General features: G+C 39.6%; 2 protein-coding genes and 4 non-coding genes across 7 annotated transcripts; 1 reads left to right on the forward strand and 5 right to left on the reverse strand.

The window, feature by feature from the left end:
- Nucleotides 1–12,128: 12,128 nt before the first annotated feature.
- On the reverse strand, nucleotides 12,129–12,202 carry Trnas-cga (transfer RNA serine (anticodon CGA)). Its single transcript has one exon. It is a non-coding gene; the product is annotated as a tRNA-Ser (tRNA).
- Nucleotides 12,203–12,430: 228 nt separating this feature from the next.
- On the reverse strand, nucleotides 12,431–12,504 carry Trnas-cga (transfer RNA serine (anticodon CGA)). The gene has a single exon. It is a non-coding gene; the product is annotated as a tRNA-Ser (tRNA).
- A 228-nt stretch (nucleotides 12,505–12,732) lies between these two features.
- Trnas-cga (transfer RNA serine (anticodon CGA)) lies at nucleotides 12,733–12,806 on the reverse strand. The gene has a single exon. It is a non-coding gene; the product is annotated as a tRNA-Ser (tRNA).
- Nucleotides 12,807–13,034: 228 nt separating this feature from the next.
- Trnas-cga (transfer RNA serine (anticodon CGA)) lies at nucleotides 13,035–13,108 on the reverse strand. The gene has a single exon. It is a non-coding gene; the product is annotated as a tRNA-Ser (tRNA).
- Nucleotides 13,109–21,224: 8,116 nt separating this feature from the next.
- LOC126248738 (PI-PLC X domain-containing protein 1-like) lies at nucleotides 21,225–111,482 on the forward strand. Its single transcript, XM_049950060.1, has 6 exons — nucleotides 21,225–21,364; nucleotides 47,931–48,089; nucleotides 55,576–55,804; nucleotides 58,516–58,755; nucleotides 79,320–79,615; nucleotides 108,134–111,482. The coding sequence occupies exons 1-6, from the start codon at nucleotides 21,325–21,327 to the stop codon at nucleotides 108,499–108,501; spliced, it is 1,332 nt and encodes a 443-aa protein (XP_049806017.1). The 5' UTR covers nucleotides 21,225–21,324; the 3' UTR covers nucleotides 108,502–111,482.
- On the reverse strand, nucleotides 59,539–81,197 carry LOC126248739 (uncharacterized). Of its 2 annotated transcripts, XM_049950062.1 has the most exons (3): nucleotides 80,180–81,197; nucleotides 76,826–77,009; nucleotides 59,539–60,050 (listed from the first exon to the last, which is right to left on the reverse strand). In XM_049950062.1, the coding sequence occupies exons 1-3, from the start codon at nucleotides 80,201–80,203 to the stop codon at nucleotides 59,956–59,958; spliced, it is 303 nt and encodes a 100-aa protein (XP_049806019.1). In that variant the 5' UTR covers nucleotides 80,204–81,197; the 3' UTR covers nucleotides 59,539–59,955. The 2 variants fall into 2 exon arrangements, with proteins under 2 accessions (XP_049806019.1, XP_049806018.1); XM_049950061.1 differs by lacking the exon at nucleotides 80,180–81,197 and having other exon boundaries at nucleotides 76,826–77,070.
- Nucleotides 111,483–131,117: the final 19,635 nt, after the last annotated feature.

A 131,117-nucleotide genomic window follows, 5' to 3' on the forward strand; every position in this document is an offset into this window, starting at 1 on the left:
GAAATAGTTTTCAGAAAATTTCTTCAACAGTATTTCACATGACTGTCTGTCTGTACCTCCCACAATGAATCCATAGACATACCAGTCTATAGTGGTATATATAGTCTATCACGATCTGAGTATTTACGCGCTGCTGACCATCCCCTACTTATGGTCCCTTCTTAGGGGCCCTGTGACTGTAATGATAGACACCTTGTCTAATTTACCATATGTAGCTAAAGTGTTTTATGTGCTGGTGTAAGTTGTCGCCACTAGCTCAGTCTCGCATTCTCAGCCACTAGGTCAGTCAGTCTCTCAGTTGTTAGCTCAATCACTAGCTCAGCCGTTTAGTCACTGCACACTAACTTGCACTCCAAGCTGGCATCTGTCAGTACAATGTGACCAGATTAGAGTACATAGCAGGACCAGATTAGTTGTAACACAATATCGTCTGCAAGAGGACTATTACGGAAGAGCTTGTACCAGAACTCATGGATGCTCTTAAAGGTAAGTAGCTTCCTGTTCATGTAAATAAAGAACCCTAGATGATACCAGCCACCAAACAGCATCCTCTCCCTTCATTCCTATGGTACAAGACTCAACATTCTGCATGATGACACACGCTACAATTCAGAACTTAGCTGCCATTTACACTATCAAAGGTGCACCATGCTCTGTTGTCTTGGACTGGAATGAATGTGTGCCTTCAGGACATTTGTTTAGTAGTAGATGGTGATACAGCTGTGTCAAATGAACCTTTCTATACCAGTCAAGCTCTAGTGATGTTTCTTTGTAATTGCAATACTTATTTTTATTATGGAGGTTTTTGGGACTATTCTTGAAGATTCCCATATTGGAGACATTCCAATAAGAACACATGAATATCCAAAACAAAACACGTTTTATTCATAAGATTCAGCTCTGAATGCTTGTTGCTCAAATCGGTAAGAAAAAGTGTATCACTGCACCAAAAGCAAACAACGTCAAAATGGAATTGACAAAAGTTCCTCTTCTCGAAATTTGTAAAAAATACAAAATAGTCTCTTCCACTTATTGCAGTTAATTAATTCTTGGATTGCTACTTTGAATACAAATCACTGTCCAGTGGGCAGTCTATTAGTAAAGACATCCAATGAAAAAAAAATTAAGTACATTCAACAAAGAATTGCCTGCCTTGGTATGTAAGGAGAAGTTGGAATTACACTGGCAAAAACTAAAGCCCACCCTTAGTATCTTTGTAAACTTAAAGTTCACTTTGATAGCCTGAGAGATGTCCACTGATCAGTTCTACTAAAGTCAGACACTGGTGAGATACCACATTTCAATCCAAATGGTGCCCTGGCAGATGAGACTGACGAGGACTGAGTGGCACGGCGTCTGGTGGTGATCGGCTGTATAGTCAGTGGATATCAGGAAGCTGACTGTGATGAAGCTGCTTGATTTCCTATATAAAGTTTGTTGCAGTCTTACTTCAATATCATCTAACAAACTCTTTGTGCTGTTGAAATGCAACATCTGTGTTTACTTTGTAATGGTTGGTGGCAGTTGGAGGGAGCCTGTGTGAAGTGATGGAGGGGATCAGGTATTGGGGAGCCAAGTCAGGGACTTGGTTCTATGGTAGTGTGTGTAGTGACATTTATATTCAAGAATTGTTTAGTGTGTGTTCAAGGTGGAATATATGAAAATTGGATCTTACAAAGCATTTATTTCAAAATGTTACAGGTTTATCTATTTTCATTTTTATGTAACAGAACAGTCTCATTATTGACAGAACTAATGTCATGAATTCCTTATGACAAACCACCATTACCAGGAAATGAGACTTCAAGATGAGTATTATTTTGAGTTCTGTTTACTGCAGCAAACAACATGGGTGCTGCCGATCTACAACTCTCTTTCCCAAATGTAATACTGTACATTTCTACACCTCCTGATTCTGAGAGAAATGTCAAAAAACTAACTTTGTGCTCAGTTAATTATCTTATTGCATAATGGATTTGGGAGCTGGGTTTGCTAAAAGCCAGTGGTCATCAGTTCGTGTCAGGGGAATTTGAAACATTCTGTCATTGAATGGAATTCAGCATCTGACCACCATGTATCGCATCCCGCATCAAGCACAGTTGATGAGGACATTCAAATCACATGTAAGGAAAACAGTCTTGATGGCACCTAGAGCTGATGCCTTGTCCTCTCTCTCTTTTTTTACGTTGCTGTGCAATTCCAGTCTACGGGCATAGTCTGACTGAGGTGCTGCATGGCTGTCAGCCATGCGGTCTCTTTGATCTACTGCATGCAGCACCACATGAATCTGACCCGAGGTCCATGCGATGCTATCAGGAAGGTTCTGCTGTCTGGGTGGGCTTTTTCACACAGACACTAAATGGCTCTGAGCACTATGGGACTTAACATCTATGGTCATCAGTCCACACAGACACTAGGATGGATCCAATTCATCATGGTGGAATATAAGGAGCAACAACTTTACAGTTGCAGTAGGTCAAACTGAGCAACAGATGCTGCAAATCAAACATACAGGAGACATTTGCACAGACAGTATGGACTAACCAACCCTCTCTCAAAGCATTGAGCAATAACTTTAGAAGTTCCAACTCTCTAAGTCCTCGGCTTGCCTTATAATTTATGCCCTCACCTGCAGAAAACCTCCACCCAGGAGAATTTTTTGTTTGGGGCAGGGAGGGGGGGGGGGCAGATCTTATGGAGGTGGTGTACCTCCCTGCATCATTGTCACCACAACAAACAGAAGTGCCTGCCGCCCCTCCATCTTCATCAGTTTTCAACCATCAGTCTCTGATGTAGCGTCAGCCTGTCACCAACCCAAAGGTCACCCATGACTTGCAGGTGGGAGGTGCCCACCTGGAACTGCTGGTGATGAACCTAGTCACCCCTTGTCCCATGGCTCAGTGACTCTGGCAAATGCTTGGGCATTTTCAGCCCTATGTGCCTCTTAAAGGGGGAAGGGATTTGATATCCCCACCAGACGCACGTCAGATGAAGAGTTGTTTGAGATCCAGAGTGCTAGTGATACCTGACCCCATCGTAAGTAGCATGTGTGTCGCATACATTGGGCAGTGCCTCTTGAGTTGTAGCTTTCATGGTTCAACCACACAGTCTCTGAAGTCTGTCACATGCTAGGGTGAACCTGGATCTTGTTTAATCAGCATACACTCACTTTACTTAAGTGTTAAGTTCTTCATGCTGTCACACTCTGACATATTCCACATTTGTCTCTGACCATCTCTTTTGGCTCACTGCTCACTGGTTGGGCTGACACCCTGTTATTTGTGGGGTGCTATGCATCGCAGTACTTTGCACTCATCCTGAGCATTTTTTTGTGGATACTATCAATCCACTATGCAAAATATAACACTGACTTTTCTTGTGGATAGGGAAAGTAATGCCAAGAAGAATGAGGCTGCAAAAAAGTGTGGATGGAGCTACATTACATTCTCTTGGCACACTGAAATTTCTAACTTAAAGAAAAAGTTCATGCTTCATTGGAATAGTTCTGGTGCATATGATACATTATAAATATAATAGAGAATTGAAGTAATTGATTATGTGAATGCTAGAAAACTTAAACTAGAAAAACTGTGCAAGGTATCATAGTTTAGGAGAGCGTGTATTCAGGGGGCAGCAGTTCGGATTCCGCTCTGGCCATCCATAATTTTTTCTTCCATGATTTCTCTGAATTGTTTAAGGTCAGTGCCGTGGTTGTTCCTCTGAAAGTCCATTGACAACTTCCTTCCCCAAACAGTACTTGTCTTTTGTACCTAATGACCTTGTTGTTGAAGGGATGTAAAACTTAATCTTCATTCCTTTCTTTCTTCTTTTTAAACAAGAAAAAAGGAATAGTGGGTTTGCAAAAATGTTTAGGTTCAGTTACTTCCACCACAATAATGACTGAGAACATTTTGTGGTCTAGAAATCTGTAAGTTATTGTGTTTCACATATTGTTATTCATTGATATGTTCTGGGATCATATAGGCTGTTTCAGTTCTACCCCCAGAAGTTATGGGTGCCTGTGAGAGCCCACAGCTAGCCCACCAGTCAGGTAGATGATGAAGGCCACACCCATCTTCAAGCCTTTTTCTGTTGAATGCTTACAGCCTTTCTCACTGGTATTATGAGACATTTAAATTAATTAAATATGATGCTTTAAGGAAAGGAACTACCAGTTACTCATGTCTCTGGTAAAATTAATGCATTCAGAGACAAATGGGATCTGTTTGGAGGGTAACTTAGTACAAAAAAAGTTACTTTTTTGACCAGCTTTCAATTATACAGTTATCTTCAGACACATTACATGGTTTATCAACAAAACATTGTGCAACTTCATCAGATGTCTGAAACAAGTCAAAAGAAGTGTAGCCTATAAAAAGAACTGAAATTATTTTGAACTAGATTTTCAGTTACACCAGCTTTTGGAAAAGCAATCTGAAGTGATTTATTTACAACACTGAACTCTGCTCATGGGGAGGTATTACAGCAGTGTGAATTTTTGTATGATGGTACCATGACATACACATAGAGCAGTGTCCCAACTTGCACAGAAATGTACTGAAAACCATGTCTATTTAAGGGTGTGCCTTTTATTGTGAACAATTTTTTTCTGGGATGAAAAAAGAAAGAAAAACTGTAGAAAGGTGCCGCCTTCACGATCCAACACTGAAGTTCAGTCTTTATCATGTTGTAATATTTTGTCAGTTGTGAATAAAAATAAATGTCATGGTCCACAAATGTAATAAAATGTTAATATTTTGTACTTAGATTAAATTTTTGTTTTGAACACATCCTGTTACAATCATATTTGCTTTGTCACTTCACTAGTGGATATTGTTGTGTGCAAAATGTTGGCGGCTTTCGCAACAGCCCTTTGCCCAGCCCTTGGCTCACAGGTGCCCATTTGCTCACACCCAAACACTGAAGCTGCAATAGCCTGGAATAATCATTGGTTTCATATCTGCACCTGCCAATAATGCCATGGCAATGAGGATGTAGACCCAACTATGTTTGCAACAAGTGAACTGGTCACAGCGGCCACCAACAGAGCACACCCATGCTGTGTGTGTTGGAAAGAGCCTCTGGTGACTGAGGCAAGAAAGAAAGGCAGCTGCAGACTCAATTAACTTGTGATCTTACTAGTTCATAAGCCAGACTTGCTAATTCTGCCACACATAGACGGTTGCTTGTTTGGGGTCTCTCTCTCTCTCTCTCTCTCTCTCTCTCCCTCTCTCTCTCTCTCTCTCTCTCTCAAGAGTAGTAAAAATTGGTGTTACTCTTTATTAAAATGCATTGTACAAAAGAAATTAATTATTACTGTATGGTGTTCACACACAGACATTTTTCTGAATTTGTTCAGGAAAGGGAATATTAACTGCAGTGTCATGGCATATTTATCTACAAGTGAAACATGCTGATAATACTAATTTTTAATTTGGGAGTGACAGAGATATTTACAGCTGCAATAGCTAAAGAAAATTGTCTGTGGTGCTTTCAAGTGCTTCAAACTTTGACACAGAAAGAAAGGAAATATGCAGATGGAGGAGATCCGAGAGCTGATCAGTTCCAGTCATTCTACCAGGAATGAGGTACACGGCTCGTGTTGTCTGTAGTTCAACCATGCCTAGACAGTCAATACCGTGGTTCAATCACGTCCGCATTGTTACTTTGTGCCAGGAAGGGCCCTAAACAAGGGAAGTGTCCAGGCATCTCAGAGTGAACTAAAGTGATGTTGTTTGGACATGGAGGAGATACAGACAGACAGCGACTGTCGATGACATGCCTCACTCAGACTGCCCAAGGGCTACTACTGCAGTGGATGACTGCTACCTACGGATTAAGACAGCAATGCCACCATATTGAATAATGCTTTTTGTGCAGCCACAGGACGTCTTGTTATGACTCAAACTGTGCGCAACAGGCTGCACGATGCGCAACTTCACTCCCGATGTCCATGGTGACGTCCATCTTTGCAACCATGACATCATGCAGTGAGGTACAGATGGACCCAACAACATGCCAAATGGACTGCTCAGGATTGGCATTACGTTCTCTTCACTGATGAGTGTCGCATATGCCTTCAACCAGATAATCTTCGGAGATGTCTTTGGAGGCAACCCAGTACGGCTGAATGCCTTAGACACACTGACCAGTGAGTGCAGAAAAGAGGAGGTTCCCTGCTGTTTTGGGGTGGCATTATGTGGGGCCAACGTATGCCGCTGGTGGTCATGGAAGGCACCGTAATGGCTGTACAATACGTGAGTGACATCCTCTGATCGATAGTGCAACCATATCAGCAGCATATTGTCGAGGCATTTGTCTTCATGAACGACAATTTATGTCCCCCATCGTGCACGTCTTGTGAATGACTTCCTACAGGATAATGACATCGCTCGACTAGAGTGGCCAACATGTTCTCCAGACATGAACCCTATCAAACATGCCTGGGATAGAATTGAAGAGCTGTTTATAGATGACGTGACCCACCAACCACTCTGAGGGATCCATGCCAAATCGCCATTGGGGAGTGGGACAATCTGGACCAACAGTGCCTTGATGACCTTGTGGATAGTATTCCATGATGAATACAGGCATGCATCAATGCAAGAGGCCATGCTACTGGGTATTGTAGGTATCGGTGTGTACAGCAATCTGGACCACAACCTCCTAAGGTTTTTCTGTGTGGTAGTACAACAAGGAATGTGTGGTTTTCATGAGCAGTAGAAAGGGCAGGAATGATTTTTATGTTGATCTCTATTCCAATTTTCTGTATAGGTTCCGGAACTCTCAAAAACAAGGTGATGCAAAACTTTTTTTATGTGTGTACATAATCAATTATAAAAATGTGTGTGACCATGCTCTGTGCAGTTCTGTCCCTTTCTGTGCAGTTCTGTCCCTTGTCTTCATTCCTGAATGGCTCAATGCGGCCTGTGTACGCTGTTCAGTCCATCATGCCTTGAAGGGTGATTCCTGTCTCAGACTATGTTCACATTGTCACATTGGGTTGTGAGCATAGGAAGCTGCCCACCAAATTAGTGTGTGTCCCAGTGATGTCACTGGAAAGTTCAACCATTATTGTGAGGTACACAACAAGGAAAATGTTTCTCATAGGGCCATATGAAGGTTGAAGCCTCTACCCTCCCGAGTGCAAGGCCAGTGTGTTTAAAACAGTGCTACCTCATTTGGTTTATCCCTAGCGTACAGTACTGTTTTGCAGAGAAGTTATTTAATAATCTATAAAGCTAGCACTACACTGTTCATTCATTTCTCACTCCCAGTTACTGCATACACATACACTATTTTGTAATGTAACACTAGACACACTATCAGTTGACATCAAGGCCATAGTGACAATGTTTGGTTTCCATTCTGTCTACCTCAACTTTCCATTGGCCAGCCTGAAAAACTGAGTCAGCATCTCTCTCTATAGTGAGATACTGAGATGGGAAAGAGGATAACGTGCCAGTATTATACATTGCATAACTTTGGAAGTAAAGTTTTCCATAAAAAAAAGAAAAAGAGATGGTTCATTATTATTATTATTAGTATTAATGTTGCTGTTGTTAAATTTTTTAGCAAACTCCTCTGTGTTATTGAAGTAATCCTTGCTGTATAGAATGTATTGCTTAGCAGGTACTTTTTAAATGCCTTCTAAAGAAGTTCATTTTAGTACCCTCTTTAATATCCTTGGGAAATTTATTGTACAGTTTTATTCCTTGGTAGAAAATGCTGTTTTGTGTCATATTTACTTTGTGCTGGTGAATGTACATTCCATCTAGATCTTGAGGGTGTGTCCTTGGGTGATGACGGTGACGGTGATAGCGATGGTGGGCCCAGGTCCACTGGGTTGGTGAGTGGAGACAACGGGGGCAAGGGTGCATCATCCATTGCTCCTCCTGGAGTTCCCTAGTGGCACCAGCAGGTGGCTGCAAAGGCTGTGCAGTCCTGTGAGGCTGTGAATTTGGGGTAAAAAAAAAAACAGCAGAATCACAGGGCAAATGACATGCACTAATTTGGTTATGCTGGCGGTGCTGCAAACCATCAGGATCTGCAAGCAAATACATAGAAGAGCCAATGCATTCCTGGATTACACTTCTTTCCCAGTGCCCATGTTTGCCATAAACCATGAAAAGAACAAGATCGCTTTGTGCAAAGTGATACTTGTGGACCACTGGTGGTGCCAGACGATGCGGTGGGTGTAGTAAGTGTAGCAGCATCCAATAGCGGCAGCTGTGCAGAAGTTCCATTGGTGATGGTCCAGCTCATGGGTGGGAGTGATAGGAGGCGAGAAAGAGCTGCAGTGCCTGTTCCCATGTATGAGTGGTGCAAAGTTTGGTGATCTGTTGCTTAAAAGTGCGTATGAAGCATTCTGCTTTTCTGCTGGACTGTGAGTGAAATGGAGCACTTGTTAGACGACGAATTCTTTTGCATGCACAAAACTGTTCAAAGTCACATGAAGTGAACTGTGGTCTGTTGTTCGACACAAGTACTTCTGACAAACCTTCTATGCAAAATATGAAGGACAATGCTTGTATAGTTCTATGTGATGTGGTAGAGTTCATAGGCATTGTAAATGGAAACTTGCTAAAAGAGTCTACCACTATGATCCAACAAGCGTTCCAAAATGGTCCTCCAAAGTCAATGTGCACTCATTGCCATTGCAATCAAATATCAGGCCAAGCTGAGAATGTCTTTGGTAGAGCTTATTGGTTTTTCACGCATGCATGACTCTGTGACATCATCTGTTCAATATGGGCATCCATGCCCTGCCAAGTACAGTGCTGCCGTGCTAACTGTTTGGTGTGAACAGTTTCTCAATGTCCTTGGTGGAGCAATCGCAACACATCCTTTTGTAACACTTTGAGAATAAGCACAAGTGATTGCCCACTGTCATTTTGAACTAGAATCAAACCTTGTTGTACCGAAAGGTTAAGCTGATGAGCAAAGTATCGGCACACAATTGAGTTCTGGATACTGTTCAATGAACGAGGCCAAGGTGTGCGAATGTAATGCAACAAAATCTAGAGATCTGGGTCTGCATCTGTGGCCTGTGCTATTTTTCTGTAGTGCAATGGAAACAATTCCAGCAATTCAGAGTTCTGCACATCTATTTGACAACAAGATGTGGCAGATGTGTCAAAATCAGAGTCAGACCCAATTGGAAAGTGACATAGGACATCTGCATTGCCATCCTTTGCTGTAGGTCTGTACACAGTTTCATACTGATACTGCAAAAGCAACAAAGCTCAACATCACAATCTTTTGGCAGTGTGTGTAGGAACAGGCTTTGGCGTATGAAACAAGGACTGCAAAGGTTTGTGATCTGTCACTAAATAGAACTTGCAACCATGCAAATAAAGCTGGAATTTGGTCACATCACAGACAATAGCAAGAGCCTGTTTTTCTATTTGAGAATAATTGCACAGAGTCTGAGTGAGCAACTTTGACATGCAAAACTACTGGCTTGGCAGGGTCAAAATGCACTAATCATCTGTCACTACGCAAGGCATTTTTGAGTTTCTGAAATGCATGGTGACAGTCTTTAATCCCCACAAAAGGTACATTTTGTGACACAAGCGATGTAATGGAACCGCGATCTGAGCAGCACTCGGTATGAACCGAATGTAGTATGTAATATTGCCTAATACTGACTGCAATTCAAACACATTGCGAGGAACAGGCAGGTCATGGATTGCAAGCAAATGAGATTGGAGGGGGTGCACACCCTGACTGATTATCGCATGACCTAAGTACAGTAGTTCAGTTTGAAAAAAAGTCCAACTTTTCCAGACAACACTTGACTCCTGCTTCGGACATCATTTAAAAAAGAGAACACAAATTGGCAATGTGTTCCTCTGGTGTATGACCTGAGACGACAATACTGTCAAGGTAGTTTGAACAACATCACACTTTTGCAGTAAGCTGTTCCAAGTAACGTTGACAAATGGCAGGTGTGGAAGCACTGCCGAAGGACAAACACAAATACTAAGTGTGTATTTACAACAAACACTTTCTGTGATTCTTCATCCAATGGAATTTGCAAGTAGGCAAATCTATTTTAGAAAAGTAACATCTTGCACTGGAAGCAATTACACCATTATCTTGCTATTCCTTCAATTCACTGGCTACTTTGTCTCTTAAAGCAATTGGATCAGGAAGGGCCCTGAAAAACCTAGGCTGTGCATTGTCTTTCAATGTGACATGTGCTATGAAGTTATTAGCTTTTCTATTCCTTCTGAAAATAGTTCAGAAAATTCTATACACAAGCTAGCGACACTGGCTTTTGGTGCGAATGTAGAGACTGGCAGTATATTGTTGTGAATGCTAAGGCCAAACAAATCAAAGGCATCTAAACCAAAAATGTTCTCACTGTCTCTTGATTTCAACTCGTAAAATTCTCTGTCCTGCTGTGAGATTCGTAAGTGGCAGGCAAACTACACTGTCCAAGACTGGAATTGCCTGTACATTGTAAGCAGTGAGATGCTTTCTAGATTTAGAAAGGCGTGGTGAGCCTAACTGTTCATACATGGCACAATTAAGCCAAGTTACTGAGGCACCTGTGTATTACTCGAAGTTCACACGATGGCCAGCAATTCTTAATGAGACATATAGTGTGTTAGAATGTCGTTGCACAGCACTAGGGCAAGAAGGAGGCACAACCTTACTCTTACTTTATTCAGAACCTGCTGTGGGTTTGGAAAACACGATATTCACTGTGTGTGTATGAGCCTGTTTTTTCTGGGAAGTGGGCAAAAATTGCCATTGCAAACAAACTGCTTGGACATGGCCTTTTTTTCCAAATGTGTAACACGTTGTGTTATGTGATGGGCAATTCTGTCTTTAATGGCAAGCAAAACATTTAGGGCAAGACTTCACTAAATTCACAGGTCTGTTTACATGTTTACATGTCTACATGGCTGACCATGCAGCTTTTTACACGCTCGTTGTAGTGGCTGCTTGGGCAGTCGCAAACAAGGGGCAACTTGACCCAACAAATCAGGGCATGGTCAAACTTACCAGTCACTATGGCTCCCGAATGATATTGCTCTAATATTTGCAAATACTTGTGGAAGCGATGGATCAGAGTACTTTAAGATCTGTTACTGTATTCTACTATCTGGGACATTGAATATTATTGCATCCGTAATCGTTAAACCACTGTAAAAGTTGCCCACAACTACACTTAAATTTACACTTTGTAGTCGTGCTCATTAATTCTGTGTCCCATAGTTGGTACGTCTGTCTGTTCTGGATTTTTCTGCAAGTGGAAAACCAGATATCTGGCTGCAGCTATTTGAACTTCCTGGTCATAGTACTGAGTTAATGCAGTGATTACTTTGTCATAGCTGAGTTCATTAGGAAATGCCATTGGAAATAGTTTTTGTATTAACCTAAACAGTGGGGATCCCGCAATTGAAAGAAAGTATTCTAGCTTCAAAGTACCTTGAATATGATGAACTTGACAATTTGCTTGGAACTGCATCAGGTATTCGAGCTTTTCCTCTCCTGTGTCGTTAAACTGCCGGCACATTGTTATGCTCATCAGCAGCACTTGCTGGGTTCATTTGTTCATCTGTTGTGCGATCGACACAGCTTGTGCAGCCAGTTGTTGTTGTACCATCATCAGTAAGGGAGCAATTTTTTGGGCTTGAAATTGAAAAGCTTGTGTTAGATCCACCACATTGGCCACCTGTGGCTGAGGTGTGGGAGCAGTGGTGGAGGGGGCTGGGTAGCCATGGTTTACACAAATACATTATACAGAATGAGATTTTCACTCTGCAGCGGAGTGTGCGCTGATATGAAACTTCCTGGCAGATTAAAACTGTGTGCGCCGACCGAGACTCGAACTTGGGACCTTTGCCTTTCGCGGGCAAGTGCTCTACCAACTGAGCTACTGAAGCACGACTCACGCCCGGCCCTCACAGCTTTACTTCTGCCAGTACCTCATCTCCTACCTTCCAAACTTTACAGAAGCTCTCCTGCGAACCATGCAGAACTAGCACTCCTGAAAGAAAGGATATTGCGGAGACATGGCTTAGCCACAGCCTGGGGGATGTTTCCAGAATGAGATTTTCACTCTGCAGTGGAGTGTGCGCTGATATGAAACTTCCTGGCAGATTAAAACTGTGTGCGCCGACCGAGACTCGAACTCGGGACCTTTGCCTTTCGCGGGCAAGTGCTCTACCAACTGAGCTACCGAAGCACGACTCACGCCCGGCCCTCACAGCTTTACTTCTGCCAGTATTTCGTCTCCTACCTTCCAAACTTTACAGAAGCTCTCCTGCGAACCATGCAGAACTAGCACTCCTGAAAGAAAGGATATTGCGGAGACATGGCTTAGCCACAGCCTGGGGGATGTTTCCAGAATGAGATGTTCACTCTGCAGCGGAGTGTGCGCTGATATGAAACTTCCTGGCAGATTAAAACTGTGTGCACCGACCGAGACTCGAACTCGGGACCTTTGCCTTTCGCGGGCAAGTGCTCTACCAACTGAGCTACCGAAGCACGACTCACGCCCGGCCCTCACAGCTTTACTTCTGCCAGTACCTCGTCTCCTACCTTCCAAACTTTACAGAAGCTCTCCTGCGAACCATGCAGAACTAGCACTCCTGAAAGAAAGGATATTGTGGAGACATGGCTTAGCCACAGCCTGGGGGATGTTTCCAGAATGAGATTTTCACTCTGCAGCGGAGTGTGCGCTGATATGAAACTTCCTGGCAGATTAAAACTGTGTGCGCCGACCGAGACTCGAACTCGGGACCTTTGCCTTTCGCGGGCAAGTGCTCTACCAACTGAGCTACCGAAGCACGACTCACGCCCGGCCCTCACAGCTTTACTTCTGCCAGTACCTCGTCTCCTACCTTCCAAACTTTACAGAAGCTCTCCTGCGAACCATGCAGAACTAGCACTCCTGAAAGAAAGGATATTGCGGAGACATGGCTTAGCCACAGCCTGGGGGATGTTTCCAGAATGAGATTTTCACTCTGCAGCGGAGTGTGCGCTGATATGAAACTTCCTGGCAGATTAAAACTGTGTGCGCCGACCGAGACTCGAACTCGGGACCTTTGCCTTTCGCGGGCAAGTGCTCTACCAACTGAGCTACCGAAGCACGACTCACGCCCGGCCCTCACAGCTTTACTTCTGCCAGTACCTCGTCTCCTACCTTCCAAACTTTACAGAAGCTCTCCTGCGAACCATGCAGAACTAGCACTCCTGAAAGAAAGGATATTGCGGAGACATGGCTTAGCCACAGCCTGGGGGATGTTTCCAGAATGAGATTTTCACTCTGCAGCGGAGTGTGCGCTGATATGGAAACATCCCCCAGGCTGTGGCTAAGCCATGTCTCCGCAATATCCTTTCTTTCAGGAGTGCTAGTTCTGCATGGTTCGCAGGAGAGCTTCTGTAAAGTTTGGAAGGTAGGAGACGAGGTACTGGTAGAAGTAAAGCTGTGAGGGCCGGGCGTGAGTCGTGCTTCGGTTGCTCAGTTGGTAGAGCACTTGCCCACGAAAAGCAAAGGTCCTGAGTTCGAGTCTCGGTCGGCGCACACAGTTTTAATCTGCCAGGAAGTTTCAAATACATTATAGCAAAAAAAGTAAGCAAATCCTTTGAAAAGAGATGTTTGATTAGTTCTGTGGCTCCCCTCCTGGAATACATGCAAGAACAAACAACAACAAATTAGCAAAATGACCACACCTGCAAGCTAAAACACAAAATAAGCAAGCAATATCTTCTTCTGCACTGAATTATCCTCATCGCCAAGTTTGTGTCGTCTCATTGCTGCTGTTGAGTCTTGTGCCATGGGAAGCAAGGAGAGGATGATGTTTGGTTGGTCGGTATCCTCTTTCTACAACACAATTGCACACATGTATTAACAGGGTTATTTATTTATCAGAACAGAAAGCTACTTACCTTTAAACTAGTCCATGTGTTGTGGTACAAGTTCTTCTGTAATAGTCCATGTTAGTGTCACTGCTGGTGAAGTACAAGTCCCGCTATAAACACTACACTCTCATAGCCAGTGATGTAAACTGACAGCTGCCAACTAGAATAGTGACCGACTCTGTGACTGCAACTGAGTGTGACTTGATGACTATTTCTCCCTCCTTGGCAGTGATCTAAATACTGGCGGTTGAGAGGGTGTTGGCGGCACCTTTCTTGTAAGTCTGTCTTCGTCCTCTCTCCTCATAGGCATGCTTGATTCGGCACCTATCATCGATCTTGTTGCAACCTCTTTGCCAACTGGTGTGCTGGCGACAGCTTCATCTACATCTACATCTACATTTATACTCCGCAAGCCACCCAACGGTGTGTGGCAGAGGGCACTTTACGTGCCACTGTCATTGCCTCCCTTTCCTGTTCCAGTCGCGTATGGTTTGCGGGAAGAAGAACTGCCGGAAAGCCTCCATGCATGCTCGAATCTCTCTAATTTTACATTCGTGATCTCCTCGGGAGGTATAAGTAGGAGGAAGCAATATATTCGATACCTCATCCAGAAACGCACCCTCTCGAAACCTGGCGAGCAAGCTACACCGTGATGCAGAGCGCCTCTCTTGCAGAGTCTGCCACTTGAGTTTGTTAAACATCTCCGTAACGCTATCACGGTTACCAAATAACCCTGTGACGAAACGCGCGGCTCTTCTTTGGATCTTCTCTATCTCCTCCGTCAACCCAATCTGGTACGGATCCCACACTGATAAGCAATACTCAAGTAAAGGTCGAACGAGTGTTTTGTAAGCCACCTCCTTTGTTGATGGACTACATTTTCTAAGGACTCTCCCAATGAATCTCAACCTGGTACCCGCCTCACCGACAATTAATTTTATATGATCATTCCACTTCAAATCGTTCCACACGCATACTCCCAGATATTTTACAGAAGTAACTGCTACCAGTGTTTGTTCCGCTATCATATAATCATACAATAAAGGATCCTTCTTTCTATGTATTCGCAATACATTACATTTGTCTATGTTAAGGGTCAGTTGCCACTCCCTGCACCAAGTGCCTATCCGCTGCAGATCTTCCTGCATTTCGCTACAATTTTCTAATGCTGCGACTTCTCTGTATACTACAGCATCATCCGCGAAAAGCCGCATGGAACTTCCGACACTATCTACTAGGTCATTTATATATATTGTGAAAAGCAATGGTCCCATAACACTCCCCTGTGGCATGCCAGAGGTTACTTTAACGTCTGTAGACGTCTCTCCATTGATAACAACATGCTGTGTTCTGTTTGCTAAAAACTCTTCAATCCAGCCACACAGCTGGTCTGATATTCCGTATGCTCTTACTTTGTTTATCAGGCGACAGTGCGGAACTGTATCGAACGCCTTCCGGAAGTCAAGAAAAATAGCATCTACCTGGGAGCCTGTATCTAATATTTTCTGGGTCTCATGAACAAATAAAGCGAGTTGGGTCTCACACGATCGCTGTTTCCGGAATCCATGTTGATTCCTACATAGTATATTCTGGGTTTCCAAAAACGACATGATACTCGAGCAAAAAACATGTTCTAAAATTCTACAACAGATCGACGTCAGAGATATAGGTCTATAGTTTTGCGCATCTGCTCGACGACCCTTCTTGAAGACTGGGACTACCTGTGCTCTTTTCCAATCATTTGCAACCTTCCGTTCCTCTAGAGACTTGCGGTACACGGCTGTTAGAAGGGGGGCAAGTTCTTTTGCGTACTCTGTGTAGAATCGAATTGGTATCCCGTCAGGTCCAGTGGACTTTCCTCTGTTGAGTGATTCCAGTTGCTTTTCTATTCCTTGTACACTTATTTCGATGTCAGCCATTTTTTCGTTTGTGCGAGGATTTAGAGAAGGAACTTCAGTGCGGTCTTCCTCTGTGAAACAGCTTTGGAAAAAGGTGTTTAGTATTTCAGCTTTACGCGTGTCATCCTCTGTTTCAATGCCATCATCATCCTGGAGTGTCTGGATATGCTGTTTCGAGCCACTTACTGATTTAACATAAGACCAGAACTTCCTTGGATTTTCTGTCAAGCCGGTAGATAGAATTTTACTTTCGAATTCACTGAACGCTTCACGCATAGCCCTCCTTACGCTAACTCTGACATCGTTTAGCTTCTGTTTGTCTGAGAGGTTTTGGCTGTGTTTAAATTTGCAGTGAAGCTCTCTTTGCTTTCGCAGTAGTTTCCTAACTTTGTTGTTGTACCACGGTGGGTTTTTCCCGTCCCTCACAGTTTTACTCGGCACGTACCTGTCTAAAACGCATTTTACGATTGCCTTGAACTTTTTCCATAAACACTCAACATTATCAGTGTCGGAACAGAAATTTTCGTTTTGATCTGTAAGGTAGTCTGAAATCTGCCTTCTATTACTCTTGCTAAACAGATAAACCTTCCTCCCTTTTTTATACGCCTATTAACTTCCATATTCAGGGATGCTGCAACGGCCTTATGATCACTGATTCCCTGTTCTGCACATACAGAGTCGAAAAGTTCGGGTCTGTTTGTTATCAGTAGGTCCAAGATGTTATCTCCACGAGTCGGTTCTCTGTTTAATTGCTCGAGGTAATTTTCGGATAGTGCACTCAGTATAATGTCAATTGATGCTTTGTCCCTACCACCCGTCCTAAACATCTGAGTGTCCCAGTCTATATCTGGTAAATTGAAATCTCCACCTAAGACTATAACATGCTGAGAAAATTTGTGTGAAATGTATTCCAGATTTTCTCTCAATTGTTCTGCCACTAATGCTGCTGAGTCGGGAGGTCAGTAAAAGGAGCCAATTATTAACCTAGCTGGGTTGTTGAGTGTAACCTCCACCCATAATAATTTACAGGAACTATCCACTTCTACTTCACTACAGGATAAACTACTACTAACGGCGACGAACACTCCACCACCGGTTGCATGCAATCTATCCTTTCTAAACACCGTCTGTACCTTTGTAAAAATTTCGGCAGAATTTATCTCTGGCTTCAGCCAGCTTTCTGTACCTATAACGATTTCAGCTTCGGTGCTTTCTATCAGCGCTTGAAGTTCCGGTACTTTACCAATGCAGCTTCGACAGTTTACAATTACAATACCGATTGCTGCTTGGTCCCTGCATGTCCTGACTTTGCCCCGCACCCGTTGAGGCTGTTGCCCTTTCTATACTTGCCCAAGGCCATCTTACCTAAAAAAACCCCCAGCCCATGCCACACAACCCCTGCTACCCGTGTAGCCACTTGTTGCGTGTAGTGGACTCCTGACCTATCCAGCGGAACTCGAAACCCCACCACCCTATGGCGCAAGTCGAAGAATCTGCAGCCCACACGGTCGCAGAACCGTCTCAGCCTCTGATTCAGACCCTCCACCCGGCTCTGTACCAAAGGTCCGCAGTCAGTCCTGTCGATGATGCTGCAGATGGTGAGCTCTGCTTTCATCCCGCTAGCGAGACTGGCATTCTTCACCAAATCAGATAGCCGCCGGAAGCCAGAGAGGATTTCCTCCGATCCATAGCGACACACATCATTGGTGCCGACATGAGCGACCACCTGCAGATGGGTGCACCCTGTACCCTTCATGGCATCCGGAAGGACCCTTTCCACATCTGGAATGACTCCCCCCAGTATGCACACGGAGTGCATATTGGTTTTCTTCCCCTCTATTGCTGCCATATCCCTAAGGGGCCCCATTACGCGCCTGATGTTGGAGCTCCCAACTACCAGTAAGCCCACCCTTTGCGACCCCCCGGATCTTGCAGACTGAGGGGCAACCTCTGGAACAGGACAAGCAGCCATGTCAGGCCGAAGATCAGTATCAGCCTGAGACAGAGCCTGAAACCGGTTCGTCAGACAAACTGGAGAGGCCTTCCGTTCAGCCCTCCGGAATGTCTTTCGCCCCCTGCCACACCTTGAGACGACCTCCCACTCTATCACAGGTGAGTGATCAGCCTCAATGCGGGTAGTATCCCGGGCAACCACAGTCGTAGTCCGATCGGGGGATGCATGGGACGAGCTGGCCGTCCCCGACAAACCCCCATCCGGACCCCCACAGTGATGCCCATTGGCAACAGCCTCAAGCTGTGTGACCGAAGCCAACACTGCCTGAAGCTGAGAGCGAAGGGATGCCAACTCAGCCTGCATCCGAACACAGCAGTTGCAGTCCCTATCCATGTTAAAAAACTGTTGTGCAAAGAACGTCTGAACTAATCTACAGAGAGCGCAAACAAATGGACACAAAATTTAAACGGTTATTAAAATACAAGATTGCCTAGTAAATGCAGTAATGCTGCTACTTGCGCACTGCTGACACACTGCTCAGCGGCGGAAGGAGACTACGCGATTTTACACTATTCAGGTACTAAAACGCGATGCTACAACTCTCAAATACTATAATACGCCCGAAATTTATGAATTAAACAATGCAAGTACCAAAAACACGCAAAGAAATTAAGAATTAAATTATGTAACAAATGAGTGAGCTAGGAGTATACGACTTGCTGCTGCAGCCGCTTGTCCAACGGCGGCAGGGAGTACACTGCAGTGCAGTGCAGTGCAGCTTACACCTGCACTGTAAATAGAGCTGTTTGTACAGTAATTATCAATGTTATTTTTTGTGTGTACAACTGACTGGTAAATCCACTTACATATTGCAGTTTAAATCCCTAATGTGCTGAACCGGTCTTTATACTGGCTTTACTACAATTTTTGGTTATTATTCTTATGGTCCTTCTCTGTAGTTTGAAAACTGTGTTCATATTTTAATGAATTTGCTCTCCAGAAAAGAATTCAATAGCTAAGAACTGAGTTTTTGTATGAACAGTATGTAAATAAAAGACACTAGTTGGTACACACCAATGGCAGGATACTATGGCCATAACATGCTGATGACATTTTGTTTGTGTTGTCGTACCACATCAGCTGAGAATAAATATTCATTCCTAGAAATTTTGTCTTTGTTATGCAGTCTATAGAGGTCACATCCACATGTAACTTAACAGTGTTGTTTTCCTTCCTCAAACTGAAATTTATGGCATTGCTTTTCTTTATGTTTAATGTCACTTTATTGCACATTGGCTATTTGTAAACTTCTTTGAGGATTTCATTTGATTTCTCTTCAACAGGTTCTCTTACTTCCTCAGTGACTACAATATTGCTGTAATTAACAGAGAGAATTTATGTCTATGACTGACAATATTCATAAAGTCACTGATGTATATGAAGAACAGTACTGCTCTTAATATGCTGCCCTGAGGGACTCCCACATTAATGTATTTTGTTTCTGATAAATGTTTCACTAAAAGTTTAGCCTTATTTGAGGTTTGTGTTGTCCATACACTTTCAACCCTGTCTGCTACGTATGATCAGAACAAGTCATTAGCTATCAATTAAAGAACAAAAATTTGGCAGGTTTAGATGAAATCCCAATGTGTGTGCTGAAAAAACGTATGAACGGTTTCAAAGCTCCACTAACAGAAATCATAAATGAATCCTTCAAAACTGGTTGCTTCCCTGACTATCTGAAGCATGCCAAAATTTTACCAGTTCACAAGAAAGGTGACGTAGAAAACATTGAGAACTACAGACCAATAGCCCTATTGTCATGCTTTTCCAAAGTGATAGGAACAATAATGAAAAACAGGCTTTTGAGCTATCTAAGTAAATTCAACCTCCTGTGCAATGACCAGCATGGTTTCAGGCCTGGTAAAGGTACAGAATCTGCAATAGCACAATTTACAAAAACAGTTTTAGAGGCACTAGATGAGAACAGCTATGTAACTGGCCTTTTCCTAGACCTGTCTAAGGCATTTGATACAGTTGACCACCAGAAGCTGTCGCATAAATTAGAGGCACTAGGAGTAAGGGGAGTGGTTCTGAAATGGTCTTGTTCATATCTAGAAAACAGAGTACAGTCAGTAGAGATCACACATGTCTCCAGTGGATCAAAGTACATTGAGAAACATATATCTGACCCACTATATATATATATATATATATATATATATATATATATATATATATATATTGGGGTACCTCAATGAAGTGTACTAGGCCCTGTATTATTTTTGGTTTATATAAATGATTTCCCATAACATATCAGCCATGGAGAGAAGATATTGTTTGCGGATGACAAGCAACATAGTAATCACCAGTAAGACACCAGCGAAAATGTTGGAAAATTCTACTGAAGTGCTGAGGGATGTTCACAAATGGTCTCAGGAAAACAAAGTAACTCTCAGCGTAAAGAAAACAAATACAATATGCTTTAGAATGACCAGAAAACAGAGTCCCTTAAATTTAAAACTAGATAACATCTCCATAGATGATGTACCCACAACAAAATTCTTAGGGTTGCACATTGACAGCCAAATGAAGTGGAATGAACATGCTATGAAACTCTCTAAAAAGATATCCACAACATATTATGCACTTAGAGTCCTTGTTTCTGCATGCAGTAGTGAATATTTTAGAACTGTATACTTTAGTTATATTCATTCAGTAATCAGTTATGGTATTATTTTCTGGGGAAACAGTGCTCAGAATTTACAAACAGTATTTAAAATGCAAAAGAGAGCAGTAAGAATTATAACAAAAAGCAGTAAGTGGGCCCACTGCAGAGAACTTTTCAAAATGTTAGAAATTCTAACTGTTCCTTGTGAATTTATATTCCAAACCATAGTGTACATCAAGAAAAACATAGAAAATTATTGCACAAATAGAATTTTTCATAGATAACGTGTACCGCTTTAGGAAAAATCTTAAACTGTTTTTGCAGGAACACTGCTTTTACACTATAAGTGAATTCCTTAGTACAGAATGATTGCTTTTGTTTCACAATATTTTGATAAGGAGCAAAAATGATTGTAAATAACTTACATGTCACAATGTTTAACTCCATGTAACAACAAACTGTATAAATATATGAATGTACGCAACTGACAACATCCATACATTTTAAAATGTCCACGGATGGCTAAATAAATAAATTAAAAAAAGTCTTAATATTTTTTGATAGGCTAGAGCCATTTCACTGTTTGTCGAGTGTGTAAAGGCACTGTCCTGAATAACATTTTTCTGGATGGTGGGTTAAATGTTTGCTAAGGAGAGCTACTGTAACTATCAGTGAGTAAACGTGTATGGCGTTTTTGTGGGTCATATCAATCTACATGTAGGTCAGAGAGAAGCTTATACGCTGCTGGGGCTACCACGAGTTGCGTACGGGGGAGTGAGGACGCCAGATTGCGGCATTAGGTCAATGATGACTGGCAGGGCGTGCAATTTGCGTGATTATTCAATTGACAGGGAGCCGGTGCCGCGAAACTAGCACACATCCCATGTCTTCACTCGTCGATCCGACCTCCCCGCGTCAACATGTTCGTCCTGCTGCTGTTCTGCGCCGATCTAGCACACAGTAAGTTTCAGCAGGCGTTTCCCGCGCCTGTTCTTCTTACACATTATTCTATGTCTGCTGTAATGTTTTTAAATATTGATAAACTCAGTTTCTTATTTTCTTCAATGAATGAGACCAAAAATAAGAAAAATGTATCTGTACAAAGAATTGTGTTTGAATGGGACCAACAGTGCGTGAAATTTTTTGGATTAAGTGGCTATTTTAACGATACGTAATATGGCCTTTTGTTCCCGTCCTCATTTATTCGTTTTGTGGATCATTTGATCACATTTATCCCATCTAGATTTAGGCTTCCCACAGTTTTCCGAAAACGATGAATTTGGATGCCGGAAACGTTCCATTGAAATGACCACAGCCATTTTCAGAGATTTGATTTTTATCTGGTTTGACAGTTTGTACAGACCTCTGTACCATGTCCAATACGAGTTTGTGCTTCGTCTCCAATGATTTCGTCGTCGACAGAACACAAACCGTAATCTTTCAATCTTTCTTGTGATTGCTGAGAGCAAAGTCTCGTGTTAAATTTGCCGAGGAAACAATAATTAAAATATTTCTACTTGCAGTCGTGGAACGTATATCGGAAAGACAGATTAGAGGCCATAGGAGTGGGAGTGTCCATTCCAGTTGACAAAAATATTATTGAGGTCGAAGTTGAGTAAGACAGTGAAATTATGTGGTCGCGTATAACAGGCGTAGGTGAAACTAAGTTAATTTTTGGATGTTTTTACCGGCCACCAGATTCCGCTGTGACAGTTCTAGAGCCATTCAAAGAAAGTCTACAGTCAATAGCGCGTAAATACCCAGATCATGCAATACTAGTTGGAGGCGACTTAAACCTGCCGAGTATAGACTAGGATATCTATGAATTTATTGCGGGGAGTACAGACAGACAGACATGCGAAATACATTTTCAGCATCCCATACGCAATGGACAAATCTTAGACCTAGTAACTACAAATAGGTCGGACCTTCTCGACAATGTCAATATAGGTATGGGGATTATCGATCATGATGTCATTATAGCAACTATGATTACGAAAGTTAATAAGTCAGTCAAGAAGGCTAGTGGAGAATTTTGCTAGATAGAGCAGATAAGCAGTTATTAGCATCTCACTCAGTGTGTGAATTGGCGTCACTGAGTTGATTATAACATTCAAATAGCATTTACGGCCAATATTCGACAAAGTAACTGTAATTTTTATGTATTTAAACCCTAAGAAAATCATTAAATATCAAGATCTGGTCACGTGTTCGAAAACGCTCTTTTATTGTCTGATGCTCTGGTGATGTCACAGACTAGGAGTAAGATGAAGCTATACATGTGTTATAGGAGTGCTAGCCGAATTTATGAGGTTTTTACGTACTTTTTCTGCAACTAGTTTAGTTATATAGTGATGGAAAACGCAGTGACAATTTTTATCTAACAGTAGAAAGCAATTTGGTGAACGCTGATAGTGGAAACATTGTGAAAGTTGATTCGATTGTGCTCCACCCATTTAGAGCGGTGATATGTGCAACTACGGACATTCTTTTCCCTGCTCCCTGCAACATCATTAAACTCGCTCAGAACTAAGGAATTGTAGAACTTTTGCAATGCGTCAGTATATTACAACTAGATTGTCGACTATCAATGATGGGCTACAAACCAAAGCACAATAAAAGTATTCTTGGCAAATCTTAGTGCTGTTTCCCTACATAGAAGACATTCAGCTGCGATGTTTCTTTAGTAGCAGTAGTAGTAGTAGTAGCAGCAGCAGTAGCAGTTCTTTGCTCAGCGGCGCAACGTATAGCGCAGCTGACTCCGAAGTTATGTAGTTAGGAAAACGCGTTTTGTATCTCCCGTTCAGCTTTCAGACAGGCGGTCTGGGAAGAAATCAGGACGTGGCCAGACCAAAACATATGCTACAATTCTCAGAAGTAGAATGAGTTTGTTAGGTCAGAACATGAGGAGATGGATGGAAAAAAATGTATAAGAGCCTTTTTTATCTTCAGCATATTTTTGAATCCATGAAAGTTTATTCATTTTCAAAGGTTTTGCACGAAATACGAAAGTTAGAGTTAGCAGAAACCAGTGGGTGGGATGTACTATATATAGCGTCACATTAATCTTAATCTGATGAATGGATAACAGAGGATAAATGCATTTACTTTGCGAACAAACATTCCACTCTTTTAGAAAGCATTGCTAGTAGTGAAGATACCACTATACGCCCACAGTACAACGAGGTGTATGACGATGGTGTTCTCTATGCGGAGTAGAAAAAATCATGTACAACATGAGGGTAATACAAACGTGAGGTTTGTGATGTACGTGAGTGTAAACTAACGCCAGTCTCTGAAGCAGACTTACGTCATCTTTATGTAAGATTCATCATCTTCAGAAGTTTAAACAAATAGCATCGTAGCTGGACAGTACAGAGATAAAATAACTTGTTTCTAATAAAGTAAAAAGGGTTTGGTCACATTAACTAGAAAATATGTTTCTGAACGTGACGTGTGTAAACAGTGATTGCAATGAATGTCAGCGCATGTAAACAGCAAGGAAAGCACAATAATATTCTTTTTCTGATTGGTGAGGTGACGTTTTGCAGTTTTGATGTGGTTTTCATATGAGAATACTATCGAGTTGTTTTACAAATAAGTTAAAATATTTTTCTGGTTGGATTCGAACAAGCGATCTGCGGGCATCATCTTACAAAATTCGACGTACCACGCTAATTACTGAGCTACCGAATAATGCAGACAAAGTTGAGTGAAACGACGATGTTCACTAGAAATTTAATTTCGTTGAATGACACCATCCTTCATTGTAATAGAGGGAAAGCATACCTCGGAGGCAAATTTATATTAACTTCACAGTGCAATATATTTGTAATTAACTTGTAATTAACCTGTGCGTCAACGTGGTGGCACTTCACCGGTTCAGTGCAACCACATTTTATGCATCTCCTCATCTTTGGAGCACTCAAACTATTCAGGAGTTATTATAGATGTATTTGTACAGTATGGTACTAGACACCATTTATAACCCATTTTCCGAAACGTGAATTCCAAAGCAATACACCACTGTGAATTAGCATTATGACGGTAGTAGTAATAGTAGTAGTAGTGAGCTAGCCAGTGACGTCACAGTCATGACTGGAATGGAGCGTTTTAGCAGGCTTTCTAATTATCTGAATTTCATTTCCGTTTTTTATAAAAGAATACTGAAATTCAACAGGAAAAACAGCATGTCAGGAGCAAAAATGGCATAATCAATCATTAAGACAGTTTCCAGAAAACTATCAAATACCCTATTATGGGCAAAGTTTAAGTAGATTGTAAGTCGTGGCATGGAGAGTTATGTGCTTAGTAAATGGATAAAGGATGGAAAAGACCCACCATGATTTAATAACGAAATTCGGCAGATGCTGAGAAAGCAGAGGCTGTTGCACTCTCGGTTCAAAGGAGAACTCACAAATGACGACAAGCGAAGGTTATTAGAGATTGGGGCGTCTGTGAAAAGATCTATGCGCGAAGCATATAACTATCACCGTCACATCTTTGCAAAAGATCTGACAGAGAAACCGAGAAAACTCTGGTCTTATGTAAAATCGCCATTCATTCCCTTGTTCACCAGTCTGGTGTGGCAGATGAAGATAGCAAAACGAAAGTCAAAGTTTTAAATTTCACTTTCAGGAAATAGTTCACTCTGGAGAATCGTACAAACATACCGTCATTTGACTATCGAACAGACTCTCGTATGGACGACAGAGAAATAAGCATCCCTAGCATAGAGAAACAACTGAAAAATTGGAAAACAAATAGATGACTAGGTCTGAATGGAATCCCAGTTCGATTTTACAAAGAATACTCTAAGGCACTTACCCCTTACCTAGCCTGCATTTATCGTGAATCTCTCGCCCAGCACAAAGTCCCAAGCTATTTGAAAAAAGCGCAGGTGACTCCAGTGTATAAGACGGGTAAAAGAACGGACTCGCCAAATTACGGACCAATATCCTTAAGTTCGGTTTGTTGCAGAATGCTTGAACAAATTCTCAGTTCGAATATAACATATTTTCTTGAGACTGAGAAGCTTATGTCCACGAATCAACATGGTTTTAGAAAGCTTCGCTCTTGCAAAAGTCAGCTTGCCCTTTTCTCACACGATATACTGCGAACAATGTATGAAGGACAACAGGCAGATGGCATATTTCTAGATTTCCGCAAAGCATTTGACACGGTGATCCACTGTAGGCTGTTAACGAAGGTACGACCGTATGGAATAAGTTCACAGATATGAGAGTGGCTCGAAGACTTCCTACATAATAAATCCCAGTATGTTGTCCTAGAAGGCGAGTGTTCATCAGAGACAAGGGAATAGTCGAGAGTGGCCCAGAAAAGTGTGATAGGACCGCTTTTGTTCTCTATATACATAAATGATTTTTCGGACAGGATGGGCAGCAACCTGCAGTTGTTTGTTGATGACGTCGTGGTGTACGGTAAAGTGTCGAAGTTGAGTGACTCTAGGAAGAGACAAGAAGACTTAGACAAAATTTCCAGTGTGATGAATGGCATCTAGCCCTACATGTGGAGAAATGTAATTTAATGTGGATGAGTAGGAAGCGCAAACCTGTAATGTTCGGATACGGTAGTACTAGTGTCCTGCTTGACACAGTCAGGGCGTTTAAATATCTGGGCGTAAAATTGCAAAGCAAAGCGAGATGAAGTGGAACGCCGAGCGGTTTTAGGCGCTTCAGTCTGGAACCGCGCGACCGCTACGCTTGCAGGTTCGAATCCTGCCTCGGGCATGGATGTGTGTGATGTCCTTAGGTTAGTTAGGTTTAAGTAGTTCTAAGTTCTAGGGGACTGACGACCTCAGATGTTCAGTCCCACAGTGCTCAGAGCCATTAGAACCATTTGAGCTCCTTCTTATCCTTTGAATAATTATATTTTTCGTTTATTTTTCGTGGATCTGAGAGTTAACGGTATTCACTCTCGCTACGACAACGTATGTTCACTAATCCTTGTACCCGTTTCGATGCTCGTTATTAGTTCAGGATTATTTGTTGCTAAGAGGTAAAGCTTGTTTCCACAATCATTTACTTTCTAGTGGGCTCATAAACTAATTGCTCAAAATAATTTTCAGAGAATGCATTAGCAGAACTTCGGATGATGCTTTATACATACTTCCGGATTTAAACGTATATTTTCGTCAACATATCGAGGGTAAACTGAAGTCACAACCATCTATAATTGTATGAGTAGGGTACTTGTTAGAAATTAGACTCAAGTTTTCTTTGAATCTGTCAGCAATGATGTGATCTAAATTGGGAGGTAAGTAAAAGGCTCCAGTTATTATTTTATTCCTGTTTCCAAGAATGGCCTCTACCCATATTAATTCACAGGAACTATCTATGTCAATTTCGCTACAAGGTAAACTATTTCCAATAGCAACAAACATGCCTCCGCTAACTATGTTTAGCCTATCCTTTCCGAACACCGTTACGTCCTTCGTAAAAATTTCGGCTGAACTTATCTCCAGCTTTAACAAGATTTCAGTGCTTATAAAGAATTGAGCATCAGTGCTTTCTATTAGCGCTCGGAGCTCTGGTACTTTCCCAACACAGCTACGACAATTTACAGCTGTTACACCAATGGGACCTCGATCTACGTTCTTCCTATGCTCAACTTGCACCCTTTGACAATGAAGCCCTCTTTGTGTTTCCCTGAGACCCTCCAACCTAAAAAAACATCCCAGTCGACACAGACCTTGCTACCCGTGTGTGGAATGGTCCTATGACGGAAGTCTAGGAATCTGCAGCCTACACATCGCAGAGCCTCTGAGCCTCTGATGCAGACCCTCCACTTGGCTCTGTTGCAGAGGTCTGCAATAGGTCCTGTCGACTATGCTGCAAATGTTGAGCACTACTGTCACCTTGCAAGCAAGACTGGCAGCTTTTACCACCTCTAACAGCTCCCCGAAACCAGAATGTCTTCCGATCCAAAGCCACACACAGCATTGGTACCGACGTGAACTACCACCTGCAGTTGGCTGCACCATGTGCTCCTTATGGCATATAGAAGGACCTCTTCCACATCTGGAATGACTCCACTCGGTATGCACACGAAGTGCACACTGACTTTCTTCTGCTCCTTGGCAGCCATGTCCCTAAGGAACCCAATAACGCTACTAACATTGGCGCTCCTAATTACCAATAATACCACCTCTGTGACTGGCCAGACCTTGCAGACTGAGAGGTTTCCTTTGAAACTGGACTAGCGACTGCATCTGGCTGAGAGACACTGATAGCCACAGACAGCACCTGGAACGTGATTGTCAGACTAACAAGGAAGACCTTACGTTCAGCTCCCCGTGTAGTCTTTCACAGCCTGCCACACCTCAAGGCAACCTCTCACTTGACCACGTGTGAGGGGTCAACCTCTATGTGAGCAGTAACTGCACTAGGCACTGTTGTGGACCAATTGGAAGACTCACTGGTCATGCTGGACATCTATTGGATCCCCATGGCCAGTCCACAACAGTGATGCACATCCACTGCAGCCTCAAGTTGTGTAACCGAAGCCATCACGGCCTGGAGCTGACAGCGAAGTGTCGCAAACTTAGCACACATTCACACACAGCAGTCACAATCCCTATCCATACTAAAGGCTATGGAAAACTATACTATGACTATCGACATGCACTATGGAACTCTACTGTAGTCACTGATGAAAACACAAGAGCTGTGTCTGGTAAATTGGATTAACTTGCAGAGAACCAAAAACTAAACTACCAAAGCACACAGGTGAGACTAAATAATTTGCTTCTGGTTAGGAACTTATAACGTGTCACAAAATCGGTTCCTTTCCGACACAAACGAAAACTCGAAAACACTATTATTTATGATGCAGTTATGTATGAGGAAATTCTGTCTCGTAAGATCTCGCAAATATATCAGTTAAGACTGGCACTAGCTCTTAATTTAGAGGAATGTAAAACTGCACCTTCCAAAAAACGTAAAAACATGTTAGCTTTGGAGTACAGGATTAATGAGGCACAACTCGCCAGTAATGTGATAAAAATAGTTATGAGTATTAATGTGTGTAGATATCGAGTGGAACGAAAACATGCCCCATCAGTCCGAGATTGGGTAAATAAAAAAAAATAGAGAAAAGTTCAGATGGTTGTTTTAATTCTTCAGGTGCTGTACATAGTCTCCCCCACTTGAGTACAAGGCACAGAACGTTCATAAAACCATTTGAAACTGTCAGAAAAGTACTTCTTTGGGATGATGTTCAACTCGCACATCACATTTGCACTTGCTGTGTCTTGACGGAAATGCAAAATGTGGACAATTCTTTTCTTGAAACAATCAAAAACAGGCGACGAGACTTGAAGTTACCAATATGAACGTACTACCAAAAAGACTCATTTCTCTGCAAACCACTGTGAAGTGCGTGGGACAGGGTAATTCTCGTTATACGGTAGTGCATATTAGTGTTTCTTCCCCTTTCATTCCCGTACGGTGCGTGAGAAGAATGACTGCTTAAATTAATAAGTTTACACTGTAATTAGTCTAAACCCGTCTTTGTGGTCCTACCGAGCGGGGTAGCACAGTGGTTAGCACACTGGACTCGCATTCTGGAGGATGACGGTTCAAACTCGCGTTCGGTCATTCTGATCTGTGTTTTCCATAATTTCCCTAAATTGCTTAAGGTAAATGCTGGATGGTTCCATCAAAATGGCACGGCGATTTCCTCCTCCATCCCTCCCTTATCCGAATTTGTGCTCGGTCTCTAATGACCTCGCTGTCGACAGGACGTTAAACAATAACCTCCTCCTCCTCCTGCTTCTCCTCCTCCTTCGCGGTCTCCATGAGCGCCATACGTAGGAGCTCTAATATATTCCCATATATCTCACTTAATACTGGTTTTTGAAACTTTGCAAGTAGCATTTTCGACCATTTTAAGCGACTACCAGTCTGGTCAATGGGACCCTCGGGTAAGGACCTGAAGTGCCCCCTCCCCCCCCCCCCCTCCCCGTGCTTGCCTGCTCCCCTTTTCCCAAATCAGATCTGATTGAAGTCTATATTTATTAATGGTGTCATTCCATTTAATGTGTGGAACTGTATGTACTGTGTTTTGTCAAAGTTTAATGAGAACCCATTTCCAGACAACCACTTAATGATTTTCTGAAAGACATCGTTTACAATTTCACCAGTTAATTCTTGTCTTTTGGGTGTGATAGCTACATTTGTATCATCGGCAAAAAATACCAGCTTTGCATCTTCGTGAATATAGAATGGCAAGTCATTAATATATATTAAGAACAGCACAGGACCCAAGACCGAACCTTGCGGCACCCCGTTCTTTATTGTTCCCCAGTTTGAGAAATCACCAGTTTTTTTGCATATTATGTGAACTGCTTATTTCAGCTTTCTGCACTGCAGTCAGGTATGGTTTAAACCATTTGAGCACTATTCCATTCATACCACAGCACTCGAGCTTATCTAGAAGTATTCCATGATTTACACAATCAAAAGCCTTTGAGAGATCACAAAAAATCCGAATGGGTGACTTCTGGTTACTCAGAGCATTTAATATTTCATTAGTGAAAGTATATATAGCATTTTACATTGAAAAACCTTTCTGGAAACCAAACTGACATTTTGTTAAAACTTTATATTTACAAAGGTGTGAAGCTAATCTACAATACATTACTTTTTCAAGAATTTTGGATAAGGCATTCAGAAGAGAGATTGGGTGGTAGTTGTTGACATCAGATGTATCCCCTTTTTTATGCAGTGGTTTAACAATGGCATACTTCAGTTTATCTGGGAAAATACCCTGCTACAGAGAGCTATTACACATGTGGCTAAGAATCCCACTTATCTCTTGGGAACAAGCTTTTATTATCCTGCTGGAAATGCCATCAATTCCATGTGAGCTTTTATTCTTGTGAGAATTTATTATCTTCCTAATTTCAGAAGGAGAGGTGGGTGGAATTTCAATTGTATAAAATTGTGTGGGTAAGGCCTCTTCCATTAACTGCCGTGCTTCTTCTAATGAACATTTAGATCCTGTTTTCTCCACAACATTTAAAAAAGTAATTATTCAAAATGTTTTCGACTTCCGGCTTGTTTGTCAAGTTTCCATTAGCTTTGATGGTAATTCTGTCATCCTGTACTCTTGGTTGCGCTGTCTCCCTTGTAATAATATTCCAAATTGTTTTGATTTTGTTATCAGAGGTATTCATCTCAAACATGGTGCACATGCTTCTGGACTTTTTAATAACCTTTCTTAATGTAGCACAGTAGTTTTTATAATATTTGGCTGTTTCTTGGTCATTACTCTTTCTTGTTGTTAGATACAGTTCCCTTTTGTGGTTACAAGATATTTTTATTCCTTTAGCAAGCCAAGGTTTTTTGCGTGGTTTCTTACAATTAGATTTAACTACTTTCTTGGGGAAACAGTTTTCAGATTCTCTTACAAGTGTATCATGAAATACATTATATTTTAAATATATTAATATTCCGCAATAGCGAGTCCAGCAATGCTTTGCAATTTCTAAATATGTATGGGAACTGGATATTCCTCTTAATCTCCTCCTCCCACCCATCTGTCCATCTCCCCGTTTCTGTGTCCATCACCGCATTCCCCTCTCTCTATGTCCATTTCCTGCCCCCCCCCCCCCTCCTCTTTCTCTGACATTGTGCTTTGTGTGTTGTTATTCCAAACAAAACCTTGACTGGGAATTGAAAAATTAATGGTAAATCGCTTGGATCCTCGGCATCTGGGAGACGTTGCAACAGGAAACCTGTACATTGTTGCTTAAAAAATAATTATATTCTATGTGCGTCTGAAAATTTATTAGCGTATCGTGTAATAATTTGAAGCAAAGCATTCAAAGACTTTTAGGGATTTTTGTTCTGAACGCTTTCCTATTACATATTATGTACATGTTTATGTATTAAAACATATAGACTATGTCCTTCCGAAAGTTTATTAAAGTAGCATGCAAAAATTTGAAGTAAGTCGGTCGAGAACTTTTAGAGATTTTTGGTAACTTTAAACGTCTTGTCTGTTCAAATGTGTGTGAAATCTTATGGGACTTAAGTGCTAAGGTCATCAGTCCCTAAGCTTATACACTACTTAACCTAAATTATCCTAAGAACAAACGCACACACCCATGCCTGAGGGAGGACTCGACCCTCCGCCGGGACCAGCCGCACAGTCCATGACTGCAGCGCCTTATATAATTCTCAGTTTTCTGTCTATATTGGTCGATGAATTTGTTCGTGGCGGACGTCCGATGACAGCCGTTCAGGTTCTTTGTTGATCCGTTCTCTCAGTTTTTTATTACAGATGGTAGCTAACCCTCTGACGGAGCACGCTGAGCTACCGTGCCGGCGACCGCTCGGCTAATTCCGCGCGGCGTCTTGTCTGTATACAGCAGTATAGATGAAGAGGAAAGGTCCCCACACGCTACCCTGGGGCACGCCTTAAGTCACTTCTACACTCTTAGGCGACTTTCCAACCAAAATAACACGCTGTGTCCTCCTTATTACGAAATTTCTAACCCAGTCACAAATTTTATTTGATACCCTATATGATTGTGCTTTCGTAAATAAGCATTGCGTGATACTGATTCAATTTTTTTTTCTTTTTTTCTTTTGTTTTAGAAGTTAACAAATACTCCATCCACCTGATTGCTTTGATCCATGGCTTTCAGGATGCTATGTGAAAAAAGCACGAAACTGGTTTCACATGACTGATGTTTTCGGAGTCCATGCTTCAGGCATGGATTTCATTTTATTCTAGGGACTACATAATGTTTTAGCTCAGAGTATGTTATAAAATTGTACAACAGATGGCTGTCAGTGATACTGCACAGCAGTTTTGAGATTCAGTCATGCTTCCCTTCTTGCAGACAGGTGTGACCTGTGCCTCTATCCAGCCACTGGGCACAATCCTTTTCTCAAGAGATGCACTGTATATTATGATTAAAATAGAAAAATTGTTGTCAAAGTGGATGCGTCACTGATGATAATCCAGACAACTGTAACAAAGTCAAGTGCTTTGGAAGTGCAATGTTACATAGTTGCTCACAACAGTTCTATTAATATAAAATGTGTTGTATGGGGGTGTGCAGGGCCCGCATCTCGTGGTCGTGCGGTAGCGTTCTCGCTTCCCACGCCCGGGTTCCCGGGTTCGATTCCCGGCGGGGTCAGGGATTTTCTCTGCCTCGTGATGGCTGGGTGTTGTGTGCTGTCCTTAGGTTAGTTAGGTTTAAGTAGTTCTAAGTTCTAGGGGACTTATGACCACAGCAGTTGAGTCCCATAGTGCTCAGAGCCATTTTTTTGGGGTGTGCAGGCAGTAAAAAAAATCCCATGAAGAGAGTGGCTCGTGTGCAGATTCAGGTGCAGCTTCTGTATAGAAATTGCCAGAAATTCCACCGGTCCCTGGGACAATCTCAGTTTTTTTCTCAAAGCCCTGACATTAATATACACCATGGGACCAAAAGTATCTGGACACCCCTACGTAATGAGGAACTGAGCACCAGATTTCACAATAGGTGAACCAGCCAGTATAAAAGAAGGCAGGGAGTACTGAGTTGTCAATAGAAATACAGTAACAGCAGAGTAGGTCGGTCTGAAGAGATCAGTGACTTCAAATGTGGATTAGTCACTGGATGTCACCTGAGTAACAGATCCACCAGGGACATTTAAACCCTTCTACAGGTGCCCAATTCGACTGTCAGTGGTTTGATTGTAAAGTGGAAATGCGAAGGAACAACCATGGCTAAACCGAGACCAGGTAGATATCATGTAGTGACGACCATAAACCAACAACCAAAGCAGAGGGTGACTGTAAAAAAAAAATAGTATGAAATCAGAGGAAGGGATCATTCGTGAGTTACAAAGTGCTGTCAGCAGTTGAGCTAGCACAATGACTGTGCGTCGGGAGCTGGGTTTGGTAAATGCCTGCAGAATGTAACCTGTCATCATGGTACAATGAAGCATGGATGAGGTGGTGTTATATTGGGGAGATTTTCTTGGTTATGGTGTTGTCACCTTACTGCACTTTGTAGTGCATACAGCAGAGGAACAGTTTGGGTATGATAATTTTTTGTGTGAGGATGGCAGTGCACCCTGTCAATAATCAGCATCTGTGAGACAATGGTTTGTGGACAACGACATTTCTAAAATGAACTGGCCTGGCCAGACTTCCGATCTGAATCGAGCAGAACACATTTGGGATGAGTTATAACGTCGTCCAGCCGCTTATGGCCGAGCGGTTCTAGGCGCTTCAGTCTGGAACCGCGCGACCGCTACAGTCGCAGGTTCGAATCCTGCCTCCGACATGGATGTGTGTGATGTCCTTAGGTTAGTTGGGTTTAAGTAGTTATAATTTCTAGGGGACTGATGACCTGAGATGTTAAGTCGCATAGTGCTCAGAGCCATTTGAACCATTATAACGTGGACTACGCTCCAGACCACAGCGCTCAACATCACATGTGCTACGGCATAAAGTCAAGCACCAGCACGCCAATCAGGAACGAGAGAGCAGAGAGGGACGTGGAGAAGTCAGCCCATTGCACGCTGACCGACTCCTCTCCAGTACAACGCGGCAGCAGCAGCCTCTATGCGAAGAGAACATAGCGCCGCGCCCGATTGGCTGCGGCCCAGTTCTACAGCAGCTAGAAGACTAGTAACTAGATAGAAGCGTCAAAGTTCATTACTTTGGTCGTACATTCTATATAGCTCAAACTTGGAATTGTTATACTCTAGAACATCGTTTATTTTGTCTGTCGTCCTTTGCTTGCGACACGTCTGTTTAACACAAAGTATTGTCAGTTACTTTTCGTAATAAAACTCATTAATACTGTTTGTTTGAATTGTTGACTAGCGATCCGAGAAAGCAGGTTTTCTAGACATCGAATATTCCACGACTAGGCAGGATTCACCAAAATATACTCCACACACCTCACTGAAAGTGTACACAGCAGAGTTCCAGCCGTCATAAATGCGAATAGTGGACACATTCCATATCAATATCCACTAATAAGTCGCTGGATACTTTTGATCAGGTAGTGTGGAGGTGTGGGAATTAAACTGGGGCAATAATCCTGGATCTTGGTTTTTAAAATAACGTCTGAGACTGGGTTCAACGTTTGCTTTTCCATCCCAAGTTTCTTTTCTGCTTCATCTGTGAGTTTGTGGACAGTAACTTTGGTGCCACTGGCAGCCTTTACATGTGAGCAGAATTTCTATATTAGAAGGCTTTCGAAAAGATCTTGTTAGCTGTTGAAAGAGTCACACATTGCAACATGTAAACGTGTTTCATTGTGCAGCCTTCTGTCCACAGCCATGTGCTCTGTTTTACATCAATCTTACAATACCGGTAGTCGTTATTTCCTTAGAAATCTCGTTATAGAAATTCTATGCCGTGGACACTCCATCCCTCCCCCTCTTCCACTGCCCCGTCAAGAACTGTTCTACCAGGCCCATATCTATCCAGTGCATGGTCAACTTTTCTTGTAAACATGAGCCATAACTTATCTACAAAGCCATAGTTAAAAAATGACAATACTGCATTTTACCTAGTTTACTGAACTTGTAAAAATTTCTACTTTTTTGTTGCCTGTTGCATTCGTTAAATAGGACAAGTCCATTTATTGGTATTATATCTAATATATTTCTTCATGACTGGGCTCCAGGAAAACCTGTTTTAAGCGGTTCACAGAGATAGCATTTACCATTGTTTTACATGATGTCTTGTCATACAGATCACTCATAGTAACTGTCTGAATGGATTTCTGGCTGAATAAAATCTTCTAGCAATATTATTAAGGAACATAACTATTAGTGAGCCGAGATTTTCTGGTTTTCTGGATTTTTTGGTTACATCTGGTGGTTGATAGAGGGACCGACCTGTGAGTTTTTGCTCATCCTCGATACTGAGACTCGTCCGAACAATCTTGCATACATCTTCAGCTCCTGTGAGTTTAACTTTCTTTTTTACTACCGCAACGATTGCACCACCTACATTCCTCATTAATAACGTGTCCTTTGTTATGTTGCAGTTAATAGTGGAGCTCAGACCTACCAGAAATTTCCAGTTTCAGTCGTCATGCAGAAAGCGAGGATAGTATAACTTTTGTTACTATTCTCTGTACAAGTAACCTGATTTAGAGGTTACTGTTCTGACTCAGTAATCTCCACGGATCACAGGACTGACGTTTGCTTCCGAAATAGCTGGCTATAGTCACTGGCCACAGGTTATCGGACACTTAAGAGCGGCAACAATAGTGTATTCTTACTCGAATGACTTTTCCAGCTACGGAACTTTACTGAGTGTGACGAGTTTTCAATGTACAAAAGGAAGTTTTCTAATGATTTGTTCACAAATACGGGAACGTTGACTGAATGCGAATGCTTTTGTCAGGTCACTAAGTTCATCGACGTGCTAACTTTCGTAGTTTCTTCCGAAATAATCTTAAATGAGTCTTATGAACAAAGCTTAACGTTTTACCTATCTTTACAATACCATTGGCAACGTAAAAGAAAGCTTTATGGTGCTAAACATTAGGGCGTTTTCGTCTGTGTGTTCATCAAAAATGGCTCTGAGCACTATGGGACTTAACATCTGTGGTCATCAGTCCCCTAGAACTTAGAGCTACTTAAACCTAACTAACCTAAGGACATCACACACATCCATGCCCGAGGCAGGATTCGAACCTGCGACCGTAGCAGTCACGCAGTTCCTGACTGAGCGCCTAGAACCGCTAGACCACTGCAGCTGGCTGTGTGTTCATCCATGATCTTCCAACAGATAAGTAATCAGAGCCAGGGCCTATCCATTGTGCTCAGAAAGGAAGGGTGTTAAATTATTCACACGCAGTCGAATGTGTCCATGACTGAGTTTTTTTTGCAAATTGAACTACATGGGCCTTTAGTACGTCGAGATCAAACTTGTATGATTGTTTTCAGATTAGTACACATCAGGCCGGCTCTTAATGCCATTAAAGATATATGTGAGTTGGGTCTCACCATTCTCCATCATACTTTGTGGAGGCCTCAATAAACCAAATTTCGTTCTGGATATTACATTAAAAATCTTGATACCCATGTAGATGCACTTCATAGTGCAAGTGATGTAGATGCACTTCATAGTGCAAGTGGTTTTAAAAAGTCTTCAAATAATTGTGGTAATGGGAAGTCTTTGGTGGAAAAAAAATTAGAAGGGGTAAAGGTAATTCCTTACTGTATAAGTGGAGGCACATAAACAACACACACACACACACACACACACACACACACACACACACACACACACACACACACACACAATACTGTAACAGCACTGCATCTCCTCTTGTGTGTGGGGGGTTGTATTGAGAGGAGTGGGTGAGAGAAAAGGGTGGTGGAAGCAGGTGGAAGTAAGACTGACGATAGTGTGTGGGGAAAAGTAGCAAATGTATAGGATATGGCTGGGGAACCAACAAGGTAGCACTGGAACATGTGGGGTGAGTTGTGTGTAGCATGTAGTGCTGTGAAGGAGTGGATATAGAACAGAAGAAGGAGGAACTGCAGGATGAGAGTGTGAGTGTAGAATGAATGGAGCTCTGGGTGGGGGGAGTGCAGGACAGGGGATTGCAGAGATGGAGGCTAGGAGGATTGTTTGATCAATGGATGTGCTGTAAGGGCAAATCCCGTCTACATAGGTAATTCGGAGAAGTTGATATTCAGGGGAGGATCCACATGGCATGGCTTGTGAAGTAAGGATTGAAGTGGAGCATGTTGTACTCAGCTGCTTGTTCTACCACTGGGTGGTCAACTCTTTTCTTGGTCACAACTTGACAGTGGGAATTTCTTTGGATAGATGGCTGATTGGTGGATCATGACCAAATGAAAGGCTGTGCAGAAGTTACAGCAGAGCTGGTGTATGATATGACTAATTTTGCAGATGACCTTGCTTCTCATAGTATAGTATATGCCTGTGATGGGACTAGAATAGGATATGCAGTGTGGATGCATCAGCCAAGTCTTGCAGCTGTATCTTCCGCAGGTGTATGACCCATGTGGCAAGAAGTGGAAGCAGGTGTCGTCTAAAGATGGACTAGGATGTTTTGTAGATTGTGTGGTTGGTGGAATGCCACTTTGGTAGGGATGGTAAGGACTGTGGGTAAGCTGTTCCTAATTTGTTGGTGTGATGATAAGTAGTTGAACCATGGTTCCAGTCCACACTGTTGTTAGGTCATGAAGATGGTTCTCTTTGCAGCTGGTTCATGGGGGTAATTGGAGGACTAGAGACATGTATTAGTATGGCACACATGGATCAGATTTGGTGGGTAATTCCTGTCTATGAAGGCCTTAGTCAAAGCTTCAGTATTCTGGAAAGGGATTGCTCATCACTGCAGATGTACAATCCAGGGGAGAGAATTTCTAGGGTAGTAGGTATGGCAGTTATCAAAATGGAAGTACTATTAGTGGTTAATGGACTTGATACGAACAAATGTTTATTGATCTATCTGATATGTGGAGATCAATGCACGGGAAGGTCGTTTACTGGGTTGAGGAGGACTATGTAAGGAGGGTGGGAGGATAAGTTTGAGGTTATAGAGGAATGAGGATAGGCTGCATTGCTCCTAGGCAGTGGTTTTGGGATCTTGGGTCGAAAATTGGGTATGAATGTTAGGGCATACCCCACAAGTGATATGCCTTCCCATCTCCCAGGAAACATGAGAAATGAACAAAGGCTACCCACCACTGGACAAGGCGGGATAAAGAAGTTATTCCATCTATGAATTGCTACTGTCAACATTTAACCATGTCCGAAAGAAGCTAGGAATTAGCTGAAACCTTGAAAAACAGGCACATACACATTACATATATCCAATAAACCAAATGGAAAGAACCAAAGGCCCGGGAGATTGGTGATGGATAGAAACTGTACTATGACAGCACAAGCAGCACTCATAATGGCATAGACATTGTGACTAGTGATAGGCATCAGGACAGTGTCACAAATGTATACTGAATATGTGACTGACTCATGAGTATAAAAATTGAGTCTGGCACGTCTAAACTTTGAACTGAGTCCTGTTACAGGCCCCAGGTTGTATGCCCTGATGAAGAAAAGGATGAATTTTGGACGGAATTAGATACCCATCTGTGCACTATTGATCTCGAAGAATATTTGGTAATAGGAGGCAATCTCAATGGTCTTGTAGGATCAGCAAGAAATGAGTATGACCAATGTCATGGTGGAAATGGGTATAGCACTGTCAATGTGGATGGGGTATGATTGCCCAAGCACATGAGCTTGTGGTGACTAACACATTCTTCAGGAAGGAGCATATACACCTGATAACATGTACAAATGGTGGGCACAAGACTCAAATTGACCATCTGCTTACAAGAAGACATAACCTGAAGCTGGTAACTGACATAAAAGTCATCCACTCAGAATCGGTTACTCCCCAGCATTGGCCTCATGACATGGACCTCAAGCTGAATATCCACAACTGAAATCATCCCCAAATCATTGAAGTGCAGAGAATCAAGTGGTGGTATATGTCATAATGCAAAGCCAGTAACAGGCATATGGGACAGCATTACCAGCCAAGCCCACTGTTAAGTGAATAACATTCTTGGTGGAACAAAACGGGGCAAATGAGCAGTCAATAAAGAAGTGTAATAGTGGAATGAAGATGTGCAAACAGCTGTGAGGGAGAAGAAGGCTTTCAAAGTATGGTTCCAGTCCCGCACCAATGAAGATCTGCAACGCTACAAGATGCAAAAATTGGCTGCCAAGTGAGCCGTTGCACCAGCCAGATCTTCTTACTATGTGTGTATTATGAACTAGACACACCTGAAGGAGTAAATAAAATTTATCTTCTTGCAAAAGCACACCATCGAGCCGCCAAGGACATTGGTCATGTCAAACACATAAAGGACAAAGACCATCAACCCCTTCGAGTCCCTCTCAGCATTCTCCACAGGTGGAGTGTTTACTTCTCCAAAATCAGCAATGGGGAATTTGACCATTCTCCAATACTGAGCACTGATCCAGTTTCTGGACCTGTACTACCAATTACCTCCCAGGAGATCAAGGAAGTGGTCAAAGAGATGAAGAATGAGAAGGCTGCTAGCACTGATGGCACCCCACCTGAGGTGTGGAAGATCCTTGGCCACAAAGATGTCACAATTCTTAATACCCTCTTTAACAGAATCATTGATGAGGATATAGTCCCAGCAATCTGGATGATTAGTTTCACACAGTCAATCTGGAAGAGAAAAGGTGACAGAATATTCGCTTTATTGACCAATTTGACAGCTGTGTCACACCATGAAGATCTCTGAGCAGGTTATAGACACGAGGCTCTGCACAATTGTTTCTATCACCCCAAATCAATGCAGATTTATCAAAGGAAGCAAAACCACAGATGTCATTCTTGCTGCTCAGTTACTTATTGAGAAACACTGTGAAATGAACAAGGGTATTCACGTGTCATTTGGAAAAGGCCTTCGACCATATCCCACATCAGCTTATTTGGTACATATTGCATCTCACAGTGTCTGTGAAGCCTACATCGAACTGCTGTTTTGGAATGTCTCCAGCAATGTCCGATGTGCAGTGGGAACATCACCCCTTTTTAGTATCAGTGTCAGAGTACATCAAGGTTCAGCACTGTCAGCGCTGCTGTTTATCCTCTGTATGGACACTGTGACATACAACCTACAGTCACCCCACCCTTGGTCACTCCTATATGCTGACGATGTTTTACTGGCAAACAAATACCATGAAGACCTCCAGGAACAGATGCAGCAATGGACTCAGTGAGTTGGTAACACTGGCCTCTGACCGAATACCAAAAAGACAGAATACATGGAGTGTGGTACTCAAACTGATGGGAGCATCAAAGTCAATGGAGAGGACCTGAAGAAAGTAGAGTAATTCAAATATCTTGGCTCACTCATATGCAATGATGGTGAAAATCTACTGGGAATCCGTGCCCGCGTTAACAAAGCCTGGATGAAATGGCACAAAGTGAATGGTGTACTGCATGATTTCAGTATGCCTTGACACATTAAGTCAAATGTTATAAGACTGTAGTATGCCTAGTCACACTTTATGGGTTAGAGTGTTGGCCAACAACAATGAAGCATGAGCAGACTCTCCACATGATGAAATGTGCATGCTCCGATGCTCCATTAGGCTTACCCAATTTGAACATGCAACAAACATCAACGTTCAACAGCAACTTGGAGTTGCACCCATCTCAGACATATTAAGCAAAAGCAGGTTAAGATGGTATGGACACGTCACATGCAGTAAAGCAGACTTGGTTACAAGAACAGGTATGCAACTGGACATAAATGGTTGACAACCTTGTAGCAGACCCAACACAAGATGGATGGACCATATCAAGAAGGAAATATAATTCATCAATGGTACCTATGAAGATGCTCTTGACAGACCAAAATGGAGGTAGATGTGTCAACAAGCATACCCTGTCAGTGCAGGATAAACACTAAGAAGAAGAAGAAGGCCCATAAAGAGGTTGTCATAGAACAGTGCTATGTGCATGCTCATGGCTGTGATGTGGATTTGTTTATATACATTCCACTCAAAGGAGAAACAGTTGTGGGTAAGGATATAATTTGTCAGCTGTATAAGGAATGATGTGATGAGCTTGGAGTTGGTAAGACACTGGGACAAGTAGTGTTTTAAAGTGGCAAGGCCATGAGCATGGAGGTTCAAAATGGTTCAAATGGCTCTGAGCACTATGGGACTTACAATCTATGGTCATCAGTCCCCTAGAACTTAGAACTACTTAAACCTAACTAACCTAAGGACAGCACACAACACCCAGTCATCACGAGTCAGAGAAAATCCCTGACCCCGCCGGGAATCGAACCCGGGAACCTGGGCGTGGGAAGCGAGAACGCTACTGCACGACCACGGGCTGCGGACTGGGCATGGAGGATTCTGGTGTATAGGAAGATGGCTTCAATAGTTATGGGTAGGGATGCAAGTGATAATGAGATAGAGGTGTTTGAGGGACAGAGAAGGAAGCGGTTTGTGTCTTTGATATAGATAAGCTGTAGGCAATGAGTTAGAGATGTTAGTTAATATGAGGTAAGATTCTTCCCTCAATAGCTCAATATATCTTCTCCAAATTCTTTTATGTGGCCATTACCACCAACAAGCTGTTGTTGTTGTTGTTGTGGTCTTCAGTCCTGAGACTGGTTTGATGCAGCTCTCCATGCTACTCTATCCTGTGCAAGTTTCTTCATCTCCCAGTACCTACTGCAACCTACATCCTTCTGAATCTGCTTAGTGTATTCATCTCTTGGTCTCCCCCTACGATTTTTACCCTCCACGCTGCCCTCCAATACTAAACTGGCGATCCCTTGATGCCTCAGAACATGTCCTACCAACCGATCCCTTCTTCTGGTCAAGTTGTGCCACAAACTCCTCTTCTCCCCAATCCTATTCATTACCTCCTCATTAGTTATGTGATCTACCCATCTAATCTTCAGCATTCTTCTGTAGCACCACATTTCGAAAGCTTCTATTCTCTTCTTGTCCAAACTATTTACCGTCCATGTTTCACTTCCATACATGGCTACACTCCATACAAATACTTTCAGAAATGACTTCCTGACACTTAAATCTATATTCGATGTTAACAAATTTCTCTTCTTCAGAAACGCTTTCCTTGCCATTGCCAGTCTACATTTTATATCCTCTCTACTTCGACCATCATCAGTTATTTTGCTCCCCAAATAGCAAAACTCCTTTACTACTTTAAGTGTCTCATTTCCTAATCTAATACCCTCAACATCACCCGACTTAATTCGACTACATTCCATTATCCTCGTTTTGCTTTTGTTGATGTTCATCTTATATCCTCCCTTCAAGACACCATCCATTCCGTTCAACTGCTCTTCCAAGTCCTTTGCTGTCTCTGACAGAATTACAATGTCATCGGCGAACCTCAAGGTTTTTATTTCTTCTCCATGGATTTTAATACCTATTCCGAATTTTTCTTTTGTTTCCTTTACTGCTTGCTCAATATACAGATTGAATAACATCGGGGAGAGGCTACGACCCTGTCTTACTCCCTTCCCAATCACTGCTTCCCTTTCATGTCCCTCGACTCTTATAACTGCCATCTGGTTTCTGTACAAATTGTAAATAGCCTTTCGCTCCCTGTATTTTACCCCAGCCACCTTTAGAATTTGAAAGAGAGTATTCCAGTCAACATTGTCAAAAGCTTTCTCTAAATCTACAAATGCTAGAAACGTAGGTTTGCCTTTCCTTAATCTTTCTTCTAAGATAAGTCGTAAGGTCAGTATTGCCTCACGTGTTCCAGTATTTCTACGGAATCCAAACTGATCTTCCCCGAGGTCGGCTTCTACTAGTTTTTCCATTCGTCTGTAAAGAATTCGTGTTAGTATTTTGCAGCTGTGGCTTATTAAACTGATTGTACGGCAATTCTCACATCTGTCAACACCTGCTTTCTTTGGGATTGGAATTATTATATTCTTCTTGAAGTCTGAGGGTATTTCGCCTGTTTCATACATCTTGCTCACCAGATGGTAGAGTTTTGTCATGACTGGCTCTCCCGAGGCCATCAGTAGTTCTAGTGGAATGTTGTCTACTCCCGGGGCCTTGTTTCGACTCAGGTCTTTCAGTGCTCTGTCAAACTCTTCACGCAGTATCTTATCTCCCATTTCATCTTCATCTACATCCTCTTCCATTTCCATAATATTGTCCTCAAGTACATCGCCCTTGTATAGACCCTCTGTATACTCCTTCCACCTTTCTGCCTTCCCTTCTTTGCTTAGAACTGGGTTTCCATCTGAGCTCTTGATGTTCATACAAGTGGTTCTCTTATCTCCAAAGGTCTCTTTAATTTTCCTGTAGGCAGTGTCTATCTTACCCCTAGTGAGATAAGCCTCTACATCCTTACATTTGTCCTCTAGCCATCCCTGCTTAGCCATTTTGCACTTCCTTTCGATCTCATTTTTGAGACGTTTGTATTCCTTTTTGCCTGCTTCATTTACTGCATTTTTATATTTTCTCCTTTCATCAATTAAATTCAATATTTCTTCTGTTACCCAAGGATTTCTACTAGCCCTCGTCTTTTTACCTACTTGATCCTCTGCTGCCTTCACTACTTCATCCCTCAAAGCTACCCATTCTTCTTCTACTGTATTTCTTTCCCCAATTCCTGTCAATTGTTCCCTTATGCTCTCCCTGAAACTCTGTACAACCTCTGATTCTTTCAGTTTATCCAGGTCCCATCTGCTTAAATTCCCACCTTTTTGCAGTTTCTTCAGTTTTAATCTACAGGTCATAACCAATAGATTGTGGTCAGAGTCCACATCTGCCCCTGGAAATGTCTTACAATTTAAAACCTGGTTCCTAAATCTCTGTCTTACCATTATATAATCTATCTGATACCTTTTAGTATCTCCAGGGTTCTTCCATGTATACAACCTTCTATCATGATTCTTAAACCAAGTGTTAGCTATGATTAAGTTGTGCTCTGTGCAAAATTCTACCAGGCGGCTTCCTCTTTCATTTCTTAGCCCCAATCCGTATTCACCTACTACATTTCCTTCTCTCCCTTTTCCTACACTCGAATTCCAGTCACCCATGACTATTAAATTTTCGTCTCCCTTCACTATCTGAATAATTTCTTTTATTTCATCATACATTTCTTCAATTTCTTCGTCATCTGCAGAGCTAGTTGGCATATAAACTTGTACTACTGCAGTAGGTGTGGGCTTTGTGTCTATCTTGGCCACAATAATGCGTTCACTAAGCTGTTTGTAGTAGCTTACCCGCCTTCCTATTTTCCTATTCATTATTAAACCTACTCCTGCATTACCCCTATTTGACTTTGTGTTTATAACCCTGTAGTCACCTGACCAGAAGTCTTGTTCCCCCTGCCACCGAACTTCACTAAGTCCCACTATATCTAACTTTAACCTATCCATTTCCCTTTTAAAATTTTCTAACCTACCTGCCCGATTAAGGGACCTGACATTCCACGCTCCGATCCGTAGAACGCCAGTTTTCTTTCTCCTGATAACAACATCCTCTTGAGTAGTCCCCGCCCGGAGATCTGAATGGGGGACTATTTTACCTCTGGAATATTTTACCCAAGAGGACGCCATCATCATTTAATCATACAGTAAAGCTGCATGCCCTCGGGAAAAATTACGGCCGTAGTTTCCCCTTGCTTTCAGCCGTTCGCAGTACCAGCACAGCAAGGCCGTTTTGGTTATTGTTACAAGGCCAGATCAGTCAATCATCCAGACTGTTGCCCTTGCAACTACTGAAAAGGCTGCTGCCCCTCTTCAGGAACCGCACGTTTGTCTGGCCTCTCAACAGATACCCCTCCGTTGTGGTTGTACCTACGGTACGGCTATCTGTATCGCTGAGGCACGCAAGCCTCCCCACCAACGGCAAGGTCCATGGTTCATGGAGGGGGACCAAGCTATCCACTCAAATTAGTGGCCAGTACAAAAAGAAAAAGAGTTGATCACCTAGTGGCAGAATTTGCTACTGAGCAAAATATGCTCCAACTCAGTGGCTGCTTTGCAACCCATTCCATCTGGATCCTTTCTGTCTAATACCAGCTTCTCTGAAGTATGTGAATGGAAGTTCTTTGATATTCCTTGATCAAGCAGTCCTATTGGCACCAGTCTCAAGAAGACACTCTCCCTCACCTACCTGCATTGCTGTCCCTATAGCCTTCACCAACTTCAATCGTTTTACACTCACACGTTCCGCTTCACAGTCTGCCTCTTACTCTGTTCTTGTTCGCACTCTCAGTCCAATCATGCGTATAATTGTGAATCATCTACAAATCCCAGTGCCTGTGCCAGAGTTAGCTCACTGGTGCCACGTTTGTATCCACCCATGCCTTAAAAAATGCAGCCAGGACTTCTGATTTTCTAACATCTCAGAGATAATCCTGGACACCTTAGCTATTTACAAGGACTTGTTTTTCTTCTGGCCACACCCCAGCTATTAGTACACATATCTATAGTAGCCAAGCATCTTGTCAGACTTGTATCTCACATTTCAGATGTTGTTACATGCCATAGTCAATGTTTGACATCATTCTGGGACTGATATTTAATTAAGAGCTTAGACATTCTAGTGGAACTACAGTAAGAATTAATGTTTGGGAACACAGTTGGGACTGATAAATTGTTTTTCCCAGTTGTGATGTCCATCAATGCTAAAGCTGTGATTTAAAATAAATTGTTCTGTTGTAAGATACAATGTAGATCTACAGAGAACCATTCACCACATCCTTTTTAAATATGATATCATCACAATTGCAATATCAATTGTTGCAAGCTAACTGAAATCAGTATTTTAGCAATAAAATTACTTTGTTGGAGATAATTTTACATGACTTCTGTAAGCATTATATCACAAAATGAGAGATACCTAATACTGCTTTCTACATGTGACAGTGCAAACAAAGAGGCCTTAAATGACTAATTGTGCAAATCTTTTAAGTGGTTGACATGAATGATCAGTTTAATGTTAACTAGAAGTAATGTCACATCAACAGCGAGATCATTAGACAGAGCTCAAGCTGAAATTGGACATGGGGGAGGGAGAAAACACATGCGACTTTTTTAAAGGAAAGCTATTGGCATTTGCCTTAAAAGCCTCAAAGAAGCTGTGGAAAACCTGTATCTGTATGGTGATTTGAGCCTCACACCTTTCAAATAAATTCCAGTGCCTTAATCAGTATACTATTTTTTGTGACCTGCTTTTTCTATGAAGAGCCTCTTTGATGATGTGTGCTCTCATAAAGACACAGAAGTCTCAAAGTAAGCTGTGATGTGTTTTGGTTGTAATATTGTGATGTAAAATGCAAAGTCCAGGATTTTGTTTCATACTGTTTCTTTCAAGTCACTAATACATATGTGTTTTTCTCAATGCTGTGGCCTTAAAGTTTTTTATGAGGTATACAAATATGAGAGGAGCTTTGATTGTGAGACATTATGATACATATAATCAGTTCACATCATAATACTCACTTTCTTCAGTGACTAAGACATTATTTGTTTTCCAAAGCATATAGACTGAAGTCTTCAAAACTAAATCTTGTTTCCAAGGTTTTGAATGATTCCATGTTTCTGCACTGCTGGCAAAGTTCTTTCAAACATCTTTATATTCAGAGCCTGCAGCTTCCACCAAGTCTTTTATGGCCTTCTGAATGTACACAAGATCATCCAGAAGGTTCCAGGTAGAAAGAATGGTCCAAGTGAGATGGCATAGTGTTTAAGGGGCTGAACTTAGATTTGGAAGGTACGGGACTCAAATCCTCATCTCACCAGTGTAACACTAAATTGAAACAAAAAGTTTTCAGTTCTAAGTTGCAGTTTTCTATAGTAATTAAATGAGATCATTGTAATATCTTAAAAGTTTTGAAGCCAAATATGTGATATGATTTTTTGTATTCTTAGTGTGAACATATTATGTGCCCATAATTGTTGATTGTGACAATTCTTCATTCTGTTTCCCAGTGAAAACCAGTTCACCAAAATGTTTCAAAAAGCTGAAATCTTCTAACCTGAATAATTAACAAACTAACAGGTTATTTTAGTGAAGGAATAAATTTTTGTAAACAGAAAAATGTAGGCTACAAAACTATGATGCTGGATTTTGGAAAGAATTACATTCTGAGATATGAACATTCTTGAACACGAAAATTTTAAAAATGAATAACTTTTAAATTATTGTGAATTTGAAGAAAGTAAAATGTTTGTTGGAAAGTGAAGAAAGTGTACTTTTTAAATGAACAATGTTAATCTTCAAAGAAACATTTTTTAGTAGTACGACAATTTGAAATGCATTTGGTCTTCAATTCTTATAAATTATGAATATTAATTAAAATAAAATGTATCCATAACAACTAATTATACCATTATCAGCAGTAGTCTGAAAACTATCCTGTGAATAATAAAGTTCTGAGAACCACAACATGAACAAAAAAACTAGTTATTTCATGTAACCATCATATATGTATTACTAATAAAAAGAGTCAGAAAAAATAATATTGGTAACAGGAGTGGCATAAGATCAAGTAGAACAGTCCCACCTCACTCTGTTACAAAATTTTACTGAATAGCTTATTGTCTCTTCTATTTAAAATTGTTTCCCAGCATTACCTCTCTATAGCATGAAGCAGAGTACTGTTTGTGACACTCACCAACGTACTATCTATTTGTGTACTTCACTCATCTTTTAAACTCCCAGTACAACATTCCACTTCAATTCCCCTTTGGAAACACACAAATGAAGTGGATATATAGAATGACACCAGACACCTGAGACTGGTAGTTATGTGTTTAGAACTGTATATGTAACTCTATTTGCCCTAGACTACCGCTAGTTGAATGCATATTAAAAGCCTTTCTGCCAACTGAGGAGCTATTCCTAACACTAATGATAAACTTCCACATTGAAAAAATTAAATTCCAGTATATGAAGTTTGGTGAATGTGAAAAAAAAAAGTTTCTGTTTTCAGCTGGAAATGGTTTGCCAGATGTGTCACTCACAGTGTCTCCTGCAGAGGGGCAGGAATCCAACACACTTCAGTATGATCTGGAACTGAACTGGCAGCCTAGTCTGGATGCAGACTGGATTGGCCTTTACAATGTATCTTCACTGCAAGAAGTAACACAAGGTATGGCCTCCAGCAACATTGGATTTGATACTTGATTTACTAGCATTTTCAGTTATTAGCATTTCCTGATTGTAACCTTTCCAGGTACTCTTTAAGTTAATTAAGTGTGAACAAGGACATTCTCCATTCTTCACTAAATACGCTGACAAGAAAGTGGTTTTCATAGTTTGTACTTACTTTGATACTTAACACTACTCATTTCCCTACACACAAATGAAAATAAAACAGAAAAGTTCTTGTGATGCTTGAATGTTTCAATGTGTCCTAAAAATGAAAGCAATTTACAATTCTGCTACAAGCTTGAAATTTGAATTGTGTATGAACTGCAGCCACCAGTGGAGTTAAAAATCAGAAGCTGTATTTTTGTCTTTGTTTTTATAATTTTATAGTAAATATAACACATCCCAAAAGTTTGCCAGTCATTGTAAGAATGATTTTCCTCAAGGAGCTATAAAGCAGTGAAAAATGAGGGAAGCAACAATAGTTCATATACACGTCGACGATGCACATGTTCGTATTTCAGCTATTTGACTGTGTGAGTTAGTACAGTGGTTAAGACACCAGACTGATATTTAGAAGGTGTGGGATTTAAATCCCTATCCAATTATCCAAATTTATGTTTCAGTGGTTTCACTACATAATTTCAGGTGAATACTGGTATGTTGAATACCTTATTGAACAGAACATGGTCAGTTATATTTCCATCTTAGACCTATTGAGCCAATGCTCCATATCTAGCAATTTTAGTGTCAATGATGGCCCTTACTTTTGCAATTTTTTTTATTTTACTTAAGTTTTTAAAAAGGAAAATGTTTACATATTTTGACAAAGTTTAAAATGCTGTTTAGAACATCAGTATTGAAGGAAATAAAAAGAGCAGCTTATATAACTGCCAAATATTGTGACTCTTTTTAATATTTGAAAAAAAAATTTTCATACTATAATATCAGAATATTAACAATAAATAACACTCTTCTTTTTGTTGTTGCACCATTCTCAGCAAGGCTGTAGATGACATTTACCTGATTTCTAGTCATATTAATAGAAGGATTTGCTGAAATGTTGTGTAGACAGTCTCTGAAACCCATTCATTTATTTGAACTGAGAACTACAGCACTGCAGTATGTTGTTTGGCATTGACATTTGCGCTGGACATGAATGACACAGGTAACTCAGGTCAGGTGCAATGAACCTACTCATAGTATACTTTCAGGATAGAGACATACAAACAGTTTGCTAACACTGGCATTTCCAGAATATTGTTCCTCTTGGAATGAAAGACAAAGGGTGTTCTGTTATGCAGTTTCCACTTTTACTTGTGAGTACACCAAGTAAAATGCATATAGGTCAACTGTCAGCTTTACACACACCTCGTTAGTTAGTTTGTTAGTAACATGTTCCATGGATCATTTTGCACAATAGATTGTAATGTTATGGAATGAGTCATTATACACTCACATAACCAATTAATTTGTACATATGGTTACACCTTAAACATTTATTTATTTATTATAAAAACAAAAAAGATATACAGATGTTAGGAATTCCTACACACCACCTTTTACACATAAATATAAAAGAAATTATTCTTTGAAATAGGAGTAGTTGTCAAGGAGAAACTTTCTCAGTTTGTTATAAAATTTTACTCTGCTGTCTGTTGGACTTTTATATCACTGGATAAATGATCAAAAATTTTTGTTGCAGCTTTGTGCACCCCTTTCTGTGCTAAAGACAACCGTAATGTGTAGTAATGAAATGTCATTTTTCCTTCTGATATTGTAATTATGTACCTCGTTGTTCCTATTGAACTATAGTGGATTATTTACAACAAACTCCATGAGGGAATAAATATGCTGTGAAGCTCAATTTATTACTTCCTCACCATATGTTATGCTTATCATTGGTGTTGTACCTATAGTGTGCAGAAATGAATACGTTGGTTTTTTTTTAGAAATTGAGGGTGGGACCATTCACAGAAAACCAGTCGATGATACTTTTAACAACTTTATTTGCCATTTCTTCTGTTTCTGTACATATGCACAGATTGTTTACAATACTAGTGTCACCTGCAAAAAGAAATAATTCTGCTTGTTGTATACTAGATGGAAGGTTGTTTACATATATGAGGAACAGTAGTGAACCCAAGACTGAACCTTGGAGAATCCCATACGTGATTTCTCCCCAGTCAGAATTATGTCCATGGACTATTTTGCTTGAACTGTAAAGCACAAATTTCTGCATTCTTTTGGTTATATATGATGTTATCCATTGGTTGGCTATACCATCAATCCCATAAAATGTTAATTTATCTAGGAGAATACTGTGATTCACACAGCCAAATGCCTTACAGAGGTCACAGAAATACCAACTGGTGCTATTTTATTATTTAGTGCTTGTAAAATCTAGTTACTGAGCATGTAAATGGCATTCTTAGAAGAGCAACCCTTCTGAAACCCAAACTGTGATTTTCTAAGGATACTACTGTTGCTAAGGTGAGATACTATTGTAGAAGACGTCACCTTCTCAAAAATTTTGGAGAATGATGTCAATAATTACTGACCTGCTTCACTGCTGACAACTCTCTTGTTGCCTTTCTTAAAGAGGGGCTTAACAATGGCATTAATCCACATTATGTGACATGTATCCGAATTTACACACTATAGACTTCACATCTAGAACATTGTCAGAGAACTGTAATCTGACTTGACTGTACAGTGTCCCTAGCCCACAGTTTATAACACATCACAGAGAGGCTTTTACTGTGACTCAGGTCACTGGCAAACAATAATGGGTTTAAACCAACTGCCTCTATGTAGATAAAATCATGATTTAGTGTCCTTAGCCAAAAAGATTAGTTGATGTATTCAATAAAAAAATTCTAGTAATAGTGTTTACTTGTTTCTGACACTATTTAATAGTACGTGTTTTTGTTGGTTCTACATAAACTTTCATGGCCTAAAGTCAGATACCAGATGCTGGTATAGGAAAAGAACCTTTCTTCTCCTTCTTCTTCTTCTCCTTCTTCTTCTTCAATGAGTGGGTGTCTCAAGGATGCATGCTTTAATGTACGAATCCTATAACCAATGAATTTTCCTATTACTTTAAAGTGACTGATAATATCTTTTTTTATTATTTGTGGTGGTACAACACAGTAATTTCATGCACACAAAGAAACATAGGACTAATTGACAAAAGGAAGTGAAATTTAAAGCAAAAGTATAAATTTTAAAGAATGCATCAATTTTAAAATGTAAAAACAAAGAAAAAGGTGCTAAATATTTCAGTATAAAAATCACAAAGGAAAGGGGTGTATTTAGGTAATAGTTACATTAGTAACACCATGAAATGTATTAATGGAAGATACCAACATATCAATATGTGTAACATCACTCTCATCCAGCAAGGATGCCTGCTGCAGGAATGCAACTGATATTGCAGGCTGGTCATGTGAACTTCTGTAGCTGACAAATATAAGGTCACCTAGCAGCGGTCTTTTCATATGTTCCTGTTATTGGACTCACCTCTACCTGTGAACTCTTAACTGCCATGACTGTTTACTGTGTGCAAGGTGGTATGAAATATTAAGTTGTGGTTTCCACCACTGCTAGGTTTAATGGAATTATGATTAATGAACCTTTGTTTATTAGCTAAAAGGTGCTTAGACTTGAATAATCAACAACTATTTCATATTAATTTCTATTGTGGCTTCGACAGATATTCCACCAAGAACTATTACTGTTCAGTTCATGGACTAACAGGCCATTCCCCCCCCCCCCCCCCCCCCTCAGAAGTTCCCTGTGTTCAACAAATAAGTGAGGGTTGTAACAGTTATAAAGATGCATCACAAATTTTTGCCATATTAATGCCACTGATATTAGTCAATACTGACTCAAGCCTTGTACAGCTAGATGAATATAGAGGGCATTTCATCAAGTGCATTGTTGTCACAGTTTTGCTACATAAACTGTTGGTCTCTCCCCTTCCAGTATCCGCATATTATTCAGGCAACATTTACTTTAATTGAAGCCCATTTGTAGCCTGATACAGCCCATATTTTTTTCATAACAGGATCAGGATTTCCTGAATGATTGGCAAACTTATGGCTCCATAGTTTCATTTTTTATTAATCTGTGTTTGATGGTATGATAGAGTGCAGGAAACCATTCATAGACCTCAGTTGAGGGCAAAAAAAAAAAGATTATTTTCATGACAAGAGTGAGCTAGTCAAGTGGGAATCCTTAATTGCTCCATAGTTGCATTAATTTTATGACAGATGAGACATGGAAGTATGCTTGCAAATGATTGCAGACTGTTTATCAATGTTGCTTTTAGGCACCCTGTGGATAACTTGCATATTTGATTTATGGTGCCAAGCATATTAGAACAGCGGTTAAGGCATTATACTCATATTCAGGAGGACAAATATGCAGGAAAAAAAAAGCTCTTTCCTTTCCAGCAAATTAAAAATAAGACATAATGTACCTCAGGGCTCAGTACTAGGACAGGTTGGTTTATGTGGACACCTTGTTGAACATAAGAGTCACCGAATAACTATCCTATTTGCTGATGTCTCCAGTATATTGCTCATTGGATCCAGCTCAGAAAGTTTTAATAAAATACATTCAGAATTTCCATAAAAAACAAATTCATTGTAAATACAAAAAAAAAAATGTTTGTGTCAGCATTCACTTATCTCCCCTTTCTACACAAATGTCTGTTCAAACAAGATTAAAAAATGATCCTCTAGAAAATGTAAGTGTGACAACATTTTTTGGTCTGTGTTTTAAGCAACACTTGAAATGGGACACACATGCAAATAATTAGTCAAAAACTGTCATTCATGTGCTATGATTTAAGAGTATTATTAAATTATACAGCAGACAAAACAACAGTTCCACTGGCTGCTGTGCTGTAGGACCATTTTCTGGGAACACTCAACTCGTAGCATACATGTTTTCAGAATACAAAAAAGAGCTCTAAGAATAATTAGTGGCCTTAAAGAAATGGAGTCCTGTAACTTTCACTTTACTGAGCTTGGTGTTCTGGAAGTTCAATGCTTATTAATCTGTGGAACTATCTTATTCAATAGCAACTGGTCTGTCAAACCAGACAAATTATGCAGGACAAAAATCTACATAACTGCTGTACCAGAGGGCAATAAAATATCCATCAAACATATTCCAGAACAGCATCCTACCAGAAGAGCATAATTAATATAGGTATCATACTTCATAATAAGATACTAGATGCAATACATAACCAATGTTTAAAAGTAAACTAAAGGTGATCCTAACAAATTACTGTTTCCATTCTGTAAAAGAATTTCTGTATATGTAAATATAAATTTTAGTTATACAATTCTGGTAAACTTAGACTTTAGGAATATGTGCCTAATTTTGTGTACTTATTATGCTGATATATATTTCTCTATCCTCGTTTTGCCCCATCATTAAACAGTTATAAACAAACTTGGGTTACAAGTACTGTATATTTACCTACTTACCTTACTTTCACTTTTTTCCAATACTAAATGTAACTGGAACTTCATTTTCAAGTGTCCAGTACCATTTGTACAATTTGTGGTGTATGTTGAAACTGAACCAATAAAAAAAAAAAAAAAATCAGTCAATCAATCAATACGCATCTGGATATCTAAATGTAGGTTTTCCTAGTCCTTAAGGGCCTCAGGGAACTTTGTTTTCTTTCTACCCAATCTGAGGTACTGCTTTGTTTCCAATTTAGCACAAAGTCAACTTTTCTAATACGCTTTCACCCTTTATATACATGGTAGATGAATTCTCTTCATGAGTAGCCAAATGTTGGAGCTATTGTTTTTATAGTTGGACAATGTGAATCTCCCTACTGTCATAATGTGTAAACTACTAATGCAGAAACAGTTATAAATAACACTGCTGTACTAACCTAGGTATAAAACCTACAACCTCACCATCCTCACAATTGTTTGATTACCCTTGTTTTTTGGCACTTAAAGTATCATCATCTCATTCATACTTATGTTTTCCATGATTTCTCTATATAAATCAAGGCACATGCAGGGATGATACCTATGAAAGAGCACAGCTGATTTTCTTGCCCATCTTTCTATACAATATTGCAGGATGAATTTAGCAAATTTTTAATGTTTAAAAACACATTTTATAAATAATATCTACCATTTTTTATACAGATATTGCTCAAAATTAATAATAATATAGTATATTTTTTATTAAAGTTCTTAACTTACCTCTTCATAGTCAGTAATAATAAATATCAGCAACTAAAAGAAATGCATCCATACTATACAGACTGCCCAAGACTGGACTTCTGAAGTGGTTCAAGAAATTCTCACAGTGCTGTTTCATTTCCTATTCTTGTAATGCAAAGCACTGCGAATCTGTAATGTATGGAAAATATGGGAAAATGCTTCTCACTATAATGATACTGAAACTCATTGAAAGCATCAAAAATTTGTTGAACTCATCCATAGAAGGATGTGAAGCAAACTTTTCAGATTCTTATAGAAAAAGATGCAGTGCTGTGTTAATTTATTGAACCACATCAGTTGTTGAATCTTGGGAGTTATGAACATCATGAATGCATGTTTCAGCTGTTGATATTCTTGAATGAACATGATGTTTGCTACTGGCCTTTATCTTTAAGTACACATATGATTTTTTTGTGAGTGGTACATATAATTCACAAATTATACCAATTGTACTTTATATCATTCATTAGGCAATGCAGCAATTACACTGACAGATAACAGAATTAAAGATATGTCCCAGAACCTTTTGGTTACCAGGCATGCACTTTACTGATGGACCAACAGACTCAACAGTTTGTATATTAGTTAGTTCATAATATGAACTTCTAAACTGTAAAACCAAAATATTATCTATAAGAATATATAATTTTATGTTAGAAACATAATAACAGTTTGCTTTATTTGGGCAAATACACTTATTATAGAGATCTATTAATTATACATGCTGTTCTTTCATCTCATGTATGCTTCGGTTTGTTAAATTACAAGAAGACAGAATTGCAGGTCTGTAGGCAAAATCCCATATACTGCCAATAGAAATACTTAAAAGTAGAAAAACTAAGATGTTTCCTTTTGTCTTCATAAGAGGCAAGTGCCTCTAAATCTGTGGTTTGTGTGAGCTGCCTTTCCTTACAACCTTCCTCAACCAATTCCTCTTTCCTTCCTGAGGAAGGAATATAAAATTTCTGACAGCTACACATAGGTTTCTTTCTATTTTTTAAAGTAGTTCTATAAACAGATTTGAAATTTTGCCTTGTGGATGGAAATGGAAATTTAAGAGTTTAATGAGCTGAGTATGCTTAGGCACTTCATTATTTTTGCAAATTACTGACTTAATAAAAACAGGCTTTTTTTTTAAACAAAACTCCAGTTTGATGCCATGTGCAAAAAACACCATAGAACTGATGTGTTTTATCTCTCACGTGGATATTTGGATTACAGACACAGAGCCGCTCATTTGCATCAGTCCTCGTGATTACCCTGATGGATACTACAGTACTAATATCAGCTTTGCCGAACAACAGTACCCCAATGGATGGAATAAAGGGTCTGGAGAAAACCCCGTGCCTGGAGATGCTTGTCTGCCCTATTGGATTGCTGCCTACAAATACAATGAATTGCATCAGGCTGTCTGTCTTAAAATCCACCCTACTTGGATGTGGGATCATAGGTAAGGTGCTGATTGCATCTTTCTGTATGATGGCAAACAAGAACACAATGCATTTTAATATAACTGTGATAACTTTCATGATTTAGCCAGATAGTATATTGAATATTGTATCTAAATTTGCATTTTTTGTCAAATACTGCCAAAGGCAACAATACCATTGTATGCATGCACCGAGAAATTAATTTTTTGTTGAGTACTGCCAGTCATCTGAAGTGCAGTGAATTCAGCTGCATAATTCACACCAATTGTTGTGTGTATGTTAGCTATCATTTACAAACATACCGGTATTTTCCAGTAACATACAAGTTAAATGTGAAGTAAAAGTAATTGACTTTAGATATAAGATGTGTAATGAGCAACAGAATGAGAACTTACAATTACATAGTACTCATATATCAGAATGTAAATTCTGTTTTCAAATGGCAGAGGATTTTCACCATTATTGATCATGGCAATTTTTTAAAATAAATATGCAGTAGCTGGAATATATGATGAAGGAATTTCTGATGTTCTACAAAGCTATGCAGAAACAATTGTATAGTCTCCTTTCATTAACATTTACGGTATTGAGCTCTTACTCAGTGTGTGGTTTTTTATTCCTTTGACTGTGCTTCCGCACCTAATAGTGTGTGAAGTTACTGAAGAGCTCAGTAATATTTAAGAAAAATGAAGGAGTCATGCAGTGGAATGTCTGGGATGATTCAGGGAAAAACTGAAATGTTGGACTTTTATGTGGATGGATTAGGCATCAAAAATGACAGTAAAAATTAAATATATGGTAGAGGATCTTAAACTGAGTATTTTGTGATAAGGGTCCAGTGATTGGAAATTAATATTTAAGTCAGTATGAGGTCATGAATGCAGAATATATGTGAGGCTAAAGGTGCTCCCCCCCCCTCCCCTCATTCCCCCCTCCCTGAACCCCCCCTCATTCCCCCCTCCCTGAACCCCCCCTCATTCCCCCCTCCCTGAACCCCCCCCCCCCATTCCCCCCTCCCTGAACCCCCCCCCCCCAAACACACACCTTTCTGGAAAGGAAAAAATTTAGTGTAGTCAGATGTCTTTTCTTTCAGCAACATATATTCTTTTTTATAGAGTATGAAAGGGTACAGCTGCTTTCCTTCTCCATCCTTCCCTAATCCGAGCTTGTGCTCTGTCTCTAATGACCACATTGTCGTGGGGTGTTAAATACTAATCTCCTCCCCCTCCTGCCAATAGTACATAAACAATTGTTGAGACCAAAATGGATAGATCATGTCTGTATGCGTTTGGCACACAGTATTTGTTTTGCCTGTGACGTCATCACACTAGTGTAGACACACGCACATGATTGTTATGAATTAGGCTTGTGTAAAGTTATAAACTGGTGTAGCATGGAAACATGTTATGCTAGGACATTGACTCAAGTGTCATTGCAAAGAATGTGTGTAGAAATACTAGGACCCAAAGTGAGACAATAAAAATATCGAAAAGAATATAAGTGAAGATCTGTACTAAACTGAAAACTGCAAAATAATCAAAGATGTAATCTCATATGACTCTTAAATTTGCACAGAATTATATAAAACACAAGACAGAGGAAAACTCACACTGAAAGAAATCGAAAAAGCCTAATAAGTCCTGCATTTAGTGAATACTAGGCCTACAGGTGCATCAAAAATGAAATGAAAAAACAACACAAGGTGATTATGTAGATGGTCCATCGGGCATACAGTGGCAGCGGCAGTCCAAATATCTACAGATCATACACAAGCATCATTGGAAGGCAATACAGAAAACAGTGATATTATAGACATAGATGGCAACATGACATCACCAGATGAGTATGTATTGTAACCACCAAATATCAAGTTGTCATCCAACACTGACATGTCAGGCATCAGTGCACATACATTGATGGAGGGTACTATGGGAGACTGATGTCACTGGTGTAACCACGGTATTAAAGACAGTGATTAGTTAGTTAGTTTAGTGATCCATGCATCATTTTGCACAATAAATTGTAATGATGTGGAATGAGTCATTTTACATTCACAAACTAATTTCTAAATGATTAAATTACATTTAACAAGAAACACTTCTTATGATTTTATCTCAACATGTTAACAAAAAATCCAAGGCGTGGAACGAAAATGCACACACAGAAATTTTATTTCTTGTCCATGGGGATTAACATGCAAAATTAGTATTGGCACTGTTTTAGAAGTTCTTTTTCTGGCTATGTACAAACTTTAATGCCATTTTCTTCTAAATTTATATTATTTTTAGTACACATGAAAATAATTTTTTATTGTTGTAAAGCATTTCATTTGTAGGCCTGTTTTCTTAGTGCCTTGCTTGAGGTCTACTTTGTGAGAAACAACCACTCTATGATGTCACAGAGATTAATTCTCTGTTCCTATCAACTGAGATTTACCCTTCACTGACCCTTTTTGCTGAGGACCAGGCAGTTTGGAATTTTTATATTAGCACAGCAAAATCTTGTCAAGTGAGGTGTCAGGACTCATATTTGTTTTTACTGTGGTGTAATGACTAGCATCTTGCAGATTTACAATGTTATAATAGAATTAACAGTTTTTTTCTAAGAAAAAAAAAGAAGTAAATAACAGTTGAGTTATTGTATCAATAGTCTTCTATATTTATTTATTGTAACTTGCAGAAATAAATTAATTACTGAATTTGAATACATTTTTTTCTTTTCTTTTCAACAGAGCTGAGCTGGAGAACATGCCTCTTATTGGTTTGTTCTTTCCTGGTACATACAATTCAAACCACTTTAACAGAGGGAGTATACCCTTGCCAAGGCAAACAGTCAGTCATTTTCTTCTCACACAAGATTCTGATGTCTGGGGGGAATTAATTCGTGGTATTCGGTACCTTGATGTTGATATAGAGTATTGTCCTAACCAGGGGAAGTCTTCTTCCACCCCTGCAACTACAGATGATGACAGGTACTTACAATAAAATAATTGTGTAATTTAGGTACCTAATTGTAGTAATTATTGTGCTTCAATGCAGCATGTAAAAAATTGAACTGTACAGTATGGGAGTATAATTATATTTTCTTTGGTAGTTTAATATAATAAATCATACAATAAATCATTCAGTTATAAAGAGCACAGCTTTGTGAAATGAGTCCAAGCCAATAATAGTTTAATGAAATGAAAAAAAACTCAGTACTCCAGCTGTATTCATTTCATGAAATGCATAGTTACAGAGAAAGTCAGAAAATTGTGAGAAAAACAATTACATTTGACTACGGGTGCTGTTACTTATTCTTGTGCTCTGTGGTGACTGCTGTGACCCATTTAGATACTGCCAATTCCTTCTGCATGCCTTCCATTGATCTACAAAGTATGCTATATATATATTTTAAAAGAAGACATAATGGTTCCACTGAGACTTTCTGTTGTCTGAATAAAATATTTTATTTATGGTTGAAATTGGCCAATAGTGAAGAATATATTTTAGTACAAAATTTACATGATTAGTGTAAGGCAGTTTGTCTAGCTATTATGGATGTGTAGACTTTCTTTGCCATTTATTTTCAGTATAAACATTTTTATGAATTGAAGTGTGACACTTGTCTTACAGTGAAGTTTAGTTTCATACTTAAAACTCCTTAGCAAATAAAACATATTAAGTTTCTCTTCATTTTATTTGTATCATAATGCAGCAAAATAAGGTGACTCCTACTATAAAATAATCTATTGGAAACCTAGAAATTCAAAAATAAATTTAAAATATTCTTCACTAAAAATATTTTTATTCAAATAACTAATTTTATAGATTCATTAGTGTGAGTAACTATGAGCAAACAAAACTCACATCAGCAAACAAGTGAGTAACACTGTAAATATTTACTGGCGAACTTTGGACCTCTCCTCCTTGGAGATGGTCTTGTATTCAATTAGCATTTATTAGCTGTGGATTCATTCTTCTGATATTCCTGATACAAACAACAAAAAAGTTCAATTGATACTCATGTTTCCTACATTATGAAGTATAGCCATAAAAAAGCTGTATGAAGGAGATGTGTTATTTTACACATTTGATTGGTTTTTATAGTTAGAGGATTGGTATACAATAGCTTGGAAGTTGAAATGCTGGTAGATGAAGGTATTTTATTGCTTTTTGAATGACTCAGTTGTCTACAGCAACATTTTGCTTTCACAGACAGTTGAACATAGCCTGTTACCCATATTAATTTTAGAAGTCAACTTGCAAATCAAGTAATCAGCCACTTCTGCAACAGAAAAAAAACCAGAGCACTTCATAGAGAAATCAACTGAAGATATAAAATCTGAGTAAGTCTCCATGATCTTTTGTTACTAATGAAATTAAAATTGTGATCTCACTGGAACATTGTAACAAAAAAAATCATACAGAAATGGAGACACACAAAGTAATGAAAAAAAAAAAGGGTTGATAGGCCACCAAAAGTCCTAGTCTCTATGGGTACTGTTGGTAAAGATTTACCTATTCTAGGGATAATGCACAAATAGGGTTAATAAAACACTGCAGAAGAGCAAAATTGGAGCAACATTGTATGGAAAAAGAAAGAAAATGAAGTTGCTCTCTGTAAAGCAGTGTTTCACTTCTTATGATATAAGGAAGTAATATAGAATATGAAATAGACGTGCTGATTTGTTAAATGTTTTACTGTAACTGTTGTAGTATTAGTTATTGGTTGTAGACTTGTTTGATCCAGATACTGTTAAATAAATTGACATTAAGAATATTTAGCCTACCAGTAAAACTACTGGGCATAATTTTAAGCTCTTGAGACATTGGTTTGAATATTCACTACCCTACAGCTCATGGTACACACAGAAATACATAATAAAGTGACCATTTCATTTATCTTTCCATACAGTAGCTATAACTTTGAATTTCATTATTATTTTGTCACTTGGGGGTTGCTAGGATGGGATGAGTGACAGTCGTGCTGCAAATAATGAGAATGATTGCATTACGGTCCACACTTACTGCAAATTGTGGAGCTGAAATGGAAATATTTTTGTGATGATTATTTATTGATTCATTACAGATATGAATGTTAACCAGTGCCTCCAGTGTTTGCACTTGGCATTTGAAATTACTTTTCCTTCTGTGGTTATGCTCCTCTAGTAAACAACATTCAGTGAAACACTTTATGCAAGGGATTGTGGATTTGCTACACAGTAATACTCTGCATTTTTTGATTTATTGTTGTTTTTATTTATTAGCACTTGGTTTAGGATTATAAAGGTCATATCAATTATAACAGAGATGACTAAACATGGACCACTTAACACCACTCTTGATAATGATATGATTTATACCTGAGGAATAGTTTTCACATGTATGTGAGCTAAATAATCTATCACTAACACACAGCTTATCATTCCGAACAGTGTGAATAACAGAGGAATTTAAATAAAGCCACATATATCTTAGGTAACTGGAGGGTTCTGTAAATACCTTCTAACCCTTATCATCTGCTTATACAATAAGGGTAATAACCAGACACAGATAAATTTTGAGTGTCAGTGTAATGAACAATGACCTGGTACACTGGCCTGCCTGTGTATGGTTTATGAACTATTCTATGCATATTTAGAGGAGAGGTGAGATAGTTTTTTATATTAACAGTAAGAAGCACAAACTACAAAGCTTAAATGATTTACAATCAAACATTATGTACAGTGACTCCCATTACAGTTGTGACAACATTAGCAAAGACTGCAGCATACAAGGACCTTCACAGGAATCTCTGTAATCCAGTAACTAGGGAAGCAGGCAGTTATTTTCACAATATGTAATTGATGCTCCTGTGATTTAGCAAAGGAAACAAAATGTAAAAGCATTTCATTAAATGAGAGAGAGAGAGAGAGAGAGAGAGAGAGAGAGAGAGAGAGAGAAATCTTTATAACATTCTTTGAAGTAATAATTTTGATATACATATCTTCATTAACCTACATAGTGGATGGTGGGAATGCAGCCACATACAGTGATAACAATAAATGAAATAGCCTCAGAGTGCAGTAATGGCATTACGAGTTTTATTGCATGATCAATCTGAAGACTTCACGTCTCGTCTTCAGATATACATTTGACGATAGAAAATATTATTGAACTAGTACTGGTGTTTGCTATGACTAAGTGTAATTCCTATGTATTGGGATTCAGCACAGACCTCAAACCCAACCTTAGGAATGGTTAACTTATTAGCTTACAGCATATACTTTACAAGAAATGTATGTTATGTTATGTATGTTATGTTGTATATGAACTAATTTACGTAATCTTAATTCTTTTTTTACTATGTGCACAGGTACATATAAAGATGAGACATGAAATCTTGAAATCAATCATGCAGTAAAACTTGCACCAAACCTGCATCCTGAGGCTATTTTATGTGTTCTTACAACTTTGATATTTTTTATTTCTTTTGAGAGAAAGTTCAAGCATAGTGATGGAAGAAATGAAACGTATTACAATAATGGGTATAAAGTATGAACTATGTTGTGTTTGCAATTGTGGAAATAAGAAGTTTCTGTGAGACCTTCTTGCTAAAAGCAGCAGCATGAGTATTGTACTCAATCAAATACAAAGGTGTGAATAGTGATAAGTGTACTTGTGCTTGATGTCAGGTAAATGATTTACTTAGCCTAGAAGTGGTTTCTATAAAGCCTCTCTTACACTTTGTGTTAGTATTAACAGAGCCTGTCATTTGTTGAACTACACTCCTGGAAATTGAAATAAGAACACCGTGAATTCATTGTCCCAGGAAGGGGAAACTTTATTGACACATTCCTGGGGTCAGATACATCACATGATCACACTGACAGAACCACAGGCACATAGACACAGGCAACAGAGCATGCACAATGTCGGCACTAGTACAGTGTATATCCACCTTTCGCAGCAATGCAGGCTGCTATTCTCACATGGAGACGATCGTAGAGATGCTGGATGTAGTCCTGTGGAACGGCTTGCCATGCCATTTCCACCTGGCGCCTCAGTTGGACCAGCGTTCGTGCTGGACGTGCAGACCGCGTGAGACGACGCTTCATCCAGTCCCAAACATGCTCAATGGGGGACAGATGCGGAGATCTTGCTGGCCAGGGTAGTTGACTTACACCTTCTAGAGCACGTTGGGTGGCACGGGATACATGCGGACGTGCATTGTCCTGTTGGAACAGCAAGTTCCCTTGCCGGTCTAGGAATGGTAGAACGATGGGTTCGATGACGGTTTGGATGTACCGTGCACTATTCAGTGTCCCCTCGACGATCACCAGTGGTGTACGGCCAGTGTAGGAGATCGCTCCCCACACCATGATGCCGGGTGTTGGCCCTGTGTTCCTCGGTCATATGCAGTCCTGATTGTGGCGCTCACCTGCACGGCGCCAAACACGCATACGACCATCATTGGCACCAAGGCAGAAGCGACTCTCATCGCTGAAGACGACACGTCTCCATTCGTCCCTCCATCACGCCTGTCGCGACACCACTGGAGGCGGGCTGCACGATGTTGGGGCGTGAGCGGAAGACGGCCTAACGGTGTGCGGGACCGTAGCCCAGCTTCATGGAGACGGTTGCGAATGGTCCTCGCCGATACCCCAGGAGCAACAGTGTCCCTAATTTGCTGGGAAGTGGCGGTGCGGTCCCCTACGGCACTGCGTAGGATCCTACGGTCTTGGCGTGCATCCGTGCGTCGCTGCGGTCCGGTCCCAGGTCGACGGGCACGTGCACCTTCCGCCGACCACTGGCGACAACATCGATGTACTGTGGAGACCTCACGCCCCACGTGTTGAGCAATTCGGCGGTACGTCCACCCGGCCTCCCGCATGCCCACTATACGCCCTCGCTCAAAGTCCGTCAACTGCACATACGGTTCACGTCCACGCTGTCGCGGCATGCTACCAGTGTTAAAGACTGCGTTGGAGCTCCGTATGCCACGGCAAACTGGCTGACACTGACGGCGGCGGTGCACAAATGCTGCGCAGCTAGCGCCATTCGACGGCCAACACCGCGGTTCCTGGTGTGTCCGCTGTGCCGTGCGTGTGATCATTGCTTGTACAGCCCTCTCGCAGTGTCCGGAGCAAGTATGGTGGGTCTGACACACCGGTGTTAATGTGTTCTTTTTTCCATTTCCAGGAGTGTATTTTTAACAGGTTCAGATATTTACATTTATTGTGGGCTATGCTGTTTGGAAATGAAACCTGACCCTAACTAGAGATTCTTCTCTGAAGACTATTTCTTATATTAATATAATTAGTGATTCTTTTTATGTCCATTAAAAAACATGCAGTTGACACTGAAGCATTTTGTCTCTGAAGAATGTCCATTCTATGTGGCAAATTATCAGTAAAAATACAAAAATGGTACGTGGTACAAGTAAAGACAATACATCACTGTAGATAATTTTGTTGAAATATTTAACCAGCAGGAAAGTAAGTGACTTTTTGGGTGGAGGGAGGAGGGTGGGTTAAGATATGGGATAGAAATAGGGGTAGTGGTACATGGAGAACAGGGTATAGCAGAAACCTATACAACAAGGATTACAGACTTGAAAGATATGTTAGAGTGAAAGTTTTGACCTGCAAATTTCAGTGAACCTGGTACATGTAAGGAAGGGGAAGCCACAAGACACATACTGTGCAACAGCAGTGGAACTTAATCATGTTGTGCTAAAAAGTGCAAAATCTGACCTTATGGTCAATTTTGGCCTTGGTACTGATTTGAGATTGAGCTATTAATGTAGGAAGATTGGAGATTATGGACAACACATGGCTATATGGTTTCTTATTAGAATACCTCTTGAAGAACACACTGAAGGAAGGCTATGACTTTAGCCTATAAAATTAACTGAAGTTGAATTTGTTGCTGGGAGTAATTGGGAGTCAAATCTGTTGAGACAGCTCCTCACTGTCATTTCTGATATTTGTGCAGTATGGAATTTTGGGAAACAGTTGAAACATAATATTTACTACAGCATCTTTTAATACACAAATATTATAAATGTCCCTCAGATTGGTGAAGAACTTTTAAGAAATACAAGCAGTTGTCTGCTTTCACAATTCCATTGTAGCCCAAACCAGTAACAGTACTGGGTGAGACAAGTTTGGTGAATGAAGGCTGTAATATTTTTTAAAAGCTGCTCTTAGTTACATCACTAGTTTCAGCCTGAAAAGCCAATTTCAAGTGTTTACCTAGAGCAAGCAAGTTGCCATAAATATGGAAATGGCAGCAAAATTTTGTAATACACTACCATTTGTGATAATGTTTAACAAACAGTAAGCGCAGTTAAGGTGGGAAATAAATTCTGTAACAGGAATGCTTGGATGCAGTGTTCTATGGGGCAGGTACAGCTGAAACATAGAGCGGACACTGTCAAATATTGAGAAGTGCTACCTTGTTATGCAAACACTCATGATGTAGCCACACCAGCTGACATGGCCGTAAGCATAAGAGATTCATCATTTTATTTTTCTACTTATTGTCAGACGCTTAATGCATCGGCCTTTATGTCAGTCAGTAAGACACAGGTTTAGTAAGCACTACCATGTTGTGACAGTCTTCCTCCATGCAGACTAATCATTCACCTCATTGTAACAGTGCTTTGCTTATACTACACTGTTAAATATTATTTGGGGCAATTTACAGCTCACTGAGAATATAGAACAGTTGTCAGATATCACAACCAGAATCTGTTTATTATTTCACAATACCACAGTGAATGTCAACTGTTACAATCATTCTTCTTGTAGACATTTGCCTGTGTCAACAGTTTTTCACACCAAAGATACAATTTCCTCTGTTTACCCATTTACGTTATAATCTTTAATCAGAAATTAAATACATGCTGAACCTTTCTGTGTCAGTAATCAGGGTAGTTTTGAAGTGTATATACACAAATTACCATTGCACTTTAATAAATAAACTGTGACCTGGATGTCCCAAAGTGGTTTAACCATCTAAATTGGAGTGGTATTTTATTTTATGTGCATCACCTTACAGCATTCCTTCATGAAGTGTGTGTGCTATCTATTCAATGTAATAGTTTTGTGTAAGAAATACATGTAGGTTGTAGTGTTGTGTTAGTGTTAACAATGCCAGTGACAGAGCAAGGAAGAGGATACAACCTACTACCACAAGATAAGATTAGATTAGATTAGATTAGATTAGATTAGATTTCGTTCCATAGATCCGTGCTGAGGAGATCCTCGTGGATGTGGAAGATGTCAATTTTTTTTATTTTTTGTTTTAAGCTGAAATAACAATACTAATAGTATGAATATATACAATACGTCATTTGTTTCTATTAAACAATTCATCAATGGAGTAGAAGGAGTTGGCCACTAGTAAGTCTTTCAGGCTCCTTTTAAACTGATCTTTATTTGTAACTAAATTTTTTATGTTTACTGGCAAATTATTGAAGATGAGTGTTCCTGAGTAGTGGACCCCTTTTTGAACTAAAGTAAGTGCTTTTAAGTCCTTGTGCAGATCATTTTCGTTCCTGGTATTGTATGTATGAACTGAGCTGTTTGTTGGAAAAAGAGATATATTATTTAGAACAAATTTCATTAATCAGTAAATATACTGAGAGGCAGTAGTTAGTATACCCAGTTCTTTGAAGAGGTTTCTACAGGACGTCCGTGAATTTACTCCACAAATAATACGTATTACACGCTTTTGGACTCTGAAAACTTTTGTTTGACTTGAAGAGTTACCCCAAAATATTATACCATATGACATTATGGAATGAAAGTAGGCAAAGTATGCAAGCTTTTTCATTTTTATGTCGCCTATGTCTGCTAACACTCGAATTGCAAATACAGATTTGTTAAGGCGTTTCTGCAGTTCTGTGGTGTGCTCTTCCCAACTGAATTTATTATCAAGTTGTAATCCCAGGAATTTAAGACTGTCAACCTCTTCTATCTGCTCTTCTTTGTATTTTATGCATATGCTGGGTGGAAACCTCTTACAGGTTCTGAATTGCATATAGTGAGTCTTTTCGAAGTTTAGTGTCAGTGAGTTGGCTTTAAACCATTTATTAATATCCATGAAAATACCATTAGCAGATCTTTCTAGAACTACACTTGACATACTATTTATTGCAATACTTGTGTCATCTGCAAATGAAACGAACTCTGCTTCTGGCAGTGTAACTGATGAGAGATCATTAATGTACACAAGAAAAAGCAATGGCCCTAAGATGGATCCCTGTGGGACACCACATGTAATTTCTTCCCATTCTGATGATGACTGATGACTTAATTCACTAGTCCCTTGCACTGACACCCTTTGTTTCCTGTTAGTGAGGTATGACTTGAACCATTTTGCAGCACTGCCCGTGATACCATAGAATTCTAATTTACTTAAAACATATCCTGTTTCTTTTGGATGGCACTAGATGGGGCATCACACTTAACACACTCATTTTATGAGGAGATTGCTTACTTTTGTACTTTTACTAATACATTTTTATTAACATTCTACAATAGAAGCTCCAGAATAGTGGATACAGACATATAAATGGGATGGACAAAAATGTGCGAACACCAAAACCACAACACATTACAATGCCTAATAAGTGTAGGAAACCCATTGGTATTTAAAATAGCTTCCAGTCATCTCAGAATGGATAAATGCAGGTAATGTATGGTTTTCAATGGAATCTTGTACCATTCCTTCTGCAAAATGGTGGCAAGTTCAGGTAATGATGATGAAGATGGATAGTTATCAAGCACCCTTCCCTCCAAAGTAAACCACACAGACTCAGTGATATTGAGTTTTGGTGACTGTGATGAGCAGAAGTGATATTACATGCTATCCCTGTACTCAAAAAATCAGTCCTGGTTGATGTGAGCTGTTGTAATGTTCCAACACAGCATCATCATTTGGGAATGAATGTTGTAACATGGGATGGACCTGATCAACCAGAATGCTCACATAATCTTGGTAGTAATACGACCTTGCAGAATACCTATTGAGCCCAAGGAGTACCATGATATGGCTGCCCAAATCATCATGAAATGCCTGTCATGTTCCACACTTGGGACACGAACTCGGCCAGAAGTTGGAAACAGTGTGAACCAAGACTTGTCCAACCAAATGACTTTGTTCCATGGCTCCACAGTCCACATTTTATGGCTTTGGCACAACATTTTTCTGTTACAGACACTTTCATCACTGATGAGTGATTTTGGAATTCCAGCTCACCTGAAATAATTCCAGCTTGCCCTGCAATTGCGTGCTTATTGAGCTTCCTGCATGTTTTTTTGATACTGACACGGTTCATGAGTGTGACATTCAGTTTTGCAGTGACTTTTACAGCTGTCATCCTTTTATTTTTCCTCAGAATCCTCTTCAATTATCATCTGTTATGATCACTCAACACACATTTCATCTGTGTTGTTGCTAAGCAGATAATGTTTTCCTGCTTTCCCTGTATGTGGTACACATCTTTGATATGGTGCCTTTTGAAACACGAAACACTTCAGCTCCCTTGGCTACAGAAGCACCCATCTGCGTTTATGTCCAAGCATGCACTTCTTGCATTGCTTCCATATTTTTGTCCAAACCCTGCACAATGTAAAGCATAGATCTGCAGAGTCATTGTAGGCTGGAGAGAAATTCTGTGAAGGAACATTCCAAGCAAGACCAATCCATAGCACAAGTTTCAATACTAAAGTTTGAAATAAACAGCTAAAAATCAGCTCAAGCAAGCATAAACGTGTCCACTGTGATAATCCAAAATGCTGGTCTAGCAGTTATCTAAAAACAACTGGCAGAGGGGCTACTCAAGAGATGTGATAAAGTTGGCACACAACAGTGTTTGGGGTGTTCCACTGGTGGCTCTCTCAGCAGTATGATAACAATTGTGAGCTCCTCTGTACTGCTGTCTCAGGGGGGATAACAAACTCTTCCCCTCATGTTATCAGCCTGTGGGTATGCTAATGTACCAGAATGGAATCTGATGTGGCAATGAGGGGAAGGAGCCACTGACATCCTTGCCAGACTCCTGCCAAATGATGTTCTACCGGCTAGTGAGGCCCCCGCAGGAAACAACATGGCTAGTGGAGAGGCAGAAGGCATAGAGGTAGAAGTAGAGGCATAGGGGTAGGTGTAGAGGTAGAGGTGTAGAAGATCTAAACTGGCACTGAGTGGAGTTAGACCTCTCCTCTGATGGTCGTGATCTCAGCTAGTTCTGCTAGTATACCAAGGTGATGGGTAGAGCGGTAGGCAAATGTAGAGGCACAGAGGTACAGCTAAGGGTAGAGAGAGGTAACAGCTGGATCTACATCAAACTTCAAACCTACCATGGCAGGTTATCATGGTGCCAAAGCAGTGACAAAGTAGGTGATTGAAACACAGTCATGTCGAGGCTGCAGGTTGTACTGATGCTGTGATGAGACCAGCAAAGGGATGGCATAGTGCATGAGCCAGCTGAAGGTCTAAACTGGCACTGAGTGGAGCACAGACCTCTCCTCTGATGATTGTGATCTCAGCTAGTTGTGCTAGCATACCAAAGTTTTGCATTGGGCTGTGACAGAGAAGATTCTCAGTGAGCTATGATTGTGCTATTAGTCTATCCAGGGCTAGGCCTAAATTTCTGCTCTCCAGCTTAAAAAACAGCTGATTGATGTGTGCCATTGGAAGCAGAGAGGTAGTAGATCCAGCAGGAAGTGACAGTGGTGGTTGTGTAAAATCTCATCTGTATGTGTTGACAGCAGTGGATCTTTGGGTAGTCAAGAAGCTTAACCTTAACAAAGGTTCATTCATTTTTCTAGTCTTTAGTGACTTTTGCATCTTTGTCTTAGAGGTCCTCAGAATGTGCTCTGCTTGAGAGTTCAATGTTGGGTGTAATGTGATTGTCACGGGGTGTTGAATATCAGTCTCGAAGCAGAATGATGCAAACTAGACTGATGTATACTGGTGAGCCATGTACAGGGAGTGGCAAAAAGATCTGATGGTTTTAAAGTACAAATAACACAAATGTTAACAGTGATAAAAATGTTTTACTGGTTATTACAGAATGGCATTAATGAAAATTAAAGAAAACAGCATTGGAACAACCGATTTCATCAGTTCAAGATTTGAAGATGACGTGCTTCAAATGGTGCCCTTCTGTGATGAAGCACTCTTCCAGTCTTGCACCAAAACTGTCCAACACCTCTCCTAACATTGCAGGTGACAGGCTGGCGATTTCTTGAGTTATGGCCACCTTAAATTCACGAATTGTGCAGGGCTTGTTTGTGTAGACTCTCAATTTCAAGAAACCTCACAAGAAAAAAATCACAAGCATTTAGATCAGGGGAGCATGCTGGCCATGCGATGTCCCCAAAATGCAAGATTATTCGGCCATGAAAATTACTTTTGAAAAAAGTCCATCACCTCATTGGCTGTGTGGGCAGTTGCCCCATCCTGCTGCAACTACATTCTGCTATGCACTAAGTGCTTTCTCTGAAGTTCAGGGATCAGGAAGTTTTGTAACATCAACAGATAACATTGCAAATTGACTGTAACAGTTTGACCACCCTCTTAAAAGAAGTATGGTCCAATGACACCAAGTTTTTGTTACACCGCACCACACAGTGACCTTAGGACTATGTACACAGTCATGCAGTTCTTCAGGATTTGTAGCTAACCAATAAAGAAAGTTCTGTTTGTTTACATAACCCTCCAGATGGAAATGTGTCTCGTGGCTCATCAAATCAATCATTTGCTCTAAAACTGCTTTTTGCTTTGAAAAGTCATTGGGCTTTAACTGCTGAACAATAGCAACTTTGTTTGGAGGGAAATGCAGATCAAATGGCAGAATTCCTCTTACCGAGTGGTCAGACATATGCAAAACAACAGCTTGTTTATGGTTTGGCCACCAAAGATTGGCTTCCACAGCTTCTCTTACCCTATCAATATTCTCTGGCATTCAGGCTGACCTGGGATTGCCTGTCAACTTCTGTTCCAGTGCTGAACCAGGTAGCTCTGAAGTTACTCTTGCTTGTCAGAACTTTTCCTCGTGGACCTAAATTAAAATGCCTATGGAACTGCTGCTGCACAGCAACACAGGAATCACCACTTTTAAAAAACGTCTCGACAACAAACATGCAATGCTCAACCAACACTGCTCCATGGTTACTAAAAATGTCCACATGTATGCTCTGAAATGCGCCTATTCCCACAACCCTGCACAATCTACTCACTGAATCATGTGGCAGCAAAAACTGTCAGATCATTTTGCCACTCCCTGTATTATGACCATCTGCTTAATAGCATGCTGGTCCACCTTTGAAATGCAATACACCAGCAGTTCTGTATGGCATTCATCAAACAAGTCCTTGGTAGATTTCTGGAGGTATGTGACACTATGTGTCTGTACATAGGTCATGCAGTTCCTCTTAATTATGGGTCAGTTGCTTGTAGGAGTAGATCTGGCACCTGGTAGTGCCGCAGATGTGTTCCATTGGGTTCAGATCTGACAAATTTGGTGGCTAAGACATCAGCATGAGTTCACTATCATGTTCCTCAAAAGACTGTAGAATGATTAGGATCTTGTAACATGGACAGTTCTCCTGCTGGAAGATGCCATTGCTGTAGGGGAAGACATCAAACATGGAGGGATGCAGGTGGTCCACAATAATGATCACACAGTCCACAGTTGTCATTGGTGCCTTTCATTAATACCACAGGTCTGATCGAAGACCAGGTGAATGTCCCCCATAACATAATACTGCCTCCACCATTCCGCATCTGTGGCACAGTACACGTTTCGTGCAGCTTTTCACCAATATAATAGCATATCTTAGCATGACCTTTGACCTGGTGTAACAAGAAACATGATTGAGATTGGACAAGGTATCAATGGAAAAGTCTGGTCAAAGATCCCATGTTCAGTATGATTATAATTGACAATGTCATCGGGTCAACATGCAAACATGTAGGGTCAACATGCAAACATGTAGGGGTTGTGTGCTGTTGAGTCCAATGCTCAACAGTAGGTGCTGAACAGTGTATTGCAAAATACTTTGGTGCACCAGCATTGTGCTCTGTTGTTAGATCAGCAACCGCTGACAGTCTATCCTGCTTTACTGAGCAGGTACCTTCACATTATGCAATGAGGCATGGACTACTCACGGTTTAACCATCCTTCAACCACTTCACATAGGTATAACCAGTAGTATGTGAACAGGTGACCAGTTTTGCTGTTTCCGAGATGCTTTTTCCCTGGCACTGGGTCATAACCATCTTTCATTAGTGAAAGATGCTTATGTCAGTGGATTTCCCCATTTTTGCCCTGTAGCATGACTGGAATAATTTCCTATTCAGCTATGCTTTGATTACTTACTTTCTTCACTTGTCACTTGCCAGCAACACCACCAGGCAGTTGTCATGATGTTTTGGCTCATCAGCGTAAAAAGTGAACCATTATCTGAAAGAATGGTTTTAGTGGCACCTTCAATGACAAATATGGTTTCTGGAGCTCTTATGGTCACTGTGGTTGTCATGGATGCTGTGCTAACTGCTTTTGAAAAATTGGGTAAGTTATCCAACCAGGCCAACTTTTCCCAAGCATCCACTGGTGGTGATCCTATCTCCATGCTAATCTCTATACCATGTAACAGGTCTTATTTATGATGAGTAGCAATCTTCCCTTTTCCTAATACTGTTGATATTCCAACCTGTTCTGCTAGCATACCAAGGCCAGAGGCAGAGGCATAGAGGTGGAGGCAGAGGTGTAGAGGTGGAGGTGGAGGCAGAGGCAGAGGTGTAGAGGTGGAGGCAGAGGCAGAGGTGTAGAGGTGGAGGCAGAGGCAGAGGTGTAGAGGTGGAGGCAGAGGCAGAGGTGTAGAGGTGGAGGCAGAGGCAGAGGTGTAGCAGTGGAGGCAGAGGCGTAGAGGTGGAGGCAGAGGCGTAGAGGTGGAGGCAGAGGCGTAGAGGTGGAGGCAGAGGCGTAGAGGTGGAGGCAGAGGCGTAGAGGTGGAGGTAACAGCTGAGTCTACAACAAACTTCAAACCTACCATGGCAGGTTATCATGGTGCCCAAGCAGTGACAAAGTAGGTGATTGAAATACTGTCATGTCAAGGCTGCAGGTTGTATAGATGCTGTGACGAGACCAGCAAAGGGATGGCATAGTGCATGAGCCAGCTGAAGGTCTAAACTGGCACTGAGTGGAGCACAGACCTCTCCTTTCATGATCATGATCCCAGCTAGTTCTGCTAGCATACCAAAGTTTTGCATTGGGCAGTGACAGAATTGTTTGATACTGTAAGTAGAGGTACATTTGTGGGGTGGTGGCTTATGTACCCAATAGTGAGAAGGTGATTCTGCATATATGGCTATTCATCAGTTGTTGTCTAGAAGTGAATTGGTGTCTAATTTGTTAGTTGAAAACCTTCAGGTTCCAGATAAATTGTCTCTTGTTCTGAATGAGAAAGCTCTCTACTGCAGCACTGTGTTACATATGATGTGACTGTACATATATCAGAAATATGTATGATGTTGAGGAGAACAAATATTTGTATAATTGAGGAATGGTAACCAAAGTACACTGGGATCTATGAAAAAAAAATCAAAGAATGTGACATGTCAGTTTCTTCTGAGATGAAAAATAGCTTTCTTTCTGAATAAGAGAGAAACAAATTCTGTTTAAGCAGAGGGAACATGTGAAATATGTCAGTTTGATAAAATAGGGGAATTGATTTTTTTTTTTTTTTTTTTTTTTTTTTTTTTTTTTGTAGGAAATGTGGTGGTTGTGGCTTTTACCAATGGGAGAACCAGAAAAGAATATAAATTATTATGTTTATGAGGATAGGTAACTATGTGGGATTTGATGACACTCCTATTAACACTAATAGATGACGTGGAGTTTTACGCTGATGTACAGGTCTGGAAATGGTCTGTTTCCATGTTAAAAAAGGAAACAAAATTTTATTTGTTTTTTCACTATTGTGTCAATTTTGATATTCATAATGTAGTTACCTTCAAAAACAGATTTATATAATACCCACCACATTTGTTGCACAAATGGTATATATGCAATACGTTCTGACACATCAGTAAAAACTTCTGCTGCACCCATAATCTGTGCAAACAAGTTGCTCTCCAAGTGTACTGGGGTCTCATAAACAAGACTCATCATTCAGACCCACAAACAGAAGAAATGGATGGGAATTGCAAAATTAGTTGTGTGAGCCATTATGCTGAAACCATATTTTTTCATGAAATCTACCAGTACGTTTGGCAGGAAAATCAGGTATATCTGACAAATCAGGAGGAAAGGAGAGATGTATCACTGAAAAAAACCACTGCCAGTGATACCTATACATACATAGTTGCTGCCAGCAAGCCAAAATCCATGGGAATGGGACTGTTTTGATTATTGAAAATGGTTTCCTGGTAACATGTATTGTCAGTATAAATAATTTACCTAGAAAATAAGGTAATGCCCATATAATACTTTAGAAACCAAGCACCAAAGTTGACACAAGCACCAAAATCTGACAGGTTTATAGTGTGTACCTTCTGGCAAGGATAAGTGTACAGTAGCTGCTTATGTAGAGCGCAACAGTGTTGTGAAGCAAATCCTTGTCACATTCATTGGCTGCAGTACTCGGCACACAGTTTCTCTTCAACTGTAAGCATATCTGCTTCAAAGTCAACACTGTTTTGACTCCTTGGAGTACCACAGTTTTCATTATTGACTGAGCATCCACAGAACCATTCTTACACTCTAACACAACTTGTAAGTGATAGAATTGTGATATGGAAAAAACTGTCAGTAACATCAGCTGACTGTGTCACATAAGTGCTCATTGTGGCCAACAACAAACGTGAACACTATATAAAAAACATCAATATTAATGCAAAAGTTAAAAATATGAGTTAGTGTTATTTTATTATAGGTTAACTGGCTGAGTAAATCAGTTCAAATATTAGAGGAAGACAGTGACTTCCAATAGCATCATGCATAATAAAGCAGTGTAGTGTTGAAACCAACATTCGGGTGGGTGACAGTTTTACATTTATGCTACATGGAAACATATCATTTCTACACAAATGTTGTACACAAAACTTCACCTGCTAGTCATAGACATGACTAGCAGGTGAAGTTTAGAAATACATAGCTGAAATATTGTAACACTTTGTGTCATCATCATCACCATCATCATCATCATCATCATCATCATCATCATCAAACTTTTGACAGCAACTGACAGATAAAAGTTTACTCTAGACTTTTCCATACTGCACAGTCTGCACATATACACATTCATGTTGTTCTTGCACATTTTTTAATCTCATCTGCCCACCGTAAATTAAATCATGATCCAGATAAGAGCTTCCTGGGTCTGGCTACCATCAATTTGCTTGGCTAAATGTTCCACTCACTTCATTTAATTTTGACTGTGGTTGTAATTACCGAGTCATCCTTTTGTTTTATTGTCCTTCCTAGTAATTCCTAAAATATAAGTATCCTCTACTAACAAAGTGATCACTAGGTTTTGGATGTTTTTTGTATTAGAATTTCATGTCTCACTACTCTAAGTCAGAACTGAGAACACACGATAATTGTAAACTTCCATTTCCGATGTATCAGAAGCTCAGGTTTGAAAACCACATTTAGTTTCTAGAAACATCCTTATTTCTCTGTCCATCCAGCTATTGTTATTAACTGCCTGAAATACAGAAACTAACCCACCATTTTCTGTTTGATATCTTTATGAAACATTATTTTAATCTCATTGTGATTGATTTTTAAGCCAAATTTTAAACTTGTTCAATGAAGTTCATGTTTTTGAAGAGTGTGTGTGCTAGAGGCAAATAGTAAAATGTTACCAGCAGAATTAAGGTATTTCAGACACATTCCACTAACATGTATTCGTTCTTCTTTTTTTTTTTTTTTTTTCTGTTTGAGCATTTGAAAAGTTGCCCTAAGGTTGCTGTAAATAGTTTTGATAAGAAATCATCTTGCCAGACTCCTCTTTCAGGTCTGACTTACTCACTATCCTGAAAAAGTCTAATGGAAGAAGTAGCATTGAAATATGCACAGCATCCTAGAAATGTGATAAGCTTCGAGGTGTTGTAGATGGTGTCTTGAGGAACAAATTGAGGATAGAAATCCGTGTCCAATGCTGCCGCAGAGCATTGAAGTTATAGGCACTGGTGCCTGCCATTAGGCCAGCCCTTAATCAGCGAATGTGACCTTTTACACTGAAAGACTATAGGCAGAAAGTCTCGCAAGGTTGTTTGTTAGTCAACGATCATGACTGACTGCCATTATCACAGGAGAGAAGATTGAGCTAGCTGCTGTGTAGACATGCATTGTCTCCTATGAGTGCAATGCTCTGTTGCCATGGTGAATGAGTTTTGGACACAGAGTTCCATCTCCAGTTTATTTTTCTCCTGTTTACTGAAAGACATTGGAGACCTAGGGTTCCAGGGGAAAAGTAAACTGTGATGGAAACCCATGTCTGAAACTGTCATCCACCTAGGCAACAGAGCATTACATTTGTAGGAGCTCCGTTCTGAACTCCTGGAACACTATTCTGCACTTGAGACTGAGTGTCTCATGCCCTATGAACAAAAGAGGTACATGGAGCCTCAAAATCAACCTCTGTTGAGTCCACAATTGTTTCAGATTCCACTATAGACAGTACTATTTTCAAATAAGGGTCATACAGTTTTGGAATCACTGCAGGAAAGTGTGCATCAGACACATTCTGTGTAATATCATCACGCCACATGACTACACTATAATGAACACCACACAAACACTTAAACTTGCAGTGTCTGGTGAGACCTTTGAGTTCCTCTACCCATTGCGTGACTGACTGAGCAGGTTTCTACTTCAGATGAAAAAATTTAAACTTTGCACCTGCTACATTAAATTCGCTATCACAATATTCAACTAGCAATTTCACAAGATCATTGTACATGACCGTCTCAGGAACAGTTTCAGCACACAGTTAAACACTGATGTTTTAGACATCAGGAGAAACAGTGGACAAAAGTAAGCATTGTGCTCCATACCTGTTATTTGGTAGGCAGAAAAGTATGCTTCTAATTGCACCCAGTAGTCTGACCATTCTACGTTCTGGCTGTGATATGGGAAAATTTTTGGAGCATCTAACGGCAGCAGTACTGCATGCTTGTTCAGTAAAGACATCAATTGACTGACAGCGAGCAGCAGGCATTCAATCTGCTGTACCTGAAACTGTGCAATTTTTGTTATAGATAATTCCTGTGACAGCTCAGACATGGTAAAAATTGGTATGACACACAAATACAATAGAACACAACAGAAACAGCAAGAAAAATGTGCACTACTCATGTGCAGGCAGGCAGCTGCCAAGGAATATGAGCCAATTAAGCACCAATCATTGTCACTTTTGTTGTGTCTACATGAAACTACTTTTGTATAGGGTATTCAGTTTTTTTATTTTGAGTGGTAAGGTGCATTTCCCCACTTACAATCCCCCTGAACATGCATGCATAAATATTTGTATGACAGTAATATCAGTGGTGAAAACAGGGTTTGCAGGATGGAGGTTTAACTGCCACATCTTTTTCAGCCTATTGGTCCTGAATCACTGTGCTAAGCTATGCATAATCGATGTTGCAGTTTCCTGCAGATTTTCCTCTCTATGTGATTTAATTAGAATATCAGAGTTATTGTCAAGGATTACTGTTGTTCCATCATGTAGTTTACCAGTCAAGTCATTTGCATACAGCAGGAATAGGACTGTTCCCAGGACTGAGCCTTGTGGGACTCCATACTTGATGTTTTAATCATTACTGCAAAAAAACTAGAAATTTTGTTTGTTTCACTGTCTTTGTATTTTACTCCTGTAATTTTTTGACAATTATTGAGATATGATTGGCTCCACCTTTCTGAATTCCATAATTATTTAATTTATGCAAGGGACTGTCTCGATCAATAACATCAGAGATTCAAGAAATATCCCAGATACAGGTTGCTTATCACATTACATTTAAAAAGAAAAAAAATTGCTAACTGGGTTGACTTTATAACTCTGAATCCATGTGAGTCTTATCAGCCTTCCTTTATTAAAGAAGCCAGTTACTCTTCTAAGGAACATTTTGATGAAGCCTGACAAAACAAACTGGTAGGCAATCCTTTAATGATTTTTGGCAATTCTACAGGTGTTGCTGGATACATGAATAATACCTTTCCATGAATTTTTTGATTTGCATGTTCTCTCTTACTGTATGACTATTTGTCATGATTTGTGTTTATCAACTGCTGTGCCATGCTTGAATGGTTGAATGCACTAGCCACTTGTCTGGGATCAGTTAGTTTACTGTTGTCCATAATCAGCTCTATGTTAATGTGGTTAATTGACCTCACGCTCATTTCTCTTCTTATAATTTCCCATATGGCTTTGGTTTTATTCTTTAAATTACACATTATTGTCATTTTCTAGTTTTTTCTGTATAAAATAATTTGTTTTAGTATTCATTGGTATCCTTTGAAATGGGTATTAGGACTACACAGAACTAGTATTTTGCTTGGGGTTCTCATACAATCTCTCATCTTATTTTGACATGATATCCAACTACATGTTGGTTTGGTTTAAATCTGTCTTTGGGAGAAGCAGATTTCAAAACATTCAAGAAATAATTTCAAGAATGAATTTAATTTCCCATGTGCTGTGTTGGCTGGCACTTCCTCCCACAGTTCCTGATATAAATGGTTTCTAAACAAATTAATAGATTCAGTATTTATTATTGTAATATGTTTAACTTGAATGTGACCATTTAGTGTTTTTCTGATAGTGAGTTTTAAGGTTGTCATTTGACTGTTGTGATCAGGCAGATCATATATTCAGCCCATTGTCATCAAGCAAGGTCAAGGAACAGATTAACAGTCAAGTGAACAATAAAGAGTCCAATTGTTTATGATTATTATTGTTTAAAAGCAAATACAGTTTTAAAAGAATTGATACTAGCAGAGAAAGGAACTTTCGAATTTTTCCCCATAGGTGCCATGTAAACTGTTTATTAATTATTATTATTTATTATTATTATTATTATTATTACTACTACAAAGGACAGTTTCCAGTTCTAATCTGGCAACACAGCATCATTCACAGAACTGCTCAGTACAGTACCAAATTACATCTACGACTTCCTCTCTCTGGGTAGCAAGCGCATCCCGCTCCCCCTTCCCCCCAATGAAAATAGAAATATTTAGTTGTGGAGAACTTTGTTTTCCTTTATGGCTCCAAAAAGAGTCACAGTAAGTAGAATGTAGAATTTACAAGAAAAACAGAGCATAAAATAAACAAATTACAACCAGAGAATGAGTTCAATGTTCACTGTGACTAAAATAGCATTATTTATACATACATACATTTTTGTGTGATTAGATAAAAATAGGATTGTCTGAGTATGCAAATAGTAAATAATAATTTCAATATTTGAAAAAAATTGTGTTATAATGATACAACAATTAAATTATAGCAAATATATTCCAACTAAAATTTACTAATAAACTGTTTAGATGCTCGGCGAATCATAGCCTGCCTCATGCAAATCACCTGCTGCCTGTGCTTAAGGATATTAAAGAATTCTTGAAGAGGGCAAAGTATGAAATAGTCATACTTGACATTCACCACTTCCCCATGGGATTTGAAAAGAACACAGACCTACACCGTGAATTTGTTTCATTGCTGTATTCTGAGCTTGGTGATTACATACTGCCATTCGACAACATTACCTACAATTCTACATTGGCTGACGTGTGGCACACTGGACGTACTCTTATTGTGGCATACAATGATTCTGAAACAACGACAGGTAAGGGTAATTTATTGGTAATAATTTATTCGAAAAGCTAGAGGTCTTCTGTTACAACTTTTCTAAAAGTCTGCAATTAAATGAATTTTTTCAAATTTTCTGTAGAGAGAGAGAGAAACAAACAACTGAAGGTTGTGGCACATGATCTCCAGTTTTCAAAGTGACACCAACTGTACTCCAGACTTACAGAGGAAACATATGAGAGAAATTGGTTTCTGTTATTTCAGTAGACAGATTGTGTTTAACTGCTGGATCATAGATTACTACCAAGTAACATAAACTAATTTAATAACAACAGCAATGATATGTTTTCATATTATTCACTTGCATGATTAATGTTTGCTGTGTCTGCTTCATGGTATATAAGACGTGAGGGATGTCTCACTTCTCAAAGACAGTCCCCTGTCCTTCAGTCCTTACTTAGTTCTAGATCTTGTATAGTCTTTTCCACTGGCTTTAAATTTAAGTTTTTTCAAATGCCTCCTGTGTTTCACATCTTATCCCTACTGGTTTGCTACCTGTTACCCTGAAGTTCCATATCTCTACTGGGTTTTGGTCGCTCACCCACTGTCCAAGGTTCACAGCCATATGTCAACACCCAGAATATATGTGAATCAGCCTTGTGCCTTGTTTAAAGAGTTCTGTCAGACTGCATTAAACAGATGGTATTTCCAGAACACAGTTCCACCCCTTTCTCTCTTCAACTCTGTTATCCAGACAATGATGTGCAGTAAGTTTTACTCAGTAGAAGATTCTGTCATTGTGACATCTGAAACATGACAAGCTGGTTAGTTGAACTGACCACATTACAAAGATTCTAATGGCCAGCCTTTTAACTTTTCTGCTACATGCTTTATCATTTGGTAAAGTTACACTATGCAAAACAGACTTATCATCATCTTGCATCCTCCTCCGATTTGCTGATACACGCAATTGACCTTATTGCACTAATAGGTACATATTTTTGTCCAAAGTTCTGCAAATGAGATCTGTGTTGAAGAATTTCTTAAATCCAGTGTGTTTACAGCCACTGCTGCAAAAGGTGCTGCGAGGACTATCAGTTTAATAGAATCGTAGGCTTTTTTCACTTTGGCATAAGGGGCCTGTTTTGTGACCTTGAGTCTCTCAATTTTTTTCCCCCTCAGTGAAAGCTGAGCACTTGTGACTACGTACTGTGTGCTTCCCAGTGCATTTCATGCAAAATATATAGAAAAGGAACACATTGTTCAAGGTCCATATACAACCTTTCCACATTTGCCGTAAGTTGCCTCACACTTGCAATTTATGGCCATGTATCCACAATGTTGGTATTTAAAGCACCTCATTGTGTTGGGAAAAGAGTGTCACACCCTGAAGTGAATAGAGCTGGCCTTGACAAACTGGTAACACTAGTGCACTGAGAGTGAGAATAAATGTATTTTCTCAAGTGTACTATTTACTCCTGTTGTTACATTTCTTATGCTAACAAGATCTCCTCCTTCCCGATTTGTCATTTAACCTTCAAACATACATCCCCATTAAGTCCCTACAAGATACGAAATCCTCACTGAAATTCAGATGTTCTGAAGCTTTGTAGATATAGGGTATTATCTTAGCAATTTTGCCTGTTTTATATTGTTTTTTGCAGTGTCATTGATGTTTGTTCGAGAAATGTTCCATTTCTAAGTGATATTATTCACTTAAGTGTTCTATTTTGCACATCTAAAGTATGCCATCTCTCAATATACTAAATATTATCACAAACAGAAATGTCTTCCCAAATTCTGCTTTTACAATAAACTGGCTCAGGTCAGATTTCTTCAACTTATTAAACAACTGAAGAACAGAGTTGACAGATTAAAAATGTTATCGTACTTCCAGTGGCAAAACTGACTTGTCTTGTTTCTTTAAGTTCATTACTTTTTCTTCATATTTTTGGCACATCAGTCTTAAGGTATGTAAAATTCATGACTGATATTGGGTTCATCTAAAGGTGGACATTAATACAAATAATAAAAAAACACAGGTTTTTATATTCACTGTCAACTCATTTAGTCCATATTTGCCAAATGTTTATCCTTCAAATAAACAATATGAAGTATGATGCATCACATGCATAATATAAAAACTAGTTTCACATCTCACTTCCCGTCAACTTATGACTTCGAACTAGTAGCCAGGAAGTACAATGACAACATATTTATCAAATAGTCTTTGGCATAACAAATGAGTTTCTTATTGATAATCTTTTCTGAAGTTATATTGAAAGTTTATAATTAATGGATTTAATGTCAGTCACTTTAAATGAAATTAAAACAGGGACAACCAAATTTTGAAAGAAATCCAATATATGAAAAATAATAAAATTAATGCTATTTATGTTAGATTCATGTTTGAATGCACATTTTGTGTATAAATGTACAAAACCATTTTATTTATGTGATTAAAACTATGCGAAATCTGAAATTACAGTTTTGAACTTATCTGTATCATATAGCGCCGCCCCTCCCCACTGAAGAATTTTGCAAGCATGAAATGCTAGCAACATTCTGTACTAATATAATGGAACTGCCCAATGTTTAATTCCTGCAAACCAACATAATGATAACTACCTTTTGTAGTTATTGTTAAATGAAAGTATGTTTGTGATTAATTCATTTCAAGGCATTGCATGTTAAATTTAATATAATTCAAACATCATGACAGAATGATTACTTGATCTACACTTAGAAAATAAAATTTGAGGAACACATAAAAAAAGAGTTATATTTTCATTATTATTCAAACAACAATCAAGCTAGTACATATTTAATGGATTACAATAATGTTTTCACATATCCTAATCATAATATTTAAAAGGAGAAAGACAAATTGCTCTCTTTCTCCCTCATATCATACATTTAACTGAGGTGATTAAAGGCATGGGACACTTGCTAATATTGTGTCAGACTTCCTTTTGCCTGACATACTGAAGCAACTTTACATGGTATGGGCTCAACAAGTAGTTGGAAGTAACCAGCATAAATATTGAGCCATGCTGCCTCTATAGCCGAAAGTTGGCAGTGTTGGATTTCATGGACAAACTGACCGCTTGATTATGTCTCATAAATGTTTGATGGAATTCATGTCAGGTGATCTTGGTAGCCAAATAATTTGCTTGGACTGTCCAGAATGTTCTTCGAACCAATTGCAAGCAACTGTGGCCCGGTGAAATGGCACATTGTCATTCATAAAAATTCCATCGTTGTTTGGGAACATGAAGTCCATGAATGGTTGTAAATGGTCTTCAAGCAGTTCAGTGAGGGCCAGAGGACCCAGTCCATTCCAGGTAAACACAGCTATATGGAGCCACCATCAGCTTGCACAGTGTATTGTTGACAACTTGTCCACTTCTCCATGGGGTCTGCACCACACTTGAACCCTGTCATCAGCTCTTATCAACTGAAATCGAGACTCATCTGACCAGGCCACAGTTTAGAGTCATCTAGGGTCCATCTGATATGGTCGAGTCCAGGAGAGGCGCTGCATGCAATGTCATGCTGTTAGCAAAGACACTCACGTTGATTGTCTGTTACCATAGTCCATTAATGCCAGATTTCGCCATACTGCCCTAATGGTTACATTTGTTGTACTTCTCACATTGATTTCTGTGGTTATTTCTTGCATTGCTGCGTGTCCATTACCACTAACAACACTACACAAATGCCAGTGCTTTCAGTTGTTAAGTGAAGGTCATCTGCCACTGCATAGTTCATGGTGAGAGGTAATGCCAGAAAAATTGGTTATTCTCAGCACACACTTTATTCTGTGGGCATGGAATATTAAATTCCCTAATTATTTCTGAATGGAATGTCCCATACATACCACATTTGAAGTCTTGATTCCCGTTGTGCGTCCATAATCACATCTGACATCTTTTTACATGAATCACCTAAGTACAAAAGACAGCTCTGCCAATGAACTGAAATTTTATACCTTGTTTATTTGACATGACCACCATCTGTATATGTGGATATTGCTATCCCAGGACTTTTGTCACTCAGTGTATATGAAAATGTTTCTTCTGCTTATGAAAATATGCTCTAAAATTGCATTGTGTGTGATGTTAATGTAGTACTTGACATCATTAACTCTGCTGATGCCAGGCAAAGTAACATGCATCATCCACGAGTCAGATAATGAGTAAAAAGAAGCATTTAATTGATAAGATGGAACAGAAATCCAGAATTACATTACTATCATCTCTTTCCCAAAATATTTTGTAGTCTCAAACAGTAACATCTGAACTTTATTCTAAAACAGTATCAACTTTTTCTAATTTACCTAAGCTCTTTTTTAGCCAGCATACAGAAAGTTTTGTATTGCAAAAGCATAAAGGAGTTCAGCACCAGTTTTTCTTAAGTACTGCACATATTAATATTTTTGATTTTGTATCATGATGCTCTTCTTTTTTGATAAATGTCCATTGCCACATTCAAGACTAATCTCAACTCACTTCCACTTAGTAATTCCAATGTCTTTTATAGTAAGTTTGCACTTTTTACATATTTGGTTATAACATCTCTTCCTCATAATTTACTTGGTACTTTCAGTGTCTGCTGTAATAGGTTTATATTTCTTACATATTACTAAACTGTCACCTATAATAGTTACATTAGCTCCACAAACGTCAATAAATCAATTTTTTGTGACATGTAGATAGGAAACAGATATATACAAGAGGTGTTATCCTATTAGTCAAAAGATGTGGAACCTTTACTGGTTTATGAGCTAAAATTCATTTCAAATTAGATTAATAGTTCAAAGGTAAAGATGCATTTAACACAAATATTGATTCAAGATTATTAAAAAGGTCAACATGTCATTCAAAATACAAGAAAATTCCTATTATCTAGACACACACAAAAATACAGCACACAATTTAAAATTGAATGTATTGGCAAATTACCATCCTATACGAATCAGAAATTTGAAACCAAACAGTTTGAATTCTAAAAAGAGGCATCAACCTCACAAAATACTACCTTAAAAAAAGCACACCTTGGTCGGGGTGTTCAATTAGCATAAATAATTGTTAAATTAGGTGAGACAACAGAGTTAAACTTATTTTATCACATACTAGGCATGTGGCATCATATTTTACACTATTCATGAAGTTCTGTCTTTACCAACTAAGATTAGTTGATCAAATCTGAATAACCCTGAAATTATGATACTAATTATGTACAAAAGATAGACATGATATTCTACACCAAGAACACAAGAGAAGAGTACTGATCATACTTTGCAACAAGAGAAGCACAATGCCTTAAAAGATGGAAAGAAAAATGGAAGCTCTTGTGTTTTTGGAGAAGTTCATCCAAAACTATTGCTCATCACCAGAAGAAGAAATAAAGAACAGTCGTAGTGGTATGGAAAGAGGGAAAGAAAAAAAAAAAAAAAGTGAGTAGCATCTGGTGGCAACTGCTCACCAATATGAATTCATGATGCAGATTGGTAGAACGGATGATTATGGTCATGCCTCTTGAACAGTGTAAGTAACCCTGTCTCTGATAAATTATCTAAACTCTACTTTGGGTGATGGGAAGATGTAGAAATGAACGTGTAAATGGATGTGTGTGCACACACAGAGAAAGATATGAACATCAGGACTTGTTATGATCACAGAAATGATAACAGGATCAGGTTATGATTAGTTGTCTACACTAACAGTTAATTCAAAAGACAACACATTTTCAACATACAGGAACTACAGATAAGGCTAGTGAACAACAAAAGGATTCATACAAGAAAGATCATACACTGCTAATATTAATTTTCAAATACTAGAGGAAGAATATGAGTAGAAAGAGATAACATTGATAGATTTATAGATAGATGTAGCACAGAAGACACAATGTACAGAGAACCTTTACACAGAAAATGAAGACAGAAACAGTGCTACAACAGCTTGAGGCCCTGTGCACACCAAGTACATGGCACACTAAGTGTGTATGTCTCTCTGAGGGTACCAAACATTCTTATTTGCAAAATGAGCTAATCTCAAAATTTCCTCTATTTCTTGTTATCAGTTTTCATTGTCCACTTTCTATAATTACAAATATTTTACTATTATTTCATAAAATATCATTTCATGAACATTATTTATTACCATACATGACACTGACTCCCTAAACATAGCTCCCTCAACCTTCAAATGTCCCCAACAAATCATCATCATAATTCTGCTCACATAAAACATCATCATCATAAAGCACTAACACATTACCATTAATCCTATTCTTTCACAATCCATTCTGAATATGTAACAAGTTAAAATGCTTCAAAGCCTCACAAACAGCAATAAATTCTTATCTTACTGTATCATCATTACAGTAGCATAGTAACATACACTTTCTCATAGCCATACCACATGTAACATTATGAACTATATCATCAGTATATTTTCAACCTCACCTACTTCACACAGGTTAGGACAAGTGCATATAAACACTAGACTGTGCAACACAATTAAAGGGTAACTTTTCTGAAACCCCATAATTGCCTCCTGTTGCAACACAGAAGATGCAAATTTGGCTCAAAGGTGCCTACAACTTTCCTCTGTAATGATGCAAAACTGCGGTGTCCTGCACCATCACCCTTGGGCATGGCGATGCTTCAAACAACAAGGCATCAACACCTGTAGAAAAAGTGCCAGAGCTCAGAAGTTCATGTAAGGTGTAACAAAGTTTAATGAAGTCACATTGGCACCAAATTTCACAATTCTGTCCATCACCACCATGGACATGTCACATGATGGGGAGGTCATTACGCCCCTCTTACTCACATTTCACTCCTTTTGATGCCTCTGCAATGGAGATCTGAACTGCGATGCCCAGTGTTGAAATAGGCAGTTTTCTTATGTGTGGCCACAGAAAACATTTCAGGTATACCACCACTTAGTATCGACATGAAAAGGCCTCAGGGAGTGGTATAGAGAGCACCACTGAAACCACCCCTTTCCTTGGGGCATTGATTCCCCACACATTTTGTGGTTGAAAATGACAGTTCACAATGTAATGAGCAACAGGAGAATGCTCTTGACAAAATTTGACAGTCTTAACACTCTCTGGGCAATTAAACAGTTCTGTAAGGGCATCATGGGCATGCAACCCCACTGAATGTGATCTTGCCCTTTTGGAATGTAACAACCATAATTTTTGCTCTGGTATAAAGGGTGGAAGCACTAGCAACCATTCAAAGCCATTCAACTTAATCTGAATGCGATCCAAAACAGCACAGGTTCTTTCAGCCCTCCTATTGTGTGATCATGGGGGGAGGGGGGGGGGGGAGGGGGAGGAGGGAGGGGGTGAAGTAGGTGACAATAACATGTGCATGAATAATAATGGCAAGAGTCCCTCTAAGATCCCCCAGTTCGGCAACATTCTCAAACATCCTCAGTGCCACCTACTCACCTTCATTGGGTGCTTTAAAAACTCACCTTTACAGAGACAGGTAGCCAACGATTACTTGGCACCGGCATGACTGGCATTCCTTTTGACACCCCTTAGATCTTGCATGTGTCCAGCAGGCACTAGTTCAGTGACATAGTGCCAGTCAGCTCAGGAGTGTTGAAATGGTTGCCTGTTACACAGTCACCTAGTAATCAGTGACTGGCTCTCTCTGTACATGTACATTTTTAATGTGCTCCACAAAGGTGCATGGGTGGCAACCAGGTTGTTGACAAATTGAGGCACCTTAGAGGGACCCTTTGTCATTTTATTCACATATGTTTCAATGTCTACAAGCACTAAGCAAAGAAAGGAAACGTGGAAGGAACATTTTGAGTGATTATATATGGGGAACAAACTCGAGAACAATATTACAGAAAAGTAGGTGAAGTAGGTGAATACGAGATGGGAGGTATGATACTATGAGAAGAATTTGACAGGGCACTGAAAGACCTAAGTAGAAAAAAAGGCCCCTAGAGTGAATGACATTCCCTCAGAATTATTGTGATCCTTGGGAGAGCCAACCATGGCAAAACTATTCCACTTAGTGTGCAAGATATATGAGACAGACAAAGTACCCTCAGACTTCAAGAAGAATGCAATAATTCCAGTTTGAAAGAAGGCAGGTGCTGACATATGAATATTACCAAAGCATCAGTTCAACAAGTCATGGTTGCAAAATATTGACACAAATTATTTATAGAAGAGTGGAAAAACTGGTAGCAGGCAGCCTCAAGGAAGATGAATTTGAGTTCCAGAGAAGTGTAGTAACATATGAGACAATACTGACCATACATCTTGTTGTAGAAGATAGGCTGAAGAAAGACCAACATACATTAATAGAATTTGTAGATTGAGAAAAAGCTTTTGACACTATATAATGGACAACTGTCTTTAAAATTCTTAAGGTGGCAGTGATAAAATACAATGAGTGAAAGGCTATTTACAAGTTGTACAGAAACCAGACTGCGGTTGCAAGTGTCAAAGGACACGAAAGGAAAGCAGAGGTGAGAAGGCAGTGTGACAGGGTTGTGGCCAATCGCTAATGTTATTCAATCTATGCATTGAGCAAGCAGTAAAGGTAACCAAGAAGAAGTTAGGAAAGAGAATTAAGGTTCAGGGAGAAGAAATAAAAATGTTGAAGTTTGCTGATAGCAATGAACTTTGTAGGGAAGATGAATGGAACCGAGGGTGCCTTGAAAAGAGATAATAAGATGAATGTAAACAAAAAGAAGCCAAGGGTAATAGAATGTAGTCAAATTAAATCAGATGGTGTTGAGGAAATAAGATTAGTAAATGAGACACTTCAAGTAGTGGAGGAGTTTTGCTATTTAGGCAGCAAAATAACTGGTGATGACTGAAGTAGAGAGGATATAAATTGAAGATTGGCTTTAGCAAGAAAAGCTTATCTGAAGTAGAGGAATTTGTTAACATAAAACATAAATTTAAGTGGTACAAAATCTTTTCTGATGGTATTTGTCTCAAGTGTAGTCGTGTATGAAAGAGAAATGTGGTCAACAGGCAATTTAGATAAGATGATTATAGAAACTTTTGTAATATCATGCTACGGAAGAATACTGAAGATTAGATGGGTAGATTGAATAATTAATCAGGAGGTAGTAAAGTAAAGCTGTTATCAGTCAAAAGATTGTTGTTTTGAGCACCACAGTGCATTACTAGACATGGTCCTGTTGGAGGTGGTATGTGACTGCCTTCCTCCAAACTTTGAACTGACTGACATAGCCAGTTATAGGGAGAACCTACAGTTTAATTTGGATTCTGAACCACAGTGTAACTCAACACTTTTCACAACAAAAATATTGATGGAGGTGAAAGATGTGGTAAGTGTCAGATAAAAATCCTAGGACTGAACTCGAGATCTGTGGATTTTTAGTCTGGCAGCGAACCCCTGAGCCACCAAGCCACACTAAACTGGGAAAAAGAAATTTATGGTACAACTTTACTAAAAGACGAGTTGGTTATTAAGATGATAAGACATATCCTGAGACATCAAGGAATAGTCAATTTGTTAACGAAGGAAAGTGTGGGGGATAAAAATTGTAGGGGGAGAACTAGGATGAATACATTGAGTCTGAGCTAACTCTTTGTAGTGTCGTTCCCAGAACCGATCATGGTCCTCTGGTTTGGAGCTGAGTGGAAGGCTTAAGTCAGAGGATCAGACGATTCTGCGGAGATCTGCAGTGCAAATTTCTCGACCTCCACTATCGGGTGGAAAAATGTAGGGTCCCCCTGAATAGGTCAGGTGTGCACTACACACAGGAAGCAGCAAGGGTAGCGGAGTACGTATGGAGTGCACATGTGGGTTTTTTAGGTTGGAGAATTCCCTCCCTAGGCCCAACAAGACGCCTCCTGAAATGCGACAAGGTAGCAGTAGGCAAAACGCAACAGGGAATGACAATATTAATGTGGCAATAGTAAACTGCAGGAACGTCTATAGAAGATCCCAGAGCTGCTCTCATTAATAAACGCTCACAATGCCAACATAGTACTACGGATGGAAAGTTGGCTGAAACTAGAGGTAAACAGTAATGAAATTCTTAACTCAGATTGGAATGTATACCACAGAAACAGGCTGGACAGTGAAGGGGGAGGCATGTTTATAGCGATAAAAAGTGCAATAGCATCAAAGGAAATTGACAGAGATCCAAAATGTGAAATAATTTGAGTGAAGGTCACAGTTAAAGCAGGCTCAGACAAGGTAATTGGATGTGTGCATAGGCCCCCTGGCTCAGCAGCTGTTGTGGCAGAACACCTGAAGGAAAATTTGAAAAATATTTCGCGTAGATTTCCCAACCATGTTATAGTTTTGGGTGAAGATTTTAATTTACCAGATATAGACTGGGAGACTCAATCGTTTATAACAGGTGGCAGGGACAAAGAATCTAGTAAAATTTTTTTAAGTGCATAATCTTAAAACTACCTTGAGCAGTTAAACAGAGAGCCGACTCGTGGCGATAACATATTAGACCTTCTGGTGACAAGCAGACCCGAACTATTTGAAACAGTTAACGCAGAACAGGGAATCAGCGATCATAAAGCGGTTACAGCACTGGTGATTTCTATTTAGAAATATTAAAAATGGTAGGAAGATTTTTCTGTTTAGCAAGAGTGACAAAAAGCCGATTTCAGAGTACCTGATGGCTCAACACAAAAGTTTTGTCTCAAGTACAGATAGTGTTGAGGATCAGTGGATAAAGTTCAAAACCATCATACAATATGCATTAGATGAATATATGCCACGCAAGATCATAAGAGATGGAAAATAGCCACCGTGGTACAACAACCGAGTTAGAAAACTGCTTAGGAAGCAAAGAGAACTTCACAGCAAACAAAAATTACACGAAGTGAAATGTAGTGTGAGGAGGGCTATGTGAGAGGCGTTCAATGAATTTGAAAGTAAAGTTGTATTTACTGACTTGGCAGAAAATCCCAAGAAATTTTGGTCTTATGTCAAAGCGGTAGGTGGATCAAAACAAAATGTCCAGACACTCTGTGACCAAAATGGTACTGAAACAGAGGAGGACAGACTAAAGGCCGAAATACTAAATTTCTTTTTCCAAAGTTGTTTCACAGAAGAAGACTGCACTGTAGTTCCTTCTATAGATTGTCGCACAGATGACAAAATGGTAGGTATTGAAATAGATGACAGAAGGATAGAAAAACTATTAAAATCGCTCAAAAGAGGAAAGGCCGCTGGAACTTATGGGATACCCGTTCAATTTCACACAGAGTACGCAAAGAAACTTGCCCCCCTTCTTGCAGTGTTGTACCGTAGGTCTCTAGAAGAGCGTAGTGTTCCAAAAGATTTGAAAAGGGCACAGGTCATCCCCGTTTTCAAGAAGGGACGTCGAACAGATGTGCAGAACTATAGACCTATATATCTAATGTCGAAAAATCACTCCATACATCTTGCTATGGAAACCTTGAGAATGGATAAGAGTGCATGCACTGAAAAAAAATTATGTGAAATAAAGATAAACTCTCCAAAAATGTAAGAATATTATTCATAAACAGAGATGAAGAGAGATTGCGAGTTCCAAAGAATACAAAATCATGAGTGTCAACAGTCACACAAGTAACAGGAATTTACAAGACAGTGCCACAAAGAGTAGTGGATCTGGTAGCAATTTGGCTCTTTGCATTTCTTCCAGTAGCCAGAGTTTGATTCGTATATACATTTTAACTGTTAGATGTAGTGTCCAAGGTTGCCAAGTTGAATCCTCTACACTATAGCACAGGCAAGGCTGTAGCAGCTAAAATTAAAGGTGAGTTCATTTCCAAAGTGTATAAAGTCAAGAGAATACTAAGTGAAAAGGGGGCTTCAGTTTTTATAAAAATACTGAAAGAGAAAGATGGGGGAGGAAAAGAAACAAACTGCGTACATTTCTAATCATCATCTCACTGCAAATACAGCTGAGAGCATAACAAAAGGAAAATGTAGACTATGCTGACTGTACCCTTCGAAACGATACATAGCTTAGGGACAATGTCTACAAGAACTTTAAAGTACACTACCTGATAAAAAGGTGAAGCATCCACTAGGGGAGGAGGAAACTAAATGAAACTTTATGGGCTGAGAAGGTATGCGATGTTATTTCAATTATTACAAAAATTGAGTCAAATCTGCAGTATGAGCAGTACAAGCCCACTTATCAATATCATGCTGCATCCCCTCTGGCCTGGAGACATGTACATCTCACCTGGGCTGATGTACTCTCTGCTGAGGCAGGCTGGCCAACAATTGTTATAACTGGTACTGGATACTGGCACTGGGACAGAGTTGACATCTGAGCTGGTCCCACACATGTTATTGCGGACAGATCTGAGGATTTTGTTGACCATGGGAGTATCTCAGCATCATGCAGACAGTTCAAATGGTTCAAATGGCTCTGAGCACTATGGGACTTAACATCTGAGGTCATCAGTCCCCTAGAACTTAGAACTACTTAAACCTAACTAACCTAAGGACATCACACACATCCATGCCTGATGCAGGATTCGAGCCTGCGACCGTAGCGATCGCGCGCAGACAGTTCATGGAGAGGGATGTCATGTGTGGATGAACACTGTCCCACTAAAAAATGGCACCACAACAGTGTCACAACACAGGTAGCATATGAGGACGCAGGTTGTCCACGACAACAGTTGTGCCATCAGAGTTCCTTCAATCACTACCAGCTGTGAGCTGAAGTCATACCCTGTGGCTCCCCACACCAGGACATGAGGAGTAACAGTATTGTGCTTCTCCAAAACATTGGAAAAATGGGACCTATGCCCAGGTCACCGCCAAACCCACCGATGATGAACATCCAGGAAAGCACAGAACAATGACTCGACACTCACCACAATGGGACACCATTCATCAGAAGTCCATATTTCCTGCTCATGACACCACTCCAAATGAAGGTGTGTGTTAATGGCAGCCTACATTAGGGACAGTAGTTTGGTATTCCTGCTGCTGCTAGTCGCTGAGCAATGTGCACGATGAGTCAATTACTAGTTTTTGGGTGTGGGTGCAGCTGTGAGGGGTTATAATATTCCTGGTGGACAGAAGGGTGAACTTCATTCATGATGGTCAGATGTGATTGACCAGAGCTTTGATGACAAGTACACCTGCCCTCACATTCCCATGCAGTCTGACATCCGAATGCCCCATAAATCTGGATATTGTTGAATTTGACCCACAATTAGGTCACTTTCAAACTCCGTCAGGTGCTGTTAGCACTGTCTCACACTAGTATGTACTACTTTTGTGTCCTTCACAGTGATCACTTAACACCTGATACTGTTCCCACCCGTCATATACTCTACAATGCCTAACAAAGACACAGAACGCAAGCGACACAGAACAAATATTGGAAATATACAAAGTAGAGGCACTCTGGTGGCCATTCTAGTCGAGACCTGCAACTAGAATCATTTACATACCCATAAATGGTTTGTATGTGTACAAATTTGCATTGCATATGATCTTGTCTTCTAGAGGCTTTACTTTTTCTATGAGACAGTGTATCTCAAAAGTACTACTACTACTACTACTACTACTACTACTACTACTACAACAACAACAACAACAACAATAATAATAAACCCCGTGGAGACCCGGGAAAAGAATAGGCCTCCGGCATGTTCTGCCAGTCGTAAAAGGCGACGAAAAGAACAAACCACTAATAGGGCTAACCCCCCTTTTTAGTGTGATTAGTTGGTTCAGGACAGAACTAATGAAGCCTCGGACAAGCGCTGTAATGGTCGGGGATGACGCTTGAACCCTATGCCCGTCCACAATGGTAACGACACTGCTAGCCACACAGAAAATGATTTAAATCCAAATAGAGGTGTTTTGCAGGACATGCTTCCTGCTACCACCCTAGAAGAAAAACAAAGGCAGAGGATGAGGATGAGATGGTCTGATGAAGTTAACCGACACCTCATGTTCTGTTATTACCAAGCAACAAACTTAGGAACCAACACAACTGGATACAGATCACAAGTATACACAACATTTATTACCAGATACCCAGAATTAAAATTTTTAACAGAACAAAGACTAGCTGATCAGATCCGTGTAATAATAAAAAATAACAGGATACTCCAGCCAGAATTATAAAACATCAAACAACAAGTACAACAAATACTGGAACAAAATAATGTACAGTCAGAAGAAGAAGAAAATACAGTAATGGACTCAAACATCCCAGGGCAAACAAACCAAGAACAACACGCATCAATTAAACAATCAGATGGAAACGAAATCTTAAGACAGCCACCAGAACAAGCACAAATAGAACACGAAGTGACACACATGTTAGATATAGAAGAAAAATTTCAGCTGACATATATAGAATACAAAGACACAAATACAGACATTAGACCATTCTTCCATAGACCACCAAATAACCCACAAGTCGAAACAACAATAACAACTATCAACACAATCATACACAACCAAATAAATGAAAATACAACTATGGAAGAGTTACAATTACTGGTTTATATAGGAGCACTCACTACACTAAACACACACACACTAGGCAGAGATCAGAACCAACCAACACACAGAAGAAACCCACAAAACCAGCATGGCAACACAGGCTACAGATCAGAATAGAAAAACTTAGAAAAGACATCGGACAGCTAACACAATTTATAAGAAATGAAATATCAGACAAAAAACAAAAAAGGTTAGGTAAAATCTCACAACAAGAAGCGATAGAGCAATTAGATGAAAAGAGGCAAAAATTACAAGCATTGGCCAAACGACTTAGAAGATACAAAAAAAGTGAAAATAGAAGGAAACAAAACCAAACATTCAACACAAACCAAAAGAGATTTTACCAGACAATAGATAACACACACATTAAAATAGACAATCCACCAAACATAACAGACACGGAACACTTCTGGAGCAACATATGGTCAAATCCGGTACAACATAACAGACATGCACGGTGGATACAAGCAGAAACAGACACATACAAGATGATACCACAAATGCCTGAAGTGGTAATTTTGCAACATGAAGTCACCCGAGCAATTAATTCTATGCACAATTGGAAAGCCCCTGGAAAAGATAAAATAGCAAATTTCTGGCTAAAAAAGTTCACCTCAACACATTCACATCTAACTAAATTATTTAACAGTTACATTGCAGACCCATACACATTCCCTGATACACTTACACATGGAATAACCCATCCGAAACCTAAAGATCAAGGAGACACAGCAAACCCAGCTAAATATCGCCCCATAACATGCCTACCAACAATATACAAAATATTAACTTCAGTCATTACACAGAAATTAATGACACGTACAACACAGAACAAAATTATAAATGAAGAACAAAGAGGCTGCTGCAAAGGAGCACGAGGATGTAAAGAGCAACTGATAATAGATGCAGAAGTGACATATCAAGCTAAAACTAAACAAAGGTCGCTACACTATGCATACATTGATTACCAAAAAGCTTTTGATAGTGTACCCCATTCATGGTTACTACAAATATTGGAAATATACAATGTAGATCCTAAATTGATACAGATCCTAAACATAGTAATGAAAAATTGGAAAACCACACTTAATATCCAAACAAATTCAAATAATATCACATCACAGCCAATACAGATTTAGCGTGGAATATACCAGGGAGACTCATTAAGACCTTTCTGGTTCTGCCTTGCTCTGAACCCACTATCCCACATACTAAATAATACAAATTATGGATACAATATTACTGGAACATACCACACAAAATCACACATTTGATATACATGGATGATCTAAAACTACTGGCAGCAACAAATCAGCAAATCAACCAATTACTAAAGATAACAGAAGTATTCAGCAATGATATAAATATGGCTTTTAGAACAGACAAATGTAAGAAAAATAGCATAGTCAAGGGAAAACACACTAAACAGGAAGATTACATATTGGATAACCACAGCGACTGCATAGAAGCGATGGAAAAAACAGATGCCTATAAATATCTAGGATACAGACAAAAAATAGGAATAGATAATACAAATATTAAAGAAGAACTAAAAGAAAAATATAGACAAAGACTAACAAAAATACTGAAAACAGAATTGACAGCAAGAAACAAGACAAAAGCTATAAATACTTATGCTATACCAATATTGACCTACTCATTTGGAATAGTGAAATGGAGTAACACAGACCTAGAAGCACTCAATACACTTACACGATCACAATGCCACAAATGTAGAATACATCACATACATTCAGTAACAGAAAGATTCACATTAAGCAGAAAGGAAGGAAGAAGGGGATTTATCGACATAAAAAACCTACATTATGGACAGGTAGATGGTGGTGGTTAGCGTTTAACGTCCCGTCGACAACGAGGTCATTAGAGACGGAGCGCAAGTTCGGGTTTGGGAAGGATTGGGAAGGAAATTGGCCGTGCCCTTTCAAAGGAACCATCCCGTCATTTGCCTGAAACGATTTAGGGAAATCACGGAAAACCTAAATCAGGATGGCTGGAGACGGGATTGAATTGTCGTCCTCCCGAATGCGAGTCCAGTGTGCTAACCACTGCGCCACCTCGCTCGGTGGACAGGTAGACAATTTAAGAAAATTCTTTCTTGAACGAGCAGAAACTAGCAAAATACACCAAGAAATCACTCATAAATACATCGGCTACACCATTGCAATTTCATAACCACTTCTACAACCCTTTAGATCACATAACATCAACAGATACGAAGAAAGTAAATTGGAAAAAGAAAACACTACATGGCAAGCACCCATATCATCTAACACAGCCACACATCGATCAAGACACATCCAACACATGGCTAAGAAAAGGCAATATATACAGTGAGACGGAAGGATTCATGATTGCAATACAGGATCAAACAATAAACACCAGATATTACAGCAAGCGTATTATTAAAGATCCCAATACCACAACAGATAAATGCACACATTGCAAACAACAAATAGAAACAGTAGATCACTTCACAAGCTGATGTACAATACTAGCAAATACAGAATACCCAAGAAGACATGACAATGTTGCAAAAATAATACAACAACAACTTGCCATACAACATAAACTAATAAAACAACATTTTTCCAGATACAAGTATGCACGCTAAATTTACTGGAGAATGATGAATACAAGTTATACTGGAACAGAACCATTATAACAGATAAAACAACACCACATAACAAACCTGACATCATACTCCCCAATAAAAAGAAGAAATCAACACAACTAATCGAAATATCCATACCCAATACAACAAATATACAGAAGAAAACAGGAGAAAAAATTGAAAAATACATCCAACTGGCTGAGGAAGTCAAGGACATGTGGCATCAGGATAAAGTTGACATTATACCAATTATACTATCAACTACAGGAGTCATACCACACAATATCCACCAGTACATCAACGCAATACAGCTACATCCAAACTTATATATACAACTACAGAAATCTATAATTATTGATACATGTTCAATTACCCGAAAGTTCCTAAATGCAATGTAACATATACCGTACAGTTAAAAGGAAGTCACACTTGAGCAAGGTCCGCGTCACTTTCCATTTTTAACCAGACCTAAGGTCTGAGAAAGGAAAGAAGATAATAATAATAATAATAATAATAATAATAATATTGTGGGAGGATTGGAAGGTAATGCACAATAATTTTTGTCTGCTCTGGTACTGCAGCTGGAATGTTGAAATTTCATGATAATATATTTTTAAGTTTGTTCTAAGAGGGTATTTTGTTTTCACGCGCAGATCTAGTGAGAGAAGTCTGAATTACGAATCAAAAATGGTGTGTGTATTACTGCTGTCAACATGTGAGAAGCAGTGATGTGTAGTTTTATATTTGTAGGCAAACAGGCATAAACCGAGTAAAGTTCACAGGAAAATTTGTGGCATGTATGGGGATGACTATACATACCCTAGTGGTGTGTCTAGGTGGTGAGCATTCTACCAAGAAGGCTCTGTGAGCCCCACAGAATGTTGGAGCCATTGAGGCAGAAATTTTGAGTGACCAGTGTGTGGAACTGTGGACCTTATTGTAGCAGTTCAATATTTCCTATGGTGTGGAGTATGATAATGTTCATGACACATTAAAATTTCATGAAGTTAGTGTTCACTGGGTGCCTAAGAACCTGATAGACAACCGCAAGGGCCAGCCTGGATCACTTAACACACATTATGCCACAGGAGGGCATGACTTCCTGAAAGGAATTGTTGTGTGTGCACAACTAAAAGCCTAAAAAATGAAGCAGACCTCTATGGAATGGAAACATGCAGATTCCCCAGTACAAAAAAATGTCAAAGTGGCTCAATCTGCTAGACAAGTGCTTGTGGCAGTGTTCTGGGATATGCATGGTGTGTTATTCGTGCACTTTGCTGAACATGGAAACACTGTGAATACTGCATCCTACATCGAAACCTCAGTTAAGTCACGTCATTCCCTTCATGACAAGTGCCACAACATTTCCACTGACAATATCAAACTACTTCATGACAATGCTTATCCCCCATTGCTGCTCCTGTTCACGAGAAAATTGCCAAATTTGGGTGAGAGGTGCTACAGCATCCACCATACAGTCTGGACTTTGCAAAATAGGACTTTCATTTGCTTGGCCCCATGAAGAACTTCCTGGACAGCCAACACTTTTTGACAGATGCGGAAGTGAAACCAGCAGTCAGCAGATGGTTATACATCCACCACAAGGATTTCTATGAACAGGGCATATTGAAACTGGCACTAAACTAAACTCTCTCTCTCTCTCTCTCTCTCTCTCTCTCTCTCTCTCTCTCTCTCTCTCTCTCTCTCTCTCTATTGCTTCTGTGATGCCATCGATCCATCTCATCCTCTGACATCCTCTTCTTCTAGTTCCTTCAATCTTCCCCAGCATTAAGGTTTTTTCCAGCGAGGCATGACTTCGCATTGTGTGTCCAAAGTAGGTTAGCTTTTGTTTTAACATTAGACCTTCCAGGGAGAAATCTGGTTTTATTTGATCGATTATTGATCTGTTGGTTCTCTTTGCAGTCCATGGAACTCTAAGAAGTTTCCTGCAACACCACAATTCGAAGGAGTCAATTCTTCGCCATTCAGCCCTCTAATGGTTCAGGTCTCACATCCATACATCACAACTGGAAAGACCATAGCCCTCACAATACAGATCTTTGTTGCTAGTGTTATATCTCTGCACCTTATAACCTTGTCAACGTTTGAGATCGCCTGTCTACCGAGCAACAGGCGTCTTTGGATTTCATGGCTGCAGTCGCCATCATCAGAGATCTGGGAACCGAGATAACTGAATGTGGTCACTACCTCCATGGTTTCTCCTGCTATATCCCACGAATTGGTAGGTGTAGTTGCCATAATTTTCGTTTACTTCACATTCAGCCTAAGACCGGCCTTTTCACTTTCATCTTTCACCTTCAGCAAGAGTGTTCTCAATTCTTCTTCACTTTCTGCCAACAGGATCGTATCATCCGTGTACCTGAGGTTGTTTACATTTATTCGAGCTATTTTAATTCCTGTTTCTCTTCTTGGTATAAACTACATATCAGATGAATGAGGTGATCTGGTACACCCATGTTTTTCAGTATGTTCCATAATTTGTTGTGATTGACGCAGTCAAAGGCTTTGGCGTAGTCAATAAAGCAGAGGTACACATCTATCTGGAATTCTCTTGCGTTTTCCATAATCCACCGAATGTTAGCAATTTGATCTCTAGTTCCTCTTCCTTTCCTATATTAAACTAAACTCAGTCCGAACAGGCCTTGGAAGACCTAACATAACCGACCGGCTGCCTTGTCATCCTCAGCCCACAGGCGTCACTGGGTGGGATACGGAGGGGCATGTGGTCAGCACACTGCTCTCCCAGCCATATGTCAGTTTAAGAGACCGGAGCCACTACTTCTCAATCAAGTAGCTGCTCAGTTAGCCTCACAAGGGCTGAGTGCACCCCGCTTGCCAACAGCGCTCGGCAGACCAGATGGTCACCCATCCAAGTGCTAGCCCAGCCCGACAGTGCTTCACTTTGGTAATGTGATAGGAACCGGTGTTACCACTGTGGCAAGGCCGTTGGCAAAACTGGCAGTACGAGAGGAAAAATATGTTGAGAACATTGATAACGAAGTAGAAAAATAGAGAAAAGATGTGAATTAATTTGTCATTTTTGTTTTATTGCCTATTAAACTTTTGGTAATAAAATTATTGTGGATAATAATAATAATAATAATAATAATAATAATAAAACAGAAGTATTCAGCAATGATATAAATATGGCTTTTGGAACAGACAAATGTAAGAAAAATATCATTGTCAAGGGAAAACACACTAAAAACGAAGATTACATATAGGATAACCACAGCGACTGCATTGAAGCGATGGAAAAAACAGATGCCTATAAATATCTAGGATACAGACAAAAAATAGGAATAGATAATACAAATATTAAAGAAGAACTAAAAGAAAAATATAGACAAAGACTAACAAAAATACTGAAAACAGAATTGACAGCAAGAAACAAGACAAAAGCTATAAATACCTATGCTATACCAATATTGACCTACTCATTTGGAGTAGTGAAATGGAGTAACACAGACCTAGAAGCACTCAATACACTTACATGATCACAATGCCATAAATATAGAATACATCACATACATTCAGTAACAGAAAGATTCACATTAAGCAGAAATGAAGGAGGAAGAGGATTTATCGATATCAAAAACCTACATTATGGACAGGTAGACAATTTAAGAAAATTCTTTCTAGAACGAGCAGAAACTAGCAAAATACACAAAGCAATCACTCATAGAAATACATCGGCTACACCTCTGCAATTTCATAACCACTTCTACAACCCTTTAGATCACATAACATCAACAGATACGAAGAAAGTAAATTGGAAAAAGAAAACACTACATGGCAAGCACCCATATCATCTAACACGGCCACACATCGATCAAGACGCATCCAACACATGGCTAAGAAAAGGCAATATATACAGTGAGACGGAAGGATTCATGATTGCAATACAGGATCAAACAATAAACACCAGATATTACAGTAAGCATATTATTAAAGATCCCAATACCACAACAGATAAATGCAGACTTTGCAAACAACAAATAGAAACAGTAGATCACATCACAAGCTGATGTACAATACTAGCAAATACAGAATACCCCAGAAGACATGACAATGTAGCAAAAATAATACAGCAACAACTTGCCATACAACATAAACTTATAAAACAACACGTTCCCACATACAAGTATGCACCACAAAATTTACTGGAGAATGATGAATACAAGTTATACTGGATCAGAACCATTATAACAGATAAAACAACACCACATAACAAACCTGACATCATACTCACCAATAAAAAGAAGAAATTAACACAACTAATCGAAATATCCATACCCAATGCAACAAATATACAGAAGAAAACAGGAGAAAAAATTGAAAAATACATCCAACTGGCTGAGGAAGTCAAGGGCATGTGGCATCAGGATAAAGTTGACATTATACCAATTATACTATCAACTACAGGAGTCATACTACACAATATCCACCAGTACATCAATGCAATACAGCTACATCCAAACTTATATATACAACTACAGAAATCCGTAATTATTGATACATGTTCAATTACCCGAAAGTTCCTAAATGCAATGTAACATATACCATACAGTTAAAAGGAAGTCACGCTTGATCAAGGTCCGCGTGACTTTCCATTTTTGACCAGACATAACCTCTGAGAAAAGAAAGAAAGAATAATAATAATAATGGAAATGTCATGAATTGAGCAACAAGAATCACAAACATTGATTATAAATTCTGTAAATTTTCCAAAATAAACAATGATAAAAATTGATGAAATTGATCAACACTGTGCTTCACCAGATTAAAGGAACAGCCAAATATGACAAACTTGACATCAGAAGAGAGAAAACTCAGTACACTGTAACATATGTGACGTGTGTTGGCAAATGAATATGACACATTATCAAAACTGAAATCTGAAACCAGTAAATTTGTTCCATATGTCAAGGACCTCACAATGCTATCAGAATGCACCTTAATGTGGTGGAGATGGTAACCCCAAAATAAGGAAGAAAGTGAGGGGCAGCTGCTGGGTAGCAACTTAAGCAAAATGAAGGGTAAGGGGCTAAGTGCAGGATTGTTGCAGGATTCTTGAACATATTCTCAGTTAGAATATAATGAATTTCCTTGAGACAGAGAAGTTGCTGTCCATGCATCAGCACGGCTTTAGAAAGCATCGCTCCTGTGGGACGCAACTCGCCCTTTTTTCACATGGTATCTTGCAAACCATGGATGAAGGGTATCAGACAGATGCCATATTCCTTGACTTCCGTAAAGCGTTTGACTCGGTGCCCCATTGCAGACTCCTAACTAAGGTACGAGCATATGGGATTGGTTCCCAAGTATGCGAGTGGCTCGAAGACTTCTTAAGTAATAGAACCCAGTACGTTGTCCTTGATGGTGAGTGTTCATCGAAGGTGAGGGTATCATCTAGAGTGCCCTAGGGAAGTGTGGTAGGTCTGCTGTTGTTTTCTATATACATAAATGATCTTTTGGATAGGGTGGGTAGCAATGTGTGGCTGTTTGCTGATGATGCTGTGGTGTACGGGAAGGTGTCGTCGTTGAGTGACTGTAGGAGGATACAAGATGACTTGGACAGGATTTGTGATTGGTGTAAAGAATGGCAGCTAACTCTAAATATAGATAAATGTAAATTAATACAGATGAATAGGAAAAAGAATCCTGTAATGTTTGAATACTCCATTAGTAGTGTAGCACTAGACACAGTCATGTCAATTAAATTTTTGGGTGTAACAATGCAGAGCGATATGAAGTGGGGAAGTGGGACAAGCATGTAATGGCAGTTGCGGGGAAGGCGGATAGTCGTCTTCAGTTCATTGGTAGAATTTTCGAAAGACGTGGTTCATCTGTAAAGGAGATCGCTTATAAAACACTAATATGACCTATTCTTGAGTACTGCTGAAGTGTTTGGGATCCCTATCAGGTCGGATTGAGGGAGGACATAGAAGCTATTCAGAGGCTGCTAGATTTGTTACTGGTAGGTTTGATCATCACACAAGTGTTACGGAAATGCTTCAGGAACTCGGGTGGGAGTCTCTAGAGGAAAGGAGGCATTCTCTTCGTGAATCGCTACTGAGGAAATTTAGAGTACCAGCATTTGAGGCTGACTGCAGTACAATTTTACTGCCGCCAACTTACATTTTGCAGAAAGACCACAAAGATGAGATGAGAGAGATTAGGGCTTGTAAAGAGGCATATAGGCAGTCATTTTTCCCTCGTTCTGGTTGGGAGTGGAACAGGGAGAGATGATGATAGTTGTTGTACGAGGTAACCTCTGCCACACACCGTATGGTGGATTGCAGAGTATGTATGTAGATGTAGATGTAGATGAACAGTTGAAAGATAACACATACACATGTGTTACAAGCAAATACTAAGGATTATTTATAGGTCATTTGTGTATTTCATACCTGTGTCTGATATAATTTGTATCTTGAATTAATGTATATTACAAAAAGCATTAGCAGACACACAAGAATGGAACGAAACATAAGCAGCAGACTAGTGATACAACAAAGGTGTGGCTGAAACACAAGAAAGCTGATGAGCACTGGCATATGAGCCAATAAGATGATGCCACAGCAAATGATTATCTTACATCATAGGTTCATTGGACTGATTCACTTGCAAACCAGTCACATTTGACTCCATAGTCAGAGGAACAATATACATGTATTTGTGGGAATTAGATATGAACTGTGACTTTTAAGGAACACTGATAAACAGTTACATGGGAACAAATATGTACTGTAATTAATGCTGCTGATGGTCAACACCTGAGACTAGATTACTGCAACAGCAAAAACCTGAAATGAGCAATAAACTCAACGGACTCCACAATGGCACGACAAAGATCAAAGAGCCAAGTAGGAATGACTAGTAACTAGAGGTGCTTTGGCACCAGCAAACAACAATTAGTAATCAGTGCTAATGTTGTGTAAGATTAATGGTGGAAATGTTCCAGTTGATGAATATTCCAGTGTATAAAATTTGTGATGGAAATATGCCAATTCAGGGAATATTTCAGAGTGTCAAATTAGTGAGATGAATGTAGAGTGTGTGGTGATTCAATTGTTCTCTTAGTGCATTGAGCTAATGGTAGGAAAGCATAGAATGGAAGAGGGTTACAGGGAAAAAATGGTATTGCAATGTTGTTGAAAAAACATGTCATAAATGACATTCCAGAAACAGTTTTTCATTTTATCATGTGTTTTGATTCTTGTTTGTGTTAATATTTCAAAGTTTTCTTTACCATCAATTGCCTTTCTTATGTTCTTAAATGTATGTCTCTAGTGATATGTGATAATTATTTAGATATTTTGATGAGAAGTTATGTAAGGCTTAGCTTTTGATAATAAATATTTTAATTGTAGAACCTCCAAAAGCAACCAATAAGTATGTTAGTATTTCAGTTGTGCTTTATTAATTTTTTTTAAAAAACTTGCAATTTCTATTACAAATGCCTTTCAAATGGGGAGTATGTGAAAAGCACTGTCATAATTTTTTTATTTATGTAATGAGTAAGCAGCATTTCCATTTATGCATCAAAATGAAATTAAGTCACACTTTCCATGTTGTAGATAGATAGTGAGATAATACAGTGCTAGTTTCAGGTAACTTTGAGGTAGTGGTGTACACTCAATTCAAGGTACACTAGTGTAGTGCTGCTTACACATGTGGAATAAGAAGGTGACTACCATGATAATTTTCTCTCATCTTTCTCTTCATCCTATTGCTTTAATTATCACTCTTATCTCACTAGAAATACTGTCATACTGCTCTGAACACTTCAGCAGAGTGTATGTTACACAAGACATTTTTAAATTGCAGTGTACTGACAGCAGTTAGGCAACTGCTACAATCTGTCAGTCTGTGTGTGTTTGAGTTATCTAAGTGCACATGCATTGTGGATAATGTGAAAGCAGCTAGCTACTTGCTGCTTTGTCATTGCAAGTTTTTTATCCTACTTGGTGTAAGTGAAACACAGTTTATGATGACCCTCTTTGGCAGTGATGCAGTAACTGGTTGCACTGACAATTCCTGCAGTTGATGACACTGAAGTACATGATGTGAACAGTCTGCAAGAAGCAAAATCGAGAGCATAGTGAAAGCCATTGTAAGTGAGCGTAGACAGTTCAGGGAGCAATATGAACTGAAAAATGTAAACACTGGCAAGGTCAATCACTCTACTGTCAATGGAACAAATCAAATACTTTAGAGAATAGCGAGACCTGCCTGACAAGTGCAGGGCCATGGTATTTATGGACAGGCTCATGGGGCATGCCCATGGTGGTAGCAGCGCTGCCCTCCAAGGGAGCAAGTTGTATCCATCGTATGAAGCCTGACTGTATCTGACCTTTCCTCCACATCGATACCTGGGCTGGATGGAGAATCTTAAACACCATATGATACTAAAGCAAGTCCACATATTGTCCTTTGATGTCATTTAAACTATTTGGTAAGAGAGGAATATTAAATCTGGGGGAACAGTGTGATTTAATCTGGTCAGCAATTTAGGCATTTCATGATGTTGAGCACATTCCAGTTGCTAAATGAGAAATTGCTTGTTTCTGACTTTGTTTTGTCTCCAGTGCCATGAGGCAGCTTCTTCATCGCACAACAGTGACATCACTACCATACTGAGAAAGACAGCTGCTACATGATAATATTTAGCTTGCATTTACTTGGTTAAGTTGCTACAGCAATTTTTTCAGTCTCTTAGTACAGGTGTTAGTCTCCTTTCCTAACCATAGAATTATATTACACATAAAAAGATTTCCTTATGATAATATTACTGAATTCTGGATTGCAAAGACACTGAGTAAAAAAACTTGCATTAGGTTGTAACTCAATTGGAAAGCAAAAGTGAACTGTTAACTAATAACACCCTTCTATAGGTATGCCATCTGGCTTGACATTTGAAGTAAATAAATCAGTTAACATATAGAGCGTTTCAAAAATGTTTGTCAATTTCACAAGACTACATCTCCTACATGAGTTAAGATAGATACTTGGGTGTAAATTTTAGCTTACACAGAGGAGTACAAAGTGTGTGCTTTCGAAAGAACCATCCGATTTTGCCAGAGTATATCTTTTATATACATGAGTATACAACCCTAAGGTACTTTTAACTATTATGTTTAAAATTACACCCATTACAACTGATACACTGATGGTGCAACACATTTTTGAAAAATGCTCTTTCATTAAGGTTCCAGTGTAGAGGTGGCCCACCATGCTAAAACTGAAATTTTTGGCATGTTCTCACAATTTCAAGGGAAAAACCAACAGATCTCTGACATCCAAGTAAGTGATTCCTGTAACCATCTTTCTGGAGGGAAACAAAAGTCATACGTCTTTTCTTGGGAAACAGTGTGGAACACATGAAGCTTTGGAGAGCCTCTCTCATGCATGACCATGGTATGAGGCTGCCGTGTTCCATTTAAATGGAATGTAGCCTAAACATGAAAATAAATTGTTAACTTCCATCTCCCTGCCAAGAATGGATTCATGGAACTCTACTCAGTGTTGCTTACTACCATTATGAATGGCTTGTAGCAACTGAATAGGTATGGTTTGAAACACAAACAATGGCACAAAACACACAAGTCAGACACATGACAAATTGCCACCTCTTTGCTAGCATTATGAATTAAATTCTGTGAAACACATGCAAAACGGTTTATAATGTGCTCTGGTTCATATGACTCTAAGCACTATGGGACTTAACATCTGAGGTCATCAGTCCCCTAGATTTAGAACTACTTAAACCTAACTAACCTAAGGACATCATACACATCCATGCCTGAGGCAGGATTCAAACCTGCAACCACAGCAGCGGCGTGGTTCCGGACTGAAGCGCCTACAACCACTCGGTCGCAGCGGCCGGCAATAATGTGCTCCATTTGTGAATGAGCACACTGGGGTGAACTATGGATTCCTCCTTAGATGATTAATCAGTATGTTGAAATTACAGATATCAGTGGATGTTTTGAGCTGTAAAAGGTGCAGTGCAATACTATCAGTGTAAATCACACTAAACAGTTGTAAGTAAATTATTGTTGTTGAAACAGAGAATGCAAAACATCTTTTGTTGCTGTTATTGCCACCTTGACTTGGCACACATTGAGGAGAGACAAACTAGCGACTTGCAACTGACACCAAGGTCACCTTTTAGTTTTGATGTGCAAGTTAAAACTTATCCTTTAGTCCTGTCTTTACTCATGTAGATGAGATAGTCTTAAACCTATGAATCTTATATGCACCACATTTGACTATATAATCCATTCAAAATTCTGTCATATCGTGTGTCAAACATGTCACCATTTGATCACAGGTCTCTTCATTTCCCTGCTTACTCCTTACATCAGACTGGTACTCCATTTAAATTTCACAGTTTACTTATTTCATTGAAATTTCTAACCTTCCACATGGTTCTTACTTAAACAGTAACTTTGTATATTTTCCTTTTGGCAGGCATTGCTAAGATGATTTGAAATAGGATGAATAAGCCTGACCCACTTTTTTTAAAAAAATCTCTCTCTTGTTTAGAAACAGTTGATAGTTTATTAACTAAACAAACATTGTTTTTGCCTTGTTTCACCAAGAACCCACAGTTGATTCAATTAGAATGCGCTAATAGTACTGTGTTACAAAGATCAAGTTCATTGACAGAAATTTATGTTGCTGATACCCTTTAAGAAACCCTCACCATAATTATCAAATGTCATTTTAGACACTAGTTCCCCTTGTAGGGGTCAGAGAATGCCCAGCCATTCTATCCAGTCTTTGTTGTGGAAGATATGTATTTTTCATGGCCATGACAGAATTTGCCAAAAACTGTAAGTCTTGCCAACTGTGAAGTGCTAGGTGTGACTGAAATACACATGTGTAAAATACTGTACCCTCTGGCATTAATCAGAGTCATTATTGTCAAAGATAAAGACATTCTGAACATGATTAGTATCCTGAAATTCCAATTAATGTTCAATAATGAATGAATAAACATCCACAACCCTCACAAAAGTGTGACCCTCTCCTCACATGGACTGAGGAAAATCAGCATATATTGCAGTTTCAGATATTACAGTTTTTCCTGAAGATGAAAGAACAGCTTGCTTGTATATAGCTTGTGGATAATGTTAGCACCTAAGCAGATTAACAGGTGGTCACATAATATGTTAAGTCAGGAAGACCATGCAATGAATCAAAGGACAGTATGTGTGAACTGGTATGTATTCCTCTTATTGGACAATTTTAAAAATATTTCTGAATAGCAAAATACTCTGTACTTTCCAAATGATTATCCTCTTTATGAGTTCACTATATATTGTTAAAATGCCTTCTATTTTTTAAAATTAACAGTGCTCTCTCTTTTAAAGAATTTGCTTGGCTGTGGGGCCCAATACCACGGCTTTATGGAGATCACCAAACAACAGAAGGGCTCAAGACATTCCTTTGGCAGTGCATGGACGATGCACTAGCCACCAGTGGGACAACTTTGGAAATGTCTACAACTAGTAATCTACCAACACCAGCAGTTTCCACATCGGACAACTCAGATAGTCTTTATGATCTAATTGACATGGCCAGTCGTAATATCACTAAATGGTTTCATAATTATTGGTGGAGATATTCAAACCTTGTTGCCACTGACTTTTTTCTTGGAAATAACATAACTGATGTCAATGTTAGAGCTTGCCTGGATAAAGCGAATAATGTAATATTTCAAATAGCATCAGAAGACTAGTGATGGTTATCATGATGATAGTTTACTGCATGACATATAAAGTGTAAATTCAAAACTGCATACACTTGCAACCAATAATAATACTAATAATAATAATATTAATAATAATAACTATGTAAAACAATATAAAGAAGAGAGATACATTGTAAACTTAAGTTGTAAACAGGATTCAAGTGCTTTATAGTCATATTTGGTTTGATTCTCTCGAGTACACCACCATCAGTAAACCAAGTCTCTCCAAGTCCATCCTTATACAGACGGTTGTGGGGCCTCGGCTGTTCAATACAGAATATTGAATCAAAACACTTTCCAGCTATCTAAATTTTCAGTTGTTATTTTATTTGAGCAACTAGTTTTGGTGCTACACTACTCCACCTTCAGACCACCTGACCGACAGTAGGAAGATTCCCATAGGGACATCATTCACTGACCGGTATCTGTAGATTTCTACTTGACACAGTGATCCTTTCAATCATCACTTGCCAAATGTTACCTGACAGTCAGCAAATGTTGATCAAGGGATCACTGTGTCAAGTAGAAATCTATGGACATGTCACTCAATACTGGCCCCTATTTTGACTAGACCAGAGGTGAGAATCTTCCTACATGTTGGTCAGGTGCCTGAAGATGGTGTAATGTAGTGCTAAAATTGATTGCTCATATAAAATAGCAATTGACAATTTAGACGGCTGAAAGGTGTTTTGATTCAGCATTCAATACCAGTAAACTAAAGTCAAATGAACTTATTTGACATATTTACTGAACATGGCAGCAAAGAAAGGTATTTAAATTTGTTTGCATTGACTGTAGTATTTCATATAATGAAGAAGCAATAACTACTTAGCAGGCATTGGCAATGCATAATCCAAGGCCCAAAACAAATATGTAATGAGAAGGATGCTCTACGATTGCTGCCAAATAAAGCCTACAATTTCAATACACAAAACTCTCATTAGCTTACCTTGACACACATGTGAAGCTTACAGCCATAAAACTCCATCAAAGTTATATTTGCTTACAATTACGCAAAGATCTGTAATATATAGATTTATGATTACACACATGCATTGCTGTTATTTGGTTTTGATACCCTTCATGTGGCTTTCCTCATTTCGTACAATTTCATTTCCGCACATGCTGTACTAAAGACAGTGAAGCATTGCTTGGTATGCTGTGCTTGTTCATTGTGCTTAGACTTTTGGATGGTTTCACACTCTTGTTCAGAAAGTTGCCAAGTTGTTCAAAATTTTGCAGTGAAGTCCACAGAAGCAGTACTACACCTAGCAATCCTATGCTTCTACAACTAGATACGTCTACACGATAAATAACACCATTTTAGAAGAGTAAGTAAAGTGGCTTTGTGTATACATTTGTCTTCTATATGCAAGCAATGTTTTGTCAAATTTTGAAATGTATAACTATTCAAAGAAGTGGTAATTACATTTTGTTTTCAGCATAATTAATTTTTTAAAGTGTAATAATCAGTGATTTCTGGTTCATACATCAGAAAACTTCTGTCCTTTTTAAAATATATAACAACTATGTATCATTGTGTGTTTTAATGTCTTAACATATTGATTTTTTCAATTTATGTTCCAAAAATAATTTTTTATGAAAGAAGGCATCCTATAATGAATGACAGTCTTTAAAGCTCAAAATAATGAGTTACAAAATTTTGAAGATAACTAATAATGAAATCCCAGGTATATTTGTGCACTGGACATTCACTAAAATATCCTAAAACTCAAAGTTATTTTTTAGTTTCTGGGTAGCTATGGAGTCTAACCATGTACTTCACAATGGTTTCCTGTGAACATAAATCTTAAAGGAGCTGGGTGGAGCACAATGGATGTATTTATCTCATACCACTGGTGAGCACCTGTCACTCAACTGAAGACCTGTCATCACTTTCAGTATCTAATGCAGTAACATCCCATTCTTCTTCACTTTCCGAGCCACTAAACTCAATATGAAACTCAGGCTCACTATAGCCATCCTCTTTTAAAAACCATCAATACAGGAAAGAGGCAGAAAGTGTGTGTTTTGTCATTGAGTATCCAAAACTGTACACAGTAAAAATGATAGCTAGTGGCAGCCATGTTGACCAAAAGATCACAGCTAGGCTAAAAATGTAGGACCAGATGCTCTCTAGTGGCTGAACCCTTAACTGACAGTGCTGAAATGGATATAAGCAGTGAAACACATTTAGGATACATTGATGTGCAAGGTCTTTTTCCTGCATGTTTCTAACACAACAATGAGATAGACAGGAAAGTGAGAAAAAAATTACAGACCCACTACTAAAACTGCAAATGGCTTATGCCACTTATGTAATTCAGTATTCACATACCAATGTAGGGAGCAAACTGGACCTTGTGCAGCATCATTTACAGTGGAATGACTGGAAAATTCATGACCCTGAGGCTCATGAATGGTAAACAAGACAAGTTGGTACAAAACGAAAATTGCTATACTACAAGTTGAACACAAAATGACCTGCTTCAGCAAATAATATCACATGAGTATTCACTTTAGCAAACATATCTAAAAATCATGCTCACCTCATCAGTTACTTTGTAATGACATGGTTTTACGCATTTCAGATCCTGACTTGTGGAAGTCACTGTTCTAACATTTGTGTAAACAAGTGTTGTAAAACATTTTTTTTTTATCTGGTGATGCACAGCTACAATAGCCTAAGAATAATCCTACGCATTTGCGTGTATTGAACATGTTTTGTTACAAGGTTTTTTTTTTCCTCTCCATCCATTATGACCATTTCACTCAGTGTCTCTTGGAAGTACATTAGAATATTTGTTTTTCTTTGTAAATATTTACTGTGTATTCTATGTTTTTCTGACATGTTCTACATCCTGGAGGATCTTCTTGCTATAGTGATCTATTGGGATGAAAAGTACACCTAATATAATGTAACCATTGTAAAATATTGCTCCATAATAAATCCTTTACCATCAGTGAAACTATCTTATATAATTCTAGCCATCACTCCTATATTTTGGCAACTTCTGGTGCTACTTCATACAATATCTCATACTGCATACTTTAAAATGTATGACAGTATTAGAAGATATACTATACTATACTATACTATACTGCACTATACTACAAATTTTGGGATCACTAATCCTTTACAAAATAGACACAAGAAATTTCTTGATCTATATTTATACATACAGCTAATCCTCTCAGCACTGCTTTCATATTACAATACAATGGATTACTTTCCACATGGCATAAAATCCTTCTGGTTTTCAGACTTATCATTTCACAGACAGTGCAGTTCTTACACGATTTAGAATTACGTAATTTGCTGTCGAAGTTTACTAATGCTCTCACAGCAACTGCTGTTCAAACAAAAGGTAACACCAAAAGTAACTTCCCCTTTCTCTAGTGTTGCCATCCTTCCCACTTAGCAATCATGGCTCCACATATTTTTCCAACCATTTAATTGTTTTTATCCCATTTCATCTCCTTACCTACATATATTTAATTCATCATTCTATTCTAATCACCATGTGCTAAAATTAGTGTTACAAACTTCTCCTTTTGAGCTCATATAGATTGTATAATGAAAGTACAACCTGACTTTCATCCCAGGCCTCATGGAAAGATGAGATTCAATTAAATAATTTCTCATGAATTTTACATTTACAGAAAATTTGTATTTCTGCCACCAACCAATGCATTTTGAAAGAAAGAAAGAAAGAAAGAAAGGTAGAAATAATGGAAGATTATTTTCTCTTAAATCAAGAACTCTAACATTGACAAGCAAAATGAGTCAGTAGTATGATGATAAGACTAACAAAAGGGATTTGAAATACACAACATTTGTTGTAAAGTTGCAAACAGAACATTCATATTCTGAACACTGTCTATGTGAGTTCTTTATCCTCAGTAAACCTTCCATTCAGACACTGGTCACATTCCTTCCATCTAGTGATAATTTATAGCTCAACATGTAAGGTTACATAGCTGTGTTTGCTTGGCCTCGGTACCTGTCCTTTATGACACCACTCCTGTAATTATTTGGTTTAGCAACCTGATTGTTATATGATGAACACAGCACTGCAGAAGTTAGCTTGAAATATCTCTCATTTATTGACTTCATCATAACGTTTCTGATCTGCTTTCAATAATGAATTTATATAGTTCTTGCACTTCACACATCTTAACAGTGGCAACATATTTACTGAAAATTTCATCATTGAACCTAGTACCACAGTCACTGCACAAATTAGATGTTCACACAAACAAGTTATATTATGCTTGACACACAGTGTGAATCACAACGTATAGTATACTTGGTTGGAATCATTTAGCTGACCAGTAATACATTTCAATTTGAGAACAATCGCAGGATGTTACCTAGTTGATTACTTAACACAGATCATCTCAAAAGAAAAACCATAAAAACGTATTTGCAGATTATAACTAACCCAGGACAGTTTTAAAGTCTGTACAGTATAACTATGTATTTATAGTAGTATGTATGAATAAAACTCCAGATTCATTGTTAAAATATGATTTTCTAACAGGAAAACTGACAAAATAATAAATTATTATACTCCTACAGGTATTCACAAATCCACCCAAGATTGGCTAAATTATGGAATTTTCTAGATCAAATAATTAGCAAACTAATGCATTTTCCTAGTGCATCTGTACATTTTTGTAATCACAACTACAAAACTATGCACCTGAAGTTTGGAAATAAACACCTGTTGAAAACTGAATGACAGACAACTTCTGAAATAGAAAATTTTTGGAAAAAATAAAACACACACTGAGAAGAAGGGCACGAGAGCTTTTATACGAGGTATATTGCTTAAGTCAGAACCACTTATTAGCTCACAACAAATCTGACCTCCATGTGTTTGTACAAATCACCAAATTATGGATATTCACTCACAAAATTATTTTTAGGAAAACCAATTATTTAGGAAGAAAGGAGATAACTCACAGAAAGGCAGAAACACTGCATCATTGATAGGTACCCAAACAAAAGGTACAGAGCTTTGCTATCTTTCAGAATGAACTTCCTTTTTCAAGCTTGTAGGTAAAAGAAAAACACACACACAAAATAGCACATGCCCCTGACCGCTTCATGAATCAAGTCGTCCAATTTGGTGCTGTACCAACACGGACCGTCCAATGTGTCAACCGGGAATGGTTTACTGCTTGTAGCCATGCAACCTGACATAAGAACAGTTTTTTGTTGTTTCAAAATTCACAACTAACAGGGAAGAGAGTCATGACTTGCCAATAACCATCTGTTTCAAATCCAACACTAATTGCTGCTGTCAACAAATTTAGCTCAATTTCAACCAGTTTCTGAGAAATCACTGCAAAGAAAACCACACACAATAGCTATTTCGAGTCTAATACCTCACAAAAGGCTGAGGATGATGATGATGATGATGATGATGATGATAACACAAACACCCAGTCCCCAGGCAGAGAAAATCCCCAACCTGGCCAGGAATTGAACCCGGGACCCCGGGATCCAGAGGCAGCAATGCTATCCACTAGACCATGAGCTGTGGACTCACAAAAGGCCATTTATAACAGTGATACATAAGGCTCCATGCACTTAGTGGGCCAAACAACACAAACAGAACATCACCTGAATGGAGGTATGTAGTGTGGTCTGTGAAGTCATGGTTCCGCCTCTTGTGAAATGATTCAAGTGTTGATTACTCTGACAGCCTAACGGTGTGGGGTGTGTAGTTCAGATTGGAGACAGTTCTGATTTTTTGGGGGGATTTTTCCCATACAATGACTTTGACCCACTCATTCAGGTTACCCCGAACATGAAGCAGGATTTTTATTTCAACATTCTTGGTGACAAGGTGTTGCCCTTTCTTCAGCAGAAACATTTCATGTGGGAATATTGGCTGTTGAAGATCAATTGACAGTTAATCTTCACTCTGAGTTATGACTTTGGTGCACAGTTAAATTCTTGTAAGGCTCAATATTTGAAATTTAGGAAATCTTAGGAATTGAAACAAATGGTTATTGGAAAGTCATGACTCTCTTCCCTGTTAGTTGTGAATTTTGAACAACAAAACACTGTTCTTATGTCAGGTTGCATGGCTACAAGCAGTAAACCATTCCTTGTTGACTTGTGGACATTCTTATCTCCTAAGATGAAAACAGACATGTTCACAGAGCTGCAAGTGTATATTACTGGTCTGAACACACAACACCCTATTGCAGAATACAGCCTCCCACCACAGTATGTTTGTGACCTCTAAAAATTACTAAAAAATTTCTATTTTTTAAAGAATGTAGACAGTTTCATTACAGCGCTTTACTAGAGATAGCTTGTGAGTACAATACTGGCAGCAAAATTCACAAATCTTATTTCTGAAATAATCCATGAAAATTATATCTACATTAGTTTTCATGCTATCTTAACTAACAAAATTTCATTGTATCAGTCAAAGTCCTGAAATTTAGTCAGACTTCATTTGGTCACAGAACAGTGTGTGTACACATTTCACTTACTGTCAGTTTAGCAAGCTGTGTTCATATATTCTTGAAGGCTTTAACTTCCTAAATTTCAAATATTGAGCCTTACAAGAATTTAACTGTGCACCAAAGTCATCATTCAGAGTGGAGATTAACTGTCAATTGATCTGCAACAGCCAATACTCCCACATGAAATGTTTCTGCTGACAGTGAACATTAGAGGAGATTAAAAAAAAAAAATGCTTTTAGATAATATCCGATTTTCTGTTTTTACACTAGATGTGCGCTTAACTTTCACAGGAATTGGTATGTACTGCCCCTCAGTGCCAAAAAATGCACAGTCAGTTTTATTATCTATTTTTGATTGATTTAGAGAGAGTGTTAATAAATGTATTGAAATACACACTCCACAAGCTCTAAAAACTGGTGGGTTTTCTTGCTGGAGCAAGGCATGGTTCAGAGGACAGTGACAATATGGAGAAAGGTAAGAGCCATTTCATTCCATCTCAGTGACGAGGAGGTGGTTCACCATTGCCCGACAGTTTTGCAAGGTGACAGCTCATTTTTCTACAGCGTGTACCTGGCAAGCTTCCTTGGCTACAGATCTAGCTTCCTCAACTCTCTGGATTCCAACATGCTCATATGTAACAACACTACTACCTTCCTTGATTGTGGAAGTTCATCACAGTGTTCTGAATAATTTGAAGCTTTTTCTCTACTATGTACGCCTGTGTAACCACTTGGAGGGCACTGAGGAAGCTGGAAATGAGAAAATTCTTCCTCCTCAAGCATATATACCAGTGCCTTCAGGATCATTTACAGTTCTGCACCACACATCATAATTTCATTTAGAAGGCAAATCCTTAATACATGGCCAGGAAAAACCACCATGCAGCCAAGATAACCCCCTGCCTAGACTCAATATACACGAGAATAAAACTGTGATACTTCCATAAAATACACTAAAACAGATTTAAAATGGCACTTGATGTGCTATCTTTTTAAAAATTTATCAGATTTAAAATAACTCTGGGGCTCTGAAGTAGCCAAGGTGGTGATTTCCTCCAACCCAGGCATAAAAAACTAATATTTGCTAAGCAGATTTTTAAAATATAGCTCTTTGAATAAATCCTAAATGGCTTTCTTGCTCTCTGATTATTAGTAAAAAGTTGCTCCATGCCTTGCCATGAGAAGTTCCCACCTGATATTAAGCGTAATTTCACCAGCTTCAGTACACATTTCAAGACTGGGGCTGCCCCCAAACACCATTACGGCCAGCCGATGCCCCCATGGTGAACCACATTGAGAATCTTCAAGTACAGTAGTCAATTAGACCCCCCACACTGTACAAAAGTAATCAATGTGGGACTGTAAAAAGGTTCTATAAAAGTGGAGCAGACATGTTCTGTTCACTTCCGATGACAAGTGGCTTACACACTTTAAAATATTGTGTGCCTAGACATAGTTTGCTTTCACACAAATTTCTGATGTGGTAACACCATAATTTTCTCGTTAAATATGAGGCCCAGGAACCTCACCGAATCTTTAAATGGTGTCTGTTGTAATATCTGTAAAATTAAAAACACCTCTGGACTGGTGAAAAAGAGCTCACACTTATTACATCAGTAAATTTGAAATCTGTGTTGTCCCCTTTCTCCAGTCTCTTAATAATTGGTTGCAACTGACATGTGGTTGCTGTTGGGTTGGAAGAAAATTTAAAAATCATCCATTAATTAGAAGCACTGCACAGGCTACTTATCATGGATGTAACACTATCAATAGCTATTAAAAAAGAGGGGCACAGTCAAAATAGTATTTTGAGGGACATCATTTTCATAATCAGATGGAATGTTATGAACTTCAAATAACATAGGTACAGGAAAAGCTGGAGGCACAACTGTAAGACATCCCTGAAAGCCCAATATATGAAGTTGTTCCACAATATTATGATGCAAAGTAGTATTATAGATCTTCTCAAAGTGAAAATATTATACCTCTTAGATGGTACCTACACAGGAAAGCCTGCTGTATGGTTGCCTCCAGCAAAGTCAGCTTATCAATGGCAGAGTGACATCTCCTCCTAAGATCCAGACAAAGTGGCAGCTAGTCATGTGCTCCAAGGCCTTCATACACAGAACTGATGAGGGCAACACTACAGTAAATACTTGAGCTTTTACAATCGTACCCAGGTTTCAAGAGGGGGACTGAAATGGCTTCTATCCACGAGTTGGTAAGTGGTCCCATTTCAAAAATGAAATTAAAGAGAATTATTTTGGAGTTTCAATTGGGTTACCACAGCAAACTGTATTAAATGCTGCCAGGGAATGGTGATGGTGCCCCAGACAGTGCTGACTCCAGCACCCACATTGACAAAATGCAGTAGTATACTTCATTGTTGATATAACTGAAGTCAACACCACTCCTCTCAACAAATGATTAATGTTTGCAAAATGCTCGCTCCTGTTTAGCTGTAGTAATTTGAGTGGACAGTGTCTCCTTTGTAGGTCATGGAGTACCAGTTTTCATTACAGCAATAATTGGATACCCTGCAACTCTGAAATCCTATAGATGGTCTCCCATACAATAGATGGCTTAACATAACAGTATACAGAATTCAGAGATGCGTGCCACAATATTTTCTTACTCTCATTTAGAAAACAACAGTATTTTACTGTAACAACCTCCGAGCTGAAGATCTGCATCTGAACCTGAACAGAGCTACATGCCTGTCCCAGACTATGAAGCAGTATTCTTCACTCCAGCATGGCACACACTGTCTTTTTATATGTCATTGTAACTTAGGAATGAATGTATCAGCAGTATGATGGTCTGTGCTGGTGATATAATACATCCATTCCTGGCTGCAGTCTGCATGTTCAGATACATCCAGCTGGCCATAAGGCATCAAGTTTACTTGCCATGCCTTGGCTGCTGTCTTTTGGGGACTACTACTTCTGGCTGGTGTATGTAGATCAGGAAGTGACAAATGGAATGTAGACTAACCAATTTTCAAAGAGCAGTGTGCTCAAGAGCTGGAGAGCACAGGCCCTGTACCCATTCTAATGCGTATGCACTGGCCCTTATAAACAGACACAAATATTCTGGTAAAAAAAGGACTCTCGCCAGCTTTGTCCTGGGAGAAGCTGGTGCAAGAGCCTTGTAGCACGTGGCATATATTAAAATCCATACAGACAAGGAAAGGCTGGGGGGAGTTCTGTGAGAATTTTAGTGAGAGACCCTTGGCTCATCAGATGGTAGTAGAGGGAGTGTACAGTAAGTCTGTGCTAAACATTTACTCTAACAGCAACTGCTTGGAGGCTGGTGTTGCCAGAGCTGAGCAAATGGCATGTATCACTAAGGTTATCCTTTTTAGTGAAGGCTGTAACCCATCACAGGGGGGGTTCAGATAATTTAAAACATGTTTCTTGTGAACACAAACACAGAGGTCTTCTCTGAGCTAGAAATCTGACTTCTTTTGAATGTGTCCAGAACCAATTTATGTTCCATTGTAAAGTAGGACCCATCATTGTGGTGAAGTTTAGTACTTTTTTTTTTTTACCCTTACCTTCTGTCAAGGTGAGGATGTTGTGACAAAAGGGTTTTTGCTAGAGCACATTTTAGGATTTCCACTGGAAGATTTGTGTCCATATCATCTGTAATTTGTTCATAATATTCATCACACAAGCCAAGTGCAGCATAAACTGATTGTTTCAGGATATTTCATTTTGGTCTAGACCTCTTTTCCACCGTTGCCGCCGCATTCAAAAAAGAATGGACCAAGAATAAAGATAGTTGTGAATTGACAACACACCCTTACGTAAGAGGGCAGTGGCTCTTTGCACACAATACATGGTGTAACAGTACCATAAATTTAGCCGTTCTTTGTATACAGTGCATCCTGTAGTATAAAATGTGCCTCCTCACCCAATAGAATATTGCCTGGCTACATGTCAACAACTTCAATTTGTGCCAAAAACTGAAGAGCAAATTCAGAACATTACTTTGGGTCATGAGGTTTCAGTTGCTGCAATATTTGGATTGTGTACGGGTACCAGTGTAAAATATACCAAAAATCTTTCTGTATGGCGACGGCAGCACTTGTGTGACCTTTTCTGCCCATGCCCTGTTCCTGATCCATTACATATGGAGACATTTCTATACGTCTTTCTTGCATTCCATGTCAGACTTGTACCTGGTGGCCAAAATTGCAACTAATTTTTTTCCAGTTAATATTGTTTCCACATTAATCCATTAGAATATCTACCAAATTTTGCTGCCATATGATAATTACAGGCCACAATGGGCCTCTGAAAGTAACTACTTTAATTATAATTATCTGATAGCTGTCTGTTCAAGTTTACCATTCACTCTCATCCATTACATTTCTGACATCTGTCATGCCAACATCTTCCCACTCTTCCTTCAGTTCCATGTGCATCTATGTCTATTAGGTCTCTGAAGGTTACAGTGCTGTTGTTAGAATTAAGGGTGACATGTAACTTTGAGGCAAATGCGTATTCACCCAGGAGTATTTGGTTTCTGCAATATTTCAGCTTGATGTGATGTGGTAGTTTTCACCAACATGGTGCCATTCCTCAAACACTTTACAAATTTGATTGTGCCTGCTACACATTGTAAACCTTTATCTATATAGAAATGTAACTTTTTCAGAGCACCTCTCCTGTCTTTTTTATCATTAAAACATATTCTGACACACTAAATTTCCTGTTACTAATAGACTTACATTATTTAAATGAACTCATACTAGGCTATCTAAAGCCCTTTTTGTTGAGTCGGTGTAATTACTCCCAAATGGTAGACACATTCCACAAGGAATTCGTGTGCGTGTGTGCACGTGCGTTTCACTGTGGTACTCCCACAAACAGCTAGTGCAACAATTTTCCACCCAGATGGAGCACCACTTGACTGGGTATGTCTTTTGCAACTGAGGTACGGCAGGTTTACCAGAGCCTGCCTGCCAATGGCTCACCTCAACAGTCCTCCACCTCAACAGTGTGCAGCACACCTTCTGCTTTTTTATTTTAACTATGGCTTGTACTATCCTTGGTATCAAGGTCATTAAGCCTAGATCCCTGATGCTTGTGACACAAAATGATCCACTGCTGCAGCACACATTGGTCACTGAAGCATTTACAGGGATTATGGGTGCAGTGGACTGGAGATGATCAATCTCCAGTTCAGGAACACAAGGTTCCTCAAACACATACACTGACAATGGAGATTGAGTTCCCTGAGGTTGTTGCCATTTGGTGCAATCCAGGACACATGTGCTTATTGAATATCATGGAAGCAGTGAGCACAGCCCCTCTAAATTAGAAGGCAGGTCGCCACATAAGCCTACTTGTAGCCTCCTATCAAAACATAAAATTTTATTGCGATCTTCAGTCAGCAGATTAATTTGATGCATCTCTCCATGACGGTCTATCCTGTATTATCCTTTTCATCTCTGCATAACACCTACAGCCTAAACCCTTTTAAACCTGCTCACTGTAATCAAACCTTAGCCTTTGCATAGAATTTTTATCCTCCTACACTTTCCCACATTACCAAATCTAGGTTTTTTCAGGGTGGATACTAACTATTGATCATTACTTTTAATCAAATTTTGCCATACATTTTTCTTCTGCACTTGATTAATTACCTCATCACCAGTTGTCTAATCGACCTACCAAATCAGTATTCTGTAGCACTTCATTTCAAAAGCTTCTTTCCTCCTCTTGTCTGAACCATTCATCATCAGCAACATTTCAGTTCTGTAAAATGCTACACTCCACAACAATACCTTCAGAATAGACTTCCTAACACTAACGTATATTGGACGTTTAAAAAAAAAAAAAAAAAAAAAAAAATTTTTTTTCAGAAATGTTTTTCTTGCTATTACCAGTCTACATTTTATATCCTTTCTACTTAAGCTATTTTCTTATTTTCTTCTCAAATAGCAAAACTTTTCCACTACTTTTAGTGTCTCATTTACTAATCTAATTCCCTAGGTAGCAACTGATTTAATTTGAGTACACTATTACCCATGTTTTACATTTGTTGATGCTATCTTAAAACCTCTATTGAAAACACTATCCATTCCATTCATCTGATCTATCACGTTCTTTACCATCTCTGACAATTACAAAGTCATCCAGGAACAACAAAATTTTTATTTCTTCTTCTTGAACTTTGATCCCCTTTGCACATCTCTCCTTTGTTTATTACTTGCTCAATTCATAGACTGAATAACATCAGGGATAGAGTACAACTCTGGTCTTACTGCCTTCTCAATTACTTGTTCCCTATCATGTCATCTTACACTCATAACTGCAATTGTGTTTCTGTTCAAGTCTTAGATAACCTTTCACTTCTTTCATTTTATCCCAGATATATTCAGGATTTCAAAGACCGTATTCCAATCAACATTGATAGCTTTCTTTAAAGTTAAACATGCCATTTATAAAGTTTGCTTTTCTTCAGTTTATCTTCTGATTAAGCAGTTGGGCCAGTACCACCATGTTGTTCCTACTTTTCTCCAGAACCTCCAACAATCTTCCACTTAGTGTAATGCTGACAGTCTTCTCTAAATAAATGGTTTCCATAACATTGTATTCAAGTTTATTCCTTTTCTACAGTCCTTTTATATACTACTCCCACCTTTCAATCTTCCCTTCTAGTCTTTGTGCTTGCATCCTATGTAATCTCTTGATATTCTTAAAGCTGCTTGTTTGTTCTAAGCTGCTGAAGTTAATCTGTACGAAAATTTTTACCACATCACCCAGTACAGTATTGGAAAGTTTTGGTCAGTGGCCATTTTCAAATACCTGCAATGTCAAGTATCAGAGAGATAATACAAGGTGAAAAGTAAAACACTTTATAATCATCACACTGCAAATTACAACTGCTGCTACAATATTTAATGGTTACATTAGTGAAATGTGCTTCATATTTAAAAAACTTTAGTGCTATGGGGGAACAGAGGCATGTTCTCTTCTACATGTTTACAATATACATATATTGTCTTTAACATCGAAGATTGCATACTGGACTGCATTGTGTAAACCATCATAATTGAAATGCTGTTGTCAAACTGTTTCCAAGTCCTCACTTGAAGTATTTAGCAGTACAATAAAATCAGGGACTTGGAAACAATTTGTCAACAGCATTTCAGTTATATGAGATGTTACATAATGTGTTCCTGTAAGTAGTATGTGATGTTCAAGAAAATACATGCAGATTTTTGACGTGCCCACATCTACATCCACATTCGGCAAAACCACTCTGAAGAGGTATGGCAGAGCCTACTTCCCATTGTACCAGGTACAAGGATTCTTCCTGGTCCACTCACATAAGGAATGCAGAAAGAATGCACACTGCGATTAATCTATTATTCTCCTCACAATCCCTACAAGAGCAACAAAGGGGAAGGTTTAGTATTTTCCGATAGTCATCATTTCAAGCTATTGAAACTTTCATTAGTAGACTTTCTCGGGATAGTTTCTGTCTATCTTCAAGAGTCTGCCAGTTCAGCTTCTTCAGCATCTCTTTGGCACTCTCCCATGGGTCAAACAAACCTATGACCATTCTTGCTACCCTTCTTTGTACAAGTTGACCAATTCCAGTTGCAACTCATTGATACTGTAGTCGAAGGGATGTAGTACCTTTTTTTTTTTTTAATTTTGTAATGTGTACAATTTTACATTTTTGAATATTTAGAGCAAGCTATGAATTTTTACACCACTGTAAAATCTCATCCAGATCTGCCTGAATATTTAGATAACTTTTTTCAGACAGTACTTCATTGTACATAACTGCACCATCTGCAAAAAGTCTGCGGTTACTACTGATACTATCTGCAAGGCCACTGATACACAACATGAACAGCAAGGGTCCCACCAACCTTCCATGGGACACACCCGAAGTTACTTCTACACATGACGATGACTCTCCAGCCAAGATGACATGCTGTGTTCTCCCAACCAAAAAGTCCTTATTCCAGTCACCTATTTCACTTGGTAGCCCATATGATCGAACTTTTGACAATAAGTGCAAGTGTGGTTCTGAGTCAAAAGGTTTCCAGAAATCAAGAAATACTGCACCTACCTGAACACCTTGATCCAGTGTTTTCGGTTTGTCATGTGAGAAAGTATGAGTTGGGTTTCACGTGATAGATGGTTTTGGAATCCATGTTGGTTGGCATGGAGGAGGTCATTCTGTTCAAGATACCTCTTTATGTTTGAGCTCAGGATATGTTCTAAGATTCTATAACAAAAGGTTATCAATGATATTGGACTGTAGTTTTGTGGATTACTTCTGCTACACTTATTGTAGAGGAGTGTGATCTGTGTTTTCTCCCAACTACTGGCCACAGTCTCCTGTTCAAGGGATCTGCAGTAGGTTACAGTTAAAGGGGTTTTAACTCATCTGCAAATTCATTATAGAAACTTATAAGGATTCCATCACAGCCTGGAGCTGTGTTCAGTTTTAGTGATTTCATCTGTTTCTCAACATCACTGATAGTAATACATTTATCACTCATCTTCGCAGTGGTGCTAGAATTAAATTGGGATAATACACTCCAAGTTTCCTTTTTAAATGAGCTGTTGAAAACTGAAATCAGAACTTCTGCTTTTTCTTTGATATCCTCAATTTCAGTATCTGTCTTAGCCGTAAGTGTCTAGATAATAACTTTGGTACCACTAACAGTATTCACTTTTGACTAAAACTTCTTTACATTTTGCAACAGATCCTTTGATAATATTGCACTACAGTAGTTGAAGGCTTAACACATTGCCCTCTTAACAGCCAAATGCATTTCCATATCTACAGCTCTATGCTTTATTTTATACCTATTATACAAGAGAGTATTTCTTTAGAAGTTTCTTTACAGTGTCTGTATACCATTGAGGGTCCCTCACTTCATTAACTGTTGTACTAGTTATACGAGGGCAGTTCAGAAAGTAACCTCCGATTGGTCAAAGTGCGGGTTGTGGGGGGAGTAGCGACGCCATCTGTGCGTTCACGCACTCAACAGGTCAGTCGGCATCAAGCCGTGGTCGAGTGAACGTCGTACCTGCGCTAGTTTAGTTTTTGTGGCAGTTTGAAATGTGTGCTGCAATAGAAAACCCCGCCAAATGTGAAGTGCGTGCTGTCATAAGGTTTTTTACAGCCAAAGGATATTCTGCAGCAGCTATTCATCGTGAGCTTTGTGCCGTGTACGGACCAAGAGTTATGAGTGAAGGAGTTGTCCGTGAATGGGTACGTTTATTTAAAAGTGGACGAGAAAACGTTCATGGTGAAGAGAGGAGTGGTAGACCATGATTGGTGACTGACGAACTCGTTCAGACAGTTGATGCAAAAGTTCGTGAAAATCGACTTTTCTCAATGTTGGAGTTGTCTACTGGTTTTCCACAGATTTCTAAGACTCTCTTGTACGGTTTGATGACGACGAAGAGCTCAAAGATGCGGTCACAGGCTGGCTCCAGGCACAAGCGGGTGATTTTTATGCAGAAGGAATTTCAAAGCTTGTGAAGAGATACGATAAGTGCCTCAATCGCTATGGAGACTATGCAGAAAAATAGTGCAAAGATGTAGTTGTAAGACGTATATATTAAAATATTTTTATTTAACTTGGTGTATTTTTTAAAATCAACCGGAGGTTACTTTCTGAACGGCCCTCGTATATCTGTCAAGTGCATGGTCAACTTCTCTTCTAAACCTGAGCCACAGTTCTGCACGCTGCTTTCCAGACTTAAGTGTTTCCAGTGTGCCTCTAGTGTGCTGAAAACATAAATCACCCTAGTTGTCTTAATTGTGTTTTGAATTTTGGTAATCACTGTTACTACAACTGCCTCAGGTTCAATGTGGAGCTCCTCAATGAGGTCACATTGAAAGTTCACAGAATGAGCATTCACAGGTGATTTGTGCAATGTTTAATATCTGCCGAGGACACTGGCATTCCAGTGAGTAACCTTGTGGGTTTTTTGACAATATTTTTAAAGCTCTGTGGGTTGTCACAGCTTGCCGTCAATGACAGTAAGACACCTGCAGTATGACACTCTACGAATGAGTAGTGTTGCTGTTTCTCACACTCAATCTACACTCCTGGAAATGGAAAAAAGAACACATTGACACCGGTGTGTCAGACCCACCATACTTGCTCCGGACACTGCGAGAGGGCTGTACAAGCAATGATCACACGCACGGCACAGCGGACACACCAGGAACCGCGGTGTTGGCCGTCGAATGGCGCTAGCTGCGCAGCATTTGTGCACCGCCGCCGTCAGTGTCAGCCAGTTTGCCGTGGCATACGGAGCTCCATCGCAGTCTTTAACACTGGTAGCATGCCGCGACAGCGTGGACGTGAACCGTATGTGCAGTTGACGGACTTTGAGCGAGGGCGTATAGTGGGCATGCGGGAGGCCGGGTGGACGTACCGCCGAATTGCTCAACACGTGGGGCGTGAGGTCTCCACAATACATCGATGTTGTCGCCAGTGGTCGGCGGAAGGTGCACGTGCCCGTCGACCTGGGACCGGACCGCAGAGACGCACGGATGCACGCCAAGACAGTAGGATCCTACGCAGTGCCGTAGGGGACCGCACCGCCACTTCCCAGCAAATTAGGGACACTGTTGCTCCTGGGGTATCGGCGAGGACCATTCGCAACTGTCTCCATGAAGCTGGGCTACGGTCCCGCACACCGTTAGGCCGTCTTCCGCTCACGCCCCAACATCGTGCAGTCCGCCTCCAGTGGTGTCGCGACAGGCATGAATGGAGGGACGAATGGAGACGTGTCGTCTTCAGCGATGAGAGTCGCTTCTGCCTTTGTGCCAATGATGGTCGTATGCGTGTTTGGCGCCGTGCAGGTGAGCGCCACAATGAGGACTGCATACGACCGAGGCACACAGGGCCAACACCCGGCATCATGGTGTGGGGAGCGATCTCCTACACTGGCCGTACACCACTGGTGATCGTCGAGGGGACACTGAATAGTGCACGGTACATCCAAACCGTCATCGAACCCATCATTCTACCATTCCTAGACCGGCAAGGGAACTTGCTGTTCAAATGGGACAATGCACGTCCGCATGTATCCCGTGCCACCCAATGTGCTCTAGAAGGTGTAAGTCAACCACCCTGGCCAGCAAGATCTCCGGATCTGTCCCCCATTGAGCATGTTTGGGACTGGATGAAGTGTCGTCTCACACGGTCTGCACGTCCAGCACGAACGCTGGTCCAACTGAGGCGCCAGGTGGAAATGGCATGGCAAGCCGTTCCACAGGACTACATCCAGCATCTCTACGATCGTCTCCATGGGAGAATAGCAGCCTGCATTGCTGCGAAAGGTGGATATACACTGTACTAGTGCCGACATTGTGCATGCTCTGTTGCCTGTGTCTATGTGCCTGTGGTTCTGTCGGTGTGATCATGTGATGTATCTGACCCCAGGAATGTGTCAATAAAGTTTCCCATTCCTGGGACAATGAATTCACGGTGTTCTTATTTCAATTTCCAGGAGTGTATATAGGTCGCCCAAGTTGATTTAAAAGCTTTAGGAGTGCCTGGAGTTACACTGATCATCTCATTACTTCTCTTCAGGATACAGACAAGCGCGCGCGCGCGCGCACACACACACACACACACACACACACACACACACACACACACACACACACACACGAGCAATACCCATGTCTTGCGATGCTTGACAAAAGGGCCACTGTGCTCTTTTCGTATGCCAAGTTGGTTGCACACTTTCGGAGAGCAAGGATTTGAAACTAGTGGTCTAATAAGGAACCTTTTAGTTGATTAATTAATTAATTAATTAATTAATTAATTGAGATGGTTATGAGACCAAAGGCAAGATTATCAGTCCTGCAATTCCCAAGTTACTCACAGAAGAAAGTGGGTTCACTAAAAGTGGACAGATCCAGTCAGGTGGGTTAAATTATAAAATAATGAAGTGAAAACACACACTGTAAGAGACATATAAGATGAGACCACATCTAAAAACTGGAAAAGTAGTGGTCTTTCCATTACTTGTGAAATGAGATGATAAAATAGGGTGAATAGGCATCACCACATGTATCTACGATTGCATCGTCACACTACCATATTCACACAAAGCAGCATACCATTAGATGTACGTTGGGACACCAGAAAAACTAATTTTTTATGCTAGTCAACTGATCACACATTTATGAAATAGATCATGTGGAAACTGAGTGTGAATCCGTTCACTCCAATACAGGAAAAGTATGGGGCACTGTACCTACCTAAAGGTTGGATTCACATTATGCCACATTACCATTTCCTCTACTTAAAAAATGACTAGGACGTCTCCCAAAATTCCAACATCATCTGCCTACTTCATTATGAAAGAAGCTAATCTCTCTTAGTTTTTTGTAAGACACCATTTGAAGGGAACTTTATAGAAGTAGCCTTTGAGAGACAGAAGTGCCATTCTGTGTGTATGTTTATTCCCATGCCACTTACAAAATAACTACCAACTACTGAACTAAATTTTACAGATCTGTTCACAATGTGTGAGAAACTGAGTATTCCACAGGAAATTAACAATGGAACTGTGTGTGATGCATTGTCTAACCTAAATACTGAAGAGGACTCCGACTCATTAATAAGGTTATGAAAATTAGACTTTTGTTTACAGTTTCTTGCCAATCTTACGTCTTAACACTGTAAAAAAGGTATTTTGAAGCAACAAAATTGGATTTGAATTCAGTATATTTTACTTCCTGTACAAATTTGAAAATCCAGCAAGTATTTCTAATGCCAGAACAACAAATATGCAGTATCTCATGAAGGATAGGGGCTATGGTTGTAATTATCATATCTAATATTTGCAATTGTGGTGCCAATAAATCAGATACAAAAGAATTGCTTAAACTTCAATGGTTTATTTTTAATGCTCTAAACCTTTCAGTCACTAGTACCTCTCAACTAGTAAAATGCGCATTTGTTTCTTTGGCATTAGTGGGGTGGCATTGTTGGATTATTTAATGATAGCAGCAGTCAAAGAATTCAGACAATACTCTGATGAATGCATCAGTATTGGCTGTCCAGAGTTGTTTGGTTTCACAGCCACACTGTGAGTAGCATGGATGACACACAAGTTGGCAATACCCTCCAGCAGCACAGGCTAAGACAGAAGTGAGCATGCCAGTTTTAATGACAGTGACTGGAAATCTTAAGGTTAATAAATACTATTGTGCACACAGTGACAAGCTTTTTGTAGGTTATTCTCTTGACTTTATATTTACTTTTCCTCTTTGTTGGCTTTCTGAGCATGGTGTATGGCTTGCCATCATCCACCTTTTTTCTGGCAGTTTACCATTTTTTGTTAAACGGTCTCTGGACACTCTCCACTTGCGTATAATGATATTAAGGTAGCAACGAGGCTAATTTGTGTGCAACATAGATAATAGCAATAGGTCGAAAGTTTCTGAAGGTTTGGCAGCATCAAATTGTGCTGCAACTACAACAGCACAAACGGATGTGAGTCTGACAACTACAGCAGGAGCAAGTGCAGGAGCTGATCAAGCAGAACATGGAGCTGATCCACAACTTTCACCCCCATCATTTGCTGTGTTTAATGATGCTGTAGAAAGGTCAAAGAACTACATGCACATATTTATGCTGTATTGCAAGGTAACAAACACATCAGGTCCAGTAGTCCAGAGCAATGTGTTGCTTAGCAGTAGTGGTATACTCTGTGAAACTGTGCGAAAGCTGTGTCCACACTTGGACCCAGAGGCATTAGAATTTAGTTAACTGTGCAGTCTGCTAAGTAAGCATTTCTACTGTAAGATTCATACTGTGGCAGTGCAATTACAGTTTAACCAATATGGGAAATGATAGTGATCAGTCTTTTGAGTCCTGAAGGTCACCCCCCCCCCCCCCCCCATAAACACAAATTTGAATGTGTGAATTCTGGAGTATCATACGGCAATTTTTTAATTAGAGACGTAGTTGTCATATTAGCAACTGACAAGGACATCCAATCTACAGCTTTGGAATTATCAGACCCCAACTTCAGCATGATCACATTGGAATGTTTGAGGTGCCAGCAGCAGCTCACAAAGAAGATTCAGATAAGAAACTTCCAGGCAGATTAAAACTGTGTGCCGGACAGAGACTCGAACTCGGGACCTTTGCCTTTCGTGGGCAAGTGCTCTACCAACTGAGCTACCCAAGCACGACTCGCGCCCCGTCCTCACAGCTTTGCTCCTGCCAGTACCTCGTCTCCTACCTTTCAAACTTTACAGAAGCTCTCCTGCGAGAGGTTCGCAGGCGTGAGTGGTGCTTGGGTAGCTCAGCTGGTAGAGCACTTGCCCACAAAAGGCAAAGGTCCCGAGTTCAAGTCTTGGTCCGGCACACAGTTTTAATCTGCCAGGAAGTTTCATATCAGCACACACTCTGCTGCAGAGTGAAAATCTCATTCTGCAGATTCAGATAATTGTCAAATATCTGAGCTCTCGACCACACAATGGGAAGTTAGCCCCCAGATGATGCTCAGGGTAAGTGTCCCATCCAAGGAAATGTATCTTGCTCCAAAGTGGATTTACATGGACTTACTAAACAGCTGCAACCTACCTGGACTCTCAACATAGATGATGTTTGTTTGATAATAAGCAAAGTTCCCTCAGCAAAGGATTTGCACCCAATGATGCTTAAGCTTTACATAGATTTTTGGATGTGCCATGAGCATCACCAGTGTCCATATTGTTTTCAACACGTTATGCTTCTCACAAGCAATGGCATTTAGCAGCAGTGTGCCTGCACAGGAAAATGGCACTGTGGCCGATGCGCTGGTGTTCACTAATACACCGTGGGCAGCAGAACCTGACCGGCTCCAGTCTCAACAGAACCCGACCAAGCATATACTTTGCACACAATTGTATTGATATCAATGGCATTTCAGCCAAATTCCAGGTGACTGGGGGTTGATTAACCAGGAAATCTATCAATGTTTGGGTACCCTGTCAGCAACTGCTACAGCAGCAGATTTTTCATACAGCTGGTGAAAGATCTGTAGTGTTCCAGGATTTAGAATAATTGTTAGTTTGAAGTGCATATTTTACTCAAGCGGTCTGCTGTGCCTAAATTTTGTCATGCCCAGTCAATTCCATTCACAATGTGTGATGCAGTGAAGGTTGAGTCTGCCATGTTACAGAAACTGTGGGGTGGGGTGGGGGGGTGTAAGGGGTCATTGCACCCTTCTCGGTTAGTCAGTGGTGGGAGACTCCCATGGTGGTCACGAAGAAAGCACACAGGTCTACCAGAATATGTGGTGGTTTTTTGGTTTTTTAGGCCATGATTAACGTGCAAAGTGAGACTGACCTGTACACAATCCCTCGGTCAGAGAAATATTTCGTAAAGTAATGGGAGGGGGATAGTATTCTTCAAAAAACTGATTTAAAAGATCTGTATTTGCTTATTACCTCTACGCACAGATACACGAGAAAGGCTGGTACTAAATATGTCTTCTGGACTGTATCAATACAAGACGTTGCATTTTGGGGTGACCTCAGCACCCAGAATTTTCCAAAGGTACACAGAGCAACTAACTTGCAAGTGCATAAATTATTTGAACGACATGTGGACGACAGGTGCTACTAGAGAAGAGCAAATGACAAACTTACAAAGGAGTCTGTTCTACAGCAGCCACTGAAATAGTGTTTGTAACCTCTGTGCAGTATTTGGGGCACACGCTGAGCAGCAAAGTGATCATGCTGACACAGTAAGTGCATGCAATTGAGAAGCTGTTGGTCCATTAAAAATTGAAGGAAGTACAGTCTTTCCAGGGGAAAGTGAAGTACTTCGGGTACTTCATTCCCCAGAAAGCTCACCTCGCACGACTGTTGAACCATTTGAGGAAGAAAGGCATTCAATTTGTTTGGTCCCCGAAGTGTCACAAAGCATTCTTCCACCTGGAAACACCATAGGCCGCTATCCCCCATAGCATTGTTCATTCCAGGCAAGCTCCTGACTCTTGCAGCCATTATGTCACAATATGGGATAGGTGCCATTCTCTCGCATAAGAATTACGCAAAAAGAAATAATCACTCTGTATCATTGCAAAGATGTTCTCACAGGTAAA

Source organism: Schistocerca nitens, chromosome 3 (genome assembly GCF_023898315.1).
Source record: "Schistocerca nitens isolate TAMUIC-IGC-003100 chromosome 3, iqSchNite1.1, whole genome shotgun sequence".
NCBI lineage: Eukaryota > Metazoa > Arthropoda > Insecta > Orthoptera > Acrididae > Schistocerca > Schistocerca nitens.

Bases quoted from the DNA above. Each gene is read 5' to 3' on its own strand.
- LOC126248739 (XM_049950061.1), bottom strand. From the start codon at position 77,054: ATGTCTGAGCTGTCACAGGAATTATCTATAACAAAAATTGCACAGTTT. The intron at 60,051-76,825 runs GTATGGAGCACA...TTTCTGTTGCAG, and splicing joins TTCTGCCTACCAAATAACAG to AAGTGGCTGATTACTTGATT.
- LOC126248738 (XM_049950060.1), top strand. From the start codon at position 21,325: ATGTTCGTCCTGCTGCTGTTCTGCGCCGATCTAGCACACA. The intron at 48,090-55,575 runs GTATGGCCTCCA...TTTGGATTACAG, and splicing joins ACTGCAAGAAGTAACACAAG to ACACAGAGCCGCTCATTTGC. The intron at 55,805-58,515 runs GTAAGGTGCTGA...TCTTTTCAACAG, and splicing joins ACTTGGATGTGGGATCATAG to AGCTGAGCTGGAGAACATGC.